Source organism: Lygodium microphyllum, chromosome 29, assembly GCF_053477565.2.
Source record: "Lygodium microphyllum isolate KBCC chromosome 29, Lygodium_microphyllum_v1.1.10, whole genome shotgun sequence".
NCBI lineage: Eukaryota > Viridiplantae > Streptophyta > Polypodiopsida > Schizaeales > Lygodiaceae > Lygodium > Lygodium microphyllum.
The window spans coordinates 40,676,501-40,820,679 of NC_141163.1; the positions used below are offsets into that span (position 1 = coordinate 40,676,501).

The window sequence follows — 144,179 nt, forward strand, 5'->3', positions numbered from 1 at the left end:
ATTGTTCTTAGATGACAAAGAGGATTATAAGTAGGCTACGAAGACAACCAATGAGTCCCATGAAGCCACAACATCTCAATTGGCCGAAGGGTAAGACCTCACCATCGGTATCACTTTGCATGATGGGAGCAAACAACCAAGACATGTCCCTTTTCACATTTCATCTAACAAACTCAAACTCTAGTCAATCCTCGAATACTTGACAAAAGGGTTGGCAGATAACCCAATTGCCAATCTCAAACCCCTCAAGGATCTCATGGACAAACTGAAGTGGCATCGGACCCAAGTGCACAACTTGAACTTGATGTGCAATTGGGCATTGAAATCACGGATGAGAAGAGGGTTGAGGCTAGAAGCCTAGGAGACAATGAGTAGTCGAAAGATAATAATTCATATGATGATTATGAAGAATACTATTCTACAAATGAGGAAAGTGAGGAAGAGGCCAAAACAATAGAGTATGACATAGATGGCCAAGTGATTGAATAAATATGAGTAGACTCCAAGCCAAGGAAAGCCAATGTCCTTAGGAGTCAAAGAGGAGTCTTCAAAATAGAATGCAACCGTACTTGGTTGGACCCCTTAAGGGGTGATAGACTAGTTAGAACAAGTTGGATTAGTTCAACCAATTGCCACACCACTCCTTCGAATAGAATCAACCTCAGAGCTACAACTAGCAGGAGAAAATCCTTCTAGTGAAGGTTGTGAGTTTGACTCTGAGTCAAAAGTGAGCTCTAAAAGTGACCTAAAAATGCCTTGACTACCTAAGGCCAAATGCACAAAAGGGGACCTCCCAGTCCACCTAAGGCACGTGCAGTTGAAGGAGGACAAGAGGAAGTAGCCAAGGGGATTAGAAGTTGAAGAAAAACGAAAGCCCCAAGACCTACCTAAGCACTTCACAAAGTTCAAAAAAGGCGATAGGGTAGTAATCTTGTTAGGAGCTAAGAGGCAATGACAAGCAAATGAACTAATAGAAGGGCCTACTAAGGTCAAGGAAGCCAACTTGGTAGGGGAAGGGGAAAATCCTTGACCCATGTTCATAGTTGATGACCTTACTAAGCAAGAGAAGGTTGATCTCATAGTTCTCATGTGTAAGAGTTCATAGATGTATTTGCTTGAACTCAAAGGAGTCGATTCGAGAGTTATGCCCCATAATATCCTAGCAATGACTCCAAATGCAACATTAGTTAAACAGTGGCCATACCCAATGAATCCAAATCATGCACATGTCGTCAAGGAGGAGATAGATAAGTCGTTGAAGGCTGGATTCATCTATGAAATTGAGCACACAGATTGGGTATTGCCCATAGTGATTGTCCTGAAGAAAAACAAAAATATTTGAGTGTGTGTAAATTATAAAAAGGTCAATGCTACAACAAAGAGAGATAACTATTCATTGCTCTACACAGAGCACGTGCTCCAAAGAGTAGCGGAAAAAGAGGCCTACAGTTTCCTAGATGGCTTCTCAGGTTATAACTAAGTGCAGATATACCCCAATGATAGGCATAAGCCTAGGGGGTTCACTATAGATGTTGTATGGTATCAAGTGAGTATAAGAGAGGGGGGTTTGGGAGGGGACACTTAAGCGTATACATTAGAGGTAAACCCCTCTTAATTTTCTATATTGAACTTAAATTTAAGGAGGGGATAGAGGGAAAAAAGAAAGGGGGGATGCATTTGATCCCCTCTCTCCATAGATTGGTTTCTCCATGGCATACAGGAGACCTTGACAAGTAAGGTTAAAACCCTAAACCCTCACATAGTAGGGTTATTGAATTAATCATAGTGTGGGAGGGGGGAGTTGGCACTCTCCCATTGTTTTGGTAGAGATATTCAACTCCCTTTCTTCCAAAGAGAGCTTGGTGTTTGCTTGGTGTAGTAACTTTAAGTATAAAGGGGTTTGATTCCCTACTCTCTCTCCTCATGTGGTAACTTTAAGTATAAAGGGGTTTGATTCCCCTACTCTCTCTCCTCATGTGGTAAGGGGGCACGGTCACTCAAAAACATTGCGACGCATACTTCAATGGTATCCAAGTGCCACTACATAAATCACTTTGTGATATGAACATTTTGATACTTTTAATTTCTTAGGATAATTCCAAATTTTAAAAAGAAAGTTAGTATATGTTCTATGAAGACTTACATTTAAGAAAGGGGATACATAAAAAGTCATACATGTATATATCTTATAAGCTTAAACAGGGGGATATATTAGTCTTAAAAGCTTCATAAATAGGGGTCTTTTTAGAAGTCCTTGCACGCAGGTGACATGTCTTCTTTACTATGAGTGAACCCCCTTTGGACATAAGGTAGTGTTTGCGACAAAATGGGATGTGTTTGCCTACATAGTCATGCCATTTGGGCTTACAAATGTACTAGCTACCTTTCACCACCTCATGTATATCATCTTCAAAGATATCCTTTGGCAAGAATTGGAGGTTTTTGTTGAAAATCTATGCATTCACTCCCATTTGAGGGAACACCTAGATAAACTTCGCATATAGTCCTTAAGCAGTGTAGGCTATATAGCCTCTCCTTGAACCCCTTGAAGTACCAGTTTTGGGTGAAGCATGGATGTATCCTAGGGCACGTGGTGTCTAAGAATGACATTGCCGGCCGACTTCTCCAAAGTCAAAGTCATTTTTGAACTACTACCACCCACGAACTATAAGGGAGTTTAGTGCTTCTTGGGATACATAAGGCACTATCAGTGATTCAATATAAACTATGCATTGATTGCTAGGCCCCTTTACAAATTTCTTATCATATTCAAATGGATTGAGAAATGCCAACGCGCCTACAAGGAACTAAAAAATGCTCTCACAACTACACCAATTCTATGAGCCCCAGATTGGAACATAACAGTCCACATCTATATTGATGCCTCAAAGTTCATTGTGGGAATTGTTATGTGTCAACCTGGTAAACATAATCTTGATTATCTTATGGGCTTTGCTAGCAGTCAACTCATGGATACAGAAATGAATTACTCCACAATGGAAAGGAATGGCCTAACCATGATATTTGCTATAAAGAAAAGTCATCATTATCTTTTAGCTACGCCCTTTGTCTTCTTTGTTGACCATCAAGCCTTGCTTTATCTAGTGAACAAACCTTGTACTTCAAGAGACATATCTGGGTGGTTGCTTTTGCTTCTAGAATTTGACTTCTCTATGGGGGTTGTACGCAGAGGCAAGTAGCATTACATTGTGGACCATATGTCTCGCACACCCACATGAGAAGCTATTTGACAAAGCATCATAGACGACTTACCCAATGCACACATGTTTAGCATGTCCAATGAGAGAGACCTTTTCAGGGCCGATCTAACACCATATTGGATAGATGACATAGTCTAAGTCCTAGAACATGGATTTCCTAAGAGACCTATAGAAAAGGTTAGGTTAAAGAGCCTTATCCTTAAGATTCAACCCTATCAGTTAATTGTTGGCCAGCTCTATAGACTAGGACAGGACGGGTTATTGCGAAGATGCATGTGTGAGCACAAAATGCATGAGATGCTTGCTGAAGTGCATGGTGGAATTACTAGAGGACACTTCAACAGAGATGCTACAGTATGCAAGGTGCTACAATCTTAGCTGTGGTGGCCCACCCTATTCCACGATGCTACTAAATTCGTGAAGCATTGTGACAAATATCAAAGAAGTACCCATCTGTAAAGATAGATGGAGTTGACCCTAGTACTAGTGCAACAACCCTTTGAAAAGTGGGGAATCAACTTTATTGGACCAATCAACTCTGAAGCGCAATATTCACAAGCAAAGTACATCATTTTAGTGACGGGTTATCTCACAAAATGGGCCAAAGCTAGGGCCACTAGGAATAATGATGCTAGGACCATGGCTAAGTTCCTTTGGGAGTAGGTGATCTCGCGATTCGACTACCCAATTGAGCTAGTTTTAGTGATCAAGGCACGCACCTTATTAACAAAGTGATTGCCTATTTATTGTCTACATTCTTGATCATCCATAGAAAATCATCATCATACCACCCTCAAGCTAACGGTCAGGCAGAATCCATAAACAAAATCCTATGAACATACTGACTAAGATAGTCTCTACCTCACGTAGTGTGACTGGGACAATAAACCCATGGCAGTGCTATTGGGCCTATAAAACAACCTACAAGATGATAGTAGGGCAAATACCATTCAAGCTTACCTATGGGATCGAAGCGATCCTACCAATGGAGTTTTTTGTTCCGATCTTGAGAGTGGCGGTGCAAGAGAGATGGGATGGGAAGTAGGCATGGATGGAATGCCTAATAGAGCTAGAACACCTTTTTGAGACCCGACTCCTAGCTATCCATGTGCTAATCTGCAAAAAGACAAGACACAAGAGCTGGTTTGACAAACATGTCAAAAATGTGATTTTGAGCATGTCAACCTAGTGCTACTATACTCTGTAAGGGACCATAAGTAGAAGATGAAGTTTAGAGGATTAGGGCCTTTCAGGGTCCACAACATTAGTCAAACTGGAAATGTAGAGCTCGAGACCCCCTAAAAGGAGAGGGCATAGGCTTCTTTAGTGGCAATCTCCAAGAAGTACTATCCCCCAATGCATCCATTTCCCAAGCCTCCAATGCTAAAACCCCCTATAAATGTGAGACTTGCCACTATCACTAAGATAGAGGACAAGGATGAGGAAACCACATAACTTGGCTACCTATGCATATCAATGACTATCTAGAAGACACACATATTTGATGCACTTATTGACGACAAAGCTGACTGTAATATCCTTATACATGATCTTTGGACCCTCATTTGTCAACCTCAATTGCAGCCTACTACTGTTAAACTCAACCCATTTGGCCTACTCATTGTTAGAAAAGTGCAAAGTAGAGTTCTCTATTGAGATTGAAAACCTTCTTATGATCTTCTACGTGATGCCTAACACCAAGGCCACTTGTAAGGAGTTGTTGCTAGGATGAGCATTCAAGATACAAGTACACTACAATGTCGACTATGACTCATAGCACATTCACCTTGCCATTGACAATGTTTGGATAATAGTTATTGCTTTCAGCAAGGGCAATGCTACTCCATCACAGTTGTAGTGCCACGTGTAAAGGAACCAAGTGCAAGGTCTAAGGAGGGGGTCGTAACTTGTTCCACACTACCAAGACAAACCACCCACAACCTAAAGGAGCCACACTTAAGACCACTAAGCAACAGCTCAAATGGGTGTCCTAACACCAACCATAGTCACGTAGAAGCCAAACCGCATGAACTTTTAACCACAAAACATCACATCCTAGGCCTAGGAGGCAAAGCTGGCACTACCAAAGCAAATAAACAATCAAGCCACGATGGGTGCCCAAAGACCTATTGCATGCCAAAGGCCACTATAAACGAAGGCAACAACTGGATTTGGTTGCCCAAGACTATGAGCGGCATGCATGCCCCTCAATCCAGGCCCTCTAGCCCATCTTAACAAAATGCTAAGCCAGTGAGAAATGAGAAACCAATTGACTCAAAAAGCACCAAACCCATAGAACCTCAATGAGTCTATCAACCAGAAGCACAATGAGCTACCTCTAGACCAACTCAACCTGACACTCCCAGCATCCCAATGGCTCCACAAGCAGAAAGCAGTACATCACCTGAGCCCCAAGACCAACCCATCGCACAAGTGGCCACTAAAAAACCTACTAACCAATTCACCACAAAGGCATCAATTCCTAAGTTATCCAGCCCAGTCAAACCCCAACCTCTCGCAAGCCTCAGATCCTCCTATGAGTGTAGATCTATCCTTGCCTTGGTGATACTAGGGGGCATATTCCATGGTGGATTCCGTGAGTTTTTGCAATGGATTCTGTAAAACTATATTTATTTGTCGGGGCTCGTACACAATGTGGATTCCTTGTGCGAGAAGTTGACAGGGACACCTGTCCTTTTTGAGCATCAGATTAATTTAATGTGCATGTGGGTGATTCCATGGCGGGTGATTCTACAAAATACATTTTTAAATTAATGGACTTTTATGAGTTTAGAGTGCACTCGTATTAAATTAAGGTTAGGACAGAGTTCCAACCTATTTATTTATTTTATAGCTGAAGACTGCTAGGTATTCACTTTTATCGGTTTAATTTTATTATTTTGTAACAATTGTGAATGCTTCAATTGATGTGTAGAGCAAGCAGTGGTGGTGTTGGGAAGCATTGGACGATAGCATGTATTCAAATTACCTAGAAGAAATTATCATTTTTGATGGGTGCGCACCTTATCATTAAAGGCATGGCGCTAATATTTATTTAGGCGCGCTTATTTATTGAAGCGCTTGATAAATATTTATTATTTTGTATACGCATAGGTACTCTGTTTAAATATTTCATTATTGGACATTGTATTTGGACACATCCCATTTTTTTGGATGCCCAACTGCTTTATTCTTTATTTGGGCAAAAGCAAACACAAAAGCCAAAGCATGCTAATTGTAAAATTGGGCTATTTTTTAGCTTGGAGATTAATAAATTTATAAATACATGCCTTGTGGAGCGCTCACACAAGGCATGGGAGGAGATTGTACCCAATTTGCCTTTTTGTCTCATGTCGTCCAAACTCTCTTCTTGCTTTTATGAAGTTTATGTAGAGTTCTTTATTCTTGGGGACCTTCCGGCACTCACTACATGCGCATCTAGCATCCGATTTGTGAATCAATGGTATCAGAGAGCAAAGCTAAGATCAAGAGCTTCCAATCGCTTACCATCTCGCACAAAAGCGAATCTCCTGGAACAAACGGGCTCTACAAGTAGTCTCGCAACGAACCATCAATACCAATGTGTTCCTGGTGGTGAAGAACTCCCTATTGTGCTGTTAGATCGTCTATCATAAATTTTAAGCTTATTAGGCTTCCTAAAGCTTAAAAGTTTCAATCTTTAATCTCTTGCCTAGCAACTATTCACACTGAGCTCTTCCCCGAATCAATCCCAAACCGGTTTTGCAACTTCAACAAGCCCCTGTTCGTACCTGCACCCTGGCAGAGTTGATTTCCAACAAGCAAATTGTTATATGCAAATTATATGAAAGACTTATATGCTTGGAAGAAGAATGACATCAATTATCCGCAAAAGAAGTAAGATCGCAAAAAGCCATATTTTTTTTTTTAAGCAAGCCGTGTAAACCACCCAAACTTGAGCTACGCTCATCCCTCTAACAAGATTTCGAGTGTGTGAGGTTGTTTGAGATTTTGCAAGATGTCCAATCAAAATATGGAAGATTTTATGGCCCAAGGTGGTTTATCAGAACCAACAATGGAGCAAAATTTGGACCTAATTATGATGTAACTTCAAGAGGAATGAAGAGCACATCAAACTTTGCAATCTCAACTGGCTATTCTTCAACGATCCACTATCGATCAAGATGGAGCGCAACCCAAAGATGTTATACAACATACGATTGATGCGACACTCAAAGCACAATCTCTCAGGAAAGAAGCCAAGGTAAGTAGAAGAAATTTCAAATTCTGTACTTTTAATGGGCAACATGACAGAAAAATTGTTCTACTTTTATTATTCACTTTGATGAATATTTTCATGAAAAGCAATATACTGAGAAAGATAGACTCAAATGTGTCACTAACCATTTAGTGGACAAAGCATCATTATGGTGGATTGTTGTCCACAAGAGTATTGATTGTTCTACTACTTGGGAGGCTTTTCAAAAGAAATTTCTGCAGAATTTTCTTCCGCCTCAATTCCATGAAAAAGTAATCAAACAGTGAAATCTTCTACAACAAAGAGATCGTGAATCCATACCACAATACATTGAGTGTTTCTCAAGTGCCCTACTAGAACTTTGAATGCTTGAAGATGTTCCTAAGGCGATCCACAAGTGCAAGTATATGTGTGGTTTGCTTGGTCACCTCTATGTGGAAGTAAACATGTTCAAGCCAAAGACTTTGGAGAATGCAATTTCTTTGGCCCATGATGCTGAAGAAAAAATTTGTGGATGAGAAAAGTGACCCCAACAATTTTGAACTAACGGTAACTTCGGTAAAAAGCAATTCAATTCTAACTTTCAAAGATTCAATCAAAATCGATTTGTTCCTTCTTCTTTCTGTAAACCTTGGACACGACCCCTTGCTTTACCATCAAACACAGATTCAAACCCTAAGCCATCTCTCCAACCAAATCCCAACATACCTAAATTTCCAACCATCATCAATAATGTTTCCAAAGCCAAGCCTATAGTTTGCTACAAGTGTCAATGACCTAGATACTTAGCGGTGAACTCTCAATCCAAAAAAGTCAATTGTTCACATCAATTATTTGGGAGCGATCGAAGACGAAGGCCATGAAGAAATGCCATATTTCATGGAAGATGATGATGATATCGATACTACTTCAAATATTTTACCAGGTATGACAAATCCTCATTCATTATTAACAATGAAATGCCTTGTGCATGGTTACGAAAAGATTGTTTTACATTATGATGGGAGCACACATGATTTTATTTTTTCCAAGTTGGTAAAAGAATTGAATTTACATACTATTCCAAATCATTATCGCATAAAAATTGCATTCTTAGGCATTAGATACAATGGGACACAAGAATTTCATGATTTAGAAATTAAAATTGGTGATTATGTTGAGCACAGAAATTTCTTGGTTGTACCTTTGCAAGCTAGTGACATTATTTTAGGAATGCCTTTGCATCACAAATATAATCCTGATATAGATTGTTCCATACAACGGAAAACAAATCACATTACATGGAACTCATACCTTTGATAATTTTCCATTGCTTGGTCACACACAGGCTAAATGTGCATTGAGAAAAGGTAGTAAATCATACTTAGTATGGGTGAATGAAATTGAAGCTAAGGAAAATCAAATGCATCCTAGGCATGCACAATTTCTTTCACAATTTAAAGATTGTTTTGATGCTGATTTACCCCCTGGTTTACCATCTACATGTCCTGAAGATCATAAAATAGATTTAATCCCAGGTTCTCAACCATCATGTAAAGCACCTTATAGACACAATCAAATTAAACAGAAAGAAATCCAAGCCCAAGTTAAAGAATTGTTAACCCGAGGACTTATTAGGCCTAGTAGTTCTCCTTTTGGTGCACCTGTCCTATTAGTTAAGAAGAAAAATAATACATATAGGATGTGCATTCATTATCATGCCCTAAACAAGATCATTATTAAGAATAGATATCCAATCCCTAGGCGAGTAGACAACCTTATGGATAAACTACAAGAAGCCACTATTTTTAACAAAATAGATCTCAAATCTGGATATCATCAAGTATGATTGGATATAGTTGACATTTTCAAAACTGCATTTAGAACTCAATTTGTTCATTATGAATTCCTTGTTATGCCTTTTGGTTTGACTAATGCACTAGCCACATTCAGTCGTATGATTAATTGAATATTTTTAAAATATTAGTATTGTGTAATTATTTTCTTTGATGACATATTGGTTTTTAGTAAAAATGAGAATGACCATTATGAACATTTATCTTTGGTCTTCAAATTGTCGAAAGAAAATCAATTGTATGCTAGCCCTAAACAGAGTGAATTTTTCCAAACCCACATTGAATACTTAGGATGTATTGCTTCTTTTGGTGGTATTCAAGTTGATCCTAAAAAGATAGAAGCAATTTTTAATTGGTCAATCCCTAAAAATGTGCATGAATTATGTTCTTTCTCTTAGGTCTTGCTAGCTTTTATAGAAAATTTGTGAGAAATTTTTCATTAATTGCATTGCCTTTTATGAAATTATTAAAGAAAGGTGTTGTATATCATTGGTCTGATAATTAGCAAAAGTCTTTTGATTTATTGAAACATGCTTTAACGCATGCACCTGTTTTGCAATTACCTGACTTTAATCGACCATTCTTTCTAGTAGTCATTGATGCTAGCGGATCAGGAATAGGAGCTGTCCTTATGCACTTCACATCCCATAGCCTATTCTAGTTGCAAACGTAAACATTCTGAGCTGAAGTATTCTACCTATGATAAGGAATTGCTAGCTATAGTACAAGCCTTACGTCAATAGAAACACTATCTAATAGGATTTGAATTCATGATAAAACTAACCAACAAAGTATCAAACATCTTCTTAGTCAGCCACGAATTTTTGACCATCATATCAAATGGGATGCTTTCATTCAAATTTTTCATCCACTTATCCAATATCAACCCGGAAGAGAGAATGTTGTTGCTGATGCATTGAGTAGAAAACCAAGTATCCATAATATTTCCATTTTATCTTTTGATTCCCTTATCCCTATGAAAGATACATATGACCATAACCCCCAATTTTCAAGCTAATTGGAATAAATTAGTTGCTAATAATTGGATTCCAATTGATTCTGTCTTATTCTGATGGATTTATGTTTTATGAGAAAAGATTGTGTGTCACTGTTCCATTTAGATCATTTGTGTTGCATGAATTTCTTTGTCCCCCATATCAAGGCCATAGAGGTATTATTTCTACTTTAAGAACATTGATTGAAGATTTTTACTGGCCACAAATGGAATCCGATGTTTATAACTTTGTTATTGAATGATTAAATTGTCAATGAGTCAAGTGAAACCATGGTAAGCAATACGGTTTATTAATGCCTTGGAAAATTCATAATACTTTCCATATCAGTTTGTTACGACCTTTTAGAGGCCAATTACATGTCCACCCTATCTATGAAAACCCTCCTTTGTTAGAAGAAGAAACTGAAATCCTTGAACCTGAAACTATTCTAGATACTGATTTTATGACCATTAGAATTGGCTGCAGATATTCTAGATATTTGGTTAAGTTTAAAAATCATCCTATTCAAGAGGCCCAATGGATGCATGCCCATGACCTAAGTGATTACCCCTCACTACTCACTCCACATTGAGCTAATAGCAATTGAGGACAATTGCTATCCCACCCCGGGGATATGAGGCCAAGAGGCATATTCCACGGTGGATTCTGTGTGACCACGGTGGATTCTCTGAGGTTTTTATTCCATTGTGGATTCTATGACTTTTAGCATTGGATTTTGTAAAACTATATTTATTTGTCGGGGCTTGTACACAAGGTGGATTCTTTGTGCGAGAAGTTGACGAGGACACCTGTCCTTTTTTAGCATCAGATTAATTTAATGTGCATGTGGGTGATTCCATGGCAAGTGATTTTACAAAATACATTTTTAAATTAATGGGCATTTATGAGTTTAGAGTGCACTCATATTAAATTAATGTTAGGACAGAGTTCCAACCTATTTATTTATTTTGTAGATGAAGATTGCTAGGTATTCACTTTTGTCGATTTAATTTTATTATTTTCTGACAATTGTGAATGCTTCAGTTGATGTGTAGAGCAGGCAGCGGTGGTGTTGGGAAGCACTGGGCGATAGCGTGTATTCAAATTACCTAAAAGAAATTATCATTTTTTATGGGCGTGCACCTTATCATTAAAGGCATGACACTAATATTTATTTAGGCACGCTTATTTATTGAAGTGCTTAATAAATATTTATTATTTTTTATGCGCATAGTTACTCAGTTTAAATATTTCATTATTGGACATTATATTTGGATACATCCCATTTTTTGGGATGCCCAACCGCTTTATTCTTTATTTGGGCAAAAGCAAACACAAAAGCCAAAGCATGGTGATTGTAAAATTGGGCTATTTTTGAGCTTGGAGATTAATAAATTTATACATATATGCCTTGTGGAACGTTCACACAAGGCATGGGGGGAGATTGTACTCAATTTATCTTTTTGTCTCATGTTGTGCAAACTCTCTTCTTGCTGTTATGAAGTTTATGTAGAGTTCTTTGTTCTTGGGGACCTTCCGACGCTCACTACGGTGCATCTAGTCTTTGATTTGTGCACCACTTGGCCTCGGACCTTGCCATGAATACAAGGGATGCCCTTGACACTTACATCAAACAATTGGATGTCACATTCACCATGCTAGCCAAGAGTGAACAATTGCTCCTTAACGAGACATTAGCAATGGAAGTATGCTCCTTGCCATGCACTTGGGAGGAATATGAGTTTTTGTTTGTTTAGATTCCCAAGGTAGCTAAGGAATTTATCGTCAATGAGATCTCTTGAGAGCAAGCTTGCGAACAACAGATAATCACATCAAATAGCAAGAGCAAAGTCTCGGCAATAAGCCAGGAGCTAGAAGAGCTGACAAAGCTAGCCAACTTTAACTCTTCCTTTCTGTGAAAATGGTATCCTCTATGTCTCCAATGGGAACAAGAGGGTTGCTAAATTATGACCAATGCTAAGCAAAGATATGCAATCAAAACCGTTGAGTACGACCCTACCTATGTGGCTCCTACTTGGTTCAAAGTCTTGGCAATCACGCGCAAGTAACCTTTAGAGGAACATGTCATGGCCCATCCCTGTTTGGATCAACTCCTGACTAAGGAAGAACTACACAATGTTGCTAGCAAGATAAACTCTAGAGACTTCATAACCAATGTCCTAACCTACATTACACACATATGCATTAGACCTCATGACATGGACCATCATGCCCAGTTGGAGTATAATCCAAATTTCTATGATTGTCTCATAACAAAGTAAAGCACAGCAAGCATGTCCTTAGTACCCTTAACCCTTCATCCTCCAATCCTACAAAGGATTTTCATCACTCCCAGGGGGAGAGGGTAGGGTGGAAAAGAAATCATGACTTGAACTTTATAAATTCAAACCAAAACAGGACGAATAAAGGGAACTTGTACTTAAAGAAAAGCTTTTATGGAAATCGTGCTTGGAATGTCTGGATTTCCTGAAGTATAAAAAGTTTCCATTCTTTACTGGAACATCACACCATTTCTAATGTTTGCTCTTAAACTTTTTTGTTTTTCACAAAAGATACTCTCAAATGAACTAACTGTAAGTTGTTGCGCCATAACATGAACTCGAAATGGCAAGGCAACTTTTGTTCTTAGAGGAAGAGCAAAGTAGGTACCAACTAGCCACTAAAACGCAAGTCTACAACCAGCTGAAGTATCACAGCGTCAGTGATTTGGGAGAGTTAGTAAACAAGGAGCAGTGAGACAAATAGTTGACCAATGCAAACTCCGCAGATGCATAGAGAAGGTGGACCAAAATATTTCCCATGGCAAGTGCACAAAATTCTTGAGAACCTTCAACACAAGGAAGAACAATGGCATGGTAAGTGTCAAGAAGGAAGGCTCTCGTAAAAGGATAGATGTTGTGCTTAGCTCGGAGATAGTAGAGAAGGCCTTAGGATTAGCCAACACACAGGAGAAGAGACCAAAGAGAGACGTTCATAGAATATTGAAGATGCTAAAGACAAAGATTCACACCAATGTGATAGGATTAGTCTAGCAAACATCCCTTGACCCTGCCATTCAGTTACAGGTCAAGATGGTGCATGCCATGCTCTCTAGTCACTGATACAATACCCTCATGGCTCAAATTCTAGTGTTGATGCTTCAAAGTATTGTAGTAGGGGCCCTAGATGAAGTAAACTTGAATGCCTATATCTGCAAGATGATTGAATCATCAGCCAAGGCATTGTGATTGAGCTAGAGACCTGCAAGAGGGGAGTCACCAGCCATTGAAAAATGCCTACATCAAAAGCATCCCTGATATGATTAGGAGGGGTGATGATTGCCATCATCCAAGAAGTCGTGGGAGAGATGAGAAGGAAAGAGTAAGTATGGGAGATTGCAAAGATATCTCCCATCCAAGAGCAGCACCTCTTCCTAGTCCCACAAAGCCCACCAACATCTCCAAAAGCAAGAAAGGTGGGAAACAAAGAAGTGAGCAAGACACAGAAAGAGAAGGCAAAGCGAGCCTCAAGAAAGAAGAGAGTTCAACCCCGAGCTCAACAAAAATAGGAGTCCAGTGAAAGGATCGTGAATGAAGCAAGGCAAGGAGGGTTCGGTCCCATCAAGCCAAGGGGAGTAGAAGAAAATCTTGCTAACAATTCCAAATGCAAGAAGAAGAAGCAGGAAGAAAAGAAGGTATGCCTGCAAAAGGCACAAGAAGAATCATGAAGGATGGAGGAAGAACGAAGAAATAAGGGACAAGAGAAGGAGGATAGACTAAGGAGAGAAGAGGATGAGAAAATGGCTCTCACCATTAGGCTATCGATCAAGAAACCCTCCCATGCCAAAGAGTTGGCCAGAAGGAGCCTAGATGATGCACCTAGAACCAACTCTGTAATATCATAAAGAAGCAACCAGAGGACCCGTGTGGCGGAAGGCAAAGGGAAGGCCCCATTGGAACCACACACACTTGCCATGGTCGCCACCACTACTAGCACCCAAGAAACCATGGATGCCATAGTGGAACAAAGCAACGTTATGGCTTGAGTGTAATACCTAGTCAACATGGTGCAGCATCTTGGAACAACACCCGGGGGAGGAGCCCCCATACTAGGAGCAAAGAGGCCAGCCACTATGGATGTTGAGTCCAAGAAGGAGCCGAAGAAGGCCAATGTGGAAGCCTCAACCATGTCTGTATCCTCGGCCATGCCAGGGTCGGCATAGTACGATGAGTACATTAAGGAACTACTAGACCAACTAGAAAGAATAAAAGAGGAGAGGAAGACAGCACTGGCAGAGCTGGAAACTAAAAAGGAAACATTCTCAACCTGTCAACTTGAAAAAACATGCCAAATAGCAATCCAACAAAGGTAGAGAAGTGACTTGAGGAAAGAGTTGGAATCCAAACAAACAATAGAAGGGAAAATGGAGGAGAAAGTCGCAAAAGAGTCCCATGGCAAGGAAAGTAAAGAATAAGTGATGCTGGAGGAGAAATTTTCAGTCCTCCTATGTAGAATGAGTAGATGCAAGAATACCTTGACCAGCTAAAGAGAATCGGAGAGCTCACTAATGAGCTAGAAAGGGTTAGGACCCAAGCCTAGCCAGAGTGCAGAAAGGAGAAACAACAAAAAGAAGAGTTTCTCAATGAATTGCATGAGGCCAAGGCACAAAGAGACAAAGTGACAGCAAAAGAACTAACAGAGATTGAAAACTAACTTAAGGTGGCCCTCTTAGAATAAGAAGGATTGGAGAGCAGCTAAACCACCTCAAACAGCAGAAAGAGAAAATGCTCAAAATCTAGAAGGAGCAAGAGAGCAGATGGTCATGTTGTTGTCTCAGTACCAGAATTAGAGTGTAGAGAGATGAGCAAAAAGGCCAAGGCATGGAAGGGACAAACTAGTGGAAGACTCAGAGATCTCACCGAACACCTCACCTTGGCAAAAAGAAAACAAATCATGGCATTGGCAAGGGCGAAAGGAGTGGAGGCAGGACTTGAGGTCCAACAGCATGCCTTTCTAAACACATTCCTACATGTGACCCAAGCTGAGGGTGAAGCTACCATAGAAGGGATACGAAGAAAGCTAGAACTTACAAGATGAGCTTTGAGATATGACCTCCATGAAAGAGTACTAAAAGAGAGCACCAATCTAAGCACAGAGCAACAACAGCAATACCTAAGGCAAGCTGGATCTCGATGAAGAAACTATAGGAGTTAGGGTTTGGAGAGCCAAAACAACCAGCTCAACCACCCACTGCAACTCCAACAGAAACACCAAGAGAAGAAGGGCCAAACTTCAAACAAGGCCAAGACAATGAAGAATAGTCGCAAGTGTTGAGCCCAACAGAGAAAATGCAAGCACACATTGAAGAGTAGTGTGAGAAATCCGCCCCTGAGAGGGTTGTGGAAAGAAAGCATAGGTAGATAGAATACATAGAGTTGGCACAAAGGAGACTCTAAGCAAGGCCATAGCAAGTTCCTGAGGTCCAGTCCCACAAAAAATAGAGGAATCCTACCTTGTAAATTGGGCCTAGAAACTAAAGGGAGGTGATCCTTGAAGTGGAAGCACAAGCGAATGCAAGAGCTATGGTGGAAGGAGCAAGAGCAAGAGAGAGACACACACACAATGTGGGAACTCCAATAGTCACAATGTGTGAGCAACCTTCCCTTTATTCAAATTTCATTGAAAGAATAAAGAATGAAGTGACAGTGATGGGCACTTGCCACCTCCTGCAATGTGCAAGTGCGAGTATTGTCAGTGTAGTAATACATAGGCAGCTAGGCAGAGGTGCCTTTACCCCCAACAACCTCCCACTTAAAGGAGAATTTTCCTCAGTGAGGAATGAAAAGAAAAAAGAAAAGACAATACAACATATACATAGATACAACAAGATGATGAAAGATGTCATCTCATCCAATGCCCATCAACCTCGTAAGGAAGGCAAAGCGCTCTTTTGAGAGGCTTTTCGTGAGCAAGTCTGCAAGATTCTAGTCAGTTGAGATCTTGGCAAGGTTAATAGACATGTCCTCAATGACCTCACGAATGAAGTGATACCTCACCTCAATGTGTTTCATCTTTGCATGGAAGACCGGATTCTTGGCTAACTAGATAGCACTCATAAAATCTGAATGTAGTGTAAGGATAACATCTACAATACCAAGGTCAACAACCAAACGATCTAGCCAAAGGGCCTCATTGGCTGCAACATACTCGTCCTTTGTAGTAGAAAGGGTTGTGCATTTCTATACCCTATACATCCATGAAACATCACCTCCAACAAAAGTGAACACATAGCCAGAAGTGGATTTCCTACTATCTACATGTCCTACATAGTCAAAGTCAGTGTATCCCACGACTCCTATATCTTGGCTACCATAACATATGCATATATCACCAATTCCCTTCTTAGGTACCTCATGATACCCTTCATGGTATCCCAATGCCTCTTTCCAAGTGTAGCCATATAACGTGCCACGACACCAACTGCAAATGCAATATCAGGATGGGTGGCTATCATGGCATATATAAGATTGTCCACTATGGATGCATAGGGAATCTTGGCTATCTTGGCCCTCTATTCATCTATATACAAATAATCATCATGTGATACCTTCACATGAGAAGGAAATGGACATCCAATAGGCTTCACATCTTGCATACAAAAGCGCTCAAGGACTTTATGGATATACTCCTTCTAATAGATAGAGTAGTCACTGAGATGACCTGTCACACGTAATACACATACCAAGTATATGAGAGGCCTATCCCAGATCTTTCATCTCAAAGCTCTTCTTGAGCTGAGCCTTAAGAGGATCTAGCTCATCATAAGCTTTCCCTGCTAAAAGTATGACATCCACATAGAGTATCAAAATCAGTAATGAACCATCACGGGCTTTCTTCTTGTACAAGCACAGATCCATAACACTATGGTTGTAGCCTTGTGATTGCATGAATGCATCAAATTTGTGGTACCATTCCCTAGGTGTCTGTTTCAAGCCATAAAGACTCTTCCTTAATCTACATACTAGGTGTTCCCTACAAGGCTCTCCAAGGCCCTCAAACTGCCCCATGTATATCTCATTATGCAAGTCCCATGTAAGAAAGTCGTCTTGCCATCCAACTAATACAAGTTCAAGTCAATCTATACAGCCAAAGCCAAGACTAAGAGTAGGGTGGTCATCTTAACCACAGGAGAGAAGATTTCATCAAAGTCAACACCATGCTCCTACTTAAAACCCTTTGCTACCAATCTGGCCTTATATGTTGGCCTAAGGTGTCTCAGGGATACTTTTCAACTTGTACACCCACTTGCAAGGCAAAGCCCCCTTACCACTAGGCAAGGAAACCAAATCCCACATACGATTCTTATGCAACAAGTCAATATCATACTACATAGCCCTCTCCCATGAATGACTATCACCCCTACGCATAGCCTCATCATAGGTGTGAGGCTCTCATGCATCTATAACCAAGACATAATTTATGGAGGGCTCATAACAGTTAGGAGGTCATCTATCTCTAGTAGAATGCCTCAATGCATGTTGTGTTGCTTGTCCAACATCTTGTCTAACATCCTGGCCCATGAGGATCAGTTGATGGTGTAGGCTATCTAGTTGGCTGTTGTGTGGGAGTAAGGGGCTCCTCCTGAAAGATAACCTTGTGTATCTCAGCAACTTTCTCAGGGTTGCATATGCATTTTGTCCTCATGGAACACAACATCGTGGATGTGGATCACTTTTTGTGCATGTGGATCCCAAAGATGGCATCCCATCTCACCTACATCTGCATAGCCAACGAAATACATTTTACACTTTTAGGTTCTAGCTTATTGTGTTTGTCCTTGGGCACATGGTAGAAGGCCTCATATCCAGACAGGAAAATGAGCATATGAGGGAGGCTTTCCTATCCATACCTCCTATAGTAAAACTTGGAAGTCAATACCATTGCAAGATGATGAGATGCACGGTAGTAGAGACTGCCACAGCTCAAAAATGTTGTGGTAAGCTTATTTGGCTAAGCATACTGCGGACCCTCTCCTAGATAGTCCTATTCATACACTCAGTCACCACCGCCGTACCATTTTGTGGAGGGGTGTAAGGGATGGTCAACTAATGCTTATTATCCCACTCATCACAAAATTGCTCAAAGGCACGTGAGATGTACTCACCCCCGTTATCGATCCTTAGGCCTTTCAGCCTATGCCCAAACTAATTCTCTGCCAAAGCAAGCCAATGCTGAAAGATGGCCAAGACATCAGATTTCTACTTTATGGGATAAGCCCAAACCTTACATGAATAATCGTCAAATAAATGTGACAAAGTACTTTGCATCCCCTAATAACTAAGAGGGCATGGTTCCACATACATTTGAATGCATAATAGCCAAAGGCTCACCCATGCGTGAAATACCAAAATTTTTATGTGAATTCCTAGTTTGCCTGCCATATAAACAATGATCACATGACTCAAAATGCGAGTAATCAAAAGGTGGAAGATATTCCAAAGCACTAAGCATTTTCATTCCCTTAAGCGACATATGCCAAAGGCAAGCATGCTAGAGAGATACATGTGAAATAGAACCCACTGAGAAAACATGGTCAATAGTACCAAATACAACAAAGGTGTAGAGGCTGCCAGACTTGGCACCTCTTGCAAAAACAAGCCTGCCACAAGTTATCTTCCATGCAAAATCACCAAAACATACATGATAACATGCATCATCAAGCTGCCCAAAGAAAACATAAGGCTTTTAGTCAAGGTGGGTACATGATGTACATTATACAGAAAAAAAGTGCTACCATAGGGAAGCTGTAGAGTGATATCACCAATGCCAACAATAGCAAGAAATCAATCATTGCCACCTAAGCACATAGTACTAGATACACTGCAATAAGTATGAAGCCACTCACGGTAGGGGGTCACATGAAAAGACACACCCGAATCCAAGAGCCAACACTCGCAATGCATAAACTGAGCCTCGGTCACCTAAGAGGCATCACATGAAGAGGTTGCTAAGATGTAGTCGCCATCGGACTCCTCAAGCTGCATGGCATTTATCTCCTCAATCTTTACGTTGGACTTTGTAAGTATAATGCTATGATCATTCGATTTCCCTTGCACTTTTTCTTTCCCCTTTTCTTTGAGCTTGTCATCGTGCACCTTATGGCACTCCGGCTGTATATATCCTGCTTTCTCACAATAATGGCATGTAAGATCAAACTTATGTCCACTGGACTTACTGCGTCCACATGACTTAGATCGGGACTTCTAAGAGTCCTTCCCATGACGATCATTATCTTTCTTACCACTTCCGCCACCTCTAATAGATAAAGCATTTGAACTGTGGGAAGCATCATTCTTTTTCATGTTAATTTCTTCAATCAAAAGAGCACTCTCTATATCTTTCAATTTTAGCACATCAAGTTTGTTGGTACAGATTGCCCTTCGAAATACATCAAGACTCAAGTAAAGTGCCAAGAAGAAACAAAGGGTATAGATTATACTGAAACTCAATACCCTGCTGAAGCAGATTCTTCATGATAGAATGAAATTGGCTAAAGTAAGCAGACAATGGGCTCCCCTCCTTTATGTGGAGATCCATCAAATGTTTAATCCAATATATTTGCAAGGTAGGGCTTTGCTTTCCATAAAGTTCCTGAATCTTTTCCCATAAATTCCATGCACTCTGATCTTCATCTTCAACAACATTATTGTGGACCTCAGAGAGTGATAAAATGATAGTGGACTTGCATACTGTATCTAAATCAACCTGGTCATCATCATCCATGTTGTTGGGTTTAATACCTTTGTTTCTTAGTGGCTTAATTTGCAATTTATGCACCAAAACCTACTATTTGAGACTTCTAGTAGCCATAGTTGGTGCCATCCAACTTGGCAATGTCCAGCCATAATGAGTCCAACATAGGCAAACTATGTAGAAAATAGGTTGTTGTAATTAGCAATTAATAGGCCAAAACCACTACCAAAACAAGGTGAAAATAAGAAAAACTGCTAAAATGACCAGCTGCCCACCAAATAGTACCAAAAGTACATCAAAATGATATGATTAAGCTCAGTAAATATATCACAATCCACATATAAAGCAGCTTGCTGTAATAAATCACATCAATGAGAAAAAGAGAGCAAACAATGAGCTAATAGTGATCCAAAGCCATGTTGAGAATCTACCAATCACACCCTGTGTATGCCCCTTTATATGGAATAGCTAGGCTAGGAAGATGCAGTTTATTCTAGGAAGAGAGACACGTCCCATAGGCACAATGGATATAAAGTGCTACCAAGCTACTCTATAAAATGATGTACTTGACTATCACTTTCACACAATATGATAATGCAATAGTACTTGTCTCTTTCCGTCAAGTATCTGTGTCATTGTCTCCTTACACAAGAATGTATTTATGAGTCCAAGGTTACCTAATTCACTTGTGTAATAGTTGGTCTTCAGTCCTTGGTCAATGTCATCATGAGTTCAGTCTATGCCTACAAGCCGCCATAGCCATGCTCTAGATCCGAATCTTTCACAAGTCAAGTATGACTTCTAGGTCAAATCCTGCATGAAGCAGGCATGTAACGAACATTGTAGCAGCCAAGAACCATGAGCCAAACACCCAAATACCTGACAATGTTTGGTGTATGCTCAAAGAGAAGATGGATCAAATCAACCAAAAAGCAGCGAATGCAAACAAGTATCTATCAAGAGCATAGACATGTAAGAGATCCCAATCTCATCTACTCAAGAAGCTCAACTGCATAAACCATAAGATCTGCAATATCCAGAGATAGCATGAAGCTTCCATGGGTAGAAATATCAATGTCAATCAAGAAACCAAGCTCAAAGATAGCATGTGAATACATAAGGCATCATGGAGCCAAGACCATATATCAACCAAGCATCCAAAGCAAGTGATCGGTCAAGCATCAACTATAACATCCAGTACATCATGTAACAATCAATGTCAAATCTTTGACAACCCAAATAAGCATCCAAGAGCTCCAAAGTATGCAAATGAACATGCAACTGAAGCCCTAAGTGGTAATCAAACACAGACAATATAAGGAGCATGCATCTCTGACATATGCATCAAAGCATGTACCGAAGGGTCAAGCATAGACCATAGGCATAATGACTGTCACAAAGCATTCCACTGTAAACCAATGTCAATCAAATGCCAACCAAGATGGAGCTTGATCAAAGCTCAAAAGGCAAATCAAGACATGTGCAGACCTTGTGTGTATATATTTATGTAGTGATATGAGTCACCCGAGAAGCACTTGTGACCAATAGGTAGAGCATACACTGACCAAATAGGCTTCATCCTTGGCTATTATAGCAATAAATTCACTATAAAAATTGAGTAAATCAATCCTCAAATGAAGCTCAAAGCCACCTCAAATCATGGGCATATGATATACCAATGTACAAGCATCAATGGTACACATCAGGAGTGCATATAGAACACCCAAATCATAGATAGAAAGCAATAGGCATATAAAATCCTTGTTAAAAGAGGTTCAGCCATGCTATATATAGCAATGAATACATTGTCAAACCAAGCTAAATCAGTACCAAAAGCAACTCCAAATCCAACCCATAACACAAGCATAGCATTCCCATACATATAGACATCACTTTAGCATAACCGGGCATCATAAGACAAACAAAGTTGACCATAGAAGCATCAAATAGAGTGTTTTCCTATATTTTCAGCCAACAAACCTCAGCCAAAATAGAGTAAATGAAGTGGTTAAATCAATCCAAAATCAACTCCAAGCAATGATATAGCATCCCCCAATATATAAGCATTAACCGGGCACAACCGGGCATCATCCAACCAATGGCAATGAATGTAGACATCAAACATAAGTGTTGCCCTATTTTATGACAGACTTGGACTATTATAACACTCCAAAACTGAATCTAAGAACTCAAATGGAATGCCAAGAGTAGAAGGATCAATGCCAAGCATCAAAACCAAGTGTATAAGTGCTTGTATAGTTGCCCAATGAAGAAGTTATGACATAGGAGGTAAAAAACGTGAGTTGTTGCTAAAAAAAGGGTGTGTTCCACACAACATGGTGCTACACCAGCAAGGTGAGGGCTATGGGGGCTACTCCAACTTACTCAAGAAGGCTCAAAGAGTGCCTAAGAAGAATGCAACCGATAGGAAGCTCGAACAAAGTGGCTATAGCTGCCAACAAAGAGATGACTAATGTAGGTATTTGAAAGGAAGTTGAGAGTGTGCTATGGACTAAGCTCGAGCTTGCGAAGAAGAAGGTTCTGATACCAGTTGAAGGTGTTAGCTTTCATGGATGCAGAAAAGAGAGCTACACAGAGTGAAGCAACATGCTTCCTCTCTACATTCTACTCATTATTCATTCCACACACACTTTAGTGCATATACAACCTAAGGTCATAAAGACCATTCACACCAAAAGTAGATCCGACTTATTTAATGTACCTAACTGATCTAGCCAGACTAGCTGTGTCCTCGGTCAAACACACATGAAAGAGCTTGATATTCTAACACTCCCCCTCAAGCTCAAGACAGCATCTGTACTCCAAGCAGCTGTCTAAAACCATAGAACTTATCTTTACCCAAGGACTTGGTAAAGATATCCGCTACCTATTCATTTGTCTTTACATGCATAAGATCAACACATCCTGCAAGTACCATCTCTCTGATGAAATGGTAGTGTACCTCTATGTGTTTCATCCTGGCATGATAGATTGGATTCATAGCCAGGAGTACACTACTCAGATTATCACATAGTAACTTCACTGGAGCATCTACCTGTATGTCCAAATCAGCCATAAGCTTGAGCAGCCATGAAATCTCGCATGCTGCCAATGCAGCACCCCTGTACTCTGCCTCAATACTCGACAAAGCAATCGTAGGCTACTTCTTGCTGCTCCAGCTAATCATGCCGCTACCAAATCCAAATGCATATCCACCCGTAGACCTACGGTCATATGAGCAACCTGCCCAATTTGCATCCGTGTATCCAGTCAATATCAAGGGCTTATCTCTGACATAGAATAGCCCATACTCTACAGTGGATTTAACATATCTCATAATACGTCTAACTACATCCAAGTGCGGCTTTCTAGGCTTCTACATAAACTGGCTTATGAGCCCTACAGCATAGCTCAAGTTAGGCCTAGTGATGGTCAAGTAAATCAAGCTGCCAACCATCTGCCTGTACATAGTCACATCCTCTACTTTAGCCCCAGTGTTCATGTCCAGCTTGACATTCTGATCAAGAGGTGTATCCATTGGTTTACATTCAGCCATGCCATACTTCTTCAGCATCTCCATGGCATAGTGCTTTTGCATCAGCCATAACCCATTGTCAGCAATAACTACCTCAATGCCCAAGAAATACTTCAATTCTCCTAGGTCTTTCATGTCAAATTCAGATTTCAGCATCTTCATTACATGTTGTATGCCCAAGTCATCATCACCAGTGATTATCAAATCATCAACGTATATGACCAGCACTACCAAGCCACTGTCAGTCTTCTTTGTAAATAGGCTGTGATTAGCCCTGCCAATAGCAAAACCCAATCTCTGCAAGTAGTTACTGATCCTAGCATGCCAAGCTCTCAGAGCCTGTTTCAGCCCGTACAATGCCTTTTTCAGCCTGCATACATAATGCTGAAAATCAAGGTGAACATACCCTTCTGGCTGAACCATATAGACATCCTCTGCTAGGTCATCGTTAAGAAATGCATTATTAATGTCCATCTGCTGCAATTTCCAGCCTTTGGCAGCAGCCAAGGCAATCACAGTGCGTATGGTTGCCATCTTGGCAACAAGGCTGAATGTTTCCTCATAATCAAGTCCATACTGTTGGGCATACCCCTTTGCGACCAACCTGGCTTTGTATCTCTCCACACTGCCATCTGACTTGCATTTGATTTTGTAGACCCATTTGCAACCAATGGTCTTTTTCCCTTCAGGCAGTGGCACTAAATCCCATGTTTTATTTTCAGCCAAGGCATTCATTTCTTCGTCCATGGCTACACACCAATTCTCATCTTTCACTGCTTCAACATATGTACATGGTTCTTTGACCTCCATCACTTTTGTCATGTAAGCATAATGCTTTGCAGAGTAGCCACTGTAAGTCAACCTGTCAATAGGGTATCTGACCCTCTGCGAGCGTCTAAGCTGTGGTGCACTACTCGATTCCCCTCTCTCATGAGGCGGAATATACCTGCTCTGCCTTGTGCCAAGCGTATAGACAGTCGGAATACCAAGTTCGTTGTCTAGAGTATCACCAAACTCATAGCCAGAAGTCAATCTGCCAGGTGTCATCATACCAGATGCATCCTCAATAACTTTATCTTTTCCTTTGCTATCCAAGACATCATGTCTCCCCCTCACTGACATACTCGTGTCAGTGGACGGCAAGCTCCTCAATCTCCCTGTCCATGGGGATACTGTCTGACTACGAGGTCCTGTCATAGCAGTGCTCTGCTGTAAATCAACTGTAGAGGCATGAGTGGAAGGCATATCCGCTGGCACTACAACTGGTGATACATACCAAGAGCCCATCTCATCAAAGATAACATCCCTGCTTACCAAAGTCTCCCTAGTAGAGGGATCGTAGCATTTGTATGCCTTCTTCTCCTGCGAATATCCAATGAAAACACACTTATGCGCTTTGGGATCTAGCTTTTTCCTTTTCTCATCTGGAATATGCACATAAGCAAGATAGCCAAAGACTTTCATGTGACTTACATCCGGCTTATAGCTATACAACTTCTCAATCGGTGTCATCTCATGAATACCTGCAATGAGAGTCCTGTTCAGAATGTATACGACTGTCATAACAGCCTCTGCCCAATAGTAAAGCGGCATATGCTTTTCATTCATCATGGCCCTAGCAGCTTCCATCAAAACCCTATTTTTCCTTTCAGCCATTCCGTTCTACTGCAGAGTGTAGCTGTAGGTGAGCTGCCTATGAATGCCATTTTCAACCAAGAAATCATCAAATTCATTTAATACATACTCCCCACCACTATGAGATCTCAAGCAAGAGATGTAGCATTCAAACTCCTTCTCAACGTGTGCTTTAAATTGCTAAAAAACAGCAAAGACCTCATCTTTTGTTTTCAATATGTAGAGCCAGGTATAGCGACTATAGTCATCAATGAAAGACACATAATATCTAGAACCTCCCATAGATACATTATGAGCTGGCCCCCAAACATCAGAGTGCACTGACTATAATGGACGTGTACTTTGTCTTACATGCCTGACAAACGGCAATCGTGATTGCTTACCGAACTGGCACGCCTCGTATACATGACCAATATCTGAATATTGGAACTTCGGTAAACCTGTAACCAGTTGTTTCTTTTGCATAATTTGCAGCCTTTCCAAATTGGCATGCCCCACTCTCTTGTGCCATATTTCCAAATCTCTAACACTATCAAAACCATGGGCAAACATAACTGATTTCAGCTCTGGCAAAGAAGCATCAAGAGTAAACATTCTACCATTCCTGTGACCACGAGCTATCAACTTGCAGCCATTGCCAAACTCTTCAATAAAGCAGCCATGCTTATTGAATCTAACCTGTAAGTTCTGCTCCCCGTCATCGGACCGACAGATAACAAGTTCTTCGTAATTGAAGGGACATGCAATACATCATGCAAATTTTTCTTTCTGCCATTATGGACCACAATAGGCACTTTGCCTTTATGCTCAATGCTATGCTGCGTGTCATCACTTGTGCATACATAGCCATGCTTTTCAGCCACCATATCCGTGAACCAATCACCGTGAGGGGTCATGTGATTCGACGCCCCCGAGTCAATATACCACATTGCATCATCAGATGATTTTTCAGCAGCCTTATCTTTGACATATTGCATGGCAAAGTCATCTACCTGACTGGACGTACCATAATGTCCATGCTGCTTGCCCTTCTGGTTTCCCTGCTTCTTCCAGCAGTCCTTTGCAATATGCCCATACTTTCCGCAGTAGTGACAATCCTTATCTTTATTTGGATTGTCTGACTGACGTTGCTGCTACCATGAGCCTCTGCCACACAGGAGTTAGATCTCCCCTTGCCTCGAAAGTTTCCACCACCTCTTGCATTTGATGACGGCTGATTGCTATTACTATAGGATGCATTCTGCTAGCCTCCTCTGCCAGATCCATAGCCTCTACCACAGCTACCACGACCATGCTGATTCGAGTAAAAAACTGCATCCTTATTCTTTGAACTGCTTGACCCTGTAGCTAAGCCAAGATTCACCTCTTCACGAATCAATAATGCAACCAGCTCATTAAAGTCAGGCATCTCAGCCCGCACAGACACTGAAGTGTCAAAAGACTTGTACTCAAGACCCAAGCCATTTGAGGTCACTGCAACCATATCCTCATCTTCAATCTGTGAACCAACAGATGCTAGCTGATCTGCTATGGTCTTAACCTCTGTGACATAATCTTGTATGGATCTGTTCTTCCTCTCCATGTTATTGAATTTCTGCTTCAATTGTATCTTCCTTGCACTTGTGGTTGTGCCATAGTATTTGACCAATATATTCCATGCATCTGCTAGGGATTTACAGTTCATGATCTGCATCACCATAGCATCTGAGATACATAATGACAACCAATGTAAAACCCTGCGAGCTCTTTCCGTCCAAGCTCAATGCGCTAGTCTTTGATCAACTGTAGGATTCCTTTCTGGAACTTCAGGTTCAGCCTCAACACCTGTCACTAAGTCCCAATATCCTTTGCCTATCAGAAAGTTCTCCATACGGAACTTCCATATTCCATAATTGTTGCTATCAAGCTTTTCTCCCACAATCTAGGTTACATTATCAGTTCTATCAGCATTTGCCATGTTGTAGACCTTGCCTGACTAGCTGCAAACCAAGATCTTCTTAACAGTTCAACTTCAGCCCGGAACTATTTATGACAGTTTTTTGTAATTAACTGCAGTAAAAACCAGGGTATTTCAGCCCACTGACAAACCAAAACAGCCCACAAACAAGTGGCTTAACCTGTGAGTAAAGCAATCAGTGCAAATGCTATGTATTTACTTCGATTTGAACTCCTGCAACCTCACTACCAGGGTACATATATGCAGTCTGAAAATTGTAATTCTGTGAGTGACTAGCAGTGATTTCAAGCCCAAAACTGAGTGGTATACATGTCATACATGTCCCAAACTTCCGTAGATAGCTGCTAGTACATGTGTCAAGCCGTGCATAGGCATAGAACCACAAAATAGTATATAACCAGCACATATGAATGTCATAAATACATTCCCAGATTTCAAACAGCCAATGCACTGGCAACAGGGATTAATTTCAGTCCCAAAAAAAAACCATAAAACATTTGCATCACTTCCGTTTCCAATGCTCAAGCATTTAACAGTCACAGACCAAGTCTTCAAGTACGTGTGGGACTAACCAAATCAACTAGTTCTTCAGGAATAACCAATTAGTGCTTTATGTCTGCAATTTTTTTCAGTTTTCAGCTTGTCACAAGCTCTCAGATCAGGCCATTCCAAGCTCCAAGTTTATGTCAAAATACCCAAGAAATATGACATGTCTTGTACCAAGCATCAAGTGCTACATTCAAGCTCAATGTACATGCCAAAGAGCATCCAAAATGCAAACAGCACAAGTGTATAATGTCTCTGTGACTTCAATGACAGTTCAGCCCTATGTATTTAGATCTGTACACCTCTATTACAGCTCACACATGAGCTCCCACAAGAGCAATAGCAAGGTATACCCTTCAAGAACCTTCCTTGGTATGCATCCATGCTCTATGCCACTTGACAAGTGCTATTCACCTTGAATCTCAGCCAATGAGAGCAGCCTGTTCATAGGCATAGTCCACACAGACTGTTCAGAGTATATTCAGATCAGATTTCTGGTGATGATGATGAATGCCCACTTGTTGATGCTCAATGGAGCTTTGGTGAGTCTCCAGACAAGACACACTCTTATTGATGCATAATGGAGCCTTGATGATCAGTCCATGTACTGAATCTCAACCATGGAGTTCAGCTTGAAAACAGGTGCAAACACGCTAGCTGGCCTGACCTCTGCTGCTGCACGTTTTGCTGATTATTATAATGATAAGGCACTCACTGGTGCTCAACCAGTCCTTGGGAGACTCCTCAGCAAGCCACAGCTCCTGCTTCAAGCAATGAGACTCCAATGCTTCACAATACATACCTCTGTGTGACCATTGATGAAAATGAATATCAGTCCTCTTCCTTTCCCAGCTCTTCAGGTCAATCTTCAAGTCTTCTTCTTGAGTGCATTCCACCAGTGAGCCCATTCATGGCTCTGATACCATGTTAGCTTTCATGGATGCAGAAAAGAGAGCTACATAGAGTGAAGCAATATGCTTCCTCTCTACATTCTACTCATTATTCATTTCACACACACTTTAGTGCATATACAACCTAAGGTCATAAAGACCATTCACACCAGAAGTAGAACCGACTTATTTAATGTACCTAACTGATCTAGCCAGACTAGCTGTGTCCAGCTCATGTCGGTCAAACACACATGAAAGAGTTTGATATTCTGACAGAAGGGAGGTGATCCCTGGAAGTGGGAGCATGAGCGGGAACAAGAGCTATGGTGGAAGAAGCAAGAGCAAGAGAGAGAGACACGCACACAATGTGGGAGCTCCAACAGTCACAATGTGTGACCAGCGTTCCCTTTATTCAAATGTCACTAAAAGAATAAATAATGAAGTGACGATGATGGCCGCCTGTCTCTGCCTTCAATATGAACGTGCACGAGGATTGTCAGTGTGTAGTAATACACAGGTGGCTAGGCACAGGTGCCTTTACCCTCAATAGAAACTAGTCGTTTGGAAGCAATAGGAAAACCAAAGCTAACCCTTTGAGTTCTCCTTCTACTACCCTCATTCTTTAGATAGAGTTTTATCTCTAAGGGTGGTGGAATAGGTGATCAGGATCACGCAATGGCTGGGAAATAGGGGGATAGAGGAGAGAAGAAGAGATACCCCACAAGACGGCAAAAGAGAGCTCACAGATTATTGGCAAGACAAGGTTTGGGAGATTTCCAAGACCATCAATGGATACAAAGCCCAATCACAATGGTGGTGATGCATCTAGGACACCAACCTTAATGCTTGGAAGGTCTTCTGCAGCACCATACCAGACAAGCGGAATGACCCTACCTACATGCAATATCTGCGGAGAATAGGGCTAGATTACAACCCATATATGCATGATAGCAAGTATGACTTTCCAAGAATCTACAATGTGAATGTAGAAAGCCTAGAGGAGTACCTAATCATCACTAAGCAAGACATCCACCCAAACAAAAGTGCACGGCAGAAGAGACCCAACTCCTATCACTCTTTTTTTATATAAATGTAGATAGTTGAGTGCCATCTAATGATGAGGTCTACGCTCATGCCTTCTTTTTGCATGGCTATCCTAGAAGATATGAATGAGATAGTCGCTTCATCAGGTGCGGCCACCCCTTCCTATCAATGACACCTCTAAATGTACTTGTAAACATAAAAGGCTACTTGCAGAGTAGACCCTTCCTTACCAAGTCCCTTAGGCCCCCTCGTAGCATAGCCCTTGAAGAGCATAGGGATTATGCTTAGCATACTTCCTCCCCATATATTGAGTGTCCAAAAAAAAAGAGAAAAAGAAAGAAGAAAAGGAAAAGAAAATATAGAGAAGAAGCACAAGAAAATGATGAAAATGGGATTCTCATGCACCATCAGAGTGCCACAGACACTACACCTAGGGACAATCATATCCTTAGCCCCTTTCCCACTTCACACTTCGGGCACATTAAGGGCAAGACACACCTAGCGACAATCATATCCTTAGCCCCTTTCCCACTTCACACTTTGGGCACATCAAGGGCACGACACACCTAGGGACAATCATATACTTAGCCCCTTTCCCACTTCACACTTCAGGCACATCAAGGGCAGGACACACCTAGGGAGTTTACGCTCACCTACAGTAGACCTGTCTCCCTAAGTCACACCCATAATACCTCCCCTCGTACACAAATTGGGTCCTCAAGTGTGGGATACCATAGACTCTGAGGTTCAACCCAACTCCCAATCTCACCAGCATGAACACCATGCACTGCACGGTGAGGTAGACACACCCCCAAGTAGTGCACTTTATTTTTCTTTTTGAGGTACACTCAACAACTATGATCAACCACTAAAATTGAAGGCCTCCATTACCCATTCAAATCTATTCTCGACCTCTACAATCTCTCATCCAATTTTGTGATGCTTCTTCTTCCCATCCAATCTCCATGAATCCCCATAACCAACCCACATGGCAACCCTTCAACCACCCAAGCCCGCATCAACAAGTTTCCACAAGTGCCATGGATTGGCACTTGGCTAGGAGGGGGTAATATTATCCCCAGTGCAAAGAAAGCAAAAAGAAAAGTAAAAATATGCATGGCAAAGTGGAAAAAGGTGGCGTGACTAAAGAAATAAGAGAAAAAAAGGCTAAAAGCACAAGGGCAACCTTAAAAGTTTAGGGTAAGCGAAAAAGAGGAAAGACGCATTTCAAATATAAAAGCACACTCTAAATCCTTGTAAAAGAGCGTCAGACTCCCTCCTATGCAATTTTAAATATAGACAGGCATGGGTGAAGACATAATGCAATTTGTGTAAGAGCCCAAAGGGGATTAGGGTTTTGTATAAAAGGTAAAAAGTGAATGAAGAAGCTAGTTCTTTTGTGTGGCCAAAACTAGCTCTCTTCTTCTTTTTATTTAATTATTGCTTGTTGGAGCTTGTGCTTAAGAGAGAGTGTGTAAGGAAGTGAGGGAGTGAGTGTGTGAGGGTGAGTGATCGTGGTGGAGAAGCTCTCCATCTTCTCCTCTCTTCTTCTCTTCTCTTCTCTTGTCTCACGCACGGCAATGGAGCTTGGAGCTTGAGGATCGAGCTTGCTTGAGCTTGCACCTTGAATCGTGGAGCTATCAAAGTGCTTGAGGGAGGAGGCAACTCGATCATCGAGCATGGAGATAAGCTCACTACACTCGTAGGTGTGAGAGCATGTACGGCTATGTGAGAGATAGCCATTGCACGTGGCTTGAAATGCTTGAAACAATAAGCAGTCCGTGGGACTTGGCAGTCGAGCAAGAAGATCCCACAACTTAGCTTATACAAGTTATTCCTCCTTTCTCCTTTGCCAATAACTTTGCCAGCATTGTCAAGAATTTTTGCACCTATCTTGTTAAATCTCACTCTATAACCAAGATTAGTTATGGCAGCACAATTGATAACAGATTTCTCCTCATTTTTGGAACATACAACACATTTGAAAGCTTTTTTACTTCACCATTTGCAGCAACAATGGAGATAGTACCTATGCCTGTAGCAAGATTTTGCATCGTTTCTAACCGTCATAGTGATAGATTATTATAGAGGCTATATAGAACTATATATACATTTATTGTTGATCATGTGTGATAGGATGCGCCATTATCCAACACCCATGAATCAGTGGTAGATTCTTCTTGTGCCGAGAAACACACTTCCTCAATGGTTGCCATAAATAACTCCAGCTCTACTTTAACCATGTTGGCTATCTCCTTCCCCTTACTTTTAAGGATCTTTTCATCTACCTTCTTGACACAACAATCTACAATTGCATGTCCTTTCTTCTTGCAATAGAAATATTCTCCTCCAAATTTCTTCTTACCACCCTTCTTCTTTTTGTCACCATCATTTTTGGTGGAGGAGCCACCTTTGCCTTTTGCATTGGCGTTTCCTTTTACATTGGCAAAGAATGCAGCATCTCTATTGTTGCTTCCGTCTTAGGCTTTTAGCCTCAACTCCTTCTCCATTAATAATTCACAAAACTCCTCAAAATTCAAAGCTTGAGGTCTCACGTGAGCATTAAGGGCAGTTACCAATCCATCAAACTTTGGTGGATAGATCCAAAGACACCTTCAAGCTAGCTTCAAGCTAGTCTTTTGTATCCCACTGCCAGCCATCTCGTCATGCAAATTCTTAATTTGAGTGATGAATGCTTCAACCATCTCTCCTTCAAAAAACTTCTCCAGTGCTAGTTGATTCTCCAATTTTTTTGAATCCTTGTTTGATTTTGTGTTTTGTATTCACTTCTCAGTAGTATTTTCCATGCTTTTGACGCCTTGGTCGTATGCTAAATCAAAGTCAAAATACTAATAAAATAGCTTGCTTGTATTAGGCATTTGAAAAATTTGTCACACTCGAATTTGATGGGTTGAGAGTCAGTTGTGGTTTTGGGTCAGTCTCCACTAGCATCATCTCTAGGAGCTCATAAGAATCAAGGATTATAGTGATTTTAAACTTCCACAAAGTATAGTTTATACCATCTAACTTTCCTTCACTGAAGGTTGATGGATGAATCCTTAGTGTTTGAATAGCCAGTATAGCAGCACCGCCTTCCAGAGCTGCTTCTTGATGTGCCAAAACCACTTGCGGAAGTCGACATTGCTCCTTCCTTCTATTGAAGTCTTTGCCTCTCGTGATCCCTAGAGCCCCTGGGCTCTAATACCATGTAAAAGTTACACATTACAGCAAATAGAATTTGAGAAAGAGATAGAGAAAGAGAGTATATAGCAAATAAGAGGAGAAAAAAACTCTAACTCTAAACAAGCTTATATAAAGATGGATCTATCCACCCATGCACTTCCAATGCGAAGCTTAGATGGCAATCTAGACAGAAGATAGGTGAAGGGCTTAATGCTAGATAGCTAGAATAATTCTTATTGGGTGAAAGGATAGATTATGAAAGCTATGAAGGGGTCTACCTTTTATATCATGTGAAGGGGGTCATGATGGATAACCTTCCATATGCATCTGTGTATGTTGACCTTCCATGTGCACCTATGTTTGTTGACCTTCCCTATGCACATGTGTCTATGGACCTTCCATATGCACATGTCTATTGACCTTTCATATGCACATGTGTATGTTGACCTTCCATGTGCATCTCCACTAGTTGGCCAACGAATATTATCCCTAGCCAAGGTTCATTGGCCCTCGAACCTAAAATAGAGGTCCCTAGTAACTTCCTTACCCCGCAACTCAATGCGGTGTGCCTCGAGTTGCTACCAACTTTAACTATATCTAACCCAAAGGGTGGACCCACAACAATCACCTTTTTGCCATCTAATCACATAAACCTCATTTGGCATAGAAGTCAGGACCCACCAATATCCAAGCTCACACATGGCTTCTCCTCATAATGAAGGCTTGACAACTTTGAGCACCATGGATCATTGGTGGCACCTTATGAGGATAGGGCATTGAGCATATCTAATATTTATATGCAATAGCCTAAGGGCTTTGTGGAAAAAGACAAGAAACACCTACTAGTGTGCAAATTGAAGAAGGGTCTTTACAGGCTTAAGCAAGCACCTAGGGAGTGGTATCATAAGTTTAATGCTTTCATGCATTCATAGGGGTATCCCCGCATTAATATGGATCCATGTCTATACCCCAAAAAAAAAACCATGATGATAGCCTTATTATCTTGGTGCTTTATGTTGATTATATACTTATAGTAGCTAGAAGTGCTCGTGCTGAGCTAGATACTTAAAAAACAATACTCATGAAGAGCTTTGAGATGAAGAACACAAGACATGTCTCACACACACTTAGTATGTGCATTACGTGCAATTTCTCTAAGAGACTTCTCTACTTATCCTAAGGAGTATATACACCGCGGGTACTTGAGCAATTCCATATGCACAATGGTAAGTCTATTAGCTATCTTTTACCTTCTCATGTGAAGGTTAGTCAGGCCGATTATCCATAGTCAGATGATGAGAGGGCCAAGATTGCCAAGGTTCCATATGCATCTCTGGTGGTGGGCAGTTTGATGTATGCCAAGATAGCCACTCGCCTCGTGACATAGTGTTTGGAATGGGAGATATTATATGGCTACACCTAGAAAGTGACATTGGGACACTGTGAAGGGTATCATGGCATACCTTAAAGGCATTGTATATCTGTGCATTTGCTATGATAGCCAAGATACAGGAGTCATCAATTACACTAACTCAAATTATGCAAGACATGCAGACAATAGACCTTTCGATATGTCTTTACCTATGCTAGAGGTACTATTACTTGGATATCATGTTAGGGGTAAAGGCCCCTACTCTCCCTAGCTACCTGTGTATTACTACACTGACAATACCTGCATACTTGTACACTGCACATTGTGGGTGCCCATCACTATCACTTCATTCTTTATTCTTTCAAAGACATTTGAATAAAGAGAAGCCTAGGTCACACCTTGTGACTATTGGAGTTCCCACATCTCATATCTCTCTCTCTTTCTCTTGCTTCTTCCACTATAGCTCTTACTTTTGCTTATATGCTTCCACTCCGGGCTCACTTCCTTCAACTGGTATCAAAGCCATTGCACCAGCATTAAGGAGATCTTCCCTTTAGTTTGCTTCACAAATATCTTCAGCTTGAAGGTTCCATGGTAGTTCAGCCCTCTTCTTCCCAAGGTATGAATCTTGTTCTCCCTTCTTCCCTGGTTGTTCCCATCTAATGAAGCTTGCTCCATGGGTCAAAGATACTTTGTTTGCCATTTCCTAGGGCTCAATGAGGAGAAGCATCACCAACAAGACCAATAAAATAGGTTCCCAAAATTAGAGTGAATTTCTCTAATCTATTCTTCACACTTCAGCTTGCTTTCAATTATCTCTTGTAGCCCTTAGCTCTCTTGGGCATTAGGAAAAGGCCAAATATAAGTCTCAACATTGGTATTGAATATGTGGCATTGGATTTGAGCTTCCATACTTTAGTTCTTAACTATCATATGGGATAGTTTACTGTAATAACAACTAGAATAACATACTCTCTTAGTTTGGAGCTCTCATTTATGTCTACTAATGCTCTTATGGTACCCAATGCTTGAGGGATGTCATGACATTGTCTTGCATGCTTCTTGGCTAATTTAAGCATACATTTGGCTCATTTTCTCAGAGACTTTATTGCTATAATAACAAGGTTGAATGTCATTTATCTAGGCAAAGCATATGCCTCTTGTCATTTGATGCTTCTAAGGCTTGGCATTGATGCCCAAATGTTAGCTTGACACTTGGGGATGCTTGATACATGTCTTGGAATGCTTTTGCACTTCAGTTGAGCTTCCATTGGCTCGGTTTTAGCAAAGATTTCAATGCTATAATACAGTGGATAACAAGCTTTTCTTAGGGAACACTAAAGTTTTATTGTTGTTGGATATCATTTGGGTGCTTCATACAAATGTATTGATACTTAGCATCTATGTACTTGAATATGCTCTTAGATGCTCTTGAGCTTTAATTTTGGGCTGGACAACATTCATCTTGCTTGTGGTTGCATGCCTTGGTTGCTTTAGTAGTAGGCTATGTAGTTACAGGCATGAAAGCACATATTGAATTTTATGCTTTCAAATGTATGCTATATGGATCTTACATGTATGGATGTGATCACCATGATGTTTCAAGCTTTATTTGCTCATCTAGCATTCGTCTTTTGCTTCAGTGGGAGCTATTTGGCTTTATGTATTTAGCCACATTGGCACTTGGATGTACTATATAGAGCATTTGGTTTATCCACTTGAGCTTGAGCTTATTATAGTGACATGATGGGACTCATTGTGACATGTATATGCTCTCTTGATATGCATTGGATGCAGTTACCCTATTGTGGGTTGATTTGATCTCTTGGCTTGGACCTCCTACTTATGTCTGTCACGGTGTTGTCAATGATATTTATATGCTTCCAAGTTATGTATTGAGCTTTGCTTAGTGGGTTATGCATCTGGAAATTCTCTTCATTTACCCTTAATACCTACCTTGTGCATGGTGTCTATGCCTAGTGAATGTATGGTTACTAATAGACTATAGTTGTGACAATCTTTAGTGTATCGATTGTTCCTAGCTGACAGTCTTTTACTTACAATTTGTGGATAGCTCATTACTTTGGCAGTATCTCTTGTCTTACACTTAATTTAGCAATGCTTTTGGGGCTAATTTGCAAGGTATTACAGCTGTTTGTTTTTCCCTTCTTCTGTGCACTTGCTTATCTCATTATGGCTAATGGTTCTCATGATAGTTCTATCTTCAATATTGAGAAATTGGATGGAACCAACTACAGCTATTGGAAGACCTAGATAGGGCAAGTTTTAGTGTAGAAATTATAGGCTAGACCACTCAAAAATGGGGGTGCCAAACCCCAAAACATTGTAGCTAAGGAGATTGGGATGAATTGGATGAGGTATGCTAGTCCAAAATCATTTAATCACTCTCTAACTAGGCTCACAACAATGTTGTAGCTAAAAATCATATTGTATATGAACTTTGGACACATAATAAGAATCTCTATGACAAGCAGAGTCATACATCTCAAATGTATTGGTTGAGATAGTTGATGGACCTTCACATAAAGGAAGGGACTTCTATGTCTACATATTTGAATGAGTTTCACTCCATCACTAGCCATTTATCTTCACAGGAGATTGAGTTCAAGGATACTTTGCATCCTTTACTTATACTAAGTACTCTACCTAAGTCATAGGACACCTTTCATGCGGCTCTGTCAATGCTAATGATGGGCTAAAATTGTAGGATGTTGAGAGTGCCCTCTTGACAAAAGAGGTGAACAGAAATTATGTGGATGCTTCCCACACATCACATGCATTGGCTGTGAGAGGCCGGCATAGGATGGAAATGGTAAAGACTCTAACATGTCTCAATCTAGGACATATGGATAGTCTTGCAGTAAGTCTCGTGGATGTAAGTCCAATCTTTCTTGTCATTGTTATTGAAAAGCTAGTCATATTCGGCCATAGTGCCATAAAATGCACAAACACAAGTGCAAGAAAAAGGGAAAGGGTAAAGTGCATGACAAGAATGATGGTGGCAACATTGTGCCTAGTAATTCTAGCATCAAGATTGAAGGGATTAATGTGATGCAACCTAATGTATTTGATGATCTTATGTTGGTAGCCTCTTATTTGGATGCTTCACAACTAACCGATGCTTTGTCATCATTCGCTTAGTGTTGGTTGATAGATTCAAGGGCTTTCTTTCATATGACCCCTCTTAGAAAGTAGTTTCACTCCTATAACAATATGATTGTATCTTTCCATTTGGGTAATGACCTAGTAGAGGAGATAGTTGGTATTAGTGATGTCCACTACAGTTTTGGTTCAAGTAGCATGTCCACTCTTCATGATGTATGTCATGTACCGACTCTCACGAAGAGTCTTATCTCTGCTAGCACCTTGGATAATGCAGGTTATGTTATCTCTTTTGGTGATTCCTCATGGAAGATTACTTGTGGGAATCTTGTTAGTGCATGGGACACTAAGTCTAGTACCCTATATCATTTTCTTGTATCTCGGTTGATTGGCCATGTTTTGGCTATGGCTGCAATTTCACACGTATCTCTTTGGCATCGTTACCTTAGGCACATGTCTTTGAAAGGAATGAAAATCTTTACCAATTTGCAGTACCTTTCATCCCTAGACTATAAGTTTTTTGATTCTTATGATCATTGTTTTTATGACAGGCAAACATGTAGTATGCATAGAAGTATAGCATAAAATGCATGGGTGAGCCTTTAGCCCTAGTTCATACGAATGTATGCGGTCCCATGCCTAGGCTAGTGCAAAGTACTTTGTTACATTCATTGATGATTCCTCACATAAGGTCTTAGCTTACCCTATTAAGTAGAAACCAGATGTCTTATCTACATTTCAACAATGGCTTACTCTTGTTGAGAACTAGAGGCTAAAATGCCTAAGGTCGGATAATGGGGGTGAGTACATCTCGAAAGCTTTTGAACAATTTTGCGATGAGCAGGGTATACAACGTTAGTTGACCACCCCTTACACCCCTTCCCAGAATGGTATTGTTAAATACATGAACAAGGTGATTCAAGAGAGTCCATACTATGCTTAGCCAAGTAAGCCTACCACAATACTTTTGGGTTGAGATAGTTACTACTATTATACACTTGATTAACCAATCCCCTTGCATTGCTATTGATTGCCAGGTTGCTGAGGAGGTATGGACTAGGAAACCCCCATCATATGCTCATTTTCGTGTCTTTGGTTGTGATACATTTTGCCATGCTCCCAAGGACAAGTGCAATAAGCTAGATCCTAAGTCCATGAAATGCATGTTTCTTAGTCATGGGGATGTAGGTGAGATGGGCTATCGCCTATGGGATCCGTAGACTCACAAGGTTATTTGCAACCATGATATAGTTTTCCATAAGGAAAAGATGCATAAGTAGCATAAGCATGTGGTTGAGGTATAGACCTTGGTATTACTAACGTAATCCCTACACTACATTCCGATTTTGTAAGTGCTATCCAATTAGCAAAGAACCCAGTCTTTCATGCGAAGACGAAACACATTGAGGTACATTACCACTTCATCAAAGAGGTCATTGAGGACAGATTTGTTAACCTTGTCAAGATCTCAACTGACCAAAATCCTACAGATCTACTCACAAAAGTTTCTCGAGCATTTTGCCTTCCTTAAGAAGTTGATGGGTGTTGGATGAGATGGTGTCTTTCCTCATCCTATTTTACTTTGTCACGTTTTTCTTACTCTCTCTCAGTAGGGGCACATTCCCCTTTAAGTGGAAGGCTATTGGAAGTAAAGATATCTATCCCTATCCACCCGTGTATTACTACAATGACAATATCCGCACACATATACACTACAAGTGTGGCGAGTGTCCATCACTATCACTTCATTCTTTATTCTTTCAATGAAATTTTAATAAAGGGAAGGCCAAGATCACACGTTGTGAGTATTGGAGTTTCCACATCTTGTATCTCTCTCTCTCTCTCTCTCTCTCTCTCTCTCTCTCTCTCTCTCTCTCTCTCTCTCTCTCTCTCTCTCTCTCTCTCTCCTTCCACCATAGCTCTTGCTTCCGCTCATGTGCTTCCACTCTGGGCTCACTCCCTTCATATCAAAGGTGTAGAAATGCATGATCTTATCTACTACTAAGATTAACTACAACCACTAAGGCTTGCAAGGAGTCTCTATGGTTAGGCCATTTAGTTGCAAATCTTGGTATAACTATGAATCCTACATTGCATTCGGATTCGGTGATGAGTGCCATTCAATTGGCTTGTAATCCAATCTTCCATGAAAAGACAAAGCTTATATAGATGTTTGGTTTTTTATTTTTCATGTTTATTAAGGGTTATAACAAGCCTTACACAACTTGTTGACTGCCAACAAAAGCATTCATTTAGCCTCCCAAACCCCCTTTTCAATCAATGAAGGCTACTAATTCATATCCTTAGCAAATTTGGAGCAAAGCCTCTAGTGGCATGCGTTCAATGGGGGGAATCTGAGGATGGGCCTAATAAGGCTTAATTCAAAGCACTAAGCCTTTGATGCTTAAGCTAAGGCTCTATATTAACCCTCACAAGCATATTTGTGTATGAATTATGTTTCCAATGCTCAATGAGATTTTGTAGTGTACTGGGGCCCAATATTTACCATCAAGGAGTATAATTCCAGGGACTTTCGTTTTTGGGTGTGTCGCAATAAATTCTAGTGATTTACATGTAAGTCTCAAGGTTATATGAATAGAGACTTCAAGACCATCCTAAACAAATGAAGGTGCTTCAATAAACCCTCAAGCAAACCAAAAACTCCAAGTTTTGCTTCAAAATTCATTAAACATTTAAAACAAGTGTTGGCATTCATTAAGGCCTAAGGTTGCTTAGATATTATATTACTTTTTTTATTATATCAAATTATGTATTACAAGGTTGATTGCAATGCATATGGCATCCAAGATTGCTAGATAATGTTGATGAAAGGATCCCACTTGATTGAAGACTAGCATTGATTGTCCCAACGTCATCTCAAAGGATGCACATGCTTCCCAAATGCCTACATTTGACCAATTTCATGAAAGGACAAGACCAATGCAATTGAGAGGTCATTTGAAGACGTAACACACATGCAAGACCCAAAGAAGTGAAACATATCTAGTGCATTCTTTCACAAATGATGCCTATAATTCTTTTATGTTGGTCTTGGGACTTTCCTACTTCACCATTCACATAACCTTTTTCATCTCAATCAATGAGTTGAATGTCTTATGGTCCACAATTGAGGCAAAAAATATGATGTGTAGTAGGAAAGTCACTCAAAGTAGGGGGATTTTAATGTGGATCATGCATGACTTTCCTTACTAGAGAGGATAACCCACAACAATATTTATGTATTTGCTCCAAGAGTGGCACATCATGGTAGGAAGTAATGGGCAGCAATGCCTCCCAAGACTTTCTATTGCATTGATGTAAGATTTTACACTGAGAAACATTGGATTTATGCCAACAATCATTACATCAATTTTTACCACCTACAGTAAAATATCTTCTAAGCTTCTTTTAAACATGTGATTGGTCCTTACATGAAATGGTGTAAAAAAGAAGATATCAATCTAAATAAATTGGTTCATCTTGGAACCGATATGTGGCTTTCTAGTACATCTCTAGCTTAACCATACGGTCCATGATCACCTCCATGATGTACTCTTATCAATTGTCATCCTTTCAACAAATCCTTGATGCTTGCAACATACATAAGATCTTAACGTATTGAAATTTCCCATATGAGTCATAATTTGGCTTACTAATTTATCCATTCTATGAGGTATGCTATGTTCTATCATGATTATTTGAATAGTTAACACTTCCTCATCACCACCTTCCTTTTCTCAAAATGTCCCATAGAGTACAACAATTCAACATGTTTAAATCAATGCTTGTGTATACTTGCATTATATTATTCTCTATTGGTTGACCCTTGCAATGTGTGAATTTTATCTACAATCATAACTCATATTGGAACACCAAAATTTCCACTTCTCCCTCTTAAGTAAATACTATGTATGCCCTCAAGTGAACAAGAGGTATGCCTTTTTGCCCAAACTAGATGGTAACAAAAATTGATGTCAAAATGTTTCAACTTCTTTGAGACCTCGCTAAATATATGAAAGCTAGCCTCTAGTGATGCATCAAGCTATGTCACAAGCATGCCAATTGTTAGAGTGAACATTCACTTGCACCTTGCAAGTGAAGATTTAAATTCAAACACACCTTGGGCGATTAGCTATAGCCCAATCAACTACACCATCACTAGCAACATCACTTCCTCTAGTTAGTGCATCTAATGTAATTTTTATCATAACGTGGCTTACAAAGCATTGCCGATAGCCAATGTATTACCCCATGACACATGTGAATATCAACTTCAATTCCAAGACCTTGAGGTGTTCTGAGATGCAACCAACTCGAAGCAACTAATATACAACCCATCTATTTCCATACAGTCGAAATGACCACTTAATACTGTGAAGACCTGTGTAAGCTACTAGTAGGGGTTACAATATGGTAGTAAAGGACTCTTCTTGAAGGCACTACAAACTTCTTCAAGCCTCCACCGCCTACATAACCCAACCAATAGAGGACCACTATTACCTAGGCCCCTTTACAAAGAAAGAAAGCAAATGTTTTGTTTTTTTTGGGGGGGGGGGGGGGGGTACAGTAACATAAGCACTAGACTCTGGGATGCGTACAGTAACATAAGCACTAGACTCCCAACATCTAATAGGACTTGGATCATATGTTTAGTGGATGGAAAACAAGTTCCAAATTGTGTCTACGTATGTTTTCTTCAACTGATAATTGTGTTGGTCAAATTTCAATAGTTGCTTTTGGTGCTAAAATCACATAGATCTTTTGTGGAGGGTCCAAACTTTTCACCTACAAGATTATCATTTGCAACTCACAGCATTGCCAAGAAATGTCGTACAAATTTAAGCACCATCTTTGTGAATAATTTGTGCATAGCCTAAACTAAGAAGATTCAAAAGACCTTGAATCACACAAGAAGTCGATGTCTCAAGGTCTTCTTTTTAATTGATGTCCTGAAATCACCTTTAGATGACTCAACTCTTTCCTTATACGTGCCAAGTGTCATACAAATTTAAGCACCATCTTTGTGAATAATTTGTGCATAGCCAAGAAGTGTCATACAAATTTAAGCACCATCTTTGTGAATAATTTGTGCATAGCCTAAACTAAGAAGATTCAAAAGACCTTGAATCACACAAGAAGTCCATGTCTCAAGGCCGCCTTTTCGATTGATGTCCTGAAATCACCTTTAGATGACTCAACTCTTTCCTTATACGTGCCAAGTGTGTATTGACAAAAGCATCTAAGATGTGCTGTTCAATCTATTCAAAACTATCACACCACTTGTAATAATAGAAGTAAACAACTCAACTACATATTCATCTTAAATCTTGGAACTTGTTCTAACACCTCAAGCGAACCTCATTTTATTTCATCATAAAACTAAAGGCCTTGTCAGCACATTTTCAAGGGAACCTCGTTTCATTTCATCATAAAACTATTAGCATCAAAAAGCTTCAAAGACTGAAGGCCTTGTGAGCAAATTTTCAGTTCTAGCAACGACAGCTTTTAAAACCTCGGCTGTAAAGGTGACCCCTCTTTACTATGAAAGGTAAAGATTCTACTACTTTTTATGAAACAGATGTTTGAAACCTCAGTTGTGAAAGCTGCATCTCTTCACTATGATTGGGGGACAATATCTTCTATTGTTTATGAAACAAGTATCCAAATAAGCTGCAAAAACCACATGACCTTCAACTAGGCAGATGTTAAAAGCTGGCAGTACCCAATAAGTCAGCAGTCCCTGCTCTCTAGAAACGCTCACCATGGAACCTTGAAACTTTTGACTCCAATCACATATACAAGTCTTGTATCTCTGTAAGGTATAATGTACACTTAGGTGGCCAGGTAATGCCACTGACAGACATACCTGGTTAATGAAAAACCAAACCACCAAGCACACTGATTCTATCAGCGTGCACCTATATCTACACAGCCCATGTTTCAGACAGACCTGCACACACATGCCCTCTGCCTGCTGTTTTGCTTGCAATTTCACTGGAAGTCCAATTTACATTCAATGCATTCATGCATGCATGTGTGGTGTCTGACTGGGTGTAAAATGGGAAAAGATTTATGGCAAGAATTACACAAACTGGTGTAGCCAGCAAGAAACTCACTTTCAGGACCTTGACTGTGAGCGAGGCAGGCCCTGCCCAAGTGGAGGGAAGCACGTATTAGTTGGTTTGCACTGGACGGTTTTCTACAATGCACATGATCACACGAGGGGCAACTTTAGCATCCGGTAAAGATGTATCAACCGCAGTTGCAGGACAGCTGTCATCTTACCAATAGAAAGCATATATAGCCATGTGGATGGAAGCACTCAGCACCACATGTCCATTATTGAACAACGTGACTTGAATGTGATCAGAAAGGCAGCTGATCTGTGTCCAACGCAGAATATGACTGGCTGGATAGAAATGCCATTACAACACGTCTATTAGACATCACTTGTTTTGCACTGATAGATGGACCTGCCAGTGCTCTCGCCAGAATTGTTCTCTCTACTTTAGTTGCTCAAAGCTCCTATAGCCCGCCTGCACCACTCAAACCTTCATTGCGGTTTGATACAAAGATGCAGCATCTTCCAAATCTTCCATCTGGCAATCAGCATCTCTGGAAGAGGCAAGATATTTTGTGTCCTGCTGATCCCACACAATATGGAAAACTGCTCTTGAAGACGATCACAATGATGGTGAACCTATGAGTTACAACAGGCTAAAGAAATCACTGAAGAGAAATTGCCCACAGTTTTTATAGTAATTGTGAGGTGTGTGACAGTCTAAACAGCCTGGAAGTTGCCTTTCCACTTTACCTCAAGGAACCCAACAGCTAGTGCGATCCTCCTACAGGGCAAACAGGTCATAAAAACCCAACCCATCGAGCCTCTCGCAGTAATGCCTTCTGACCTTAGATACCATTATGTTGGTACATTAACCCAGCCAATTTGATACCAATCCAGAAATCAAGCTACCTCCCTCCAGCAGATCTAATAATGTCCAGAACAAAATCTTCACAAGACGGAAAACCACCAGACAAGGCATCACCCAAGGCACCCATAACATCAAATGCTTCTTGCAGGTCTTCAGCACCTAGCATATCATCAAGCCATTCCAGGAGATCTTTTGAAAGGCCGAGCATAGCCTTTGTATCACGGAGCCTGTCCTTCATCACCATTTCCCAGACTTCCAAAGCTCCAACACCTGATGAGCTTTCCCCTTTAGAACTCTCTAGCTGCTGCTGTGCCTGCACAGGCTCCGCAACCCTGGATTTCAAACCTCCTTGCTTTAGATAACGCTGCAATTGATCAATTAGTCCTGTATAAATCAACATTGGTTGAACCACTGCAAACAACTGCTCTCTCTTTATCTCACCAACTGGTGACTCATCCTTTGCACACTCAACTGCTGATAAGACATTTGAAAGATCTGTAGAAGTGCCACTGTGTGATACAGGAGTAGTGGGGGCTGCAAGTGTCATGCGACCATGCTTAAACTGCATATACGCATGGTAAATACCCCCTTGCAAAAAAGTTCGTCGATGTAGCTGCCACTCATCAAGTGATTCAAGCAGCAACGACTGCACCATCATGAATTGTACAGTCTCATCAACAGCTCCAATTTTCTGTGGTGTGCCGGGAGAAGAAGATCTTGATCCTGAAGTTGGGACTTCAAGAAAGGGTGTACTCAAGTAAGTGGCTAGAGCTTTACACTGAGCCCGCCTCTGACTTGGACCTCCCTGATCCAGAAGATGGCAGGCCATTTGAAGCATGAAAGGCAGCAAACGGGAATTGCTTTCTTTTCCACCTCCCTTGCTGTCAGTACTGAATGAAGCACCGGTTGCAAAGCGAGCAAGCATCTGCTAGCCAGAATCAGATTATCAGTTAGCTGTGCAAACCTCACCATTAATTAAATGAATTTAACCAACACGGAAATAACATACCAGTACAATGTCATAGGTCAAGAGACGCAAACGACTTCCATCTGCACGTCCTAAAGCATTCAAATTATCCCAATATTGATCAACACAGCGTGCATATTGAGCAAGTGGTACAGATGGACCACGCAGAGGAAATAGATTGTTACAAAGGGTTTCATTGTTTCTGAGGGTCGCACCCTCCCATTCCTTTTTGGGATTTTTAAGCGATGCATCAGCTCTCTTTGCTTCTAAGTGGCAATGGAAGTGAATAACATTGAAGTGGCTGACTGTTGTGTACACCCACTCAGCTCGTGTACTGCTGCTAGTCCCCAGACCTAAATTCACACGTTTACTGTAGCAATAAGTTCCTAACATGTCAGTAGGACATAAACTATAGCCTTCCCGACAAACCATGCAAGCCAACCCTGCCTCTTCCTCCTCCAAATCTTCAAGACCTTCGATTGAAGGAACAGAAATCACAATCCGCTTTCCTCCTGAGGTGTGTTCCTGCCTCATTCCTAGACCCTGGGCAAAACAGCAAAGTAGATCAGTAAGAAAGAAGGCAGCACATATTTGGATTACTAAAACGAAATAGTTTCCATAAATCAACAGAAGTGCTTATCTTACCTGAAGAAGCTCCTCTCTCTTCTGTAAAGCACGTCTTCTCATCTCATCTCTGGTTGCATGACGCAGCTTCATAACCTTTTCCTCAAAATAGCCTTCACCTTTACCATCCTTATCAGCCAGAGTGTCTAAAAGATTCTCAGCTCTGGCCCCAATCTCACTTTCCCCCGGTACACCTTCAAGAGCATGAAGTAACGGTAGAACTCCTTCCTCATCCAAACATCTCTGGGTGGGAAGATATCCCCTAGAAAGACCCCTCAAAATTAGGAGTATGAGAGGAATGGATGGAAGTTCTAGGCCACACGACCACTCTGCTGTTGCTTTATAATCACCACCATTCTCAAACACAGAAAACGTCTCTTTTATATGCTGTATGCATCCTGAAAACCAGACAGTTAAAGATAAGTACCTATACCTAGAATGAATCTATAAAAAGGAAAGATGTACACAAGTATGCTGAGAGTACCTAATGTAATGCCTTTCTGCATAATCAACCCCTTAAGTCTCTCTCCTTGGGCATCATGTTTGATTGACTCAGTAACTTTGCAGAAATTTTCGAGTGCAAGCCGATGTTCAGCAGCAGTTAGTGCCAAGCTTTCATCACCTGGACAATCTACTTGTTTTCTTTGGAGAAGGTCAAAATCCTTCCAATCTTGAAGATAAGGCTCAAAATGTTTCACAAGAACTTCCATGGCTGCCTGTTCCCCATATGTGAGGTATGGTAGAATTCGTGCCACCATGTCATTGTTACGCTGTTGCTTGGTTGACTTCTTTCCACCTGATGAATGAGACAATCTTTCCAAAAACATGTGCACAACATGTGCAGCCTGACCTCCAGCTTCTGACATCTTTGAAACACTTAAGGAGCTCTCTGTCATCCCAATATCACTCTCATTGGCCTCAGTGACAAGGCACTCCACAATAAGCAACAGCCCTTCAGCAGTTTCAGTAGCCTCTACTGCAAACGCTCGTCTAGCTGTTTCAAGTAGGACACCTAATGCCCCCAAATGCAGCAAGGCTAGTCGATTATCCCTCACTTTGCAACAGTACATGATAAGCTTCAAAAGAAGAGCTAACTCTTCCTGGCTAGACTTCATATCATCATCACTGAGAGCCTGCAAGTCATCATATTAAAATTCATAAGTTGCCAACTCAGACAAGAAACCTGTTACCATACATCACCTTGCAGACATGAACTTCTAAACAGTCGCATAAGTAAACTGTTAATCATGAAGGACAACACCCTTTTGAAAGGGGAAAGAGGTTCTCAAATTCCCTGTTGGTGAGGCAAATCATTTGCAAAGGCTTTGTTACTAAGATAAAAAAACACAAACCTATTTGACTTTATGCATAAACTTTAATCTGAGTACAAGTTATACTTTCACTTTTAACAGAAGACCTACTAACTATGATGGGCTAACAAAGATATGTCATACCTGAACCATCCTTAAAACAATCTGCAAACCATTGCAGTCTCTCATCACTCCAGCAATTGCAAATTCAACTTCAGGATCCTGAGATTCTTCCTTATCATCATCCAGCTCTTTTATCATTGGCTCAGTTGCTTCACCATCAAGTCCCTGAGATGCAAATATAGAAATTGTTAGTGTTGCATTGGTATTTTTAACACATCCCAAGAGTCATTCAGGAGCAGATTTCAATAAGTCAATACTTCAGAGGTCTTTTTCCAAATCAAAATACCTTACAGTTAGTGCTCCTTTCCCAACTTAATACTGCTAGAATTTGTGAGTTGGCCATAATTTCGAACAGTATTTTGGGTGCTTATGTTAGTGTTTGTGCTTAGTTTTTTTTTTTTTTTTTTTTTTTTTTTTTTTTTTGGAGTCTTTTTTAACAGACTGGCTCATCAGTGCATACAAAAGTAAGACCCAATAATACACATCCACAATCAAGGGTGGTGTTGTGGAAGTATAGAAGAGGTAAGGGGGTAGTAGATGGCATGTGGTAGCTGCTCAGGATCCTAGGTGAGCATTGGAGTCTGCCCAATGAGATAAAAGGGAATCACACTACACAATGCATGGGTTTTCACCGTGGAAGGATGCTTGCTTTGTAAGTTCGCATTCCATCCAAAGCACCCAACGTATACACAATGCGAATGCAAAGGAGGAATGCAAATACGAGCATGCTCATGCATCAAGGTGCCACTTGGTCAATGTCCTCATGGGTAAAGTCCGAGCACCCTTTTGAAAGAATGAATAATGTGATGAAATGCAATGATGTACACAATGCGAAAGGGTAGATACGGCAAGGAATGCCAATGTCGAAGACAAGAAGGCAAAGTTGAAACCTGCATGTACCGTGTGGAGTAATGCAATAAGAGCATGCTCATCATCAAGGTGCCACTTGTCTATGCCTTCATGAGGGAAGCCCAAGTGCCCTTTTAAAAGAATGAATCGTGTGATGGAATGCAATGATGCATGCAATGCAAAACGGTAGATACAGCAAGGAATGGATGTCGATGTCAAAGGCAAGAAGACAAGGTTGAGACCTACACGTACCATGCTGAAGTAAGCAACCACCTCTCAAACCATGGATGTTGATGCCGAAGGAGGAAGAGCTGATGCCAACTATGTGGTGTCAAGAACCTGATGCATAAGTGGATGTAAAAGCAACTCACTGGAAGAGTTGTGTTGGAGGATCAGCAGTCGTGGTGGTTGTGGTAGCACCAAACAAATGCCTGAAGCTCAACCTTTGATTATATCATGTTGACAGACTCTATGAACCATCATGTTTCAAGGAAGCAATGGACAGAGAGGATGGCAAGACATGGCATAAAGCTATACTATCAGAGATAGAATCTCTAAAGAAGAATAGCACTTGGGATTTGGTGCATTTGCCCAAGGGGCAAAAAGTCCAACCATACAAATGGGTTTACAAGATTAAGGTCACTCTCGGTTCCTCACCAAAATACAAGGCACAACTTGTTGCAAAGGGGAACAAGTAGGAACATGGGATTGATTTTTATGAGATCTTCTCTCCCGTAGTCAAGATGACTACTTTATGGACCATATTGGGCTTGGTTGCATGTGAAGATATAGAACTCATACAGATGGATGCAAAGACTGCTTTCTTACATGGTGATTTGCATGAGGACATATATATGCAAAAGCCACAAGGTTTTGTGGCAGAGGGGGAGAAAAAGATGGTATGTAAACTCAACAAAGGCTTATATAGGCTAAAATAGACACCGCGTGAATGTTATCATCAATTTGATACATTCATGCAATCTCAAGGATCAAAAGGAGTCAAGTGGATCATTGCTTATATACCAAGAAGGCAGCAGATGGAAATCTTATTATCTTGGTTTTGTATGTGGATGACATGCTAGTTGCTAGTAGAGATGTTCGTGCTTTGGGCACATTGAAGTAAAACCTACACAGCAATTTTGACATTGAAGGATCTTGGTCAAGCAAATCACATTCTTAGCATGTGTATACTCAGTGACGAATCAAAAGTTCTTCTTAATCTATCACAGCAAGAATATGTATCCAAGATTTTGGAGTGTTTCAATATGGAGGGGGAGAAAGTAATTGACATACCATTGCCTCCATAAACTCAATGCAAAGGACAGCCCTACATCTGATGATGAAAAGGCTGAAATGGCCAAGATTCTATATGCTTCAGCTGTGGGTAGCTCGATATATGCTATGGTTGCTACATGTCCTAACATAGCATTCGCAATGGAAGTGGTTAGCAAGTACATAGCACATCCTGGCAAAAAGCATTCAAAAGCAGTGAAAGATATCATGAGATATCTTAAGGGCACAAAGGATTTGTGCATACCTGTCATTGGCTTTACGAATGTAGACTATGCTAGTCATGTTAACTACAAAAAGTCTACTTCAGGGTATGTATTCATCTTCACAAGGGGAGCATTTTCCCAGGTTTCCAAGCTACAAAAGTTTACTGCATTGTCTACTACAGAGGCAGAGTATGTGACTGCCACTAAGGCATGCAAGGAGGCTTTATGGCTTTCACATCTAGTGGGAGAGCTTGGCATTACCGAGACCCCTGTCCTCCATTGTGATAGTCAAAGTGCTATCATGCTAGCACAGAACCGTGTCTTTCATACAAAGACAAAGCACATATAGGTGAAATATCACTTTATGAGGAATGTACTTGACACCAAAAGCATTGAGCTTGTCGGTATATTTAGATGATAACCCTACAGATCTTCTCACAAAGGGTCTTCTAGTAGAGCGGTTTGCTCATTGTCAACAAATAATGGGAGTTGGATAGTATATGTATTTCAGCTTTGTACATGTTTAGACTTAACTTTCTTTTCTTGCCTTTAGGTGGGAGGTATTGGGAATAAATAGCCACCATGTCTTTTATATCTACACAGGTGTGAACACACCCTTAGCACTTGTACTTTACATGTATCTATCTCTAAAACCTAAAAGAGGTACACTCTATTGTACCCATATATCGTGCATCTCTCTCACTCTCTACTCTCTACTATTGCTCACATTTTTCTCTCGATCTGCCATCGCCATCACTAACCATTGCATCTCCACTACGCATCAAGCACTTCAACTCAATCATAGCTATCCTAATGTGCTAAAATGCATAAAACAAGTTTAAATAGAAAACCCTAAACCTTAGCCATTTTAAAAGCTACTATTTTTTGAAAAATCCAAGTGGTGTATGTGCATGTTCTCTAAATTCACAGTATGTGAGTTGCACTTTGCTCTCTCTCCCCTCTCCATATTTGCTAGGAGGCCCAAACCAGAAAATAAAAGATATGAATGTGAAACTCATGAGATGGCCTACAACCCTCAATGATATGGAGTAACAAATCTAAAAAAACATAGCAAATCCTAGGGGGAAAAAAGTTGTGTGCACACACGTGGTGATGGGTACACAAGTTTATCCAAAGGGATACTATCACAGGGACATGAAAATTTTTAGATGCTTTAATCTTACTAGTAACAATTGATTAATTTAATAATCAAATGTGCAAGGTTGTAAGACACATGTGATACGCATGAAACTTATTTCATAGTAACAGGCCAAGAACCTCAAGGAAGCAATGGATACCAAAGGCAAAAGTTATAACAAGTTATGCTAACTAGGTTTTCGTTGTCAATTGGTGTCAGTTTTGACCCTCGGACAATTAAGTGACCATTAAAAAGTATCAATGGTAATGCTAGGAACTAGCATTAATTAATAAATTAATATCAATTTAGGGGCAAGGTTATCACATCCAATGGCGTCCGAGTATGGTACTAATCAAACTAATAAATCTTGGACCTACGTTCAATGAAAAAAATTGTACATATAATTTTAATGTCTATACTTAATGTTGGGACTCAAAATAATACACTTTAAACATTAAAATGCTTTATATCAAGAGTTTACGTATTAAGCGCTTGAGAATAGAGAGGATGGCCGATGGAGAGCTTAAAAGTGAAGGTAGGGTGGATATATGGCAAAGGAGAGCTTGAGAGAGGGAGATTAGAGAGCTTATAGAGAGAGTTTGAGAATAGAGAGCTTAAAAGTTGAGCTTGAAATTTGAACTTGAAATTAGAGAGGAAGAGAGAGGCAGAGAGTATATTGCTAGAATTGTAACCGAGGGGGGGAAAAGAGTAGGGGATGGAATGGTGTATATATGTACAAGTGTATTGTGGAGAGGAAAGCCTAAACAACACCTACAATTTACCCCAAAGGTGACTCCAAATGGTCACAAACACTTGCTTTGAAACAATCGCACAATTTCCATCGAGCGTGATCAAACATGTCATACAAGAGAGGACGGATCGAACAAGTTGACCTATCTGTCAAATATAGACAACTAGATCTAAGGATCAATTGAGGTTGGGACCCACTTAGGGTTGTAAATGGCCTAGCCAATTTAATTTTAGATGGGCACATTTAATTTTGGGCGAGGTTAGAAGAGCTGAAATTAATTTTCATTATTGGCTGGACATTGCTGAAAAAGGGGATTAGAAGGCTTCCACTTCGCAAAAATACCCATGCAATGGGAGAGAAGGCTGTTTGGGGTTGGGAGACGATCATTCAGCATATTCAACCTCGAAGAGAGAGGAAGGAGCAGCTGCTGGTCAATTTTCTAGGTAGGATAACCACCATTTGCTGCACGGGACAGCAGCTAGGGGCCTTCAAGAGGCAGGCGACAACATGGAAGCATCCATCTAGGACTCGTGACAGCTTATGTAGGCTGGTGAATGCACTTATGAGGCTCCTGACAGCAGACGACTACATTAAATACAAACTAGTACAAGCAGGAATCTGATTTTAGACGTTTCTCACGTGGAAAATCAAGAGATTCTCTCTCTAGCATACTCTCACTTTCTCCAGCTTATTCTCTTAAGATCTCAAGATTTCTCAGCCAACTAAAGGTGTACTCAAATTTGATGGACAACAGTGAGAATTTTGTTGTAAACCCTAAATTTCTGCAGAAATTAGTATTTCGCAATCACCTTGGAACCCGTGCCGCTCATCCCTTGTGAATTAGAGCAACATTCGGCCTATTTGTGGTCCCATTTGTACAAGTCATGGGTGGAAAATCAAGGGGCAAATTGCCCCGAAGACTTGCTGATCAATTTGGACATCAAGGGGCTTTTGGATCAGCGGAGGATATTAAATAATCTTAGTTTGTACTCCATCCATCAGTGATTCACCCAATGTCCAAGATTATGATAGTAATGTGTGCATTTTAGTTTATGTTCATTAGTTAATTGTTGTAATTAAGTGCTTGGTCAAGTTTTATACTCTCTACGAGAAGGAAGGCTGATTTTAGACATAGCAGCCAAAAACGTCAAAAATGTTAGAAATGTGTTTTGTAAGTTTCTCTCAAGGGGGGTAAAATAAGAAATGCAGGTTTTTTCATATAGGGATTTTTAATAGTTTGACGAGGGAAAGAGGTACTAAACCTCTATGAAACTCTCTCTTAAACAAAGAATGGCCAATTGAGCTTGAGTGATAATAGAGTCAATTGAGAATAATACGTTACATATCCATGATCTATTATTGACTTGTCACTTATGTCAAAGTTAGCTATACTATGGTGTAGAACTCAAACATTATGATTCATATATATCATACAAAGAAAATTAAAATAAACATGTAAATAGCCTATCTGCAATATGGACTGAGTCAAGTTGCAACATCATGATTCTCATTTCAAAACAAACTGACAAAATGTCAAAATCGAGAATGAATCATAATATATCATAAATAGCTCATAAATGAGAGTAAAGTCATATAATAATCAACTCTCAAGACAAGAGTAGATACTAGATTGACAAAGTCCAATAACTAAACAAAATCACCAAAAAAATCACTCTCTCATGCAAAATCTTGAGCCCTCACGAGTTATTACACATCATCAGCTTCATGTTTAACATTCCCCAACAGCTTTTGTCAAAAAAACCATGTTTTGGGTTCCAACTCACCAAAGAAAAAAAATCCCATATTTTTTACTCTCAAAAATGTTTCTTACTTCAAGAAATGTTTTATAAGTTTCAAACTAAAAGAAGCGTATTTCTTAGCTGCTATGGTTTCAGATACAACCTCCTATGACAATCGGAAGCATGGCAAATCATGCAACACAAGGTATCAAGTTCAAGGCCTACCGAAAACCTTGGAATTTCAACCGCGGAAGAGCCTATGAACAAATCTGCCAAGTTGTCTTCAATGGATACATAAGACAACTTGGCCAACAGCTTTTGTCAAAAAAACCATGTTTTGGATTCCAACTCACCAAAAAAAAAAAAAAAAACCCATGTTTTTTACTCTAAAAATGTTTCTTACTTTAAGAAATGTTTCGTAAGTTTCAAACTGAAAGAAACATGTTTCTTAGCTACTATGGTTTCAAATACAACCTCCTACGACAATACAAAGCATGACAAATCATGCAACACAAGGTATCAAGTTCAAAGCCTACCGAAAACCTTGGAACTTCAACTGCGGAAGAGCCTATGAATAGATCTGCCAATTTGTCTTCAGTGGATACATAAGGCAATTGAATGTCTCCTACTGATATGCACTCACGATCATAATAATAATGAACTTTGATATGCTTTGTGTAGGCATGGAAAATTAGATTTCATGCACTCGAAGCACTCTAATTGTCAATGAAGAGGTATTGGAGTTGTGGTGTATATGGGGATTTACAAGAACCTTGCTAGAGTTAAAACATGCTCCACATTAGTCATAAATGCTACTCTATAGTCAACTTCACAACTGAAACTAGCGACTATAGTCAGCTTCTTGCTAAACTAAGAAATAAGAGATATATTGTAACCAACCTTCCTTCCGTGGCTGGATGGTAATTCCCTGATTACAACTTAGTTACAACAGTAACATTTATTACAAAACAGAGAAATGCAAATTAGCTTACAATCTTGGACCATTCCTTGTTGGCCCCAAAACTAGCGTCCCTTTTGGTATTTCTTTAACTTAATCAAAGAAGAAGTTGATGAACAATGGCATTCTTCCAATCCCTTTCAATAATTTAACTCCCCTTGCTGTCCAAAATGACCAATAAGTCTTCGATCTGATTTGCCCCTTGATTCAGACACTTAATTAACCTTCACCCACTTTGATGGAGATGGAAAATGCCCCAAATTCATTGATTTCTGGTCTCTCTACTTGAATTTAATTGAAAACAACTTCAACCTATTGAATCCAAGTCTCGGAGCCTCATATTTCTGGTACACTTCTCGAGACTACTGGTAAATTCTAATTTCTAATGCAAATTAGGATTCACAGCAGAGAAATCTGAAATTTCTTAGCCTCTGGTGATCTCAATGCTATAATCTTTGGAGCAAGGTTGTAGAAAGACTAGGAGATGAGAGAGAGTGCTGAGGATATAGAAAACTCAAACTTTCTTCACAAAGAATTGAAGAAAACCAGTCATTTACTGCTGCTGCTCTATCTCAACAGCCTGTAGATGTAAAGAATTGATGAAAACCTGTCATTTACTACTGCTGCCCTATCTCAACAGCCTATAGATGCTGTCACCTGCTGTTGATTGGTCTTCTCTTGCCCCTAGCTACCTCAAAAGGTCCACCAATGGTGATAGATCAAACCAGAAGCATCTCCTCTCTCTCTCTCTTGCAAGCTGAATAAACTAGAATACCTCTCTCCATTCTCTAAAGACGTTTTTCAATCTTGCATGGGCATTTCTTACAAGTGGCAGCATTCCCAAATGGTTTTTACAGCATTATCCATAATTAAATATTACTTTTCAATCTTTAAATATTGAAAATTAATCTAATAATTATTTCAGTGCTCAAAAAAATAATTTGATTTGCCAATAATTAAATTGGCTAGGAAACTTCCATTTCCGAGTGTCTTTGCATCATCTTTAACCATCAAGTTAGCGTTAGGTACCATTAAATATCACTCCTCTAGTGTCACCAACCAACACTTAAGGCCATATGAATAACCTAGGCCAACAACTGGCACCAAATACCATCAAGAACTTCGCAACAATTTGGCTATGGAGCTCCAGGTAGGGTAGTGCTATATGAAGGTGCTATAGAGCAAGGTCGACGAGGCAACGCTCCAGCTCTATCTCGCATGATCAAAATTTGTTAAAGGCAATGGCTACTCACAGACAATGGCAGTGCCTTCCTAGAAAGGGCAATGTCAAAGACTTGAAGGGCTAGGCAGTGACTATTAAAGGAAGCACTACATGGGCGACAAGCTGCTATTGAAGATGACGGCTTGTTTTGAGAGCACTAACATAGAGCAATGCAAGTAGGTCATAGGGAAAGGCAACACCTTAGGCAATGGGCAAGAATTGGCAGCAAGGGAACCCTAACAAGGATTCAAAGCATCGAATAGAGCTAAGGGCAACTAATAGAACGGCATCTCAATGGACCTAGCACACAGTGCTGCTACAGCAGTGATGTCTAGGAGTTATGTAGCAACCAACTACACGGGCGAAGCCTAGGGTTAAGGGCATTGTCAAGAATAGAGGTCTGATGGACAGCAATAGCAGCCAACTACACGAGCGAAGCCTAGGGTTGAGGGCGTTGTCAAGAATAGAGGTCTGATGGGCAGCAATAGCAGCCAACTACACGAGCGAAGCCTAGGGTTGAGGGCGTTGTCAAGAGTAGAGGTCTGATGAGCAGCAATAGCACCTTGTTAACTTGGGCAACAACTACAAGCTGAGGCGGTGGCAATGACAATGAGCCATAGAAAGTGCTGGCAGAACCTTGTGCAATCCTATTGCTACTAGGTGGTGGTGGAGGGAAGCTCTGCAAAGGGCAAACAGTGGGTGGCTAACTGGGGCAACAGCTACAAGTTGAAGTGGTTGTGTCTCTGCATATGCAGCAACGATGGCAACTAGGTAGCAATAGCACGTGGCTAACTTGGGCAATAGCTACAGGCTAAGGTGGCTACGTCTTTGCACACACAATGGAACTAGGCAGTGGCAGAGGAACCCTAGGTGATGCTCATCGATAGCCCTACTATTGGGCAATGAAATGGTCCCCAGCAACATCTAAATCCAAGTAGACTTATGGTGGTTGCAAAACCCTAGGTAGTGCTATTGTTGGACAATGAAATGGTCACCGTTAACACCTAAATCCAAGTAGAATGATGCTGGTCCATTTAAATCTAGCAACAACAACTACCATTTTTGGAGCCAAGCCCAACAACAATGAAGGATGAGAAATTAGGAGTCAAAGGAAAAACATATACAATATAAGGGAGAGTGCTTCAATCACTAGGAGGATATCCATGCTTCTCTCTCTCAAAACTAGCCAACAAAGTTGTGTATCCATAGAAGGTGCTTGCGAACTCAAAGCATCATCTTAGGCACTACCAATTTAACTCCATCAAATTCAGTTTTACAAGATGTGCTAGGCATTCATTATCATGGGGTCATGAATTTTTAACTTAATGCTCTTGCAATAATTAAGTTGCCCAAATGTGAGATTAAGTTGAATGCGAGTCACTATGGCACATAACCTAGCTTTGCAAAAAGTGAGACATTGGCAAAAGGTGGAAAGGTGCCAATGGATGCCTGGTGATGGATCTTGATCAAAGACATCGAATATGCCCTCGGGAATCACTTTTAATGCCATAGGGGTTAGAGAATTAAAACATTTAATGACTTGGACTAAGGCTTATGGTCATTACAATACTTTTGGATTTATAGAGCTTAGTAATTAAGGTAGGGCAATGGCCAAGTCTTGGGCACGACCAAGTATTTTTCATTTTCAATGAATTATTATTTGCTGGAAATCGAGTGTAGAGGCTGAATTTTGCATGGGAAACTTTGGCGCATCACATCCAGCCATGTTCACAACCATGTAAGCCTGGGGAGGTAATTAATTCTAAGCAATGGAGAGGCTTGAAATAGTAGTGATGCACCTTGAGAGGAGTCCACGATCTTGGTAAGGACATTAAATAGCCCCTTGGAAAGGCTTTTAGTTTTATGTGATTAGGAATTTAAATCCATTAATATCCTAGATTAAGGTTTGCAGAAAGTTTCAACATTTCTAAGTTCAAAGATGTTAGGAATTTAAAATGCCCAAAGTTTGGGTAAGGCCATGTATTTTCCAACTTATTTAATTATACTTAGCTGAAAATTAAGTCTAGAGATTGTTTGCATGGGCAAATTTGACACTTGGCACTTGGCTAAGTTTGGGAGCCATGCAAGGTTGTGTGAGGCTGTTTGGGGTAGATCTAAGGGCAGAGAACTAAGTTTGTGGTCTGAAGAGAGCAGCTGAACTGTCAAGGCAAGAGGGCGACAAGAACTAAGGCTGTTTTTTGAGCAGAGAACAGCAAGAAAAATCTAGCTTCGGCAAGAAAACCTGATCTACAGCACTTCTTGGGACTGGACTCTGGAACAGCCAGGTGACCTGATCTACTAGACGTCTTGGGGCTGGAAACAGAGTGTAACTACTGTGCAAGCATTTCACTCACAAGAAAATCAAACAATTTACTTTAATTTGCTGCTCGTGTCTCTTCTCCCTTGGCAAATCTGAATTTCCTCTGCCCTAAGCTGCTGTTAATTTCAGCAGAAATTAGGGTTTACCAGCTATCTTGAGATCCGTGCCAACAAACCTCAACCATGTGTGAGGGATTCTTGCTGCAATTCTGAAATTAGCGGCATATCCAAAGGGGTGTGATCATCTACAACAAGGGTGACCTGCATGCAACTATTGAAGACTCAATTTGGCTCCTCGAGCATCCAAAAGCCAAGCACAAATTGAGGATTAATGATGCTGGCCACTATTTTGGGCTTGAAAATTGATGTGGATCACTGTTTTAGGGCTGAAAAGTAGAGATTTCTCTCTCCTGCTCATTTTCCCTCATTTATGTCACATACATGCTGAATCTGGCACTGGAAATTGGAGATTTGATACATTCAGCCCATCCTTGTCTTGCAACTTTCAGCCATCAGCCCTCTTCCACTAGTTGTGTAGCCCCTAGCAATTGCTGGTTGCTATGTGGTCTACAGCTATCATCCAGCCTCACACTGCTGCTAGGAATCAGGTGCCATCATCTTCAACCAGCTACATTGCTGCACTTACCAATTCCAGCCCCAAAAACCACTATATTCTGGTCTACAGCTTACTGCCCTTTCATTTCCAGCATCAACATGATTTGTGTTTCCATCTACAGCATGTTGTTTTTGTGTTTTCGAAACTTCTCTTCATCAACCTCTACTCCGACTAGTGGTTACTGCACTCGAATCTGTCTCCAATGGACAACACACACCGACACCTTCCTCGGCCCACTCCCACAAGAGTTGCTGGCTGTTGGACAGCTCCCCCCTTGAGGCTTGAGTATTCTATATATTCTCTCATTCATTTACAACATTGAGTGATTCACTTCAGAGTCCTCTTCTCTCTCTCTCTCTCTTTGTGTTTATGTTTTGGCATTTTGAGTTTGAGTTTTGAGTTTTGTGTTCTGTTTTTACATTTGATGCTTTCTCTAACTACTCCTTCAATGGAGACCATGACGAGGCATAATGGCTTTGATTTGGAGGACAATACTCCATCTACTAACCTTTCTTTTAGGGATTATTCGCAACAGCCCAACTCTTCTTCATCTCATACTCCTTCACAAGGTACATCTCAGTTGGAGCATGCTGCCTAGTGGCAAGTTAGTACAATCCAACTTTGTATGAGTCTAATTTTGTCTATGTTGCCCCTTTAGTTATGCAAGAACCGATTATAAGTCATCATGGAGACCCAATTTGGTGCTGATTACTTTAGACCTACAATAAATTATCCAGTCTAAGCACACATTGTCTTTGATGCACATCAAGGTTTTAGGCCATCATTAGGCACTCAGAGGTATACCACTCTATACCTCGGTACATTGTTAGCAAAAATGCCACCCTTTAATACTGTGACTTACACACACCCGCAATTACCTTACTCTCTATCCTCCAGTCCTTTTGTGATTGTGAAGGGAATCCCCCTCTTGCACATTGTATGCTCTCCTCGGTTGCTCAAACGCATGAATCCCCATCTTGTGCTAATGAGTCACTTCCTCCTTTGAAGGAAACAAGGAGTGGAAAAGAATCACCTCCACATTTAGCCCAATTCCACCGTTCCCAATTGACCCTAGACATGACCACATTCCAATGCCGATGGTCAATCTCCTTTGAAGGAAAAAGGGAGCAATATGCACACACCCTCACAAAGACCCTCTTGGAACTTCTTGCCCAAAAAGAATAGGTTTGTACATTTTGCTAAAACCAAGCCATGTAGATAACAAATGTTGCTCAAAGGCCAAGGGTCTTAGACCCACACCCAAAATCGCTTCATTCCTAGCTAAGGGTCTTCTACCCACACCAAAGCTGAATTCAAATTTCAAACCCCGCTCCTAAACCAACCTCAGCTCCTTCTGCCAATGGTAGTGTCATTCCAAGGAGTTTGAAAGGGGATCTTTCCCAAGGAGCTAGCACAATTTCTCCACCCCTTGGCGTCCGTGTTGATCACTGGCTGGCTACCAGTAAAAGGTAAATCCTAAATCTCCCCCTTGATCAACGCATCATAGATCTTTGATCGATTTCGTCATTACCTTCCTCTAGGCTAGTCTCTTAGGAGTCCTAGGTCATCCTTAGGAATCCTAGGCTAGTTTCCTTTAGGGTTAGCCATACTTTTCAAGTCTTCCGCTGCACACTTCCTTCTTTTATTCACTTCCACTACATCTCACTCTCACAACATCCAAAGCATCTCAATATGAAACACCTAGTGTGTAGGTCTCTTTCTTGATCTTTTCATGTTGGGTTTTGTATTTCAGTTAGAACTAACATTACAAATATATTAACAATCCTACCTAAGCTGAAGGTCTGCTTTTTGATTCTCGCCTTAATAGTAAGTATTGCGTCCATCAACATGGAGACGATTCATGAAGATAGTATCTTCTCTCCAAAACTCAAGTCTTGGGCATCCTTCTTCTCTTAACAGTCATCTTTCTTTCCTTTCCATTGAGGTATTTTTATCATTTAACCATAATTATCTACACTTCTAGTTTACTTTTCATGACAAGAGGACTCCTACTTTGATAGCTGTACCTTCGTACTCTTGGCTAGCATCAGAGAAATCTCCCAAGGTCGAGTTTCAAGCATGCCTACGAAACTTGGTAGGCATTGGAGCCCTCTCCCAAGATCAAGTATAAGCCCATCCCAACTACCTTGGTGACTAACTTTTCCCCGCTCTTCTAGTTGGAGAGGAACAGGTCTTCCTTCTTCATCCATTTGACTTATTTGCATCGTGGACTACTCTCTTAGCGCTTCTCAACTAGCACAAAGCCCTCTCTAGATTCAAGCTTGCCTACGCCACTTGATCACCATTGGAACCCTCTCTCGAGACTAAGAACGAGTATATTCCGCATACCTAGAAGATTGATTCTCCTTTGACCATTCCGGCTAGGAAGTGTTAGATCTACCTTCATCATCACATTCATTATGGTTTTCGGCACCATACGAAGACCGACATTAGGTTCCTCTTCCTCCTTTGGCATCAACATCCATGGTTGAGAGGAAGTTTCTACCCTTCATTGGTGTTCTACACATTTCGGCATTGATCTTCAACATCGATCTCCCTTTCCTATTGTACCTTCCCTTTGCATTGCATGATCATCATCATCTTTGTAAAAGGGCACTTAGGCAAGTGAGCAATTTTCCCATGAGAAACACTATCCAAGTGGCACCTGTTGCATATGTATTCTCATCATGTAGCACAACAGTTTGCATCTCATTGTGCAGAGTATACCTGAGCTGTCTCCACCGATAGTTCTTTACCACCACATCACCATACTTCTTCACCCCTTTCCCTCAACATCATACCCACAAGTGGTTGGAATAGCTTGTTTGTTTTGTGACATGTTGGATCTAACCATCACCTCTTCATTCTTCCCTCACGACCTAGTTACTTCATTAGCCACAAACATATCTTCTTTCACCCAAAAAAAATAGTTCAATGGTTCTCTCCAGCTTTTCAGGTCTTGGTAGGCCACTGGGCGAGCTAGCCAATGCCCTGGCCTCTCCAAGGTAATCACTTGGGCTCCCTTGGTTAGATAACCATCACCTTTGTAGTCTTGATAGGCTATTAGGCAACCAACGTGCACTCTTTGTCTGACTCCCTAGTTGCTTTTGTTAGAGATCAGTCGCCTAGTCGGACTACACAGTCCACAGTCCAGTCGGACTGTACAGTCGAACTGCCACGTGGCAGTCCGACCTGCTTCCGTACAGTCGGCTGCATTTAATGCAGCCGACATGCAATTATCTGGCGCCCAGATTTTGGCTATTTATAGCTGCAATTTCTAGGAGCCTCCTACACTCTTCTACTCGCAGATTACAGGCTGGAGGCTCGCGCAGATTCCGTCTCTGTTCGCAGATTTCAGACAAGAGATCGTGCAGACTGCAGCGAACTTCGAGGTGAACAGCAGGTTGCATCGTCGAGGTGGAGACACGCAATCCAGCGCACTGCGCCTGTGTACATATCTGCATATCTTTGTATACAGCACACTTTATACAGTAGATCTTCATTTACCACTGTCTCTTTCTGTCTCTTCTCTCTGTGTTCTCTCTCTCTCAATCCTACGCTTCCGCACCGCTGCACTCTGACATGGTATCAGAGCAGTGTAGAAGGGCTGACTGAGTGCAGAACTAACCTAAAGAAGAGTTTCCATCGCGACACAAGGCTGTGATTTCAGCGTTTGAGGGCAAGCAAGAGGGCTGCGCCTCAAAACAAGGCTGAAGCGAGCGTGGGCGCGCGGGAAAGGAGTCCAGGTGGTGGATTTGCTGCTGTTTTCTGCTGTTTTGACGAGGAGGAAGTTTGAGTTTTCAGCTTTCAAGTGCAGGTTTTGCTTTTTCATCACCTCCGACGGGAGAAGAAGTTTCGGGACGCGGAAGAGCCCTAGCAGGCTGCGTTTTCACAGTCAAAGGGGGCTGCTTTTGCATTTGTAAAGGCATTATAGGTGAAGATGTCTACAGAGATTGCCTTGGAGTTCCAAACGATCATGGACCAGAAGGTGCCTGTCGTACCGGCTCTTCCCCCTGATCAAAAGCTCGATGGCGATAATTACCGCATTTGGCGCATGATGATGCTGGCCATCCTTGAGTCCTACGATTTGGCGGAGCTAGTACAGGAGGAGATCAACCGGCCCTCGATGAGAGATGAATCCAAACTCTCTTCCGATGCTCGTGCGGAGTTGGCCAAGGCATAGTCTCACTGGGACAAACTGAATGCCAGGATTCGTTCCTTTCTTTTTCTATCTTGCACTATACCCGTGATAGCTCACATCGAGCACTTGACGGTGGCTCGGGAGATATGGCTGGAGCTTGATCAGATGTATAACCGGATGACCCTTATGAAGCGGGTTTCTTTGGAGGTGCAAATGCGGACCTTGTCCATGAACAAGTCTTCTTCGTTGCGGGAGCACATCAATAAGCTTAGACAGCTTCAGATGCAGGTTCAGAATGCAAGGAAGCCGATTTCCTCCGAAGACATGGCGATCACACTCTTGTCCCAGTTGCCGCCACGATTCGATGCTTTCTACTCCGCCCTCATTGCTTCAGGGCGAGAGTCCACTCTTCGGTGGGAAGAGTTGATTCCTATGGTCTTGGACCAAGAGGAACAACTGAAGGGACAGAATGCTTCCAAGTCGGAGGCACTGATAGGTCAAGCCTCTCAGAAGAAGAGGAAGGACCAAAAGAAGAAAAAGGGGGATAACAAGTCAAAGAAGGACAAGGATAAGGACAAAGAATCCACATGCCATATTTGTGGAAAGACCGGCCATTGGAAGAAGGATTGCCCTGACAAAGACAAGAAGGACACCAACAAGAAGGACACGAAGGATTCTGGAACGGTGGCTGCACCCTCATCAGCTGCGTTTCTTCATCTAGCTGTCATTGAGGACTCTACACCGAATGCTTCTGATGCTGTGATGACAGCTCCCCAAGCTCGAGAGTGGATCGTTGACGGTGGTGCCTCCCGACACATGACTCCTTCATCAGATGGTGTTGCCCAGTTGCGACCTTCGCGTGGGCAGATTCTCATTGAAGATAGCTCTTCGATGTCTATTGCAGGACAGGGTGAGATGCAGCTTATTCCAGATGGACGTGGTGGTATCCATACCTCAAAGGTATTGCATGTACCAAGTTTAGGGTATCATCTACTATCAATTCATAAGATTTGTTCCCTTGGACTTTTGGTGGAGTTTGACAGTGATTCGGTGCGAGTCCTTGATCGTGTGTCACGGAAGGTTCTCTCATTTGGATATGAGAAAAACGGCATCTACAAATTGAAGTCTTCCATCGCCCTCTCTACTCTTCTTCTTACCTCTCAGACACAGTCAAAGCTATGGCATGCTCGGTTTGGTCACCTCAACTATGATTATCTTCGGAGGGCGTCACGTGAACAGCTTGTTCGAGGGTTGCCGGACATAGTGGTGAGCCAACAGCCATACGTTTCCTGCATTCGTGGGAAGCACCATAGGGATGCGATTCCCAACAAAGCTTCGCGGCGGTCTACTTCACCGATGGAGCTTGTATCTACAGATCTTTGTGGCCCTATGAGAAACGAGTCCTTGCGAGGGAGCTCGTACTTCATGTTGATCGTAGATGACTACAGCAGGATGACATGGGCCTATTTCTTGGCGTTAAAGTCAGAAGCTTGCTCCCACTTCAAGAATTGGCTTCTCTTTGAGGAGAACCGATCGGACCGGAGATTGAAGACCTTGCGATCCGCCAAGGGTGGTAAATTTGTTTCTAATGAGTTTGCTCGTTTTTGTGCAGATAGAGGTATTCACTAGGAGTTTGCTAATACCAACACTCCTCAAGAAAATGGCATTCTTGAATGGAAAAACCGAAGTGTGATCGAGATGGCGCGCACCATGATGGAGCACTGACAAACACCTCAATTTCTGCGGGCCGAGGCTGTGGCTACTGCAGTCCACATCCTTAATCGATTCCCCGCTTCGGCCGTTGATGGGATGACACCTTTTGAGGCTTACTTTGGGACTAAGCCCGATGTTTCTTATTTTAGGGTTTTTGGGTGTGATGCCTATGTTCACATTCCCAAGGCTCATCGTGATAAATTTGAAGCAGCTTCCCGAAGACAGGTGTTTGTTGGCTATAGCTCTCAGTCCCAAGGCTATCGTTTGTATGATCCCGTCAAGCGGGATGTGTACACCAGTCAAGATGTGCGGTTCGTGGAGGTTCCGGCCATAGCAACGGGTGAGGAGCATCCCGTTCTTGGAGATCCAGGGGAGAGTTGGGCTCCTGCGACAGTTTCCTTGGAGCCTGCACCTTTTGATTCTGATTTTGTTTCTAATACAGAGTCTACTATTCCATCGGTCACCCCCGAGGAGTTACCACCGGTGGATATCCCAGAATCTTCAGCTGATGAAGAGAGACGAGGAGAGGTCCGGCCTCCCCCTCGTTGGGCCCGTGACACACTCCGTGATTCAGGGATCGAGGGGGTCCCTAAGGAGTAGGGACTGCAGGATGGTCCGCGGCGGTCACGGAGGCACCAAGCACATTCTACGGAGCTTGTTTGCTCTAACTATTGTTTGATGACCCGTGTTATGCAGGATCGAGAGCCCACCTCTGTGAAGGAGGCTTTACAATCCGCACCATGGAGGAAAGCTATGGAAACCGAGTTGGAGGCTATTGAGAGGAATGGCACTTGGTCACTCGTGCCACGCCCCCCGAATAAGAAGGTGATTGGCGTCAAATGGGTCTTCAAGTCCAAGTATCTTAGCGATGGTTCTTTGGACAAGCACAAGGCTCGCCTTGTTGCTAAAGGTTTTGCACAACGCCTAGGGATTGATTGTCATGACACTTTTGCCCCACTACTCGTATGGCGACTATTCGAGCTGTTCTTGCCTTGGCTGGCCATAGGCGATGGCCTGTCTACCGATTGGATGTGAAGTCGGCCTTCCTCAATGGTGATTTGAAGGAGGAGATCTATGTAGAGCAGCCTCCTGGCTTTGGATCTTCAGATGGGAAAATCTACAGGTTGAGGAAGGCCTTGTATGGCCTCAAGTAGGCTCCGCGTGCATGGAACAAGAAGATTGATTCGTTCCTTCAATCACAGTTGGGATATCGGCGTTCCAAGGCCGATCCGCAGCTTTATGTACACACTTCCGAGGCTGGTTGTATGCTTTTTGTGTTGTATGTTGATGATTTGATTGTCATAGGTGATCATGCACAGAAGGTCCAAGAGACGAAGGCAACTTTACATTGGACGTTCGAGAGGACAGACTTGGGTCTACTCCTTTCTTCTTGGGCCATGAGATTTATTAGTCTCAGAGGGGGATTTTCATCTCTCAACAGAGATATATACAGGAGCTCTTGGTTTCTTTTGCGATGGAGGATTGTCGGACCCTTTCTACTCCTATGGATCCGAACTGGAAGGCCACTTCACACTCAGCTTCTCCCATGGCGGATGCTTCCCGCTATCGTCAGTTGATTGGATCATTGATTTGGCTCCTCAACACTCGTGTTGATCTTTGTTTTGCTGTTGGGCTCTTGGCAAGGTTCATGAGTGAACCTCAGACAATGCATTGGCAGGCTGCCCAGAGGATACTTCGGTATTTGAGAAGGACATCTAATTTAGGGATTCATTATCCAGCAGGCACAGGTGGTTCAGATCTTGTACTTGCAGGTTGGAGCGGACTGGTGATGTGGACCACAGGCGGTCTACTATAGGCTATTGTTTTACCTTGAGTGCACGTGTTATCTCATGGAGTAGCAAGAAGCAGCCCACGGTAGCCCTTTCATCTACTGAGGCAGAGTATCGGGCCGCGTCTTCCACCACATGTGAGGCTGTGGGGCTTCGGAGATTGTTGAAGGAGCTTGGCTGCCCCTAGACTCGTCCTACTTTGCTGCAATGCGACAATGAGAGTTGCATTGCCTTGGCACGGAATCCTGTTTTTCATGCCCGGACGAAGCACATAGAGATCCAGTACCACTTTATCAGAGAGAAGCTTCTGGATGAGACCATCACTGTGGAGTACTGCAAGACGGAGGACAATCTTGCAGATTTGTTTACGAAGGCACTTCCCCAGGCTCTACTTTGGAGACATGCCAGATCCCTCAGGCTTCTGCCCCACCCAGGCTCTGAGAGGGGGTGTTAGAGATCAATCGCCTGGTCGGACTGCATAGTCCACAGTCCAGTCCGTACAGGTCGGCTGCATTTAATGCAGCCGACATGCAGTTATCTGACGCCCAGATTTTGGCTATTTATAGCCGCAATTTCTAGGAGTCTCCTACACTCTTCTGCTCGCAGATTACAAGCTGGAGGCTCGCGCAAATTCCACCTCTGTTCGCAGATTTCAGATAGGAGATCGTGCTGACTGCAGCGGACTTCGAGGTGAATAGCAAGTTGCATCGTCGAGGTGGAGACACACAGTCCAGCGCACTGCACCTGTGTACATATCTAAATATCTTTGTATACAACACACTTTATACAGCAGATCTTCATTTGCCACTGTCTCTTTCTCTCTCTTCTCTCTGCGTTCTCACTCTCTCAGTCCTACGCTTCCGCACTGCTGCACTCTGACAGCTTTGGGGTGGGATGCCTCCAGAGAAAACTAGGCTTGAGCTTTTGTTCCGGTCCTTTCTTGGTTCCATTTTTGGGCTTGAGAGGGGGTGTTGAGACAAAAATACTGTACAAATTGATTAGCTCTTTAAAACAACCCAAAACATGTAAATTACCAAAAGTTGCATAAAATGTGGTGGTTTCCCAAAGATATTAGGTGCTTGATAAGCAAAACCCTAATTTCGGAGGATCCCTCTACATCTATAAATAGATAAGCTCCCCACCATTCAGCCCATCCTTGTCTTGCAAGTTTCTGCCATCAATCCTCTTCCACTAGTTGTCCAACCCCTAGCGACTACTATGTGGTATACAATTGTCACCTAGCCACCCACTACTACCGGTGATTAGCTGCCATCATCTTCAAGCAGTTCCATTGCTGCATTTACAAGTTCCAACCCTACGGACTATTGCGTTCTCATTTCCAACCTGCTACCCTTTCATTTCCAGCATTGTCTTAATTTGTGTTTGCATCTCTGACAAGTCGTTTTTGTGATTTCAGCACTTTTCTTCATCAACCTCTACTCCAATTGATGGTTACTACACTTGGGACCCGTCTCCATTGGATGATACACACTGATACCTCCCTCAGCCTACTCCCATGAGAGCCACATGCTATTGGATAGCTCTACCCTTGAGCATTCTATAGATTCTCTCATTCATTTACAGCATTGATTCATTCACTTCACAGTTCTCTTCTCTCTCTATTTGTGTTTGTGTTTTTGTGTTTCCAGTTTTGAGTTTTGCGATTTGTGTTTTGCGTTTAGCGTTTTCCTTTGTTTTCTTATTGTCTAATTTATTGTGTTTCAGCCGTGTTCATACATTCTATGTTTTCTCTATGCAAACCCTAGCATATCTTAACATGCCTTAGTGATTGAGGAAGGTTGTGGATGTAAGTTCAACCAGTGGACAGCAAAATAGGTGAAATTCTAGAGACCCACAAAAAGGCCAACTTGCATGCAACTAGAAAGGATTCCATGATTGTGGAATCAAGGGGCAAATTGGATTTTATGAATACTAGTTAGAAAGAACAACAACATATTTCAATATCATAAGAGAATTGGCTTGGTCAATAGAGGAAGTGGGGACTTGAGACCATATCTCTTGAATTCAAGGTAAGGCCTGACACCTCTCGGGGATTCTAGTCAAATCTTAGTTGTGCAACAAAACTTTGGAATTAATGTGAAGAGAAATACCACAAGGGGGTCAACGTTTTGGGGCCAATGGTGTATCCGCTCGTCTCGATTTTCTTTAGGGAAAACTAGTCCAAAGTAATAAAGTGTTGAATTTTCAATTCTATCATTTATTTTATGAATGTATAGCTTGTTACAATTAGCGTTATTCAGGTCCCACCACTCTCCTGTAAAATAAAGATTGGTTTCAAGGACAGCAGCTGAGCATTGTTTTGTTGCACATAACCTGTTTTGAGGGTGAATCTAGGGCGAAGGAAAGCAGGTGCAGGATCAAGAGCCATTCAGCAGCAGGCAACAGCTTCTCGAGTACTGTTTGGGGCTGGCAACTGCTGTAGAAGCATTATTTCAAAGTCTTACCTATTTCAAAGTTTTACCAAGGGATAGTCTTACCAATTTCAGACTTCAATTGAAGTCTGAAATTGAAATTGTAAGTTCCAGGCCTAGTCTTACCAATTTCAAAGTTTTGGACTATCCCAATTGAAATCAATTTATGGAATTGATGTAGAAAGAGATACCGCAAGGCCCATCAAGGTTTTGAGGCCAATTGATGTCCGCTGCTCTCTTTTCTCAAAGGAAAACTGGCCCAAAGTTGGTAAAGTGCTGAATTTCTTTCAATTATTTCTTGTAAATCTGAGTTCCACAGCCCTCTCCGAAAAAGGAAGGTTGGTTTCATTCACCCTCACTCGGAATGCCTACTTGTATCAATGATTTTTGTTTCAAAGCTAAGGGACCATCAGACATGCTGATCTCTACAGGCACTGAAGGAGAGTAAGTCCTAGCATAGAGCTGCCATTTCCATGCAGAAATTTGTTGCATAGTTTGATGAGAAAAGTTTCATAAGAAAGAAAGCCTTGATTTCTCGCATATAAACAGGCATTAGGGACAAACACAGAAATTTGTTGCATAGTCTGACGAGAAAAGTTTCATAAGAAAGAAAGCCTTGATTTCTGGCATATCAACAGGCATTAGGGACAAACACAGTAACGACAGTTTACTGAACAGATTTTGTGCATATGCTCATGAGCAAAAAGATGCATGATAGTGATAACCTAGAGGACCTAGTTGGATGAGCAAATAGCACCACTTTGCCAGGGCTGACAAGCATGCAGCTTCTTGTTGGCCCATCAATCAGCCAGTATAAAGAAACGTTCTTTCTTTCTGCCATTATTTCCCTCAGCATTGTTTCTAAACATCGCCTCTTTAAATGCAACTGAAGTTGCATCTTGGGTTCATTCAGTCATCTTCCTCTCGATTCATTATTTGCTCTGGACCATTACCGATGCAAGAGTATTTACAAGAGCAAACCACAAAGGGAGACTTTGAGTGCCAGAAGCTCACAAAGGTCTTAATTCTTTTGAAGCATCTGATGAGATTTTTATTAACTATCCCAAAAACGTTCATCGTGTTACAGCACATTCACACAGGCATCCTGTTACAGAGACGTTACTTCTTTAACCACCCATGCCTTTATCAATTTCAGGCCAACTGGAAAAAATTACCTGTCCAGGCTGCAAACTAATATATGCTCTCAAAACACAGTATACTTTTAAACCAAATTCACAAAATTTTATGTTTTTAACCAGAATAATTAATACTCTTCAAGTAAAATCCAGCATTCAGACCTGTAATCGATAAGTGATATTCATTGGTGGACATTCCCTGCCAGATGCACCTCCAGAACTGGCAGCCGCTGGAACAACAGAACTTGAGGCCTGGCTTTGAGCCTTCCTCCAGACCTGCTCATAGACTTGAGCCACACTAAGGTCTAAGGATATTATGTTACCAGCAACAAGTAGCTCCATTCCATAATCATCTTCAATAAGCGCAAGCAGATCTAATTGGTGACAGATTTTGTTTTTCACATCCCGCATTAGTGGACCCACTTCTAAGCTAGAGTATGGATTCTTGGTCATCGATCCTCTTATGAATTCTTCCTGTGTGTGAGCCTTATTCAACACCATCATATATGCAGGTTCTGGCTTTGTTGGACAGATTATGTTGCATAAAAGCTCCAGAATGAACTGGTCAACAACAAGGGCAAAACAGGTTATAATAAGACATATCACAGAAAGCCAACAGTATTTTTGCTCTTCCAATTTCTAGAAGATGCCTCACTTCAGGAAAGACATACCACAGCCGTTCGGTCCTTCTTGTCCCTTGCATGAGTTTGAAGGCCAGCTATGCAGGCTCGGATGAAATGCCGCTTGTTCTCAAAGCTCTCCTGAAGCAGACCATCTAAGAGTTCTCTTAAGAGGAGACCACAATCACCTATCAACTTTGTCTTTTGCACCACCAAACCTCGAACAACTAAGAGAGCTTCTAAAACTTGGGAAAGCAGCTCATCCTTCATAAACCTGTTGTTAGAAGTGAAATCAGCCAAAAGACTAATGCCAGAATAGAGGAGAGGGGTCAAAAGATATTCAAAAAATACAAAATTCATGTAAAGGCCTTACTGAACACGTATGTTAGGCACTTGAAGAAACTTCCCCAACAATTCGATAAATTTATGCAAAATGTATCCCTGTGAAATATCAGTATGGAAACTATGCTCTTGTGCCTCAATGCGGCTCACTTCCTCAGTAATAAGCCTGCATAATGTCTGCAGGAAACCACGTACAGTCAAGAAAAGCCGGGCATCTTCTGGTTCTATCATTTTGTATAGAAGTTCAAAGTAATCACAAGCGCTTTCACCAGCAGTTCTGGTAGATGGTAAGAGATTCATCAGCAAATTCAAAAACCTTGTACGCCTAGCAGGACTTTGAGAGCAGAGCACTTCTATGAGCCCACACATTTCCACACGGATAGCCTGAGAACATGCACTCAGAACCAACTCACAGACCCAAGAGCTATTCTCAAACACACTCAGCTCATTTGCTACTGACACCTTGCAAGCCCGCCTCTTCCATTTCAGTATGTACTTCAGTGCTAAAAAGTCAGCACGCTTTGGATCTCTTCTTAACTTTTGCACATTGGGCTTGCCACTGTATGACGCAGTATACTGCCTGCGTACGAAATCCAAATAAGTAGCACCATTCTTCCACTCAGTATAGTTTACCAGTGGCATATCTTGCCCCTTTATTTCATTATCAACATCCTTATCAGAAGGAACTGCTTGAGACTTGCTAGCTTGGTTAGGGTTTGCCCTCTTGGCTGCGGTCATTGTCTTCTCAACCTCATCAATTCGTGACTCAGACTTGGGCCCAGAGGCATTGTCAGATTCAAGAGAGGATGCCTCTGGCTTGGGAGGAGTGCATGCCTGTGATATGATTCTTAAGCAAGGAAGAATTATGTGCTCCGCAATGGCTGGATGTCGAGCACCAACCTGGATAGAAGAAAATAACAACTGGAAAACAATACGCAGCCTGGATTCCCAAAATTCATCCACTAAAACGCAGGTCTCTGAAAGCAACTGTAAGTCCTCCCGAACACAAGTTGAAATATCAATAGAACGATGATGATCCAGACAGTACATTGCTTTTTGCTTGATCAAATCATTCAATTCTTTGACAGCAGCAGCATCACCTTCTGTGAAGGCACATAACACAGCCCTAGCTTGTATACGAGCAGTCTTGGACCCCTGATGAATGTTGTTCTCAAAGAGTTCAGACAGGATGCCTGCAGACACCAACTGCTGTCTGCACTGTGGCATCTTTGCAAGGACATGTAACCATTCAAGGCACTGCCCTACAAAAGTATTTGCACAGCCATAACAACGATTGCTGGGTCTGGAAGGCAATAGCTTCAAGATTGGAACCCCAGTACCAGGGGACCTCTTTTGCTCTAGATAAGATGTCAAAACACGCATGAGACCTTGTAGTGTTTGCACACTTCTACTGACTGAATCAAAGGCCATCTTGCACTTTTCTCCATACAGAACTCCCAAGATAACAATCTTCCTATTTATCTTGAATGAAGATGATCCTGGTAAGGAAACAATCATCTGTTGAACAGAATTTATTTGTTGAGAATCCATCTCTGTCTCACCAATGCTTGACACTAGCTTTAGCAAAGGTTTCTTGAATCCAAGTAGCTGCTGATACCTTTTATGAGCATTCTCTGACTCAATTTCAATAGCTGCCAAACCTTTCTTCATATCATCATCATTCTCCATGCTCTCAAAATGAAAGCTTGGTTTTGCCATAAAATTGAACTCAAAGCGGCCATACTTGCTGTAACCACACTCATTGCAGAGAAAAGAGTCCAAATTTTCATAATTAATATTTCGACATTGTCTGCATTGGTAAGCATTCTCACGACAGTTTCCACAAATGCCATGCTTGTCAGTCACATACCGGCTGCAGCGAGGGCACTGTAAGGACTCTAGAGATGATGCCTGTAGGTTCTCATAGAAGGAGTCAAGTTCAATCATAAAGTTGCATGCAGTTATAGGGATAGGAAACTCAACCTTAAGTTCGGTTTGATTGAAAGCCAGGTAGCAACTCTTTGCCCTTTTCCACAGTGACCAGTTGTTCTTTAACTCTGATAAATCAGTAACTGGTCTATTGTTGTAGTACAAATTTAGCACTTTAACAGACTTTGACCTCCGGGCATCATGCACATTCATTGTCACACTTTGAATTGTATGACTGCCAACACATTTAACAAGGATACGGTTGTCGGTGAATTTAGTTTCTGACTTCAAATTATCAAGCTTCATCCGGGAAAAGGGTACTTCTGGACAACTGCAGGCCAGACATGGTTCACTTTCCAAATAGTAGCCATCAAATTCTACAAGGCTGCTGAGTGTGTTGTATATTCTTGAGTTAGGATGATTTGCAAGGAGTTCATTCTGGGAGCGTAAGGTGTCAAAGATCACTTTCACAACGTCAGCAGTCAAGCAAGCTTGCACAACACTGGTTTCTTGGCTGCTGGAACCTGCCCCTGGAGTCCCTTTACTTAAAATCCAGGTAAGTAGATCTGTGTACTCCACAATATTTTGACCATAGGAGGGAAGCACAGGAACTTTCTGCAGTAGCACCTTAAGCATCATTTCTCGCACAGACTGCCTACCATGATGCCAAGCACCATATATCACAGATTTTGCCTCTGTTCGAACACTGGCTGCATTCCACTCTAGTAGGAAAACATCAATGAATTGCATCAGCACTTTCCCCTCTTCTGCAGCCAACTGCTCTACGGCTAGCTCCATGTCTAGAAAAGATTTTTCTGCAAGCCCGTCGGCTGTTTCATCAATGCTGCCCTTCTTCTTCTTCCGTGAATCAGAAACTTGACTACTTTGCCTTGTCACAGTGGTGCCCCCAGTGATTGTTGCTTCTGCAGAGCTCTCTTTGGTTGCAGTGGATCCTCCTAACTCTTTACCAGCATAGAATGCCAATGTCAGAAGCTTTAGTGTCTGAACAACAGATTCCTCACCAAAAAGGAAAATTCCATTTAATAGAAACTGCAAAATATCAGGATGACGTGAGCAGTACTTCTGCCAATTGCGAGGCCTAGCTACAGCTACCTCCACAATAGCTGAAAGACATTTTACTAACTTTACACTTCTTTCATATACTAAAAGACCTTGAAAACCACCAGCCTTTTGCACCAACTTGTACAATTTTTTCACCTCCCTGGAAAGCTGCCATGCATCCCTCACATTATAATAATGGCCTTTTGATCCACATAAATGTAGCAACAGCCTCCGAGCAAATCTCTTGATTGAGGTAGTGTGAGGATTATTGATATAACTGCAAAGTATATCCTGCCATCCATCTAGCTTGAGATCCTGGGCAGCCATCCACAATTTAGAGCTGACTGGATCCTTTTCAACAGATTTTTCAGATTTCTCAGGTCTAACTAAGTTGTATGCCAGGCGAAATGCACTCTCTAGCATTAGTCTGTGAAAGTCTCCAAAAAGGTCGCTTCGGTGAGCTTTAGCATAAGAATCTGTGAAAAAAGGAGCAAAGTTTCCCGCAGTAAATTCCTTTTTTATCACTAATAGGGCACCACATGAAGGACCATTTAAGCTAGCGACTGTACTTGAATCTTGACTCCTTGATCTTTTGAATATTTGACCAAGCTGTTGCACAATGGAAAGGAGGTAATTCAATAACACCTGCTGCCTCAATGCAGCAGACCCTCTGTCTAGCTGAGACCTGGCTCTCTCCTTCTCCAATCCGTCCTCTGAAGCTGGAGACCCATTTCCCGATGAGAGCTGCAATGCCTGAGAAACCTCACCACTTCCTGTTCCCCCCTTTGACTGGGTCTGTTCAGAACCAGGCTGATGCCAGTTCCGTAACATCAAGTTGAAAAAAGTGAACACCAGGATCACCACCTCGCCAAAACCTGACCGTGATTTCACAGCTAGTGGAACACCAAGATCGAGCTCCTCAAGTAGGAGTAAGACAAACCTCTCCAGATCTATACTTTCTGAACCAGAGCTTTCAATAAAAGGACTTGCAGGTGCAGATGCCAGGCGATAGAAAAACTGCATGAGTGGAACAGCTTCAATGCCAGAAGTGAAATGCATCCAGCCTTTGATATCATCCAGAAGACTTTTGAGAAGCATTGAATTCAAGGCCCTTTTTGATGCAGAGATCTTTACGACCTTAGACTCAGCCACAGAGTTATGAATTGTCTCTTTGCTATTAGAGGCATCTACTGAGGAGCTGAAAGAACCATACGCCGATTGCCTGCTCAGTTCTGTTGCCACTTGCAAAAGATTTTCATCACTTAGTTCATCTATAGATGCGAATTGGATATCGCCACCTTCTCCACTCATAGTATTCTCAACTTCAATGGGCAAAGCTGACATACGATGATCCCTTGTATGTGGAGGTGGAAGCCGATCTCCATCCATGGCTTCATAGCAAGCCTCACAAAGGTCAAAATCAGGGCAAACATTACAATGCCACCGGCGTCCTACAATTGGAACAGTTGAACAGCCATCACAACAATACTGTACAGAAGCATTTCCTCCATCCTCTTCCACTATATTCTGGCCATCTGCGACTCCCGGCATAGGACCGCTTTCAGATGTCAACTGCATGGATCTGGAACCATCCACTCCATCGTCATTGGCCAGCAAAGTTTGCTTAGGAAAAGGCACTTGAAGCAGCCTGGATGACATAGCCAAGCTGGCCAACAACACCAAGTTTTGTGGATCAGTCTTCACATCAAACTACAGGTAGGAAACCACTAAAAACAACCGATATCATACAAATTTATGAACCTGCATGATGACCGAACCACCTCATAGGGTGCAAAAATAAGCTTCCGAAGCAAAGCAACTGCAGGAGCCACAGATGCTGCAGCTCCAGCTCCACTGTTTGCATGCCCTGCCAAACACTCAGCATACCCATAAATGAGATCTACGGATGGTATCACCAGACTATTAACCACTTCTGCATCAGGTTGCTCCATGGACAAAAGCTCCCAGAGAACCTGCATTAAGCCATCTACCAGAGAAGAACCTGCACATTGGATAGCACAGCAGATTCACCAATCACAGTACAAGTTTTGCAGTTTAAAACCATTCCAACATAGCCAAAAACCAAACTCACCATAAGTATCCAAATAACTGGCAAGGTTTGATCTTCTATGCAGAGCGATCTTACAAACAGCCTTCATCTGAGCTGTAAACTCCTGAATAGCCCAAGGTACCAAAGATCCACCAGTACCCAATTTGGATACTAACAATGGGCACATGCGAGACACCCCTGTGAGACGTAGCATATCCTTGGCCTGAAAAATGTACATCAGATACCTGACATTAAACAAACCTCACAAGAATTTTCACACAGCATTGGATAAAAGCTCAGTGCATAATCCAGAGAAGAATGAAAAAGGCACAAGCATTGCCTGGTAAAAAGCATCCTTTCCAGGATAGAGTGCACGAAGAATCCGTCTTGCAGCTGCCTGTAGAAGTGGCTGTCTGTCCGTTTCAAATACCAGTTCCAGTAATGGCTGACACCTTTTGCGACTTGCTTCAATTATCCTTCCTTCAACCTCGCCAACATTCATTCTACTTGCCAAATAGTAGCAACAGAGAAACATAAAACAATCAGCCATGATCTGTTCTTCGATAGGTGCATTTTTCATGAGTTTATATTTGGTTCCACTTCCTGTAGGAACAACTGTAGAGATGTGTGTTTCCATGTCCAATACTGCATCAATTTTTTCCTTCCATCCAAATTCATCTTTAGGTCTTCCATATACCTCAAGGCTATCAATTCTAGGTAGTGCAAAACCACTAAATGTTGGACCAATCGTCAAAGTGAACTCTTCATCAGCCAGTAAAGCCTCAGGATTAGTAAAGGGAAAATCATACCAACGACATACACCTTCCTCCAGCTTAATAACTCTCTGAAACAGGCGAATTTCAGAAGGAATATGACTTGTGCTGGAATTTCCAACGTGCAGACGACAGCCAACCATAACAATGTCGGCATTGGAGTTATGCACTGTAATCTGATACATCAAAAGAAGTTGATCAATCTATGAACAGTTCCTTAGCCATAAAGATGTCATAAAAGTTCAACTCAAACTAAATCTGTAAACAGTTCCTTAGCTATGATCCAAACCTGAAAACCAGATGGACTGGGTCCTTCTATAAAACCATCCTCCAATGTAAGGCTCAGCTTAGCTCCTTCTGAGTCATTATTACGCAGAACATCACCTCCGAGTCGGATTTTATCTGTGATGCAAATGGTCTTCTCGAAGAAATCTAAAGGGAAAACCAGTGTGGGTGAATTGTTAGCCTTGCTAACAAGAAGTGCATCACTAAGCTTCTTCACCTGCTCTGCTTCTAAGCTTGAGGACTTCAAACATTCGTTGCCACTGGTGAAGTCGCCAGGTCCAAGAGAAAAAACTTGAAGACTTCCATCATCATGCAAAATCAAAAGATCAGCTTTATCCTTGATAGGTGCTTTGTATGCTACAATACCATCAATTCGTGGAGGTCCCAAACTGCCAGTAGATCGCAAGTATTGGACTTGTACTTCGGATGGCCCAAAACCAACCGCTACAGCTGAGTTGGAGCGCTTATTAGTGAGGGAAATATATAAACCATGGCTTTCAAGCAGCTCCTGCCAATGGTGTAGACTTGCAGCAGACAGTTTTCCATCTTGGTCTACCTCCAACAAAGCTGAGACATCTGAAATAAAGGTTCCATCTGCATTCAAGCGACCAACTAGAGACAGCCCATCTGAGTATGAAAGGAAGAGAAGCCGAAATGATGGAGAAAAGTGTACAGAGACCCCTCTGGAAAGCTGGAACCTTTCAGGAATCAAAACTGTGTCAGTAAGTATACGTGCACCAGGATCTGCCCCTGTGGTGATGTGATGTCTATAAAGGACTCCCAGAGAAGAGAGAACGAGCAACATCAACTGCCCTTGCCCTGTCGGAAGAAGAGAAGCATCTGCAATGAAGTCTTCTGGGACTGTGAAATAACTAACAGGGCTGATATTATCTTGTGACAGATCATAGATTTTGACAAACTTGTTTGTGACAACCATCAGCTGCACCTGTGATCCAGGAACCCATATTATGCGGCGGATATAAGCATCTTGAAGAGCAAGCTCCACAGGAAGACGATCAGTCACTTCACCACGAGGACTGACACTAAAAATTTGGCAATCCTCGTATCCAGCAACAGCCAGATAGCTTTCATTGGCACTGTTGAACACAAGGTGCACCAACTCAAAACGAACTGGGTTCTTGAATAATGGTTTAACAGTTGTCTTATCAACAATCACAGGCCCACTAGAAGATGATCCAATGACCTGCTCAATGTCAAATATAGTCACTTTGTCACCCTCTCCTACAGCCAGCTTGCCTCTACTGTTGATGGTTAAAAGAGATTTCAATAATGACCCATTCACAAGGTGAGACTTCAAGTCCTTTGCATTCACGTAATCAGCTTTTATTTTCATGTCAAATGAACCACTTTTGTAAGCCCTTTTGAGGTGCAAAAAATCAGTTTTGGCTATCAATTGTTTATCCTCACCCAAACTAATATCGTCCTGCACATTGGGCATAGCTGACTTACTCTTACTCAACCTGCTGATAAGTCTTTCACATAGAGACAATACTTGACCTTCAACATCAAAATCAGAAAAAACAGCCAGCAGCTGCTTTTGTTCACTATCACCAAGAGACACCTTGTAGTGTCTGTCATTTTCATCCCAAGTGTCTTCCTCCAAATCTGATTCACTGTCAGACGGTGGTTCTTGGCCTGCAGATGAGACCGTACTTGATGGAGGGACATATTTTCGGGGCTTAAGACACTGACAATTTTGACCTCTTTCACCACCAGCCCCACAATCACAAAAAAACCTGCTAAACCGAGAATAAACTACTTTATGACCACGGTGACAAACCCTGGCACAAATGGAACAGCATCCCTTGGATATTGTCAGGTCACATGTATAACAAAAGTACCAGTGCTGTTCCATAAAATTGTTCCCACTTGAGGTGAATGTGCAGATTCTTGATGCAAGGGCTCTCTCGCTGTTACTTCCATCATCATCATCATCTTTGTCCAGACTAGCTATCTCTCCATCTGAAGTGCCATCATCATCATCCTCGTCAACAGAGATCGCATCACACTCGGCAGATACAGATTGCCCACTTAGTTCCATGGTAGATTGTGAGCTTTCAGATGCCTTCTTTAAGACTGTGTGTTTCGCTTTAGTGGAAGTATTGACAGAGTGGGCAGTAGAGTGGCCCCATTGCTTCCCTTCCATCAACTTAAAGGCCTGAGTTCGTTGACCACAAGAAGCACTTAGAATTGAGCTTAAAAATGCCAGGAGTGCTTTCAGCCCTTCCATGTGACCAGCTTGATCAGGGAACTTGCTCAGTAGATCAGTAATGGAAAGGAGTGCTTGGCGCAAAAGTGATTCCCCATTCATAAGTTGGACAAGAAGAGTGAAATAAGATCTGAAGGCTCCATTTTCCAGCACTTTCAATGCTCGCTCTAAGCTTGAAAGAAGAGCATGTAGAAAATGAGTGCAGAGATCCTCCCTATCCACAGAACTTGCGGATGAAACAAGTCCACACAAGAAGCTTACAGTCAGATCCCTTACAGAACTCGAGGTTGTGGATATTTCACTCCTGTCAGCATGCTCTTTGTATCCAAGAAGCCTTTGCTCTAGCCAGGAACATAATCTTTGATTGTCCATTGTCAAAAACTTCTTTTGTAATTCAGACCTTAAGCCATCATTTGAGGTTTCACATCCTAAAGCAGTCATCAGAAGATGAAGCACTTTCACGTTTATGTTTTCCTGATAACAACCATCAAGAACATCTACCAAATGCACTAAATGCCTCCCATCACTAACCATCGTGACAGATTTCAACTGAAAATTGTTGAAAACTTCTATTATATGAACAATCAACTCCTCCCGAACTACTGCGCTTATGTTTTCAGTATGTGAAAGGGCCCTCAGTAAGTACTCTTGCTGTTTCAGTAGACGCAGATCACGATGTCTTGTTTGTTCATCCTTGGTTAGGAGCAAAACTCTAAGAATTTCAGCACATTTGTGATGAAAACCCTCAAAAACATCCATCAGCTGTATCGAGAAAAGTGCATCTAACAGCCCAGAAAAAGTGCCATTTTCCGCCAAGCTTCTTTCCACCCCTCCAGTCAAGTGGTCAACCCTCAAAAGAAGTCTAACTGTATCCAAAAGGCATTCGATAGAGAACATAGATGTGGTGACTATAGCACTTTCAGGACAGGAGCTACATGGGAAACCATGTAAAAAGGAACTCAGAAAAATTTTATCCAGAGTGCACATCTTTTCAGAGCCAATAAACTTAGCCACTGTCTCTGCATGCCAAGAATTGATCATTCCCTGCCTCAAAATGGAGTTAGCGAGTGAAGATGCCACTCCCATCCTAGATAATAGCTCCTCTTGCTTGTTGCGACCAACACCTGCAACAAGGACCAAATAAATGGAGGATGCAGCATGTTTGGAAGAAGGTTTCCCAGTGAGAATGATATGCATAGCACGGTGCAAAGATTCCACATGCCAAGTTAGCAATGAGGATAGAACCTTGAAGAGCCGATGGATCGATCCATCTTTTACACAGAAGTACACCATTTGCTCACAAAAACTCAGCACCTTCTTCTCTTGAGAATCAAGCTGACCAGAGGTGCCCTGATCAACAAGAGAGCTTTCAAGACCCCTCTGAAGTAGTAAAAGCAGCACACTCGACACCTCCGCCTGCCTTACAATGTCAATAAGTGTCATATTACTTGCACAGCTACCAAGGACAGCTGTTTCAATGTTGCATAATGTGTCCATTAAAAACTTCCACCATACTGCACCATCTATCTCAGAGTCTTGCTCCTGACAGAAACAACCATACAAACTCTGTGTCAATCTCAGAAAACAGTCTGCACCAAAGGAACTGCCATCAGTGAGTTTACAATCAGGAGGCATGAACTGTAATATAGTCTCTTTACTAAAATCACGAACTGTGGTCCATCCTGTGTGGAAACTGTATCTCTCCACCAAGAGCTCTTCAACCTGTTTCACAGTCTTTCCCCTCCATTGCTCCAAGAAAGAGCTAAGGTTCCCACAGAGATCTGAAAACTCTGTTTTTGCTTCTTTCAGCACACTAATGCTACTGGAATATAGATTGATGTCATACAGATGCACTCGTAAGAAGTTGCTCAATGCAGTATTATCACCATCTGTGTTTGCATGCAAACACGACTGACCAATTGTTGCCGTCAGAGAAGCCAGTGATATTTGATCTGATACCATTCTTACTGCTGAGTCTAGAGCCTTATGGCCTAAATGAGCCTTCAAATCACCCAAAAGCCAACCAGGAAAACTCCCAAAATGCAAAGCTGTATATCTCAGGATCATTACAACCCTTGAAAAAAGAATTGACCATGGTGAAAAACGAGGAAAATCAATGTGCTGTGACTTATGACAAAAATACTGCACCAAGCTGTTCAGTATTTTCAACATACAGGACCTTGTTGAAGGTTGGCTAGAATGGAAAGCCATCAAAAGAACCTCCAGATAAAATATGGAAGGAAGACTTGTTGCAGCTTTTTTTAATGGAAGATCTATCCAACCACCCACCTGTACACTGCTTATGACTCTCTCCTTGAAACTGTTCCATAAAGCCACGTTTAGCACATCATCCTTAATATGTGATGAGGGCTGACTGATGAGAAGTGTAGCCAAGAGTATGAGAGTCTTGTTTAACATTGTGCATCCTGTATATCCCTTCTCTAGAATAGCCTGCACAACATGTTCATGCAGAACAGGAGGCAGTACTCCTCTGCCACAAATGGAATGAAGCAAATCAAAATTGACATCACCAAGCTGATCCATCACCTCTCTGGTAGTCTGTAACTCGCCTTGATCAACTACCTCAATTACACTATGGAAGAAGATGTCCAACAGCAAATCTAAGCATTCAGTGCTGAGGTGCTTTAGAGCTGATTGGTGTTGGCAGGCATCAACATTTGAACAAAATATGCAATCTTTCAAAAACCTCAACACATCAATAACTGCCTGCAAAGCAGTGTTAATAGGACCACAAGACCTCTTATTGATAATAGTAGATGGCTCACAAGATTCATTAGGTGCAGGTTGCCTACTAGATTCAGAGAAAAGGTCTCCAAATAAAGCCTCATCTTCACAAGAAACTATTGGACTGTCCAGGGTACCTCCACTGTGGTCCTCTTTCTTGTGAGTCAATGGCTTCTCATTTACTGGCCTAGCTTCCATGCCTTTTCTATATAAAAGGGCCACTAAATCCATTAAGCCATTCAACCACTTGCCATCACTTGGAAAGACCAGTTCAATCGATTCCTCCCGATTCCTTGCTTTGTAAAGCAGAAAATCCTGAGCTCGTAATTGTAAAACAAGCGATGCCATTGAATTGTCATGATAATTGTGAGAAAGAGGATTTCCATCCTTCCTGTGCCAATCAGGAGCATGCATGGCCTTGATAAGACCGCATATGTAAGAGACAACCTGAGGTTCACATACAACAGGAACCTTCTCTTGTGCTAAGCCATCACTTCTGTGCAGTTTAGCAGTAACAAGTAAATCAAGAGCTGAAGAAGCTATGTATATCCTAAAGTTCTGAGCAAGTGCCTGGTCCACACATGCCTCCTCTGCCAACTCAATCATGCTACTGAGGAATGTAGCGTAGCAACAGTTCTGGCACGCAACCTCCACTAAATTCAGAGAATGGTCAAGAAAAAGCATCTGCGGTATCCATGCTGCTAATGCAGCGAGATGCTTCAGTGAGTCAACTGACATGGGATGTCTGTGAGAGAACTTTGTCAAAAAGTTTAAAAGTTTCAGCATCCTAGACACCAAAGCAACTCGTTTTCGAACTTGTATTTCACAATCCATGTTACAGGTCACTAACAAACTTCTGCATGTCTCCAGTAAATCATTGCAAACATTCATATGAGAGCCCATAAACTGCCGCATGGCAGTTTGAATGTTCATATGCTTCATCTCAGTATTCTTTGGTTTGGTGCTCCTGACTTCCAGCAGCATATCATTGGTTAAAAGCTGGATGATGTCATCTGACATCTCAACAAGTTCTTGACTACCTGCAGCTTGCCAATACACACACACAACACTAAAATCGTAAGCTCAGCACTTAATAAAACTCCACTTCAAGTCATGAACAGGAAAGCAGGAAAGGGGCTCGATACCAGGTGTACATTGATCATCCCGGTAACTTTGAGAGAGATCATGAACAAAATTATCTACAGTGTTAGCCAAAACTAATCCTGCTAAGAGCTCAGAATGACTCAAATCAACAGGGCCGGGCTCCTTGGCTTTCCCATCCATGACTGCTAGCTCCAGAAGTAACACCAATTTGTTGCAGACCTGGAGAATTGCCGTTAGTGAGCTCTACTACTGTAAGGCGATTCGTTCGAAGAAGATTTTTACTGTCGTGGTTATCACAATTAAAATTTTGAAAATGAAAATGCCTTTACCTGCTCATCCAGAAGGGTAAAGCATCCTTTAGAGTTCACAATGGCAGCCAGGCATTTCAATGACTTGATAGAAGACAGCATGGCAGAACGAACCACTGATTCTAGGGTCTCTGTTACACCTTGCTCTGAAGAAGAATCAACAAATTCGATCAGGTATGGCATCTATCCAGGCCGCTTCAGCAACGACATACATATAAGCCAAGGACAAAATTGAGATTTCTGTTATATGGCAAACATGCTCACTTTCATGCTAAGTCTAAATTCTATCTTTTAAACTGTTTTGTATGTGTAAATAAGAAAGTAACGGTTGGGAGCTTTAGGTACAAGTCGAGACTCAACGTCAAATAATCATTCTCCGTTTGTGTTACGATGATGCGAGTTGTATAAAATCAAAGCTTTGTATAAATACGATCACCTTCCCCTTTGATGAAACCTTCGATAAGCTAATGCAAATGCGCAACAATGCAACCGTGCAGCTTAAACGCAAGGCAAAACAACTTGCAAAAAAAGAAACGGGGGATCGGCCGTCACAAACCAAGAGGGAGACTGGAAGATTGAACGATCACAGCTTCGGCTATAGATAGAACAAAATCGAGCTGTGCAGGGCTCCAATGGTGTTCCTGCTCCTGATGCCCGCTGCTTCTGCCGCTACTGCTTGCCGTCTGCGCAACCTCATTGCCTCCTTGGCTACCTCTTCCTTCACTGCCTTTTTCTTCCTCCTCCTCTTTGCGACTACCATGCTGCAGCTGGTGCCGATACGACAACTCCCATGGGAGGGATGCAAGGAGCGAGGAGAGGCAGGACAAGGCGGGGCGAAGGGAAGGGTTGGAGAGGTCCGGAGGGGAGGGACTGCCATGGCGGCAGTGATCTGCGAGGGTCTGGAGCAGAGGCTGCAATTCAGCCATGGGGCGGGGGAGCGATCTAAGGGAGGAGGGGACGCATAGGGCGGGGAGAGGGGGAGTACAAAGCTTAAGCCTGCAAGGGAGATGGAGATGGAAATGGAGATGGGATGGAATTTGTTATTTTCCTTAGCCTACCTGTTATTGGTGTGTTTTTAGTTCTTCTTCTTCGTCTTCCTTTTTGCGATCCTTTTTTTCTTTTTTATTCTTCTTCTTTTTTCCCTTTGCTCCTTTCTTGAAAAGAAAGATTGGCAATGGCGGTGATGGAATTTGGAAGGGTCCCTTGCTTCCAACATCAAAAATGCAAAAAATAAAAAATGTGCGTCCCTTGGAGCCCAATTTGAGTGTTCGACGATTTACTGAGGGGCCCTTATGACTTAAGTAGGTCTTCCCAAGTCAAAAGTGTGTTCTAGTAGTGGACTCACACGGGCACGCTAGTGCCCCAATTTGATGTAAGGTGAGCAGCACTTCGTCACGTGCACTCCAAATGGGTGCCTTTTCTGTGGGCACACATATCTCGATGACATGTAACCAGCTTGTCCATTATCCTTTAAAGACTCACAAGGCAATAGATGTCACAACTCTATAGAAACAGAATTTGTATCATTTTTCATTAATTTGTCTATATAATGATTTATTAAATTTATTTTCTTTGCACTAATTAGATATAAAGAAAAGTGCATTGGAGCTGGCCACTGATGAGTGGTCACAGGTTATGGTGGACCCATGCGGTGGGTTAGAGAAAAGATAGTTCACACTTCCACCTATATGGCCCGATTAGGCGCCTGTGACCAGAACTCACGCATATCAGGGTTAGACTCGCACACAGAAAGGATTGATGCCTTGAAGTGTGGGCTGGATCCACCAGAACAGACAGTTACAATCAACAAGATGGCATGATTATGAAATGCTTGTATAATGTGCATGTGTGGACTGAAAGCTTGAAATGCACATTTCTTTGCATAGGAAAGTCACATGAAGATTATGATACCGTTTTTGCAATGTACACGGAAAAAGCTTTCATATGACACCCATATTGGGGGGGTCCCTAAATTTTAGGAGATCCCTAAATTTTAGGAGCCTCGAATTAGCCTAAAAATGCTAGTCCTAAAAAATAGGGATGTCATTCTAAAAATAGTAAGTTCTGTACTCTGACTGTGCTTACTAAATTTGGTTGTTTCTATTCTTGACAGTATTCAACCCAAAAAGGAAGGCCATAGAGAAGAGACAAGTGTCAAGACACTTGTCACACAAGTTTTCAAGTGTCCCACCACTTGTCACATCTCATGACATGTGGCTAGACACTTGTCTTGTGCTACTCCACTTTCCCCTTTTGTACTAGCTCTTCCCTCTCTTATAAATAAGAGCTCGTTTTTCTTCATTCAACATCATTTTTCTTTACTGTAAACTCATGTACAGCACCCACAGATAGCCAAAAACTGGCCCCATCCATCCCCATCATCATCCCCCACTTCTCCATTATTAAATTCCTCCATATTCCCTCTTCTATCACTGCTCTTTTACAGGACAGCAAGCCTGTAAATTCATTACAACACCCCCTTCTCGAGCTCTTTTCTTCCATTTTAGCAACAAGAAGCAAGCCCTATCCATGTACTGTTGATCAACGATGGAGAAAGGCTGATTTCCTCTCTTTCTTCTCTCATACTGTAAAGAAATCAGTTCTTATCATTGCATAATAGATAATGCATATGTGTTTGTACATCTTTGCATGATCTTGTGAGAGTGAGAATTACTTCTCCTCACTCTCAGGTTAATTGTAACTGAGCTCTTCCCTAAGGGACTTGGGTTGAGCAGAAATGCATTCCTTCGGGGGGTGTTGCTCATCTTCAACCCTCAATCTTGTCTCCATTACTTTTACATTTTCATGGCTGTAATTTTGTGAATAATTTTCATTTTCAACTTTAAGTGTTCATTCTCTTTTATATTAAATCTCAAAAACAAGCTAATATCATAATTGTTAAGCATACTACGTTGTTCGGGGCGTTTATAGTGGTATCAGAGCTTTGGCTCGGTCCTCGCCCCAACACTGGTAGTGCTTACAATTATAAGTTTGTTTGTTTTCAGCCCTTGCATTAAGTGCTTGAGCTTTTTTTTTTTCTTAAGAGTCTCAATGGATCAATCGAGTGCTATCCTTCAAGCCATTCAAAGTCTTAGAGAGGAGAATCAGCAAATTCGTGAGCAACTTCTCAAACTAGAAAAAGTTGAGAATCCCAAAGAATTCAAGGAAAGAAGCCCATCTACTTCAAGGAGACAAAGCCATACCAATGAAAGGAGCCGATCAAGAAGTCCAACTACTTCTAAGAGGCAGTCCCATTCTACTTCAAGACAAAGAAAGAGATCGTGTCGAAGCTCATCCTCTTTCTCAAAGTCATATGGCGCCTATTCTGATGGATCCTCTTCTAGTAACGAAGAGTCACACCCTTCTCGTGGAAGACCTCATGATCGTCAAAGGCGTCGACATTCTTCACCCTCGTCTCCATCTTCATCCCCATCAAGCACTTCATCATCTTCAACCTCAATATCCGAGCATGGACGAAGGCATAAGAAGAAGAAGAAGAATACTAAGTCACTATCTCAACTTGAAAAGAAGATCAAGTTTAGTATGTATGATGGTTCCCGAAATCCTAATCTTCTTCTGAAGTTTATTCGTCAATTTCAAATTTTGTATGGTCGTAACAAGTATAAAGAAAAAGAAAAGATTAAGTTTGCAGCTTTACATTTAACCGACTTAGCCCATACTTGGTGGACGGGGTTGGAATATGATCATGTTGCCCCAAAATCATGGTGGTCCTTTGTTCGCATGATACAAAGCCAATTTCTTCCTGCTCATTTCAAAAGAGATGTAAAAATGGAATGGGATCGGCTTTAGCAAAGGAAAAATCAGTCACTTGGTGACTATACCAAGAGATTTTGGGAGCTACTTTTGAAGGTCCAACATTTCAAGAAGATTAGCAGTTCGGAAAAGGTTAGGAAGTTTCAAGGAGGTTTGCATTTTAAACTTCGTACTGCTCTTAATCATTATCATTGTTCTAGTCTCAGGGAACTCATTGACCATGCTGAGACATGGGAAATGGAGCACAATGGCAACAGAGAGTAGCTGACGATGAGGAATATTCAGCCCCAAATGAAGGACAAAAACAGCGACAAAAGCAGCCATCAAATCAAAAGAAGATGAAGCCCTATGCACCTCCTAATGCTCCTCAATTTCACTCCAATCTATACCCACAAGCAAAGCAACTTTCCGAAGAAGAAAAGCAACGCTTCATGAAAGAAGGGAAGTGCTTTAAATGTGGATAAACATGCCATATAGCGAAGCAATGTCCAAACAAGGGACAAAGCAAGGTTTCTGACAACAAGCCTAAGTCGCCAGTGAAAATCAATGCTATCAGTGATGTAGTTGCAAACACAACTCACACTCTAGAGACGCGCAAATTATTAAAAGCTTGGGGACAGTTGCAAGGTAAGCAAGCACTATTCTTAATAGATCTTGGGGCGAATGAAAATATCATTTCCTTGCAATTAGCTAAAGAGTTTGGATTAAAGAATGAAGAGATGGACACTCCGGCAGAAGTTTGCCAAGCTTTAAATGCTAATGAAGGTGACACAGTGAAGACTGTGATACCCTACATTGGCAAGCTCAAGTTTCAAATTCAAGGCTACAGTGACAAAGATACCTTTTGTATCAGAGACCTTGATGGTTGCGATGTGATTCTTGGCATGCCCTGGAATCATAGAGTAGATTCAACCATATTCTCTCAGAAAAAAAAGGTAGAACTCACCAACAAAGGCAAGAAGTACGAGATCCAAGCTGGAGTTTCTGGAGACACCATACCTATGGTAAGCCATATGCAAGTCTCTAGAGCAATTAAGGACTATGTTCAATGTTGTCTGCTTTATGTCACTGATGTAAAAGATAATATGAATGCTGAAAACCAAGAGCAACTTCAGCTCTTAGAAAAGTATAAAGATCGTTTTTTGGAAGATCTTCCTTATTAGCTTTCCCCAGAAGACCATCATATTGATATTATCCCGGGCAGTTCTCCTCCTAATATAGCACCATACCGTGTGAGTTGTCCTCAACAAGAAGAAATCAGAAAGCAAGTCGAAGACCTACTCAACCGTGGGCTAATTAAGCCAAGTAGCTCACCATTTTGTTCACCGGTTCTTCTTGTTCAAAAGAAAGATGGCACATTCAGGATGTGCATTGATTATCGAGCCCTCAACAAAATCACTGTGAAGAATCGGTTTCCTATTCCCAGAATTGATGACATTTTGGATCGTCTAGGAGACTCAAAGGTTTTCAACCGCATTGTTCTAAATAGTGGCTATCATCAAATTAGGGTAATACCACAAGACGTACACAAAACTGCTTTCCACACTGCATACGGTCTTTATGAATTCTTGGTGGTTCCTTTCGGATTAACCAATGCACCAACCACCTTTAATCGAATGATGGAGTGCATCTTTAGAGAGCATCGACAATATGTCGGTACTTTCTTTGATGATATTCTTGTCTTTAGCAAGAACGAAAAGGAGCATCATCAACACTTGGAAATTATTCTACAATTACTACAACAAAATCAACTCTTGGTAAATGGTAAAAAGAGTGAATTTTTCATGCATAAAATAAATTACCTTGGGCATGTCATCTCTTCTGAAGGGATTCAGATGGATCCTGAAAAGATCAGGATAATCCAAGAATGGCCTCATCTTCATGATGTATATGAGATGCGATCGTTTCTTGGGTTATGTTCTTATTACCGCCGCTTCATCAAGCATTTTGCACATATGGCTTCTCCACTTCATGACCTTACAAAGAAGAAGATCTCTTTCCAATGGAAGGAAAAAGAGAATGCAGCCTTCACAAGGCTGAAAACAACTCTTACTTCTGGACCTGTTCTTATCATTCCAGATCTGGTAAAACCATTTGTGGTGGAAGCAGATGCTTGCGGTGATTGTATTGGTGCAGTGCTAAATCAAGAAGGCCATGCCGTAGCCTTTGAAAGCCGCTGTCTAAATGATGTGGAGAAAAGGTATGACATTTATGAAAAGGAGTTCTTAGCAGTGGTTCATGCTTTAAATATATGGAAACATTATCTTTTAGGCAATGAATTCCTTATTAAAACCGATCATCAAAGCTTGAACTATTTCAAGACTCAAAAGCATTTGCAGGAGATACATGCAAGATGGGAAAATTTCTTGTCTATGTTTCATTTTCAAATTATGTACACTCCAGGGAAACAAAATGTAGTTGTTGATGCACTTTCTAGAGTCCTTCACATTGCAACTATTACAGTGGCTCATCATGAAGATTTTCGAATGATGAAGAATACTTATGATGAAAATACTGATTTTGTAGCAATTTGGTCAAATTTATAGCAAGGAGGTTCTCATCCAGATTATTCCATCAAAGACGGTTACCTTCTCATGAAGAATCGCCTTTGTGTCACTCTTTCTGTTCGACAAAAAGTGCTTAAAGAAAGTCATGAACTCCCTTGTGCAGGGCATAGAGGGAGGGCAGCCATTCTAAGTGCAATTGAGCACTATTTTTATTGGCCAACATTACGAAAAGATATACATAACTTCATCGAGGCTTGTCTGGTATGCCAAAAATCCAAATATGATAAGCAGAAGATTCCAGGATTGTTGCAACCTCTTCCAGTGCCCAAAGATCCATGGGAATCTATCACAATGGATTTCATCTTAGGTATTCCAAGAACACCTCAAGGTCATGATATGATTTGGGTCATAATTGATAGATTCAGCAAACAATCACATTTTATTCCATGTCATAAAACATTGAAATCCGCACAAGCTGCAAGACTTTTCATTCAACATATCTTCAGATTACATGGTATGCCTTCTGAGATCATTTCAGATAGAGACTCCAAATTCACAAGTAACTTTTGGCGTGCTTTATTTGAGAATTTGGGAACCACTTTAAAGTTCTCCTCAGCTTTTCATCCTCAAATTGACGGCCAAACAGAGGTGATGAATCTCACTCTTGTGGATATGTTGAAAGCTTATGTTAGTGAACATAAGTCACAATGGGAGAAATATCTTCCATTATTGGAGTTTGCTTACAACAATACAGTGCACTCATCCATAGGGAAAGCTCCAAATGAAATAGTCCAGGGTAAAGTGATTCATCCTCCAATTATTCGCACTAAAGATAAGATTTTTGCTGCTGATGAGTTTGCTTCAGATTTAAAAACAACAATGGATCAAGTTCGAGCCACTATCAAAGTTGCCCAAGAGTGACAAAATAAGCAAGTAGATAAACGAAGAAGACCTTTGGCTTTTGAAAAAGGTCAATATGTCTTGCTAAAGTTTGATAAAAGCAGACTCAAACAAGGTTCTGGTCAAAATTCATATTTTCCAAAGCTCTCCAGTAGATACTTTGGACCCTTCAAAGTGATTGAGAAAATAAATGAAGTTTCTTATCAACTTGAGCTTCCTGCTCATTGAAAGATACACAACGCTTTTCATGTAAGTTTCCTAAAACCTTACATAGGACCAGAACCAAAGGACCCCATTACTGAAGATCCCCCAGAAGTTGAAGAAACAGAGCAACTCTTGGAACCTGAAAAGATTTTGTTTCTCAAGGATCGAACCACGAGAAGTGGCCTTTTGACACGAAAATTCTTACTAAAATTCAAGAATCTACCCACAACAAATGCACAATGGGTAGATGAAAAATTCATGAAAGATTACCCAAACATTCTTCAGCCATATAAAGAAGCTTTTCAGCTAAGGACAGCTGAATAAAAGCCAGAGGGCTGTCACAACTCTATAGAAACAGAATTTGTATCCTTTTTCATTAATTTGACTATATAATGATTTATTAAATTTATTTCCTTTGCACTAATTAGATATAAAGAAAAGTACATTGGAGCTGGCCACTGATGAGTGGTCACAGGTTATGGTGGACCCACGCGGTGGTTTAGAGAAAAGATAGTTCACACTTCCACCTATATGGCCCGATTGGGCGCCTGTGACCAGAACTCACGCATATCAGGGTTAGACTCGCACACAGAAAGGATTGATGCCTTGAAGTGTGGGCTAGATCCACCAGAACAGACAGTTACAATCAACAAGATGGTATGATCGTGAAATGCTTGTATAATGTGCATATGTGGGCTGAAAGCTTGAAATGCACATTTCTTTGCATAGGAAAGTCATGTGAAGATTCTAATACCGTTTTTGCGATGTACACGGAAAAAGCTTTCATATGACACCCATATTGGGGGGGTCCCTAAATTTTAGGAGATCCCTAAATTTTAGGATGTCCCTAAATTTTAGGAGCCTCAAATTAGCCTAAAAATGCTAGTCCTAAAAAATAGGGATGCCATTCTAAATATAGTAAGTTCTGTACTCTAACTGTGCTTACTAAATTTGGTTGTTTCTATTCTTGACAGTATTCAACCCAAAAAGGAAGGCCATAGAGAAGAGACAAGTGTCAAGACACTTGTCACACAAGTTTCCAAATATCCCACCACTTGTCACATCTCATGACATGTGGCTGGACACTTGTCTTGTGCTACTCCACTTTCCCCTTTTGTACTAGCTCTTCCCTCTCTTATAAATAAGAGCTCGTTTTTCTTCATTCAACATCATTTTTCTTTGCTGTAAACTCATGTACAGCACCCACAGATAGCCAGAAACTGGCCCCATCCATTCCCATCATCATCCCCCACTTCTCCATTATCAAATTCCTCCATATTCCCTCTTCTATCACTGCTGTTTTACAGGACAGTAAGCCTGTAAATTCATTACAACACCTCCTTCTCGAGCTCTTTCTTCCATTTTAGCAACAAGAAGCAAGCCCTATCCATGTACTGCTGATCAACGATGGAGAAAGGCTGATTTCCTCTCTTTTTTCTCTCATACTGTAAAGAAATCAATTCTTATCATTGCATAATAGACAATGCATGGGTGTTTGTACATCTTTGCATGATCTTGTGAGAGTGAGAATTACTTCTCCTCACTCTCAGGTTGATTGTAACTGAGCTCTTCCCTAAGGGACTTGGGTTGAGCAGAAATACATTCCTTCGGGGGGGGGGGGGGGGGGGGGGGTTGCCCATCTTCAACCCTTGATCTTGTCTCCATTACTTTTACATTTTCATGGCTGTAATTTTGTGAGTAATTTTCATTTTCAGCTTTAAGTGTTCATTCTCTTTTATATTAAATCTCGAAAACAAGCGAATATCATAATTGTTAAGCATACTACGTTGTTCGGGGCGTTTACAATAGACAACTCTATAATGTTGACTCCTAGCCAAGCTCACTAATCGTGCTTTGTATGGCTGACAATAGTGCTAAGCTTGTGAGGCCTTCGCATTTTGGTAAGCAAAGGGAAGCAACGATTGCTTATTACACGATTGCTTCGCTTTGCTCACCTAAGAAAAGCCCCCCCCCCCCCACCAAAAAAAAAAAAAAAAAAACACTCAACAACGTGCCACATACGCCCAAAGTAAACATATGTCAACAAATAGTTACATCAATTTGATGTACTTGAAATTGTTACAATTTTTACACAATTTTGCAAGAATACCAATGACAAATATATGGCAAAAAAAAAGAAGAAGTGAGAGAGTTTGAAAGAAAACGTTGCGAACACGTTTTCAAAACTCATTTAATGTAAAACATTGCAAAAGAATCCAATAATTGTTTACCAGACAACATAAATCGATTTCAAAGAAGCATAATGTGCACTAAAAAAACAATACAACCATAAATAGATAGTAGATCATCAAGTAAGTCTCATCACAAATATACAAAGCAACAAAAGCCATCTAAATTTCTTTTTTCTTTCACAAATAAGCATTGCAATATAACAATGGAGCATCCATGACATTGTGCAATAGTGAAGCCTACGAAAGCCATCTAAAAAAGTTATTTATTTCGTAGATAAGCATTGCTAGATAGTAATGGAGCATTTGTGACATTGGGTAATGATGATGAAGCCACCATGTTTTCATTACACAAACGGTCACCAACATTGGTTTTTACAAACTTCCTTTTATCTGAAAATAAAACATAAATCACTTATCAATAGAGGAGACATGCATAAATTTATAATTGAATTGCAATGAAAATGTAACAACATTCACCTAAATTAGATTTAAGTGTACATACCTCTGCTCCATTGCTCACAATTATGAGAAGGTGTGATTGATGCACCCTAATTAAGCATGAAAAATCCATGAACTCACAATGCTCACAATATCAAGGGATGTGCAATGAATTGGTTTTTTAAATTATAAATGAATCCAAAGGGGCCAACACATAAAAACATTGGACATACCCCTTATATTGAACCTCTACAAAAGCCACATGGGCTAGAATAGGCCAAGTATGGGAGTGAAGATAGGTGCTTGATAATGCAAGCTATGCTCCAATACATAATTGGATTTGTCAATAAATAAGTGAACCATGCTTACAAGTGCAATTGAGTTTTTGAAGTGAGACAATATATATTGGTGGGGTTTAGACATTTCAAGAAGCAACTGAAAGAGAAGAAATCTTGAATACATTAAGGAATGTAAAAGAAAGTAATAAATCTTTCAATTTAAGAATGAAAGAATCTATTTACATCTACACATTAAAACCTCAAAGTTATTGCAAGCAAATTTAGAGAGAAACCCACAATGCACAACCCATCGTTCAAAATGTTCATTTTTAAAAGACAAATGAAGCATGTCAACACTAATCACAACGCTACTTGATGAGATCAATAGTCAAACAAAGGCAATCTTAAATGTATGCAATGTAAAAATTACATGGCGCAACGAACAGAATCTGAGATAGAGATAGAGAGTACACAACAAATAAGAGGAGACTAAAATTTTTATTTAGCTCCAAACAATTGATACAAAGATGGCTCTATCCACCTATGTGCTTCCACTGTGAAGCTTAGATGGCAATCTAGACAAAAGATAGGTGAAGAGCTTAAGGCTAGCTGGAACAACTCTGACTGGGTGAAAGATAGATGATTGATGTTTGGCAATTGTGAGCAACTTTGCCTAATGGAGGATATTGGAAACGTAGGCAAATGTAGGAGGGGCTCTACTTGACGCTTGCTTGAGTTAGAGGCACATGCCAAATTGTGTTGCTTTGATGGTTAGAAAAGTGGAGAGGGACATAGGTGGGTGCACAGGATTGGCTGCTGAAGATCTACATGACCCTACTTGTTGATACATGGGAGTGCATAGGATAGGGTTTGTGTTTCTTGCTCTAGTTGCTAAAGTGATGGAGCCCATTGCTAGTTCGGAGGAACTTAGCTAGAATGCTGCATGAAATACCGCATGTGCCCAGGGTATGAGAGAACTATCTACAATATCAAGTTGTGTCTAAGACTCGTGATTATCTAGAATTATCTGCAAGCCCTAATAATGATAAGTGTCAACATTTGTTATTCATTAAGACTAGTGATTATCTAGAATTATTTGCAAGCCCTAATAATGATGACAAGTGCCAATATTTGTTCCAAACCCTAATAATGAGAGGTATCCACGAAATTACCAATCAAGACTTTTCAAAGGTCTAACTAGCGCAGGATTCTGATATCCAACATGCATCGTACAATCTTTTTCTTGTCGCGGGATAAGCCACCTACTCCATCCTATCATGGCGTGCATGTCAAAGAGGGTATCGTTAGGGTTTAAGGAAGATACCGAAAACAACAGAAGATTTTAGGTATTAAGGAAAGCGCAGAGAACAACAGAACATCTCACTGAAAAGACAGTCTCGATCATAAACAGCGCTGCACAGTGCTCATCGTAAGTTGGTTGCAGTAAGATAATGATGACGATAAGTTGGCCGTAGTTACGATGATGATGATCACCTGGCCGTAGTCCCGATAATGATGATAATCTGGCCGGTCATGCCATGAAGCAAGGAGATTGGGGCATCCAAGCTTGGAATCCGAGAGCTTCAACAAGTCATGGCAGAGAGCAATGTCTAACAGCTGCGGTTATTGGGAACACGCTCTTCCTTGTATGATGCCCGCAGCTTGAAGAAAGATAGGATGGGGGCCCCCAAGCAGAAATGGACGCAGGAAGAGGAGGCCGCGCTGAGATCAGGGGTAGAGAAGCATGGGCTGGGGAAATGGCGTGCCATTCAGAAAGACCCAGAGTTTGCCTTTTGCTTGGCCACACGTTCAAACGTGGATCTTAAAGTAAGAAGAGATTGCAGTTTGCTGGCTTTCGAAGTGTGTGAGTAATTTCAAAGCAATTTGCCACTTTCTCAACTGAGGAAATTGGTATTGTAGTGACCATTTGTTGATCTCGGCTTTAGCTGAGGTCTCTATCTTACTGGCCACAGGGTAAGTAGGAACCCATTCACGAGAGGCTGAGACAAATTTCCACTACAATTCCCATATTCTGGATAATGTCAACATCACAATCTTCCTGTGAAGGAGGGACCACATACCTAGCTATGTGCAGGGGGGGTACCTGTTGACACAAGCTTCTGCAAGGGAGGGACCACATACCTAGCTAGGTGCAGTTAGCCCGCCCTCCCCCTCCCACCCCACAAAACCACCCACACCGGCCGCCCCCCCCACCCCCCCCCTCAAACTGCACCTAAGTAGGTATGCAGTGCGTCCTAAAGCAAAAGCTCATAATGTTTAACACCAAAGGGAAAAACAAGGGAAAAGTGTCCCTTTTCCCACGGGCCACATGGGAAAAGGTCAAGAACTTCTTGTGATTCCATGCAAGAATCAGTTGATATCCTCTTGACACTACATCTTTTAATGCCTTTCCTCCAAGAAGAAAAATGTGTTTTTTGGTGGTTTGTTGAACATTCCACTAAGAAAATTCCAGTGATGGCTGTGTTCAGCTCTAACTATCAATCTAGTTTGTCTAGATCAAGTAGACACAGGATAATCTGTAAGAATATTCGTTTTCTTGCCTATTTTGATCAGGACAAATGGAGGAACATGAATGGTGGTTTAGTTGGACATCTGAAGCCTGTGAAGTATGCAATTGCTAAGACAAGAGATGAATGCGTGTCTCCTATGCCGTCGGTTACTATCTCAGGAGAATCATCTATGGAAGATTCTGACAGTGCTCTGGATGCTTTAATTGCGGTAGACAGTCCAAAGTCATTGGATTCTAGGTGGAGTTACTGTGCTCTCAATCATTCTGCTTCTGGTCTTCTGTGTTTTTACATGCATGCTGCTTCTTGGACAAGCATTTGGTTTTTATTTCAGATATTAGCTGAATGCTAACAGGACTGCGCACTGTAAGCTTCAATTAACCTTTGTGGCACGGCTAATTTAAAGCAAGCTGTACAATCCTTAAAACCAAAGTTCAGATCACCACATAATTGCAGTTAATAGCTCTCTACATTACACAGTGTCTTTGGAAACCCCTTAAGGTATTCCATCGCAGCTTCAAAGGAGGGTTTCTTGGTCTGTATGGTGCTCCTTGACTAAAACTGCAGGTTTGGAGATGTTTATGTTGATATTGATGCACCTTATTGCATGATGCATCACCAACTACACAGTGAATGCCATACCACAAAAAGAGCAGAACCTTTATGCCCTTATTGATCAAATAGCTCGAGCACGATCTTCATGCCCTAACGTACTGTAGTTGTCCTGGAGGCTATGATTGTCAATGTGGAACCAGGAATCACCCTTACAATAGCTCAAGAATCATTAGTGTCTACGAGACAGTTGGATCCATAAGGAACAAAGGAAACTGGCCAGAGTGCGACAGGGCAACAAGTTTTGCAGAATAGGTGATTGTTCTAGCCTTTGGTTGTTTGGTGATGGTGCCAGTAGCCTAGACTGGGAGGTTGTGAGTTTCTTCCATCTTGTTCTCTCGTGCAAGTTACTGGGATGTGTGAAGCATAAATAAGGATTGCCATATTATGGATAGAGAGGGTGGAAGGAGCACAGAGATAATAAATACAAACTATCATCTATTACTTCAAATAGACCACAACTTATATATCAGCATCATGGTTTTATGCATGATGTTCATCTTGTAGACAATCTCCTCCTTGGTGACATTTTTCAAAATGTAAAGACATTCTGGTCAAGATCTACAAATTGGCAGAGCCATTGGGTTACTTTAAGCCTGCCATGTATTGATGCTAAGCTAAGGATGCACAAAGTGGGTTGGCTGTTATTTGCTGGCAAGTTCAAAGTAATTCTGACTTGTTTTCTTATATTATCGTAGGGAAATACAGATAGCTGTATGCATAGCAAGTGCACACCCACATTCTGTTGTATGTTTTAGTAGGACAGTCAAATGAGAGTCCATCTGTTGTGAAGGCTACATGCTTATATTGAGAGTCCTCAGATTTCAAACCATATTTACTATGTTAAACTGATCTGTCTGGTTGATTGTGTATTATTAGTTATCATGTTGCCTTTTCTCCAAAGCTCTGCTAACCATTTAGACTGTTATATCTCAAGTCCAATGGATGCTTTTTCAGTTATTGAGTACTTTGTTAGGCAGGAGCTTCACCCTCAATGTTCTGATGGACTCTGTATGATACTCTTCTCAGGTATACAGATATAATAGTTGATGCAGTTTCACAGCTTACCAGTGCAGGTGGCTGTAATAGTACACAGATTGCTTCATTTATTGAGGTCTTCAAATTTGATCTGAAATTGGTGTGCTAAAGTTTTTTACTAGAAGGACATCTGTCTAACATACACTGAGGGTAAATTTCAGGCTCACCATCTTGTACCTGACAACTTCAGAAGGCTATTAAAGTCAAAATTGAGAGAGATGGTCAATCAAGGCAAGCTCTTTAAGGTTAGTAAGCTTTTAGATAAAACATTAGAGCTTATTTGCAATGTCATACTGGGTTTTCACATTGCATGATAAAACAGCTCCCTGTGCATGTCTTTGTGAGTAAATTATTGTTCATTTTTGTATAATGCAATCTTCTTGGTTTCAAATTGTAATCAGTATCCACCATTTACTGTCCAAAATAACTTCTTGTGCATGTAGTGATGGTACTGACTAGGGCTGGTTAGACATTTGCATGTGCCATTATGCATCATTTTGTAAGTGGTTCTCTTGGTCTCGTAGATTTGCAGCATGTATAAGGTCACCCTATTTGGCACTTCTACCTTGATTGATTAATTATTCATTGTTGAAACCTGCAATTTCAGGCTGAAAACATGTGTTAAGCCTTGTAAATATGGATTTTGGTCACCTTGAGTTTTGGGCTTCAACACCCTCAATACAACTTAGCTCTTTGATTCAAACTCTCTTGGGACAGCCATTGGATGTACATATTGCAACTAACATGTCTTGAACTCGATGCATGATAAGGTGCTTGTGCTTGTTATGTGTCTAGAGCAGACCTTGGCATGAGATAGAGCTTCATATGATTAGAGGTCTTTGTCAAAGTTGTGTCCATCTTATCGTCATGTCTTTAGAATTTGAAGACTACTTTGGTAGATATCATTGACGAAAAATGCTTCATGAGCATCACGAGGACGTGAAATTTTAAGATGCTTTAATCTTTTCGATAACATCTGATTAAGTTATTAATCAAATATGCAAGGTTGTTTAGCACATGTGGTGCACATGGCAATTATTTCATGGTAACAGGCCAAGGATTTCGAGGATGCAATGGGTGTCAAAGGAAAAAGTTATAGTAAGTTATGCTTGACAGGTAACTAGGTGGTACTTGGTGTCAGATTTTGGCCTAGACCAATTTTTTAACTACTAATGTCAGTGGTAACATTAGATACTAGGCATTAATTAATTAACTGATGCTGGTCTAGGGGTCAATAATTGCTTAGGGATACTTGGAAAACAAATTGGACTAGACAATTTAATTATTGGCTGGCGAAAATTTTTGAGCACTAGAATAATTATTCAATTAATTTTCAAAATTAATATTTTGAAAAGTAACTTAATAAGTTGGATAATGTTAGAAAATGGGATTAGAAGGTTGCCACTTCGCAAAGCTTGCCCACGCAAGTGGAAAAATTGTTTCTAGGGATTAGTGGAGTCTACTCTAGTCATTATGAGAGAGAAGAAAGTTGTTAGAGAGCAAAAAGAGGTTGCCGATGTGATTTGCTGCCACCAAGGATTAATCCTACAGCATGTGACAGCAATTTGGAGACTTCTAAGAGCAGGTGATAGCAGCCCAAGGTTCTTCTAGTACAAGTGATAGCATATAGGAGGGGGCAATAGTCCTTTTGGCAGTCCTAAGTCATAGGTGATAGTTTCCATGGCTGTTTGAGTAGGGCAACAATTATTTTTCAATGTTTCTCGTGATGAAACTTTGAAATTTCTCTCTATAGCATTCTATCTCATCCCCTGGCGATCTCTCAAGTTATCTCAACATTTTTCAGCAATTTGAGCCAAGTCAATCTCTCTTGTAAACCCTAATTTACAGTAGAAATTAGAATTTTGATAGCTGTCTTGGGATGCGTGCTCAAAATTGAGAGCCTAAGACTTCAATTCCAGCTGTTGAAATTGAGAAATCTCAGGGAGATTCAAAAGGTCAGCCAACCAAAATTAGATTTGGGGCTAAATTTGTCTTTCAAGGAGCAAGGTGAAGGCCAATCCCCAAGCAAACCAAGGGGCAAATTGAGTTGGAGCCTTGCTGGTTAGTTTTTATAGCAAGAAGCACTTGGATTAGCGAAGGAGGTTAGAGGATCTCAGTTGCACTTTATCCATTTGCAATAAAAGTCAAAGAAATATCATAAGGGGTGCCAATTTTGGGGCCAACAGGGTGTCCAATATCGAAGATTAAAGTGGTAAAGTGTGCATTTTCAGTTTACGTGAATTTTATGCTACTGTAATTAGTCTTAAATTAGGTTATCACCACCCTATTCGAAAAAGAAGGTTGGTTTTATGGTTCTATTACCCGGAAACCATCAATTCCCTTGAATTGGTGGGCTTGAGGTACTTGATTGAAGGTCAAAAGCTTTGCTCTAGTGTTGAAATTTTATTCCGCTGAGCATTACAACAATAATGTCCTAAGATAGTGAGATGGAATCAAGCAAGGATGATGCCTCTCAACTTGAAAATTCACAAAATGTTGGGAAAAATGCAATGGCAACTTCAGTTCGGGCTTAGTCATGTTCAGGAGAGCAGCGGTTTGGAGCATTGTCTGATGCTTAACGGGGAGGTAGCACTTCCTCTCCTCCAGTTGTGGTTCGTAGGTAGTGGATCTCAGATGTATTCAGCATGCATATCCATGTATATATACATACATACACACATACACATACACATACACATATATACACACGTGTGTATATGTGCACACATACACACACATATGAGATCATTATAGGGATGCATCCAATGGGTTTCTAGCAATAGTTTTGGATTGTATCTTAGATTTATATCATGTTTATGCTGGTCGAAAATTTTCAGCAAGATTTGGGGCTTATAGCATAGCTAGACAATAGTGGCCAATGTTGTGTTTGTGATGCCTTATGGAAATTCCAATGCAGTATGCTTTTCTTTTGGCACAAAGCAGTGTAATCGAGGACGATTGCCAGGATTTTAAGGGGGAGGTCTATCATAGGGACGTTAAATCTTCATGATACTTTTATCTTGCTGATAACATTTGATTAAGTTATTATTCAAATCTGCAAGGTAGTTTAGCACATGTGATGCACATGACAGTTATTTCATGGTAATAGCCCAAGGACACTAAGGATGTAGTGAATGTTGAAGGAAAAAATTATAATCTCTCGGAAAATGAATAGTTTGTTGGTCTCAAAACTAGCATCCCCTGCGGTATTTTTTAATCTTTTATTACAAATAGATAGAGTACAATTGAGATTCTCTAATCTTCTCTGCTAATCCAAGTGCCACTTATTGTCAAAGCTGATCAACAAGTCTCCAAACCAAAATTTCCTTTGGTTTTTGCTCGAGGATTAGCCTTGACCCTGCTCCTTGAAAGACAAATTCAGCCCCAAATCTGATATTGATTGGTTGGCCTCTTGAATCTCCTTGCAAATCCTCGATTTTAGTTGCGAGAATTCAAGTCTTAGGCCCTCAATTCTGAGCATGCATCCCGACGTGGCTGTTAAATCCTTTTTTTTGCTGTAAATTAGGGTGTACAATAGAGATTTTCAAATATCTCCAACTTTAATGACTCAAATGGTTGGATTGTGCCGACATAACTTGAGAGATGGTTGGGGGATGAGAGAACATGTTGTAAAGAGAGAAATTTTAGAGTTTCATTGCAAGAAATGCTAAAAAAACTGTTGTTGCCTTGCTCACACAGCCATGGAAACTGTCACCTACAACTTATGACCTCTAGAAAGATAGTTGCCATCTCTTGTACGTGTCACTTGCTCCTAGAGGGCTCCAAACTGTGCTACATGTGCTGTAGGAATGGTCCTTAGTGGTTGCAAATCACATTAGCAGCATCTCCTTGCTCTCTAACAGTTTGCTTTTCTCTCACAATGGCTGGAATAGACTTCCATTAACCCCCAAAAACATTTTTCCCATTTGCATGGGCAAGTTTTGTCAACTGGCAGCCTTCTAATCTTGTTTTCCAACATTATTCAGCTTATTAAATTAATTTTCAAAGGATTAATTCTAAAAATTAATTTAATTATTCTTTTAGTACTCAAAAAAGCAATTCCACCAGTCAATAATTAAATTGGCTAGGCCAATTTGTCTTTGATGTATCCTCAAGCAATTATTGATCCTTAGATTGACATTAATTAATTAATTAATTAATTAATGCCTAGTTTCTAATGTCACCACTGACATTAGTGGCAAATCAATTGGTCTAAGTACAAATCTGACACCAAGTACCACCTAGATTCCATTAGGTATAACTCACTATAACATTTGTTTTTGGCACCAACTGATATTTTAGGATCTTGGGTCCCATATTGTGAAATAATTAACTTGCACCTCACATGTGCAAGTTGCGTTAGTACATTTGATTAACTTTTAATCAAATACTAAGCAAAGCAATAAAATTTCATGTCCTGATATGCACCTTCTCTACCTCCCCCCTTGGGGCGTCCAATAAAATTTTTTGATTACTTTTGAATGTTGAGACTTTAGGTGTTCATGAAATATGTGAACAATGAGTGTGTAACTATGTGACATTGTAATTTGTGATTATGATGCTATAAAATTTGATTTTCTATGCTAGTTTGAAGTCACAAGTTTTAAAGATGAAATATGCGTGTAATATTTTATTTTTTAGGCTTTGAAAGATAAAATTAGAGCCACGTATAGTTCACCCCTTGGGGCTGAACTGTACTCCAATCATACTTCTATACCCTTATGCATATGTTGTATGGAAATGTATGGAAAAAAATTATGGATGAATCATTTGCATAAGGAATAAATGGCAAAAAGATATAAAGAAGCTTAATTATCTAGTTCAAGCCATGTACCTCTAGTTCTCGTCTGGTTTTCTCTTTGTTTTCCTTAGCATTTCTTATGGAGCTATTTGAGTGGATTTGGAGCTGTTTTGGGCTTTGGTGCCTTTTTGGTTTGATTTGTGGCATTCAAGAGAGATCTGTTGTGACTGATTTTATCAAAGAATCTAGTGTCGGATATTTTGCTCTTCTTGTGCCTTTGTGGAATCATAGTTCCTTTTCTCATGTGTGGTATTCTTGGTCTTGGATCCTAAGAGCAGTTGGGGATTGTATGCATGGAAGATGGCAAACATCTTAATATTCTTCGTGATGTGAAGTTCACAATTAGGTTAGTCTTAAGGTTTCTAGTGTGAACTGAGCTAAAGTTATAAGTTGTGTCACCACTCCTAGAGTTAAGAGTCAATTATCTCTAGTTGAGTTAGAGCTAGGTCTACCTTAGACCTATCCTGTATCTTTCATTCTCATTCTTTTAGTTCAGCAAGTGCACTCTACCCTTTTGCTTCAGCACACTCTCATTGTCTCTCTTCTCTCCTCCATAGCTAGTTGTCATTTTCCAACATTTGGTATCAGAGCTGGTTCTATGCGCAGATTTCGTTCAGCCACCGTCAGCTAGTGCCGCCCCCCCTAAGGTCTTGTTGCTGTCAGCTAGCTCTTAGCTTCAGGAAGAGAAGGACAAGCTACTGCTGTTTTCAGCTTGTGCGCAGCCCTACGCGCATTCCTATGCATAGTTCTGCACGCAACTCAAGGAGCTATTGTTTTGGAGGAGCTGTTGCTGTTTTCAGCTTTGCCCCTTATTTTCTCACCTTTGCTCGCTATATTCTCAACTTTGCTTGCGATTTTTTGCAAACCCTAAAAAGTGCAGAAACCATAATTTTCAGATTTGGTTTTTTTTCCAAAATTTCTGTAATTTCCCATCCATTTTGGCCATCTCTCTCCGAATCTTAGCTTGTGCCACCCAAAATTTGGGGCATTTGTCAATTTTCGCTCTCGAAGTTCAAATTGACAACCAATTCGAAGAAATTTCACAATTTCTGTGCATTCTCGCGAAAAATTTTGGGGCTTTCGCTCAATTTGCAGTCCCACGTGTGTGTGAATCTTCATTGGAAACGCCGTCATTACACAATTTCATCAAGATTTGTGCAAGAAATTTGGGGCTTTTTATCCTAGAGGTTCTGACACACATCATGAGGTAGATTCTAGCTGCTGTTCGCTTTGGGACGCACCCCAAGGTGACATTACTGCAGAAATTCAAGCTGTAAGGTACAAGTTTCTTCAATTTCTTTGAAATTTTAGGAAGAAATTTAGGGCTTTTGCTCGATACGCATTCCAAGGTAGCAAACAAATGGTACAATAGTATTTAATTGTTGTTATAGTTAGATTGAGCAAATTCAGTAAATTTTGGTAAGAATCGGCATTAAGTTGTTATAATTTGTACTTTTGAGGTGTGGTATAGCAGTGGATTTCTGTTATTTCTTGGCTGAGTGCTAATTTGATTCAAATTGGGTATAATTTGGCATTTGTGTGACAATTTGGTACTTGTTGCATAATCTTGAGGGGATTTTTGATACTTTGAGGAGTACAATCCATACATCGTAGAGAAGTATTTGGTTGCATATTTTTGTTTATTATTGATAGCATGGCATGTTAAGGGACTAATGATCAGAGCAACATCCTTGGTGCTCTCACTCGAGAGGAAAAACTTGATGGATCAAACTACCCATGTGGAGTTTTATGGTCTGCAACCTTTTTGTAGTGAAGGACTTGTGGGACTATGTTATAGGTGATTTGCAGTGACTTGGAGGTCTTGCATCTCAAACACCTTAGCGTAATACTAGAGGACATGTTGCTGGTGCTGCTGCCCCTCCTCCTCCTCCTACCAAGGATTAGAAGAGATGGGACTTAAAAGATGTACATGCACTTTCTTTGATTGTCTAGTCCGTAAAAAGATCCATCATTCTACACATCCGGTCTTGTAAGACCTCAAAATCAGCATGGGATGTACTTGAGCGTATGTTTGTAGCACGTAATGAGGCCAAAATATCTTATTTCGGTAGAGAGTTGGCCAATGTGAATATGGATGAGGGTGATAGCATGACAGATCACCTTATTCACATACAAGATTTGTGTGAGAAGCTACTCAATGTGGATGAAATCATTCAAGATGTTGAATTGGTAAACATCACATTGAACTATCTTCCAGAGTCATATCTTGGTTTCCACACCTCTTTGATGTTGTCTTTTGGGGGGGGGGGGGGGGGGAGGAGAACAGTAGCCCCTTCCATTTGTGGAGTTGGAAGGCCTCTTGTTGCAAGAGGAATAGACTTGGAAGAATGTTGCGTTCAAGAGATGTGGCTATGCTTTCCAAGTTCAAAGGTAAAGAAAAAGTCCAGCAAAATGCAAAAAAAAGTCTAAAAAGAAGGGGAAATGTCATTATTGCAAGAAGCTAGGTCACTAAAGCAATGAATGCCGTAAGAGATTAGCCAAAGAGGAGAAAAAAGACTTTGGTTTGGCTGTCCAAGAGACATCAGCTAATAAATCTATTGATGGTGATGCTTCAACCAACTTTGTGGAGGAGGACTATGACTTGTAGTTATGATTCTTCAATGGTTGATTAAGCATTTAATGCTGCTGAAATGTAGCAAATATGGTATTTTAATAGTGGAACTTCAAAGCACATTACTTCTAGGCAGTGTTTAGGGTTCCTCTTTGCATTCAACCCTACTGGGAAGCGTGTTACATGCGTGAACATCAGCAATTATGATGTTTGTGGCATTGAGATAGTCACTATTACTGTTGCAGATGGTTTTGACTTCATGCTTCTAGATGACTTGCTTGTGCTTGACATTACAAAGAACTTGTCGTCTATCTCTGCTTTTAACAAGCATAGCTTTCAGGTCATCTTTGAGGATGACAAATGCATTCTCAAAGACAGGGAGATGGATTATGCACTCAGGCTATCTGGAACCTTGTGTAAGGGTTTGTTTTTGTTGAATACCTATGATGCATAGTCTCATGATGCTTTGGCAATCACTACTCTATCACCCTCTATGCAGAATGGGGAGCTCTGGCATGCTTGCTATGGACATTGCTTCTTTCTAAGCCGTTCATGCATTCTACACATTGGCACTGCAAGGGGGTGTTAGAATTTGCCAATTCTATGGGCATTGCTCAATGTTTTAGTCCTTATTTCTTAGCATGAACACAACTAAAGTTATAAGTTGTGTCACCACTCTTAGAGTTAGAGTTAGAGTTAGTTAACTCTAGTTTAGTCAGAGCTGGGTCTATCTTAGACCTATCTTGTATCTTTCATTCTCATTCTTTCAGTTCAAGAAGTATACTCTACCCTTTTGCTTCGGCGTACTCTCATTCTCTCTCTTCTCTCCTCCATAGTTGGTTGTCATTTTCCAATAAGGAACACATGGTTGCTCTTCGATTAGCTCTGTTTGGAGCAACATCCTTTGGGTGCATATAGCAAATGCTATTATTGAGGTGGGGTTTCTCATGGCATATACACATTTCAGGCTTCTTAGTGGCATGTTTTGAATTCTACATAGAGAATTGAATGCATCGAGTCAATTTCATTCTTTGCTGGATATTATGAAAGCTTCTATTGAGGAAGTGGGATTCCACATGGCAATACACATTTTAGGCTGCTTGGTGGCATGTTTTGAATTCTACTTAGAGTATTAAATGCCCTAAGTCAGTTTTGTTGTCACACTTGATCTCTTCTTGGCAAGGCCTATTGCCTTTTATTTGATGGTGCTCATTGAGTAGAGACAAAATGGAAATTCCTTGTGGGCTGAAGTATTGGCTATTTCTAGATTGCAGTATTAGCCAAATAAATCAACATTGAGAAAGATAGTGAATAGAATGGAAAGATTAGGTCTAATGATGGTGGGGGATTTTGTTTTTATTCACGAGTCAAGACTTTGACTTTATTCTTTTCAATGTCCAGAACAATATACTTTTGCATACCTAGAGGCCATTGATTGATGTGGTCAAAGTTGGAAGAGAAAATTGGGCAGCATATTCCTCTTCTTGACTTTGAGAACTTCGGTTCTTGGCAATATTGGAGTTTCCTCCACTCTGATGATTTTCTGTAGTTCTCAGCAAATGTAATATACCATAAGGTGATGGAAGATAAAAGATGGGTTATTGAAAAGGCTAAAAGGTATGGCCATGTAGAGACGGCCACAAAAAAATAACGCTATAAATTGCTCTAGTTATGGAAGTTCAAGACCCCATATGAGGGCACGTTTTTGGTGGAGATTCTTATTGGAGGCTTTCTACTAGTGATATGCTGTGGATGATCCGAGTTTGCTGGTGGCCATTGTGTATTTTGCCCTACATGTGGAAATCACTTCTCATCTTTTTGTTTCCTGCCTAGTGTATAGACAAATTTGGGATTTTTTATTTCTAGGGTTTGGACTTCAATTGTTGGTTATGGAGCTCGTTTTTATAACCAATAGGCTATAGTGGATGAAACTCCATGGAGAGAGAGAGAGAGAGAGAGAGAAAACTCTTGTTTACGAAAAAAAAAGAGAGAGAACTCTTGCAAGCACCACAAATTGAAAGATAGATTGACGATGATAGATGAGATATGTGTTATGAAAGTACAAGTGATAGGGCTTGAATATATAGACTAAGGTATTCACCTACACCTTTGACCCTTATTTAACGCTAAGTGGTGTAAAAGGTGTTAATACATAAACACACACTTTTACACACTAATATTTGTTCACATACGGGGATAAATAAATTTACAAAGCCCCCTTCGGATCATGGGTGACTGAACTTGTGACACAATACACATGTAAGAGAGATACAACACGAGATAGGTCATCACATGGTCTATTGATAAGCTTAGGGGCTTGATGTAAGATATCGTTCAAAGGTGCGTGTGCTTGGCTCTCAGAGGCTGATCAAAAGCCAATGTGGCTCAAAGGCATCGAACACATGAACAGAGGTAAAATACGTGAGTATAGCTTTCGGGCTCAACTGAGAAGTCCCATGGAAAGTGGTTATAATCTCCCTAGAAACATAGCTCATTTGTAAATCAAAAGGAAAGAAAATAAAAAGAAATACAATTTATTTTGGATTGAAATCTGGGTAGAGGGCCCCACTCAATTATTTAATAAGTGATGGAAAGGTTTTAGCACATGTATAAGCATGGCTAGTGTCTAATTCGGACCCCCCCCCCCACACACACACACACACACACACAAAATTAATGTTTCTTTAAAAATATTTTTATTTTTTTAATTTTTGAAATATTTTATAAAAATAAAAAATCCCCCTTGATATTGATGTTGAGGACATTGTGACCAGTGTCGATCACTTGCGACAGCATCACCAAGCATTGGATGCTTGGCTTATCATTTTATGCCCAATATCAAAGGTGAGCTCTCGGGCAGTCTTGAATGCTTTGTTGGAGGCCTCAATTTGATGGCGGAGGACTCTAGTGTGAACAACCCTAAATTTTAGTCATGAAATTTGAAGAAATTTCGAAGAAAATCAAAAAGCCCCAAATGCTTGTAAATTGCTTTTTTTTCAAGCAAAGATTTAAGCTTGTGAAAATGAAATTAAACTAAACTTAACCTTGAGAATTGAAAGAATTATATGTTGGGGTAGTTAGGTTGAATGACTCAATGGATGATGGCAAAGACTTGACGATGTGGCGTGCAAAGAAACGACACTTGGTAAAGGTTGCAGGCAGCAATGAAGAATGTGGTGGTTGTCTGATGCAGCTGGGGTCAACAAGATAGACACGTGAATGGCGAGGGAGATGGATCCAAGCGAGTAGTTGGAGGGCCTCGTCAGGCATGTGCGCAGTGATGGGCTTGTTGGGATAAAGGCCTGTTTAACCTTCCGTGTATAGTACACACACATTATTTAGCTGTACATATGAATGCACCCTTACGTGTCCTAAGTATAAATACATTTTATTCTTTGTGTACCAACACATTGTTGCTATGCTCATTCGAATCATACTTCACTCCTCTCTCACTCTCACCAGTAGTCACATTCTCACTTTCGAACTTCTATTGCATCCAGCTAAGCTCCAACAGGGCTAGATTGTCATGGCCGTGTGATGGGTCAGCTGAGATACCTTGAATAGGGTGCCATGGGTGACAAGGCAAGATCAAGGACAATGCAGATAGATAGGGGTTGGATGGGTAGGCGTGTTTTTGACAGGTGACCCAAACATTGAAAGGCAGCAGGATTGTCATGAAGGACATGCTACATGATGGACGTGCAACAAGGCAGACTAGGGCTGCTAAGCACAACACTTTTCTTGCTCCTTTTCTTCTTCTTCTTCTTCTTCTTCTTCTCTTTTGTCTTCTTTTGTCTTTCTACTGCTAGAATTGCTGATCAATAGATCAAGAATGCATTGTGGCGAGATGCGGGCTTGGGCAACGATGAGTAGACATAGAGGTTGAAAGCTTAGGTGGCAGCATTGAAACCTTGCTGTGATACTACTCTTGGGTGTGGAGCTCTTGTGCGTGACCAGCAGGCTATGGTGGATGAAACTCCATATATATCTATATATATAAAGAGGGGAGAGAGAGAGAGAGAGAGAGAGAGAGAGAGAGAGAGAGAGAGAGAGAGAGAGAGAGCTCTTGCAAGTATGCACAAATTGAAAGATAGTTTGATAATGATAGATGAGATGTGTTATGAAAGTACAAGTGATAGGGCCTCAATATATAGGCTTAGGTATCCACCTACACCTTTGACCCTTATTTAATACTAGTGGTGTGAAAGGTGTTCACACCTAAACACACTTTTACGCACAATAATGTGTGTTCACACATGGGGATAAATAAATCTAACATCAATGGCATCCCAACGAATTACTAATCTCGCTCGGGTCTTGGGAGGATTACCCCAGATGGTTTGATTGCAGTGGCAACATTCTTATTTGTTTCATTTCTTGCATTGGATTGAACTTTTGCACATCTGGCATACTAGACATGCTTTTATCTTCAACTCAAGACTCTAGGATTCGCGGTCATATTGGTTGCATAAGAAGCTTATTGGTGTGGTGGGTAGCTTTTATGATATCAACATTGTGTTCATTTGCAATGTGGTTGCTTCATGGTTATGTTAAAAGTGGATGCATCAATAGAAGCCATCATAGTATATCCAACAATGTCCATCAAATAGAACGGTGGATACCGAAGCAATGGGTGCGCAAGCCACTACCAAGGTGCATCAACGAGAACCCGATGTTGATGTTGATCATACCGACTCTTGAAAATAGAGAAAAATCATAACATCTCTCTATGTTTGATAGCAATGGCTCTGAAATAGCACATGTGATCTTGTCATCGATGCCGCAATGCATAAATGACCATGGATTCCCTACCTTTGGCCAGTTGACAAAGAGTCTCCTCACGTGAACTTGGACTTAGAGCCAAGCCTACTCTTTGTCAATCAGCTCATCATGAACTTGGATGTTAATCCTAGCTCCAAGATTTGAAAACTTGCTAAACTTTGGTCGATGCATTAGGGAAACCCCTCTTTGGATCATGTGTACTTGTATACATGTATAGATGAGGCACAACTACCCCACCTCACCACCCTCTCACACTTCCTCTCTAGCATTGGAGAGTTGTAAGGGATGTCTTGCATCACTTCTATTAGCAAGATGGAAGGGAGGCCCCTACAACCATGGCTAGGGTTGCTTGGCAAGGGCCTAAACTTGGACCTGTAGATGAGGAAACTCGTCGAGAGAGTCGTTACTCATCGTCACCATCCATGTCTTCTCCTTCCATAAAGGTGCTAATGTCTTGCAGTGCTTTTGGAGATGTCTCTTCTTGCAACAATAATAGCACTGAGACTTATTTTTCTTTCTTATGTCACCCCTCTTTGAAATTGGAACATCTAGAGCACCAAGAGATAGCATCCTTAGCGAAACCTGAATCTCAACTTGGCAAGTCTCCAATGTAACGCTTGGAGATGAATAAACAATGTCTGCACGCTGGGCATAAGTAGGAGAAGCCAGAGGAGCCATGATAAGGGAGATATAGAAAAGATGAGTAGAGGCAATGGATCTTGAGGGATAGATGTGTGCCAAAAACACACTCACTAGAGGTTCAAGCAGAAAAGATAGCACATAGAGAAAGGATCAACAGTAACCAGGGTGTTGTTAAAGAACATGATGACTGAATACACAAGAACCCTCTCTAAAGCTGAGCGATGTAGCACACAAAAGTTGATCAGAAAAGAAAACACCTGCTGCAAAAACAGACAAATCACAGCTAGAAAAGGGCCAAACACAAAGTTGGCAGCCATGAGATAGTAAAATCAGCCTGAAAACACTGTTGCCCAGCCCTGCATAGAAGCAAAAAGGCAAAATGCAAATGCTGATCAGCAAAACACAAAGTGAGCAGGCATTAAATGCTGTTGTACGGCAGGAAAACAGGTCGCCTCAGCCTTGAAAACACAAAATGCAGATGCAGCTTGGGAAAACACAGAGCTTAGAGAGTCGGTAACAGGTCCCTAGCCATGAAACAGTCCCTAAAATAGTAAACGTAGATGGCAGGCTGCAAAATGCAGAGTATTACACCAGAAAACAGGCTGTTTTGGCACAGCAGATGGTTGCCCAGGCTGTAAACACAGTCGTAGCAGTGCAAAAAGTCCAATCAGCATCAGAAAACTCAAAATGCAGATCTGCAGCAGAAGAAATCAGCACTAGTACATCTCAGGTGGCTGGTCACTAGGTAGATGGAAAGCCCAACCTGAAATCTGGTACCATGTCAGAAGTGGATGCAGCAGTGGAAGCGTAGAAAACTACTGTAATAGATTGCCTAACACAAGAGTGAAGAGAAAAGAATAGTACAAAGAAAAGAACTCAGATTGAAATAGGTGCTAGGGAAATGGAGTCCATATACCAAGACATGAGATAGTACAAAAACAATGTGAGTCATTGGCTATATGGGCATTGGGGCTGGCTCCTTCTCTCCACCGGTCCTTGCTATGGAAGTATGCAAAGTGATACAATGAATGACATAGGAGGATGGAGTGCGTGAATAAAGAGGCTAGACATATGCGATTAATATGATCAGGTCGGCCAGCATTAAATGCCTAAATCACCATGAAAATGATAAATAAAAAATATCTAAAATATTTAATTGTGCCTAGCCCAATGGAACATGCACTGACATATCCAGTAACAGGTCAGAGATTATGTATTTGTTAACAGGTTAGAGATTATTTCACAACTTCAATCACTACTTGTTTCTAGTGGTGAATATGGCTTTCACATGCTGGCCAAATGGCAGGACCCATTGATCCTGTTTAGTTGCGAGATTTCATCCATCCTGTTTTATTTGCCAAGAAGCAATTTATTTGTAGATGTAAGTCAGGAAGAAGTATGTCAGCATCTTGTTTGGGGTGATTCAAAATTAGACTCTTGAACAGGGTATTCCAGTTTTGAAACATAGTAGTGGTTTAGGTTGAAAATTGCTTCCAACAATGTGTTTCTGAGTTACTAGTTTATTAAGTTGCTTGTTTCTGGTATTTGCTTTATATTGCCCAAAGTTTGCTAAGTACCATATCTTGCAACCTCTTCTTGATTCTGCTTTGCAGGAGAAGCAAAACTATACCTTAAACATTGTTCAGCCAGGTTCCCAATCTCAAGGTTATCCCAATAACATCAGGTGGATGAGAGAAGTGGTTAGGGATGGGGCAATAGATACTCCAACTGGGAGTGATTGTGACTTAATTGAGAAGAAACCCAGGTTGGATTTCGATATCACAAGAGTGAAGTTAAAAACAGCCATAGAGGCTGGACGGGCAGCTGCTTTAGCTGTTGCAGAAGCAGAAGCAGCATATATTGCAGCAGCGAAGGCAGTGGATGAGGCAGAAACTGCAGAAGCAGAAGCAGAAGCTGCTGAGATTGCCGCAGAAATTGCAGTTTTGGCTTCACGTCCGCACCGAAAAGGTAAAGTGAAGATGGTTTCATTTCTGCAATTAGCTGTAGGTGCTAGAAATGAGATTAACAAGTTTTATCTAGCATACTGCTATAAGTGATATGATCTGTGTCAAATATTATTTATGTCAAGAAATTTGTTGAAGCAGCTCGCAGGGCCTCATTCCATCTGGAAGAAGTTGGAGTTGCAGTCTAAAGAGATGCTGTTTGGATTGCTAATCTGTGGCAAGAGGAGCTTATCACATGAATGGCCTCAGGTGTACCAAAGTCTATGACAGCCCTCAAGGGGTCTGAGGCTGGAATGCATCTGCAAAATTAGGGCTGCACATCAATTGGAAGGAAAAAGATATGCCCTACATGTTGGGAATGGAATGGCAATTCCTGAAGGTCAAGTTACAGATAACAAATGTGGGCTTGTGCTCATAGAATGACATCATAACATGTCATGTGCATGACATTTCAGTTTTGACTGGAACGGTTCCAGAGTATTTGCTCAGGTGTCACGCGAAACATACACATCTGTTTGTTAAAAACACCATCCCAGTATCGTTTTGTAAGATTGCTAATTATGTTAGTTTAAAAGGCAATCCTGGCATGATTTCTACAATACTCCATCAGTTTTATACTTCAATGAGCCCTATGTGTGTAGACGTCTCTTAAAGTTTTGGTTTCATAAATCCAACCTAGCAAGTGGTTGCCTGCCATTCAACTAACACAATTTAGCTTGCTTAGGGAGTAGAATATCCATTTTCCTTCAAAGGGATGGGATGTGAGTAATTGGATTGCTAGGAACACAAACAAATAACAGCTAGAGGGCTAACTTCATCAAACTTTGCTAGATTGGTAGTTTGAAAGCTTTGATCAAATGACTTTATCAAGGCAAGATTGGAAAGCTTGTAATTGCCAAGTCCAGTGTGTAGCATGATCAAATCTTGCACCAGCTCACCTCCATGCAATAAATCCCTAAAACATGTGTTAGTGAGCCTTGCACTCTAGTCGGCTTTGTAGCCATGGAGAGGAGCTATGTATGCCTTGCACAAAGCTTCTTGAAGTATTGGTTTGATGGGCTTGTAAAAACGCTAAGTAAGAAGACTATGGTACATCGATCATTTAAGCAAATCTCCTTGTCTTTGAGTCCAACATCCTTTTGAGGGAGAGAGCTCTTGCATCTAGGGTCGGCCCTAACCTCTAGTGTGGTCAAACAACCCCTTGGTGAAGGGCTCCCGCCACTAACCTTGGGGAAGGTTTTTTGTGTAACTATATATCTGCCTATGAGGGCACAATAGCTTTTGTGCAAACACAATCAAGCAACCAACTTGTCAACGATAGCTAAGAAAACCATTTCTTCTCCATAACATCAACCCAAATAGTCACTTAGATACTCCAAAGTCAACTAACCAACTTATCCTTAGTTGGCAAAAATCATCTTGCTTTTAAAACAATAAGTCTTATCATTAACCCAATTTACTATCCTTTGAATACTTTGCTAAGTAGTTACAATCACATAAAAATTCCTCATCAATTAAATTATATGATTCAAGCAATTTGTGCTACTAATTCTACTAGTCTTGCTAGTCACATCTCAAGCCATTTTATAACATTACAAGCTTCCCTTTGATTGATGCAATAATTGACATGCACCACTTTCTAAATGTAAGTCCAATTTCCCAAAAGAGTTTCTTAGTCTTATAAACCCCTTCTAGAGATGCAATAATATTGTGAATACTCAAGTAACTTGAGTACATGGGTAGAAGCTGTTCGCAATCCAAGTTTCATTATTAGCTAAGTTAAGGACTAGATTAGCTAAGTTAAGGACTAGGCTAGTTCTTTCCAAGCATTCTGCTTTATTTAAACTATGATGATGAAGTTCACATTTGTAGGGTTGAAATGTACAACTTCTAGGATTGACCTTTATTCCTAATTCGAATTTAACATCAAGGTATTCTAATTGATAATCACAACCTTTCCTTTAAATAATTTAACAATTTATTATGCCCAATTTTTTTATTAAGTCACTGAATTAGTAGGAGAGACTCATGATGCTAGAAGATTAATTAGTCTCATGGTCCCTTGCTTACACTCAATTGGAGCACCGATGAAGTGAGTGCATAGTCAGCCTACTTAGTGATGAGGTTGGAGATCTCGTAGTTGCTGTTTGGGGGATGAGATCCATCAACATTAATTAGAGTGTCTTGCATTGGTACCCTCTCCCATATCACTATGTTCCATGGATTTTTGTCCCCCCGAGTGATGGAATCAATAGTAGAAACATGCATGTGCATCTCGAGACATCACATAACCAAGGTAGAAAACGGTGACATGTGATGTGTATTCCCCTAGTAAATCATGCATGACTTCCTAGGATTCAACCTTGTGACCTCCTTTTTGGCATTCTAAGTGCTTTTCTATTAAGATATAATTTCTTGTAAAAATTTATGGCCCCTTTTAAACCCAAAAAGTATTTTGAACACCCTTTAAACTTAGATGTTACATAACACTATCAATTTATGCTAGGATTGCCACTTTGCATGTGGATAGTATATATGTCACTTTGGAATGTGCTCATGCTTCTCGAGTGTCGATCCATCACTCTAAGGGATAGATCTTTGTGGAACATAGTGATGAGGTCATCATCTTTTCCTCCCTCTCTTGGTGGCACTCCATTTGTGAAGATGAAACACATAGAATTCAACATTAGAAGCACTAGGAGAAGGTAGCTTAACGGTGGGTTGCAATAGGATCATGGCACCACCTTGAGTTATAGTGGCTTGCCTTTGCTCATGATAGCTTTTGTATCTTCTTTATAAAATGCTTTGCAATGACAAACATAGCTATGTTGTTTCTCTTAGATTGGGTATTATGGCAAAAATCCTACAAGTTTGGAAGGGGATATGATAATGTGTTGATATTGATTGACAAGCTATATGCTTGCATGAGTTTAATGCTATAAGGTCGAAAGGCACATATGTAGTGACTTGAGGACACTCAAGTGCATATATAATGTGTCTAAAGGAGCAAATTCTAGACATCCCTACCTATATTGCATATCTCCAGCTATATAGTTGAGTTCAAGCAACTAGAATAGAGCCCCCTCCACGCATATCAAAGATCCACACTTCAAGCTAGTCTTAGATATTTGTTTGGTCAATGCTCATATATGTACATTTTGTGCACTTTGTAGAATAATTGAAAATTTTGTTCATCTTTACATAGAGTTTACTTGAAAGCTAAAACTCTTATCAACTAGACAAGATGCTATACCAAAGATCAAGCAAGTTTTATTTGCAATTGGTTCATATATGGAGGCAATGTTGTTATTAAACTAGATCCTTAAAAGACCAATGATGGAAATTGTGTCCCCAAAAAGCCATCTATTGGTGGGGTGGATATTAGAAGGTTCTTAGGCTTTCATGGAAAACTTGGCAATAAACTCTAGAAATGAGGGTTTAACTATCAAATACAAGCAATCGAAATCCCTACACAATGCAGATCTTGTTGATAATGGACATGGTCACAAAAGAAAAGCCAAAGTTTGAAAAATACTAGATAAAATATTTTTATTGTGATATAATTGATGATGTCAAAGGCTTCAAAAATAAATTTAACCTTTTCAAAAAGGCAATGATAGAAGCTTGGGGTAATCAACACATAACTCACTATATGATAAGAAGTTAGCATTGTTATGTTTCTTCATTATCTAACTCATATGAGATTTTTAAATAACTCTTTTTATTTTTTAATTGTGCAAGATATTATATAACCATGCTCCATATTTCATCAAATAATATGGAAGCCTATCTATTTGGTCACAACCCAAGGCATGCAAAAATCACAATATATATTAGATAAGAGAAAAATACCTCATACACACATTATTAGGAAATAATAAAATATTTCAAAAACACAAGATATGGAGAAGGAAGAGTCAAAGCAAAGAGTTTACTAGAGCTATTTCAGTAATTCTACAGAAAAATTTGACATAAATTTAAGCTTTATGATACAACCACATCATGTAATATATAATCTTTGGAAAAAACCATACAAACGATTATCTAGAAAAGGAAAGAGGGACATTTAAACTCTTGTGCAAAGTAGAGATTTTTAGAATGATTACAAGCTAACCAAAGAGAATGCAAAAGATGGGTTTCAAGAAACCCTTAACTCTTTAAGTTCCTTCAGTTTGATTCTAGGGTTGTAGAGGAATCTTTAGTTTCATCCCATTCAATAAGGCCTTTGTATTTCCAAAACTCTTGCTTTTTGTAGCATGGGAGAAGCTTCAAATCTTTTGCATCTCCTATATGAGAGAGTAAATAGGAGTCAAGAACTCCAAAGTGTTTGCCTCTAGACCTAGTGCAACTAGACATGTTGCCAAAAACCTTTATGGCTTCTTCCTTCTCCACCAAAACTCTCTTCAAGAATTCCCATGGAGCCCCAAGAGACACACCAAGGAAAAGGGAATTCTACTGCAAGAAAAGCTATATTGTAACATCAACAAGATTTTTATTCATTCTTTTGATGACCAAAACAAGGAAAACAACAAATCTTCACGCATCATCATAGTAGATATCTCCCACGGATTTGATAGAATCAACCATAATCTTCAACATCTTCACAAAATCCATCAATAGAACAAGGAACATAAAAGAATACACCATTTTCAAATGGAAATCAATCACATAGTATTCATCTTCAATGTCTTCATAGTTTTCTATCTCAATCTCTCATAGAAAAATACATTGTCTTCATAGATTTGACTATCTCTTGCATATGATCTCTCACACACTCATACACTCTCAATAATACATCATATCCTCACTAAAATACTCAATAATGACACTTAATAATCCTTCTTAGGTCTTGGATGCACCTCCCAAGAGGTATGGGAGGTATGAAAGGGCACCAGAGCCGCTACAATGTCTCTTCATAGCTCACTACTGTCACTGTCACTTCAGTCTTCGCTTCAGTCTTCAGCAGCTGCTTCTTCCATTTGTTTTAGCTCTTTTGAACTTAGATTCATCCTTTCCAAAAGTTAGAAAACTTTTTCAAAGTCACGCATACATTCTATAGAACACTTACAGAAGATCTATATAACAGAACAGAACAGAAATAGGGTAGAGACAGAGCAGAGACAGAGGCTCTACAGAAGGTCTATAGAGGGTCATCAGAGAACATCAGAACCTCATAAATCATACTAAAGCCATTCCAATTTATCAAAAACTATTCAATAAACCTTCAAAAGATTTCAACCTTGATCAATAATCAATCCATGCTTCATACAGAAGAAAGTCAGAACAAAGTAGAAGCTATACAGAAGGTATCAGAACCTCAACAGAACCTATCAGAACATCACAGAGCCTCATATTTCTCCTGAGAATCATCATGAGCTTCCAAAAAATAATCACTATTATCCAAAACACTCTCAAACACTTCCAAAAACAACTAAACATCACTCAAAATCTGTCAAAAATCAACCATTCAGACCTCAAAAACAAGAAAAATCAGTCAAAAATTCAGTCTTTTTCCACTCTCAACATATCCCCACACTTAGAAAGGAAGCGCCCTCGCGACCTAAGGAAAAGAAGAATATAAGTTCTGTAAAGAGCTCAATTTAATCTTCTTTAGTATCTTTAATAATCACCCTAAACCACGACCCCAACTTATCACCTGTATCTAGGAAAGAATACTACTAAAGGAAAACTTCGTTATTCATTAACACATCTGATAAACAATAAAAAGCCATAACAAATTTGTAAAGGATGTAAGAGGTTCTTCAGCTTTGCATCGTAGGCTTGCCATGCACCATCACCATCAGCGTCAATAGTTGAAAAGAGAGCTCTCGAACAAATTATTCAACCATCACGAACTCATCACATACAAATTAATACATCACAAACACAAACACAACCATCTGAATGGCACCTCCAAAAAAATATATAATTAAGAAGCATAGAAGATATATTCAGGGGTATCAATGAAGATGATCCCTCTTGAAGGCTTGATGATCACGAAAGCGATCCATGGATAAAGACTCATCTATAAAAGATTTTGGAGGATTTTGAAAGAATTGAAGGCAACGCATCCGTTCTAGCAAAACAAGGTATCTGCTAGGTAGACAAAGGGCATGAAAATATAGGACATCCAACTGTTGGGAATCAATGTTCACATTGACATTCATACAAAGCTTTGGAATGTCCTTTTGATTATTATGGGAACGCCTATGCATATATGCTAGGACCAAGAAAAATGGGCTGTCAATCTCACTGAAGGATCTAGAGATTGTGAATATTGTTGAGAAAAATGGAGGTAATTTTGGTACGCTTGACTAGTAGTTGTCCAGTCCCCTGGAATTAATGGCCAATTAATTTGTGGTCCCGTGAGAGAATCAGTTGAGCTTCATCATCTTCTTCTCGGAATCTGCTAATCAAATCCTTCGTACCAACTAACCAATTGAGGGGGTTGAGAAATAGAAGTGGCAGGAGATGGAAGAGGAACAAGTAAAAGAGGATGAAGAGATGGGTAGATAAAATCATACAATGAGGAATAAGCTAAAGAAGGAGTAGCTGAAAATTTAGGCAAATCAGTTAGGAAAGGTGTTAATTGATAAGCAGGAAAAGTAGAAGATATATGGATAGATGGGGAAGGACAAGGCAGAGAAGGGGAAAAGACTTGATCTTCAATGAAAGAACAATAGGTAAAGATTGGAATTTGAGGAAAGCCCTGAGGTTGGAAAAGGAGAGGTAAGATCGCTGATGAGTTGGATTGATAAAGGGAAAAATAAGCATCATAGCAATGGGCCATTTGTTGATAATACAATAAGCTAGGAACAGAGAGAGCTAAAACAAATCATTGATGGTAGGCATCAAAGAAGGATGAATCAAATGGATGGTTCTTGGAAAGATAAGCTAGGAGATCCACCCTCAGTTGGTTACTACTCTGCACATGAGTAGAAGCTATATTCTGTCATTGGTTAAGGACTACAGAATCAATCATTGAATGCCATAAAGTGTCAGGGCACATAGCCACTTTAGAAGAATAGCACTGGAACATTTCATCTATCCTTAACTCCAAATGGTTGACATATAAGGCAGCTTGTAAGACCACATCCCCCATATACAAAACCAGATCAATATCATCTAAAATTAACAAATCACCTCGTAAATACATATAAGACAGCAGCATGGTATCCGTCGTCACAAAATCTTCAAAAACCATACAGACAACTTCTGTCAGCAAATTAGACGACCAAGTTCCACTCCAACCATCCTTTGGAAGAGGAGACCCATCGTTGAGAGCTTAATATAGAATGCCAACTTTTGTAGCTGATAGTGGGCAAAAAAGGAATGGTCGGGAGGAACATACTCCTGAAATTGCTCAAATGTAGACCATAATAAATCCATCCTGGACTGCAATCTTTCCACTTTATCTTGAAACAACAGACATAATGTGGTCTGTCTCTAGAGAACTGCCAAGTCCTGTTGAGATATAGAAGGAATCATGGGGGCACTGGGACTTGGAGGGATGGACTGTGACTGCGCCAGTTGGTTTTTCAATTGTTTAATCTGGGAAGCTTGGGATTCCAATGTATTGTGAGCAGTTTGCAAAGCGGACAATTTCATATCCAAAAGAGTCTTAAACTCTTGAGCTTCTTTAGACATTTTTCCTTTCTCTTCTAAAACTCTAGTGACATCTGTCTGAGCTTCTGCTAACTGAGTTTTCAAAGAAGATATTTCTTCTCTCTAGGTCTCAGTCATTTGTGTTTGCTGCTCCATCTGCTTAAACAGGTTGGCAAGAGTGTCTTTAGCAGAGGCTAGCTTTGTGGTTGCCTTGTGTATTTGGTCTTTGGATTGCATCAATTCTTCATAGAAAGAAGCATATAATTGTTGAACACAAGCTGCCACTGAGAGTTCAATAGAACTCTGGATGTCGTTACAAAGGAAAGGAATGGCATCCCCTGACACTAAGCTGTTCAGTGAAGAAGACAACTTCTGTACCATATACTAGCTGGAAAGGGGTCTGTCCTGTAGTTACCTTATGGGAGGTTTTGTATGCCCAGAGGGCCTCTGTAAGTCGATCATCCTAGTCACAACGATATGCGGCAATCTTTCTTGTCAGGATCGAGCAGAGAATGCGATTGGTGGCTTCAACTTGGCTGTTGGCTCTGGGGTAGTAAGGAGTGGACTTCCGATGACAGATCTTATACAGCTCCGTCAGCTCCTCCATGATTTTGTTAAGGAAATGAGTACCTCTATCACTTACCAACTTGAGGGGACTACCAAAATGGGTGATAATATTCTCGTACATGAACAAGGCTAGGCTGTTACCATTGTCCCACTTCAGAGCTTTAGCTTCACACCACTTTGTGACATAATCCGTATATACTAAGATGTGTCTGTTCTGCTTCCGTCTGATAGGTGGATCAATGGGATCCAGAAAATCAATCCCCCACTTCTCGAACGGCTTTAGGGGAAGAATAGGTTGCAGTGGCATGGAACTTGTTTTGGTGGGTTTTTCCATTTGCTGACAAGCATCACATCTCTTGCAGTAGTCATATGCATCCTTGTGGAGGGTCAGCCACCACCAGTATCCTGCTAACAGAGCCTTCCTGGTTGTTACTTCTCCGCAAAGTGTCCACACCACATAGTTTGTCATGGCATGCTTTCAATACTATGCCGATTTCGTCCCTGGCGACACATCTTCTCAGCACTTCATCTTTGCCTTTCTTGTACATTGTACCGCCTAGCAAGGTGTAGGGGATTGATTCTAATAGAATCTTCTTCTTCTCACGGCTTGAGATGCCAGGAGGATACTATTGAATTTCTAGGAGGTGAGCTATGTCTGCTGCATACCAGTGAGTAACTGTTTCAACTAGAAACAAGGAAGCATCAGGAAGGTGTGGATCATATTATTCCTCTCTTGTAGTTTGAGGGATCTGTGATAGATGATCGGCTAGGATATGGAAACGGCTAGGCTTAGTGACCACTTCAAAATTGAACTCCTAGAATAGGAGCAACCATCTCATCAATCGTCCTTTGACATCTGCTTTGTTCATCAGGAAGGAGAAGGCTTCATGATCCACACAGAACTTGAAATGCGTTGACAATAGATAGTGTTGAAACTTCTCTAGTGCAAACGCCATTGCCAAGCACTCAAGCTCTATCACGCTGTATTTCCGTTCTCTATTAGTGACCTTTCGACTTGCATAATATATTGGTTGATCTAATTTAGAGGGGCCCTTTTGACATAGGAAAACACCTAGCCCTTCAACTGATGCATGTGTCTGCACATGGAACTCCTTCGTCTAGTCAGGAGGCTACAAAATAGGTGCTTGGATAAGGCACTATTTTAGGGTATTAAAGGCTTCTTCGCAATCATCAGTCCAAAGGAAATTCACATCTTTTCTTAGGAGCTTGTGCAAAGAGGTTGCCTTGGTTGAAAAATGTGCAATAAATCTTCTTTAGTGGCCCACATGGCTAAGAAATCCTCTCAATTGCTTGAGGTTTGTTGGTGCTGTCAAGGTAGCAATCTCCTCAATCTTCGTCGGGTCTGTTGCAATCCCTTTGTGTAGAGACAATATGGCCCAAAAGAACTCCCGATGAGATTCCAAAGACACATTTGTCAGGGTTGAGAGAAATCCCATACTCTCGACATCTGTCAAAACATTGCTCTAGGTGTCCCCAGTGCTCACGGATTAAGCTATAGATAGAGAAGTCATCAAGATACGCCTCAATGAAATCATGAAAATGATTCTGGAAGGCAGCCATCATTACTTGTTGAAAGGTGGTAGGAGCATTATAGAGCCCAAATGGCATCACTCTATAGGCATAGGTCCCCGATTCTATGGTGAAGGTTGTTTTGGATTGGTCCTCTTTTGCGATTTGGACTTGGTTATATCTGCTGAATCCATCCAAGAGAGAATATGGCTCATGGCCTGCCACTGTGTCCAACAGTTGGTCTGTAAAAGGGATAGGAAAATGATCCTTCTTTGTCTTCGAGTTTAGCTTTCGAAAGTCTACACATATTCGAAGTTTCCCGTTCTTCTTGGGTACAACCACAATGGGCGAAACCCATTCACTGTTAGCCACGGGATAAATGAACTCGGCTTCAAAAGCTTCATTAATTCAGTCTTCACCAAAGGAGAATAATTAGGATTCATGTGCCGTTGTCTTTGTCTCACTGGTTTGGCTCTAGGTCAATGTGATGTTGGCATACTATGGGATCAATCCCCTTTAGATCTTTATACGACCAAGCAAACACATCTAAGTTCTCCTTTAGTAAGTCTCGCAAGACCACTAGTTCTTTTTTCGAAAGATTGAGACCCACTTTCAGGTGACGTTTAGTACTGTCAGTATCCAGGAATGTCACTTGCCTTTCACCTTTCACTTCGCAGATAAATGTCCCACGGATTGCTTCTGGATAGAGGTCTGGCTCTTTCAAGAGAGTAGTGTCATTGTCCGATGTTCCACTAGAACCAGTGTCCTCCTTCTGAACAGATGACTCATTTGTTTGTTGAGATTGCTGGAAGAGTATCATAGCTTTGTTTGCTTCTATGTAAGTGGTGATTTCTTCTGGACTTAGGGATTCATCTTCAAAGGATGTGTTCAGGAATGTCACATAGCACGGACCTTCTAGAAGCCGTGGCTCTAATGGCTCTGGCTTCTGTTGACAAGGGGCATCATCATCATCTTTTCTCCCAAAAGGAATGGTCAGGGCGACAAGAGCCACTGGTGAACTTAATTTTTATGCCTTTGATCCATTGCTTATGCAGATTCTACATACTTTGTAGTCCATTGGTCAACCCAAATGGAACCATGGCCATTCCATCCAACACCCTGATATATTCGGCCTCTGAGGTCACTGTAGGGTCATCAACAAGATCATCCACTATCAGAGGATCTTCTTCAACGACACTTTTATAACCTAATTCGTTTTCTTCCTCATCATTTTCATCCTCTTCCTCTAGAGGCTCTGTCTCTGCTTTTGTAGAGGCTTTGTAGGAGAAGAATAGATCTTCCACCTCTGTGTCTGTTTCTTCTTCTACTTCTGTCTCTGCTACTGTCTCTATGATTGCTATGTAATAGGGATAGCAATACATCCATGCTTCTATCTCGATGTCAGAGGTGATTTCAGAAGTCAATTCGAGTTGAGGCAGGAGGTATTCTCCCATAGACAAGGACTTGGCTTCCTTTGGTAGTTGGCTTATAGTGCCCACTGTTAGGGACTGTGCCTTTGTTTTCTTAGGAAAGATCTGCTTAACAGCCTCTTCGTCTCTTGATATAACATCTATTACTTTGTTGGAGGAGTTAGTTATGACTTCGATGGATGTGGATTCATTGCCTTTTTACGATCCATACAATTTCAACACCACTTTGTTGGGTCCTCTGCCTAGGGTTAGGGTTCCTTTGAACCAGTCCGTCCTGGCTCTCACTTCAAAAAGCCAAGGTCTTCCCAACAACAGAGGGTATGAGGTCCCTTAAGAATTTGGTTTGACCACCAAATATGTCATTCAATAGTCTCTTCCTGCAAGGGTTGTTTTTATGTATGGGAGGATGCCCAACTGTTTAATTCTGCTTTGGTCTGCCAATCTGATAAGCCACTGCGTAGGTTGAATTCCTTGCAGACCTAAGTCCTTCATTGTCACATCCGTCATTATGTTTACTGATGAGCCTCCATCAATCAATGCATTTGAAATAAAGCATACTTCTATCCATACACTAATCTCTGGGGTTCTAGGATCTAGAAAGGCGTTAGCCACATCCACTTCATGTATAGATTTTGAGGCTCTGTTGGACTTTGTTGTTATTGGGGGAGCAATCCTTAGTCCGCGTCTTCTTGTCAAGATGCTTTTGAATTTCTTTCAGCACAGCTGGGAGACATCATCAGCAATTGCCGGAATGTTAGGTTTGGTTTAAAGGTGTCTAGGTCTTTGATCAAGTCATAATCTTTGATAGGATCCATAGGCTTCTCCAACTTGCTAGGGAATGGGGCTACACCCATTTTCATATTTCCTTTGTCTTCTAGCAATGGAAGCATAGGCACTTCTTCTGTTTCTGGAGGTGCTTTTGCATCGTCTATCTCCTGGACCTCTGGTCCTATTTTTGGGACTGTCTTTGTGACTCTCTATGGCACTGCAGTGCTCTGTACTACACTATTCTGTCCTATACTGCTCTGTCCCTCTGTTGTGGCAGGTTGAACTTCACAGTCTTGGTAGGGGAGTTGTTCTCTTTATGGACAACTGGTTCCTTCTTCTTGGCGTACGTGATAGCGGTAACTTCCAACTCCACCAAATTGGAGGCATGCTCTTGTGCCTTTTGTTGGCTATCAATGGCATTGGCCTTGACAAGGTCTGGACTTGGACAGTCCTTTGTAGTGTGGCCTTCTTCTTTGCATCGGCTGCATAAGGGCTTGTAATCCATAGATCTTCTGGGGTTCGGACAATTTGATGAGGCATGACCCTTTTCTCCACATCTGTAACATTTCATCTCGGATCTCTAACCACCGCCAGATTGCCGTCCTCTGTAACTTTGAGAGGGAAACCTCCTTGGACCGAAATTAGGACCAAACTTCCTAGTCTTTGGTCCAATGTCATGTATTGTCATTTTGGATTCCAGCAAGTTGAATCTTTCATTTTCATATTTTTGTCTTCGTTCGTGCATCTCTTTCAGAGAGCAAATATCCTCTGTACGGTTCTTTCACAAACAATAGGAACAAAATGCTCCAGGAATGGTTGGTTTTCTGGTACATTCAATGGCTAAATGTCCCGCTTGATGACGCTTTCCGCACCATGTATTAGAACGCATCACATCTCTCCTAGCTCCCGCAGGGGTGGATATATTGGCGGTATTCACCTTTAGCATCTATAGTTGCTCTGTAATCACATCCATAAGCTCTTTCCCTTCCAATATTATTTGATATTCTCTCATTTTGTTTTCTTCACCTTGTGAGAGCCCTTGCAATATGGCAACATGGGACAACAGATCCCCCCCTCCCCCACCCCCCCAGCTAGCTCACGTTTTTTTTCCGCTTGATTCAAAATCTGGCCCAAAAATCACTCTTTTTGTCATATCTTGGGCATTCAGAATCCGATTCAGGCAAGGTAAGAGTCTAAGTTGGGGTTTTGGCACGCTCCAGATGTGATGTGATGTTGGATTTGCCAAATTCTGATGATAGAATATTTTGCAATAGATTTCAGGTTTGAGACAGCATGTATTCGTATGCCTATGGCTTATGTGATGCTTCTACTGATGTCTATTGATACCAGATCACTTGTGGATATTATGCCTCTTATGTGAGACGCATCTGGAGCTGATTTAGCTCAGCCATTAACTATTTTGCTCAATTATAGATCTGTCCAAAATAGGGCAGCCACCTGTTACTTCAATTTTATGCTTACAGGTCTTAGCATTTGATGTTCGATTATGCCCGGTTGGTGCCTATACATACGGGAATGTATGCCTATAGTTTGCCTATGGATTTGAGCTTGGATTGAGCACTGATTTTCTCAGTTTACAAAGGTTATATGCTGCTAGAAACTTCAAGGCTGAAGCTATTTATGCTACAGTTAGGTTATGCCCATTGGTTACAGGGTGCTCCCATCTACTCGGTATGATGTCATGATGTATTTGGACTATGCCACATGTCTTGTTTATGCTCCAGAATGCTTTTGAGCTGAGATTAGAGCTTGATTTGGGTTTGACTGTCACTTCTTTGTAGTTGGCATTTCATCTATGACATGGTTTATGCCTAGGCTACCCAGTACGAGTTATGATGTCTTGGTGAATGCTTTATGCTTTGGCTGTGGATGGCAGTTGTTTGAGCTCGTCTCGACATTCATTTGAGTATTCCCTTGAGCAATTGGACATTGACTTGGCTTTTTCCGTTATGACTTGGGCTTTTTCATTACGACCTTGGATGCTATATGGGATTTGATGCTCCGATTATAGATCTTGGCTATTACTTGGATGCACTTACAGGTATTGAGCAGTGAACTGCTCCCTTGTTTTGGCAATTGCCTATTGAGCTGTGATTGCTCATTTTCATTTGATATGCGGGATACTTACTGATCAGTGGACTTGGATAGTGCTTGGGATTTATAGTTATGGCTTTCTTGCTCCTGAGTTGTCTAGCTTCTATGCTAGTTGGGCTCCTGTTGCCTGTCCATGTTAGAGAGCAGATGCTATGTACGCTTACCCGTCTATTCACATGGTCTACTACTGTATACCTTATAGAGCCACTTATTTGGATGTTTTTGTATAGATGTTTGGGATTCACATGGAGCTTGACTCTTGTAGGATGCTTTGCCACTTGTCGGTCTTTACTTGACTTGAATGTTCCTTGGTGGCATGATGTACTGCAAAGCTATGCGTATGCATATGGTTATGGGCTAATTTCATGGCTAAATATCATATGCTCTTATGACAAATGTCTTATGCTTTACTATACTGTGGTTGGTTATGTCATGCAGTTGGCTACGACTCTTCTTCATGTGGGAGCTTTTGCATCCTTGATTGATGCCTTTATGTCCTCCCATCCATTGAGGTTTCATGAGCATTTGCAGCATGCTTCTACCACTGATGTACTAGCAGATGATTGTCTTTATGAGCAGGTTTCCTATGTTGGGATAGCCCTCGACTACTTGAGCTCTGTGGATGCTATGGATAGCCCTATTCATGATGACTTGGATTCCTTGTCATCTTCTACAGGTTCTTCTACTTCAGATGTTGTTTGCTTCCATTGTGGGAAGCTTGGGCATGTTCAAAGAAAATGCTTTAGACAGATTAGAGAGTAGGAGAGACAGAGATGGACTCAACATGAGCAGAGAGTCAGCGATGCAGCAGGTATTACCACTCTTTCTAGTGGTGAGGTACATGCAGTTACCCATGATGATGCAGTTAAGCATGTCCTCCTGTCATCTAGTTTCCCTACAACTTGCTCAATGATCAGGCCCATGCCTTTGATTGGATTTTCGACTCTATGGCATCTTGTCCTGTTACCCCTCATAGAGAATGGTTCTCTTCTTATAGGGAGGTTGATGGATGTATTGATCTGGGCCTTGAGCAGACTTATGCTATTGTTGGTACAGGGAACATACACCTATCTTTGTCTAATGGGACTTCTCTTATGCTCAGGAATGTTCTACATGTTCCCATGCTCAATAAGAGCTTGATTTCTGTCAGTTAGTTGCATGATGCAAGTTACTTTGTTTCTCTTCAGAATAGGTCATGGAAGATCTGTCATGGTTCCTTGGTTTTGGCCAGAGGTCCTCGAGTTGGTTCTCATTACCCAGTGCATGTCTCTCATGTGGGAGATTCTATGGTTGCAGTTATTCGATACCACATGCATTGTTATGGCATTATCGCCTAGGCCATATGCACCACAGAGAGATGGAGATCTTGTCTCATTCAGACTCATTGATGCCTCTTATGTCACTTACAGATCTTGATGCTTGCCCTGGTTGTACTCTTGGTCCTTGCAGATCCCCCTTGGCTTATGGCGATCATATGAGGCATGCTCCTCTAGATCTTGTCAATTGTGCAGTATATGGACCTATGCCTTCCCAGTCACTTGGTGGAGCGTTGTACTTTGTGACCTTTGTTGATCATGCTACCCATCGTGTTTGGGCTTTTCCCTGGTGCAGATTGAGGATGCTCCAGTTATGCTTTCTTGATGGAGAAAGCAAATTTAAAATCAAAGATGTAAAAGAGACAAACTCAAGGGAAAATCTCCTATACACCAAAGGAGCTACTCGACCCAAAGGAAGAGGTTGAGGATTCAACACTAACAACAGAAGTTGGATGCAATGTCATTATTGTGTAAGACTGGTCATATTGCCAACGAATGTTTTCACAAGAAAAGAGCACATCAGATGTAGAATGACCACCACCAAGGTCAATTCATGAATGAAGAAGAAGAAGAATATACTTTTGCTACCATCAACAACTCTGACAGATTGTTCTAAGGAATGTGTTCCCATAGTGGATTTGCTTTGTAAAAATCATTGCCAAAAATGTAAAGTCTCAAGCTACTTTAACTTGACTAGGCTACCTATGAGCTAGTCTCCTGGGCCATGTTATCATGTAGGGGAGGGGGGGGGGGATCCAGCAAGTGTAGGGACTCTTCATTTGAGGGGGGGTGTTGAGAAATAGACAAATGATGTATACTCCAGCAAGAGCTGTACTGAATCCCATATGCATAGTGAGGAGAGTGGAACAACCAAACTTCTATAAAGCATTGTACTTGACTATCACTTTCAACATGGAATGAATATAATGTCATGATGTTTTTTACTTTCAGTTAAGTGTCTTGACCTTGTCAGTCCTACACAAGATTGTGTTTATGAGTCCAAGCTGCCATCTTGGAACCTAATTCACATATGTAACAGTTTCTCTCTGCTTGTTTATGTCATCATGAGTTTGGTCATCATCTTCCATCCGCCATAGCTTCTGCCATGCTCTAGATCCACGATTTTAACAAGATCCTGTCATCATCTAATAGACCCTAAGCATTAATATCTAGATCTTTGTTGTTCATCTTCTTCCATGCCTTTGTTTTAGGCTATAGCATCTTCCTCTTTAGCATCTTCTTTCTTTTCATCTGCATCATCTTCCTCAAAGAGATTCCAAAGGTCTTTCCTCATGAGATGGTACATGGTTTTCTCCTTCTAAGTGTGAAATCCTTCACCATTAAACTTTGCTATCTAGTCTAGTTCAGTCATCTTAGAAGGAGGTCTTACCACAAGAACACTCGGGAAGTGTCTATCCTTTTACAAAGAAATTGAGACTTAAAAATGGATTTGATCAATAGGCTTTAAATCATTACAAGTGCTAAGAATGAGCTTTTGAGCAGTTGAGGTAAAATCAGTGAATAGCTTGTTCATGAGTGAGCTAAGTACACAAGTGCAAAGAGACACTGATTGAGTATCAATAGATACTATGTCTTGAAGATCTTGATATTGGGCTTGATGTTGCTCAATGATCTCCTCCCCTTACCGATTTGGAGTACTGTGGATTGAGCTAGAACTTAGATCAAAATGGCAGCAACTTGAATTAGTTGGAGGAAGTGAGATACTAAAGTGTAAGATGAGCTTGAACTACACAAGCTATGGCTACCTTGTATTAGGGTTTCTGTACCTGACTATTGTTTTGTCTATAGCAGCATGTACATGCAATCAAATGACAAAAGATTTGATGGAGAGAAGTCTCATATACAAGGCTTTAAAAACCCTATGGCTTTGAGTTGGATTACATCATGTGTAGGTCACGCAGCTGTACGACAGCCTATCAGGTGTAGTCTTGACAAATTCGACGAATTTCCATAATGCTAGAGATGTAGCACACCAATGTCAGCAACTAAGGTGCCAAAGAGAAGCTGTAGGAGTATGGGAAGAAGTTTGCAAAAGAGATCTTAGTGATATGTTGCTTGTATTGAGAGATCTAGGGGCTCCAAGGTAAGTGGGTGTAGGTTGGCTATGGTGGCCAAGAAGAGATCTATGAAAATGAAGTAGGAGATGAACTCATATACTTGTCCTGAACTGGACTTGAGCTGTGAGAAGTTGGAGGAGTAGGGAGAAGAGCTAAACTGAGGTCACCATGGCTCTAATACCATGTTGAGAAACATGGATCTTGAACAAAGTTTAGCTATGGAGGCTTGAACTCATAAGCAAGAGACATGATGACTAGACACAAACTTTCACTCAAGTGAATTAGGTTCCAAGATAGATTATCTTGGACTCATAAACACAATCTTGAGTGGATAGGAACACAGACTCTAAGTACAAAGTACAATAGCATTGCATTGAAAAATTAACCAAGTACATGTCTTTATAGCTTTCCAGCTTCTCCACTCTCCTCATTGTGATAATGGGACATAAGTCCCCTCATGCTGCAGCATACATCATTTGACCTATTTTCCAACAACATGAACCTCATATTCTTGGCATCATAGGGGAACTAACCCTTGTTTATAATTACAACTTGTCCAATTTAACATTCATCTCCAATGGATACATTGCTGCAAAGGCTTTGATTAACTTAGAAAATTTGCATTGGAAGGATGCTTATAAATCTCATCTAGCCTTTGGCTTAACATGTCGTCTTCATCTACCAATGTATGCCGATGGAAGACTAGTTGGCAACTCAAAGCTTGTTGTTGGAGCACTATTAAGATCTCAAACATGTGTACAATATGGTCATCTCCACCCTTCTACAAGGCAACTAATGCTTCAATAGTCCATCAAGTTACTTTATTTGAACATTGAGCAATACTTTCTTTGATCCATTAGGGGATATTTGTGTTGGAAGAGAGAGGGAGAGACAGAGTGGAGTAGAAGATGAGCCTCAGCTCGTTGTTCTTCTTCCATTATTCTTCCATCATACTAACTGAAAGATACTTACACACATAGGTATGACTAACCAATACTAATTGTGGTTAAGTCACTGACTACACCGACTTATTGAATGTCACACACGTGTACAATTGTATCCAGCTAATGTTGGTCACACATATAAAGATAAACTGACTGAAGAGTAATGGGAGCTTGATATTCTAACAGTCTCCCTCAAGCTCAAACCATCTAATAAACTCCAAGTAGCTGTCTGAAGTACATGAACTTTTCTTTACCAAGAGACTTGGTAAACATGTCTGCTACCTGGTCTTAAGTCTTCACATGAATCAAGTCAATGTGCCCTGTAAGAACCATTTCTCTGATGGAATGGTAGTGAACCTCAATATGTTTGGACCTAGTATGGTAGATAGGATTGCTAGCAAACATAACACTACTGAGGTTATTACAATGCAATCTCGCTCTGCTTTCCAGCTATATTCCTAAGTCTTTCAGCAGTTTCATTAACCAAACTGCTTCACAAGCCAGTAAGGCAGCTCCTCTATACTCAACTTCTGTACTAGACAATGTAACAGTAGGCTATTTCTTACTCTACTGCCAACTGATCATACTACTGCCCAATCCAAATGCATAACCACTAGTTGACCTCCTGTCATAGGCACAACCAGCCCAATCATCATCAGTAAACCCTGTCAAGTCAAGAGATTTTCCATATGCATAAAACAACCCATAATCTGTAGTACCCTTTACATATCTCATGATCCTCCTGGCTGCATCTAAATGTGGTTTGCGAGGCTTCTGCATGAACTGACTAATCAGCCCCACTACTTAACATAAGTCAAGACAGGTAATAGTCAAGTATATCAAGTTGCCCACCATCTGTCGATACATGGTCACATTTTCTATGTCATTCCCAACATCAATTTGCAGCTTGACATTCTAATCAAGACATGTCTCCATAGGCTTGCATTCATCCATACCATACTTCTACAACATGTCATGAGCATATTGCTTCTGTAGCAGCCATATACCTTGAGGCGTAGAGACTACCTCAATCCCTAGAAAATAGTTTAGTTCACCAAGGTCTTTGAATCTGAATTTAGCTTGTAAACATGATTTAATTTCAGCAATGCCCTCTTCATCATCTCTAGTGATGATAAGATCATCTACATAAACCACTAGAAACACATATCCATGATCTCTCTTCTTCGTGAACAGACTGTGATCTATATCACCCAATCTAAATCCATATTGTTGTAGATAATTGTTGATTCGAGCATTCCATGCTTCTAGGTGCTTGTTTCAGTCCATATAAAGCCTTTCTCAGCTTACATACATGTGAAGTAAAGTCCGGGTGAACATAGCCTTCAGGCTGCTCCATATATACTTCCTCAACCAAATCACCATTCAAGAAAGCATTCTTGGCGTCCATTTGCCATAATTTCCATCCTTTGCATGCTGCCAATTGTGATTGTTGCCATTTTAGCCACCGGACTGAAAGTCTCCTCATAGTCAAGGCCATATTGCTGTGCATACTCTTTTGCAACCAGCCTGGCCTTATAGCGTTCTAACGAACCATCTGACTTGCACTTAACCTTGTATACCCATTTGCAGCCAATGGGGACTTTGCCTTCAGGCAACTCAACCGATTCCCATGTCTCATTTTCAGCCAAGGCTGCATACTCCTAAATCCATGGTAGCACACCAGTTATCATCTATAAGTGTATTATCAAACTTTGTAGGTTCTTTGTAACTTGTCACACAAGCCATATATGCATAATGGCGGGCTGAATAAGCAATGTATGTAAACATGTCAATTGGTTTTCTAACTCTTTTAGATCTACGTAACTGTGGCTCACTCTAAACTTGCCTCTCACGAGGCGGTACATAACGACTTTGCCTTGCTCCAGGCGTCATAATAGGTGGAATGCCCAACGCACTATCCAAATTGTCGCTGTTAGATGACTTATAACCTGATGTAAGTGGACCTGTCACATCCTCAAGCATATTTTCTTTTCCCTTATCCAATCTCCCTCTCACTAACATATCCATGTCAGTGGATGTAGGAGTACGACTCCGCAAGCATCCTGACCAAGGACTTATTGTAGGTGACCCATCACCTGTAGGACCACTCATAGATGTACTCATTGTAGGTGTATTTTCAACATTACTAGAGCTGGTTGATCCATCAGTAGCCACTACAACAGGATTACCATACCATGATACCAGCTCATCAAAAACAACATCTCTGCTAATCAATGTCCCATGTGTAGATGGTACATAACACTTGTAAGCTTTCTGGTCTTGTGCATAACCAAGGAACACACTCTTGACAGCTTTAAGATCAAATTTCTTCCTCTTTTCATTAGGACCATGCACATATACAATGCTGCCAAATACCTTCAAGTGTGAAATGTCAAGCTTATGACCATACAACCTCTCATATGGAGTTACATCATGAATCCCTATTGTAGGGGTTCTATTCAACACATAGACAGTAGTCACTACTGCTTTAGCCCAATAACCATTTGGCAAACTCTTCTCATTTAACATAGCTCTTGCCGATTCCATCAATACCCTATTTTTCCTTTCTGCTACACATTTTGCTGTAGTATATAGCGCCAAGTTAACTGTCTTCTGATCCCATGTTTAGCAAGGTACCTGTCAAAGTAATTAGAGACATATTCTCCACCTCCATCTGATCTAAGACATGAAATTTTACAGCTCGACTCATTTTTAGCATACTTCTTGAAGTCCTTGAATACATCAAACACATCATCCTTATGTTTCAGTATGTAAAGCTAAGTAAATATGCTAAAATAATCAATGAAGGATAGATAGTAACAAGCACCACCACATGAAGCATTATGAGACGGACCCCATACATTTGAATGTACCAATTGCAAGGGTCGTGAGCTATTCCATACATGTCTCATAAATGGAAACCGTGCTTGCTTTCCAAACTGATATGCATCACATACATGTCCAAAGTCATGATACTTGAACTTAGGCAGTCCAAGCACAATCTCCTTCTGCTACATAGATTTCATCTTTTGTACATTCACATGGCCAATCTGCTTATTCCATATCTCAACATCCCGTATAGCACCATCATCATGTGCAAACATGGCTACTTTCAATTCTGGAATTGACACATCAAGAGTAAACATTTTGCCATCTCTTCAGCCTCTAGCAATCAATTTGCAGCCATTACCATATTCTTCAACAAAGCATCCATCTCTATTAAATCTCACCTGCAAATTCTGCTCTGCCATCTGTCCAACTAACAAAAGATTCTTGGTTATTGTAGGTACATGTAGTACATCATGCAAGCTCTTTTTCTTGCCATCAGGCATCAACAATGGAAAAATTCCAATGTGTTGAATGCCATGTTGGGTGTCATCCCTAGCACACACATAACCATGTGAACCTGCAACCATATCATCAAACCATTCTCCATGGGGTGTCATATGATTTGAAGCCCTTGAATCAATGTACCATCTCTCATCTCTGCTCTACCTAGATGCATTCTTAGACACATGTTGCATGGCAAACAACCTATCAACCTACTCATCATGAGCACCGCTAGAAGATGCATAGTGCCCATGTTGTTTGCCATTTGCCTTCATATCTCCCTGCTTCTTGTAACAATCATTTGCAATGTGTCTATATCTATCGTAGTAATGCCAATCCTTATTTTTGTTTGATTGAGCATTTGACTGCCACATGAACGAGATCCACCACCTCTACCATGGGGTGATCTCCCCCTACCTCTAAAGCCACCAGATCCACGTTGGGTATTTGTGCCACGCCAGACATTCTGTTGATGTTGTCCATAAGTGTTTCGAGTGTCTCCTCGACCTCAAAAAGAGCCACGGCCACTGCTGCCTCTGCCACGCTGGCTAGAGTAAAGAATAGTGTCTTTGCTTTGAGACGTACTAGAACGTGTATTCTCAACCCAAGCTTAATTTCCTCATGCAGTAGTAAAGCAATCAACTCATCCCAATCATGAGATTCAGCTCTCATAGAAATAGACGTATCAAACTCTTTATACTCTTTACCAAGTCCATTCAATGTTAGTGCAATCATATCATCCTCACACACTGAAGATCCAATGGTGACAAGCTGATCCGCTATGTTCTTGATATCTGTAGTGTGGGCTTGAATGCTTCTGTCATTTCTAGACATGTTATTGAACTGTTGCTTTAGCTTAATCTTTCTTGCATGTGTTACATTTCCATAATTCTTCATGAGTATGTCCCATGCATCCTTTGGGAAACTGCATCCAATAATCTGTATAACCATAGCATCTGATATACATAAGGAAAACCAATGTAACACCTTGCATGCTCTCTCATTCCATAGCTTGTGAGCCCTTTTCTAAGCATTTATCAGATTCCTTTCATGCATTTCAGGTTTAGCCTCATCACCTGTACATAAGTCCCAATAACCTCTAACAACCAAAAAATTCTTCATACAGAATGTCCATAAAGAAAAAATTTTGTTGTCCAACTTTTCTCCCATAATTTGAGTTATATTGTCAGCGCCTTGAGCATTTGCCATAGTTGTAGCTTAGGTATTCAGTGATATATACAACCTGTAAGTATCTTACTCCTTTTCCTACAGTTCAGGGCCAATTTCTTGCTATTCAGGACAATTTCGTGCAATTCAGGACAATTTAGGACAATTCAGGACAATTTCCTACAGTTTAGGACCATTTTCTTGCTATTCAAGACAATTTCGTGCAATTTAGGACAGTTTTCCTGACAACTTGCTTGCTATAAACTATCATTAGGGCAAAAAACGCTTCAAAAATGGCACTTGTAAGAAAGTGATTAAGTTGCTAATTAGTTGAGGTTTAGGAAGAATAAAACCTCTAAATTTGGTTGTCCAGATGTGATTAATGAGAGAATATTTGGTTCATTGAAGAGGTCGGCCATTAATTGCCCTCATCTTTTAATCCAGGTCAGGGGTCACCTTTTCGGCCGTTTATTGTCTTGGAACTCGAGAGATTTTGTATTTTTGAGATTTTCGTACGAACTTCGCATTTGTTTGCTCCCGCGTTTTCTTTCTATACACTATTCTCTTTTACCATTCCTTTTGCTGCACTTGCTTTCTATCACTGTGAGATTCTTGCTCGGTTCATTTGCTAGAATGTCTAGCAATACTACTTCAAATAACACAGGCGCAAGCACACGTAAATACAAGCTATCTATTCAGCTAGATCCGACTTACACATCTTGGAGAAGTATACATCATCGAGTATTGATAGATGAGATTGAAGCCAACAGGTTGCGAACACAAGGAATGAAGCATATAGATTTGTGGGTGGATGGAAATATCTATCCCAGGGATCCTTCTACAGGTAAACCACCTCCTTTTTTGAATGTCCATGACTATATAAGATATGCTGGAGAAGGTTATAATGGAATGCTTGGCTACTGTATGAGGTTATACTCTGCATCTTACACATATATAGCCCAAGTGCACGAAATGAAAAAAGCACTAGAAACTACACAAACAAAAATTTTAGAGTTGACAAGTCAGATTGATATTTTGAAAAATGTTAACAATTCATTGCAGAATAAGCTAATACGCTTGAGAGAAACTCCAGTAGGATTTAGAGAGAGGAAGAGACCGTTAAAAAATATAACCAGCTTGTGTGAGAGAGCAAAGAAAAGGAGACTAAATCTTACAAAGAAATATGTCTCTAACATATTAGGCATAAATATCCGAGAGAATGAGGAAAGAATCAAACTTTTGAAGGAAACCATGAATAAGAAAGACATTTTGAGGATTCTTAAGTCACCAGAAAATGTGGATTTGAGAGGTCCAACTCTGAGAGAGTTAGTGAAGGATTTAAAAGGCACAGTGAAAGCAAATGAAATCGTAGAGACATGCGATACTGTGGGTATAAGTCGAAAAGGTTACCGTGCTATCTCTGGATTACGGTTTAAAAATCTTAAACGCAATAGGGTAACTATATTTGGATTGCCCCGAGCCCTTGCAGTTTCCACTGCAAGAATTTCCATGAATCGCAAGATTCCACATGTTTTTGGAGATTACTTTCACATCGAAAGGTCTATGTCCTATAAAAAACAAAAAAAACAGGCAATTTTTGATTACAATGAGTTTAACAATATATGGGTTGATCTAAAAAAGGTGCAAATTGCAATGGTTCACATGTATAAAATCACAGTAGAAGAAAGTTATGGTGTTCTAAAGTTTGCCTTGAAGTTGGATGAAGCACAGATTCAAAAGGGACAGAAGATGGAAAGAATTAGCATTTGCCTCATGAACATGGCATTGGACCATGGCAATGGCGAGGGCAAAGCTCCATTGCATAAGATCCAATCCGAGATGGAGATTTGGTGGATTGGTGCAGTCCAGGTACCAATTGAAAATCATCAAACGTTGAAATGGTTGTTCAACCATACAGGTATTCCAAATATCATTAAGTCTCAAAGTGAAGGCGAAATGTTGGTAGTTGATGGGGTTGGTAAATTTAATGTGGAATGGCATATGAGTGCTGATTTGAAAACTATCAAATGTATGCTTGGAATATGTAATGGTGCAAATGCATAATATCCTTGCATTTATTGCATGGAAAGTATTGGATCCAAAGATTGGAGTAGTTTGCGACCAGTAAGAAGAGCCCCAAATAGAGACTCTATAGATTTGAGTAAATTTAAAAACATAGAAGACATCTGGGATCCCATTCTTTCCATCTCTCTTAAGAATGTTCATATTTGTACTTTGCATGCATAGATTAGAATAATCGATAAGCTTCTCAGGTTGCATCTCGACTACGCATATTCCATTAAGCCATTATCTTTATCAGATGAGTGTATTGATAAATGCGAGGCATTGCTATCGAAAATGGGATTTCATGGGGGCCAAGTTCACTTGAGAAAGGATCCAATACTTTCAGGAAAAACAAGAGATATCTTGGCCGATGTCTCTATGGGAGGCTCAAAAGCTAGACGATTCTTAGGAAATCATTCAGGAAAGCAGGTGAATGCGGCTTGGGAGTGTTGGAGAGAGCTATGTGAGATCATAACAAATGTTGCAAGCACGCCGAGGCTTGCGTTTCTTAGAATGGAGGTCTGGATACACCTTGATGTTTTTCTGAAACTCCTCAGGCAACATAAGACAACATATACATATGCGGAAGAGTTCAAAAGATCAATCACAAAGCTTGTTCAGGCGATAAAAGAGGCATGGGGAGAAAAAGATATCACTTTTTATCTGGTAAAGTAATAATTATTTAATATCGGCTTATTTTGACAGGTTTTTCAATTGGTATAAAATTTGTGTTACTTTGTATTACAGCATATTCTTCATATTCATGGACCTTTGTTTGTGGAGGAGCATGGCCCCTTAGCAACTTATAGCAACCAAGGCATGGAAAAATCCCACTATCAAGCACGCACAAGTTATTTTCGAAGCACAAGGCATGGGGGAGGAGTTACAAAAAGCAATGCTTTGGAGGAGCTATTCAACTGGTTTTTTCGACGACAACTTCAAAGAATGCAAATAAAAGACGGCAATGACACATGAGCAATCACACTTTTATATATAAGAAAGAATATATACAAAGCTAGTTTTCCAAAACTCTCACATTCTCTTCCTCCTCAGGAATCTTTCCTCTATAACGTAGAAATTTTTTTCTCTTGTAGCCAGCTATAGATTTTACATCAGTTCTGTCTGCAGCTAAGGCGTAGGATGAAAACGCCAAAAAGTATCCTGCTCTAGAAGCAGAGTAACCTGGACCGTAGCCAAAAATCCTAATTGCTGCAGTCTTTTCCAAAAACATTATTTTGTGGGCATTATATTGTAATCCTGAGAAACCTAGAAGCCTTGTAAGAGCTTTAATACAAAGTATCGGCCATGCTGCGTCCTCTGAGAAACTACTATGAAGTACAAAAAAGGATTCAGGGTCAATCCTAGCCAAGTAGTGGCCGAGTGCAATGTCTTTGGTGGTGTTACTAGCAGCTCTCAATCCTTTGCCACGCCCCAAGAAGTTATCTGTATCGGCAATCTCCAACTGCAAATAAAAGCCATACTGAATGAGCATGAAATGTAAACCTACCAATGTGTAAAAGCAAATTCAAAATTATCTTACCACTTGATTTTCATCGTACTCCAATTTAAATGGATTCCATAAATTAATTGATGATGCTGTCTCATTGGTGTTAGTCAATTCTTTAACATATTCAGACTCCTCTCTTCCAAAATTGGAAATGCCGAGCTCGCTTTGAATGCGATCGAAGTCCTCATCAGTAATACTCAACTCCTTTTCAGCTTCTTTGGCCTTTTCAAAACAAAGAGAGAATGCCTCACCAGCATCAATAAACTTATCATCCAGAGTTTCTTTATCAAGTTTCAGAATCTCTTCCTTTGATTCATTTTCTGTGTCAATTATCCCATTAGCAGCATCAGATGCCTCTGCAATAATTGCAAGACAATAATCTTCCCTGAGATTAAAAAGTTTTTGAATATCTGATAGTAAAATGTACTCCTTGTCCTTGAAAGGTATACATGGCAGGGAAGGAACAATATGGTGAGAACTCTCATCAGGTTGAGGGTTTGTATCTCCTTGGCTCTCCTCAATGATAGTCTCAGCTTTGAAGTGAGCAACATCCAAATTCTCAGCAATGGAAGCCTCAAAATCTGTATCTACAACCTCCTCTGTTTCCCTTTCATCTGCCAGATCATCCAACATGCAAAAGCTGGCACTCTTTGCTCCTTCCAACTGTTGCTCCTCAGCTTTCATAGGGTATTTGACAAGGATGAATATAATAAAAGCAGCAGATTTTCTCATCATCTTGCAGTTTTTGGAATGAGTGCAGCAAAATATGTCTGTTGAATGAAACCTCTCCATAGAGTGGGCCCTGGACTTCCTAGTAAATACTGCCTTTTCATTTCCTGTTGACCCAATGGGAATATGGACATATTCAATTGTGCCAACTTCAACAGAAGGACCTGCAAGAGTTTCAAACTCCAAAAAGTCCTCCACAATATATTTTTCACAAGATTTCAGAACTTTGTCAAGTTCCCAATCAGGATTAAAAATATTTTTCACAACTCCATAGAATGAGAGATCCATTCCATTCTGAAGCATAAAATCAAGTAGCCTCTCTGATGGAGTGATATCAATGAGCTCTGATACTCCTTGACCTCTCACTACTGGCGTTCGCTTCCCTGGAGATGTACTTGGCTTTCTCACACTGGTGGCAGAGGATGGAGAGGAAAAAGAATGCACAGGCTGATCAGCTGTTGATGCACTTGAGCCTTTTGAAAGCCTTCTTCTTTTACCAGTTCCTGAAGAAACCTTGGATTGTATGGGTTCAGACATGTTTCCAACTTCTAACGATACGGCGCGATAAGAGAGAAACGATTTAGACGGAAAGGCCCCCTCGCGCCGTATCGGTGATCCCAGTAAGAAGCGCAAGAGCCACAACAAAGGTGGTCACACGAGCTTCAGGAACGCTGAAAAAAGACTAGATCTACAGAACCTCCAAAACGAAGTGAAGAGAGGAAAGCGAAGAAAACCAACAGTCGCCCTCGCGCTGTATCAGCAATAGAAACAAAGGTCAGAAACCGAAAAAAGCCGTACAGATAAGAAACACACCCTTATGTAGGCGCGGATTATGCCACCTGGCAGTATCCGTTAGTCTCATACACGTGGCAGTAGCCGTTGGGCAACACGTGGCCGAAAACCACGTGGTGAACAAGTGGACCGGTCATTACTTGACACGTAGCATACGGACCATAAATGCAGATACGTGGCACAATCAGTATCGGACACGTGTCATGATTTACCTGGGTATATAAGTGGTCATTTGTCCGACGTGTACACTTTTCAATTCTCGAGCTCTTCGCTAGCAAAAAGAGGTGTGCCGATACGGAGCGAGGGAGTCCAAACGGTGAGCTCGTTTTCTCCTAATCGCGCCGTATCGTCTTCTCATCTCCGATACGGAGCGAGGGCGTCCAAACGGTGTGGTCGTTTTCTCCTAATCGCGCCGTATCGTCTTCTCATCTCCAATACGGAGCGAGGGCGTGCAAACGTTGTGGTCGTTTTCTCCTAATCGCGCCGTATCGGCTTCTCATCTCCAATACGGAGCGAGGGCGTCCAAACGGTGTGGTCGTTTTCTCCTTATCGCGCCGTATCGGCTTCTCATCTCCAATACGGAGCGAGGGCATCCAAACCGTGTGCTCGTTTTCTCTCTATCGCGCCGTATCGGCTTCTGATCTCCAATACGGAGCGAGGGCGTTGTTCCATTCTGCTCGCTTTGTTCATATCGCGCTGTATCGGAATTGCTCATTTCGTCACTTTCCTCGCCAGTTTGTCTTTCAGTTATTGTCCTTCTGGTTGTTATTTTACCTTTTCTGGATGGCAAGGACAAAGCAAACTGCAAGAAGAGTGTATATAGATGGGAAGGACAGTGGGGGTAGAAGAAAGTTAAAATTTGATGAATCTAAGGGGGTAGAAGAAGCTGGTCCATCACAGGCTCCAGAGCATTTTACAACAGAAATCCCTCCTACACTAGGTGTTGTCCTTACATCTTCCATAAATGTTTCTTCACCTGAAGTTGAGGAAGCAAAGGATGAGGCTAACCCTGTGAAAGATTCATTCCCTACAATGGTACCTGAGCCCACATCTGCTGAAGCCACTGAACACCCCAAGCCATAAAAGAGAAAGAGGAAGTCCAGGTTCTTCTATATGCAAAGATGTTTCAGTGAGATTAGGAAAGCCCAGAGAGCTACACAGCATGTCATTCCAAAAGCTGCTTTTATAAGGGTGGTTAAAGAGATCTCTGATAGATTGTCTCAAGTGGCAACTGTCTCTGGTCTAAATAAGAAGTGGCAACTCTCAGCCATTCTTGCCCTGCAAGAGGCCGCAGAAGATTTTGTTATTGATTTCATGAACGACGCTTACATTGCTGCCGCCCATGCTCATAGGATCACCCTTATGAATAAAGATTTCAGCATCATTAGCAGAGTGAGGTATAGGTTTGACAAAGTCCTGAGGCCCTTGCCTTCCAATGATCAAAAAGCCTTTGAAATCCTTAACGTTCCCCCAAAATTGTCCAGGAAAGAGAAAAAGCTAAATGTTGAAGATGTTAGTGACCTTTACCCTACAAGGGGTGCCACCCAGCAGGAGGCTTTCTTGAGTGAAAAAAATCAGGAGGTGTTTGAAACTGAAGACGATGTTTACAAGAGGAAAGCTGCATCACTTGCTCCCGTCAACAGCGAGAGGATGGGCAAAGTGTATGGGCAGATTCTTGTGAATGTTGCTGGGGAATCTGAGGAGGAATATCTTAGTATATCTCCCGAGGACAAGCCCATGTTGGAAAAAAGGGATCTCCAACTATTTGACTCCGTGGTATTTTGTTGCATAAGGTAAGGTTTTTTGTTGCATAAGTTAAGTCTTTTCAATTATATTTTGGATGAAATTGGTATTGAATAGCTTTTGCTATTATCTGCAGGACATTGGTGTCCTCTCTCACTCTCGATATCCGAAGAACCATATACATTGTTGATCCACTTCTCTCTGTGGGACTTTTTGCAAAATCTGGTTCTAATATTTCACCATTTTTTCGTAGCTTCGATAGTGTGGGAAATTACCACATCTTTTTCCCTTATGTAGAAAGGTATTTTTCTTTTACTGTAGAGGAGAATTTATGTTCATTTGCTTTCACCCTTCTACTCACCTCTTTTATGAATTTGCAGAGGGCATTGGAGTCTCATCTACATTAATTGTCTTTCAAGGGAAATTATCTTTATGAATTCTCTCAGCGGTGTTCACGGTCAAGCACGAATGTATGTTGGAAGAAAATTACTTACTTTGATTTCTTTTATAAATAATATTTTGAGCTTACAAAGCTTCCTTTTGCAGTGCTGGTAGACTCGTTTCTACATTTTTGGATACAACATACGAGGATCTTGCTGATCCTCAAAGGCCGTATACTTTTCTTCTACAAGAAGTTCCATTGCAAAGCGATGCGCATTCTTGTGGATGGAGAGTTATCTCAAACATTTGCAGAACAGTGGATTCAAAGTTGTTACAAATAGAAGGAGTGAATGTAAGTTTATTTCATTTGATGTTTGTGTAACCCTTATCATGATGTCTTTTCACTAACTTATAACATTTATTCTTACAGTGTAGAGACTATCATGAATCATATGTTTGGTGGATAAGGGAGAGATGCATCGAGCTGATTCTAGACAAAGCAATCACACCGTATGATCCTGACTCCCCTCTTCCTCCCAAAACTTCAATGGCAAAGGGCACAAGCAAGGGAAAGGTCAAGGGAAAGGGTAAGGACAATGGCAATGGTAAAGACAAGGGCAAGGGAAAAGGCAATGGGACCACTGCTGCAGAGTCTAAGAAAAAAGGAATGCCAGTGCTCTCTCCTCTTAAATTTGATCCATCCCCTCTTAAGCCCCAAGAAAGGAGACTACCTGTAAAGGTCAAATTTTTTCAACAATCAAAGAAAGGCCCTGTGAGGAAAAATATCTTTGAAGAAATCGATAAAGAATGAAAATAGCAAACATAAGCATACACGAGCCATTTTATTTTGGCTTTGTACATTTTTATGCAATTTTTGTACCTCATTGTGTAATGAAAATTTTCACTTGTAAATCGAATGTAATGTACATTTTATACACGAGCCTTATTATTTTGGCCTTGTACATTTTTATGCAATTTTTGTACCTCATTGTGTAATGAAAATTTTCACTTGTAAATCGGATGCAATGTACATTTTATTTATACACATTCGAAAGGCGACTTGCTTCACGATAGCTTATGAAGTTCCCATTAAAAAATATCTTAAGGACAGTATGTTAAGATAAATTCCTGCCAAGTTTTCATTCTTAAGGCCCCAAACTCACAATTATGGGAGACAAACAACTCGTACAAAAGAAAGAGCGCTCGGCTCTTTTACCAATTGTTACACCATTCACTTTGAACTTATATCTAGGGGATGTATTGTCTAGCAATTCCAAGGTATCCCTCACATCTTTCAGACTCCAATTGGAAGTAACACTCACCTTCTTTACTTCTTCATGCGGAAAAACGTGCACCACAAGTTTATATGTTGTGTTCTCTGTATCAGAATCCAAGGGAACCCAAATACCCAATCTTCGTTTGTATCGCCTGTAATCAAAGGCCAAAGCAAGATTTTGGCGAGGGATACTGTAAGCCAAAGCCAAGGATTGAGGGCATGCACTGCACCTCAAGATATTACCTTTATGATCGCACTCTCTAGATTTCCAATGCGTCCCTATAGTGTTGTCCAAATCCTCTTCCGAAAAGTTTCTACTTAACCAGGATACCTTCGTTCTTTGTAAATTTGCTGTTTTGAAGCAAGCCACGAAGATATGGAGGGGTACAAACCATGATAAACGTATTCTTCTTGAGATCCTTCCAGCTGTCATGGACTTTTTAATATCCTGAGATATTTTGAATTTGAAACTCTGCACTGTTACCTTGTCAGGAATCTCCCAATTTAGAGATGAAAGACTTGGCAATGGCAAATCTTCGATATTCCCATACCTATCCGCTTTAGAGGGAACCACA

The 144,179-nt window shown here is 40.8% G+C and overlaps 2 protein-coding genes across 3 annotated transcripts; one reads left to right on the forward strand and one right to left on the reverse strand.

The window, feature by feature from the left end:
* Positions 1-42,675: 42,675 nt before the first annotated feature.
* On the reverse strand, positions 42,676-84,095 carry BIG (auxin transport protein (BIG)). 2 transcript variants are annotated; one of them, XM_087671081.1, is made up of 15 exons: positions 83,587-84,095; positions 83,052-83,176; positions 82,764-82,941; positions 76,648-82,658; positions 75,926-76,534; positions 75,628-75,808; positions 75,297-75,537; positions 70,576-75,201; positions 70,254-70,476; positions 69,745-70,143; positions 47,304-47,447; positions 46,334-46,982; positions 45,871-46,247; positions 45,268-45,768; positions 42,676-45,183 (listed from the first exon to the last, which is right to left on the reverse strand). In XM_087671081.1, the coding sequence occupies exons 1-15, from the start codon at positions 83,954-83,956 to the stop codon at positions 44,296-44,298; spliced, it is 15,522 nt and encodes a 5,173-aa protein (XP_087527207.1). In that variant the 5' UTR covers positions 83,957-84,095; the 3' UTR covers positions 42,676-44,295. The 2 variants fall into 2 exon arrangements, with proteins under 2 accessions (XP_087527207.1, XP_087527208.1); XM_087671082.1 differs by lacking the exons at positions 82,764-82,941; positions 83,052-83,176; positions 83,587-84,095 and having other exon boundaries at positions 42,678-45,183; positions 76,648-79,997; positions 80,119-80,245.
* A 10,408-nt stretch (positions 84,096-94,503) lies between these two features.
* On the forward strand, positions 94,504-112,861 carry LOC148010541 (telomere repeat-binding factor 1-like). Its single transcript, XM_087671374.1, has 6 exons — positions 94,504-95,150; positions 95,898-96,091; positions 97,493-97,577; positions 97,663-97,746; positions 111,912-112,266; positions 112,404-112,861. The coding sequence occupies exons 1-6, from the start codon at positions 95,001-95,003 to the stop codon at positions 112,448-112,450; spliced, it is 915 nt and encodes a 304-aa protein (XP_087527500.1). The 5' UTR covers positions 94,504-95,000; the 3' UTR covers positions 112,451-112,861.
* The last annotated feature ends 31,318 nt before the right edge of the window (positions 112,862-144,179 follow it).

Bases quoted from the DNA above. Each gene is read 5' to 3' on its own strand.
- BIG (XM_087671081.1), bottom strand. From the start codon at position 83,956: ATGGCTGAATTGCAGCCTCTGCTCCAGACCCTCGCAGATCACTGCCGC. The intron at 75,202-75,296 runs GTTCATAAATTT...GTTGTTGGCCAG, and splicing joins GTGGTTCGGTCATCATGCAG to CTTGGCTATGTCATCCAGGC. The intron at 46,983-47,303 runs GTATGACATATC...GATGACTTGCAG, and splicing joins TTGTTTTAAGGATGGTTCAG to GCTCTCAGTGATGATGATAT.
- LOC148010541 (XM_087671374.1), top strand. From the start codon at position 95,001: ATGGGGGCCCCCAAGCAGAAATGGACGCAGGAAGAGGAGGCCGCGCTG. The intron at 95,151-95,897 runs GTAAGAAGAGAT...TATTTTGATCAG, and splicing joins GTTCAAACGTGGATCTTAAA to GACAAATGGAGGAACATGAA. The intron at 97,747-111,911 runs GTTAGTAAGCTT...TCTGCTTTGCAG, and splicing joins ATCAAGGCAAGCTCTTTAAG to GAGAAGCAAAACTATACCTT.